This window comes from Daphnia pulicaria, chromosome 4, assembly GCF_021234035.1.
Source record: "Daphnia pulicaria isolate SC F1-1A chromosome 4, SC_F0-13Bv2, whole genome shotgun sequence".
In the NCBI taxonomy this organism is placed as follows: domain Eukaryota; kingdom Metazoa; phylum Arthropoda; class Branchiopoda; order Diplostraca; family Daphniidae; genus Daphnia; species Daphnia pulicaria.
The window spans coordinates 18,468,218-18,569,247 of NC_060916.1; the positions used below are offsets into that span (position 1 = coordinate 18,468,218).

Here is a 101,030-nt window from a genome sequence, read left to right on the forward strand (position 1 = left end):
AAAATTACAATACCACAATTACAAAAAATTCATTCATGATGACTCAAAAGGAGTTTACTAATGTGGTATATCGTTTTAGCTGTGGGTCTTGTGTGGAGGAGTTTTTTTTATTGTGCTAAACGCTGTCCATATGTAAATCAATTTCGCTTCTCCGTCCACATTCTCAAGGACATTCGCTGAAAAAAAACCACATCACATTGAATGGATGAAGAATTAATAAAAAAAATCTCAAATAACGTTTGAGATAAGGCCCCGAATAGTTCTGGGGGTTTTGGGTAGTTGCTCCTAGGGGCCTTCAGCAATCAGCTGTCCACCACCCTTCGGGACCCATTTCAATAATACAGTCAGTGGTTTTGATGACTTCAAGGTTGTGTTCGATCACAATGACAGTATTGCCTTGGTCTACAAGGCGTTCAAGCACTTGAAGTAATTTTCCTTCATCTACAAAATGTAACCCTGTTGGGGTTACATACAGGGTTTTTCCTGTGGAGCGGCACGTCAATTCTTTAGAAAATTTGATTAGCTGCTCTTCTTCCCATGAAAGGGTTGTGGCTCTTTACTCCACATGGATGTGTCCCTATCCCACTTCTTGAAGAACCATCAGTTTATCCCGAATAGTGGGCATAGCTTCAAAGTATTCACGGGCTGTGTCTTCCGTCATCTCTATAAAACTTCGGCAATCGAATGTCATTTAAACTATGCCACCAATGCTTCTCGATTAAAGCGTTTGCCGTTGCAAACATCGCAAGTGACATAAACGTCGGGCAGAAAGTGCATTTCAATTTTGACAACCCCATCTCCATGACAAGCTTCGCATCGCCTTCCTTGCACATTAAAGGAGAAGCGCTCGGCCCATAACCAAGGCTTTAGCCTTCTGGAAGATAGATATCGATGACTTTATCCTGATACTCAAGTCCAACCAAGCTTTCATAGGGACCAGAATATTCTGACGCTTTGTTTAGCTTTTGGAACAAAGCTTTATAAAGGTTTCCAATAATGAGAGAGGATTTTACGCCCCCTGAAACGCCTGCCACACCAATCAAAAGAAAGTTAGTGGATCAGGTGGAATTATCTGTGGCTAAGATGAACTTCGTAATCCGCAACGGAGAAAGACACTTAAGATAAACAAGCTATGAAACCTAGACCGATTAGCACAGCAAGTTGTACTCGAGCTTTAATACTGATGTTGTAATAGACCGGTAGGAGAGATGGCGAACCAAATCTTCGAAATATTATCCAGCAGATTGAACCATCTCTTGCAGTGGAATAGATAGCTGTAATACACTTTGCTACCTTTTACTTGTTATTAAAACAAAACATAAGCATTGAAGTGATGCAGAAGTCTATTAAGAAATATCTGTCTTAAACAAAATGTGCAAATTAAAACATTAGTAAATGTCAGAAAGCTAGGTAATAACTAATATAGTTTTACTAGCTAATGAATAGGCATTTTATGTGAAGAAATTTTCGGGTATACATAACTTTAATCAATAAATACCAGTTAGGCCTACTAAAGAAAAAGGTTAACTGCCTCTGCATGTATAATTACTAGTGTTCGCTAAGCACAAGGCTGACCATGAGTAACTCAACTTAACATTAGTTCGATCAGTAAAAAAATACAAAAGACTGTAGTGAAAAACATAGGCCATTGATTCTTTTGAATTGGAAGCGAATGAGACCTGAGAGGTACCGTTTTTGATCCCCAACTCCGAGCAGCAAACAGCGGATAATTTATTATATTAGAATATTGCAAGTGTGTTTAATTGTCTACTTATTAAATTTGAGTTTCATGACAAACGAAATAGTGCTGATCTGGTTAGAATAAAATAATTAGATTTAGTGTTTAGGCTTCATCGCCATCCTATCTCCTAAACGGCTAAAGAAATGAATAATTATCCATAATACTGTTTAGAATAGACTATAAAATAACAGCATGGAAGTACAGCAGAAAATAAAAAGCATTTACTTATCTCTTGGCTTCATTTACTGCTGCCTTCTAACTTTGCAACCTATATTAACACACTCAAAAGGATTAGTTAAAATTATTTCTAGTTGTTCTAAGGACTAGTAAGCAAAATATAATTAATCAATCCATTGACACACATGCAGCAATCGGATCGTAGCTTTGAGACCAGTGTTGAGGGTAGTTCCTGTAAAAGAAATGTATGCAATATACAACTAGACAGCAAAAGTAAATATCTGTGCAACTAAAAAAATTGAACTTGGTTACGATAATTTACGTAATGAAATAAAAGTAGATTAAAAATGAACATCTTACATCCTACATAAACTTAAAAGAACCTAATGTGACATATGACTGCAATTTAGAGTTGACGGAATCTTCCAGCACACTTGAAATAATAAAAAAAAAACTGTGCAGCTATAGTACAGTGTTACCGAATAAATTGACTGTGCTGTAAAATTTCGAATAACATAAGATGAGGATAGTAAGTATTTAAAAGAGATAAACACATATTATGAAGACTGTGGATACATGCCTCATACTTTGCATGCAAATGCTTACTTTTCCTGAATTTTAGTTAAATAACATTTGCGTATAAAGTTGACAAGTCAAACTTCTGACAAAGCGGGGATTAGTCACCTGGGCCCATAACCTGTTGAAATTAAACGATTTAGTAAAGGGAAACATACTAAAGTACATATTTGTGCAAACAGTCTGAGCTGATACAATACGCGTTCATCAAACGAGTAAAGCTGTTAACTATTGGCTGTTAGAATACAACATACATCATAACACTAATAGTGTTCATTATTAAGAAGTTATGAACATTTAATATTATAATTGCAAATTATTCCAAACAATTTTTGTTGGGTTGCACTCTACGCGGCCTCGGTTACCAGGCATCGTCATCGTGACACGCTATTAATGAGAGATCCACAGACAGATAAATCCTGTAAAGCTAAGAGGGGAGAATTATAAAGATAAGAATTATCAACGTGTTCAGTAATTTACAAACATTTTTTATGATAAAAACAAATAGATGATTTTTCTTCAACACAACCATAGGTGTTCCTCACTTTATGTCGACGAAAACACTCTTCGTTTTCCTTCTGATGATTTCAAAACCTCTTGGTGTGGCACTCGATTTCATGTACCTTCTCAATGATAGCTTTCAGACTGAAGAAAATAGATATTTTCCCTGTGGATCCTTAATAAGTAGTCGCGTAAAAACAAAACCATTTCATCATGTACCAGAGTAAGGAAAAATAATAAGAATGCAAATCCAATGTTCTTAATCTTGAATATCCATTAGAACAAGAATTTTTAGGTTCTACACAGTAATTTGCGTACAGTAAGGAATCACTCCGCAAAAATTGGACATCAATCCATGGACATGCAATCCTGAACTTGAAAATATGCCGAATTACTCACTGAAATCCATGATTCACATAGGAAACTCTGAAAGTAGAGATAATTTTAGGAAACGTAAAAACGAGGAAATGTTGTAAGTAAATTCAATTTTTTAGGCTACTAAGTTTCTCATATAACAGATGGAACAGAAAAGGAGAAGAATTTTAAGAGATAGGCCTTTATTCGAAAATTTATCCGATTTCTTCGTTTCATTTCTTTTTTCGAAAAAAAAAATTAAATACAAGCGGTAAAATTATTCGAAAATAAAGAATATGAATAAATAAAATAAAAATCTATTCAAAAACACAGCATCGCAAACCTATTTCAATTATTACAATGAAAAGCTTGCTCTTTGGCGTAGGCGATTCTATTTCTAACTGGAGAAAATACACAAAAGTGGTATAAGGCAGTGGATGTTATGTAACGATAAGCGTGTTTCTCTACTCAAAACAAGCATTTACAAACTTTTCAACCAATGGAACGAGAACTCACTGCAAAGAATAGAGAAAGTTCATAACACCATGAAGTGTTACAAATCAAGTTTCTATCAAACCTTTCACTGTTCATACTGCTACTTATAGTTCAAGCGAAAAAGCTAGCTTGACATTGCATCACTCATCGAGTTGTTAGCAAAGTTAACCTTCCTCTAAACGTATTGACAATCGATGTTTTTCGTTAATGAATTGAAGTCAGCTGTTGATGTGGCTAAATTCAACCTTGGTATGATCAGGCAATTGCAGAAAAATTCGTGAATATGAAAATGTCTTACAGGAGTGAGAATCTTTGTTTTGGGATCTTTTGAGTTCGTACGGACGGGAGAAGCAACATAATACGAGCATTTAATATTAAATTTCCGACCAATGCGCCTCAAGCTATGACTGTCGAGTGCCCCTTTGCCTGACTCCAAGACTTTAAAAAATTTAGATTGCGAACGTACGGTGGACATTGAAATTGAGTTCGGCGATACTACTGAAAGGAGTAGAATCGATGATCTTCACCTTTCATGTGAACAAATGCAAATGGATTTCGATCAAATGGATGAAGAAGAAGAACTAGAAGTAAAGGAGGTTGAAACGGCTTTGAAGGATAGCGTCTTTGTCGTTGGAATAAGCAAAAATGATTTCATGCATTCCCAACAGATTTTTCTATCGATACACCTTTGGGCGCATTGCATTGCGCATTCACTCGAACTTGTCATCAAGGGTTGTCTCAATATATCTGCGTAAGAATAGTTTCTCGTGGTACATTGACAATTCAAATTTAACTAAGAAATTATTATTTAAATTGCTGTTGGCGATTCTATATGGACAAAGCTTTCAGCATAATCAGCACGGTGCATAGAATTAAGTGTGAATGACACAGAGATCGTGTATAATGCAACAAATTTACACCTTCCGGCCAAAAATGCTACATGATCGAATTCTCAATATTACTCAGAATAAAGGTCCTGCTAAGGATATTTGAAATTGAGTCGTTTATTTTTATGAGTTTTTTGTCGGTAAAAAAATAATTATTTTTTTTCTTACGTTGACTTTTCAAATTGTGCTATTCTTGATCCCCGTTTTAAGACATGCTTAATCTCCTCAGCTTCGTTATCAGAGTATTCTCTTCTAGATAGCGTCAGGTTTGAATTGCACTGCAATTAACGTTAGAGACTCACGAAGCGATCACGAAGCCACAACAATGAGGAACAAGAAAAAGACAGAGAAAATGGCCCAAACACCCACTAAGAAGAAACGCAATTTATACAGCACAAACAATGCTCCAGAAAGGCCCCCATCAGCTGGAAGTACTCAAATTCTTGAAGAATTTGAAGCATGTATAAACAAGCCAAACATCCAAACAGAAGATGTTTCTAGTGTCATAACACCAGCAAGATCTCTTAAATATTGGAGTCTAAATTCTCATCATTTCCTAAACTTTTCTTGTGTTAACACATGGAAATTTCAAGATTTATCTATGGATGTCCGGCGCCATCTGCGAGCATTGAAAGAGTTTTCAGTACTGCCATTATAACTGCGAAGAGGATGTGAACTAAGCTGCCGATTAGTTTTATATGCTACTTTGTTTCAAACATCATTCAAAATTGATAAATTATTTTATTATTGAACTCCTTCCATATTGATTTATTAATAAACAGAACTTTACCGTTCTACACAGAACCAAAAATTTCTTTGTACTTATTTGACAACAAAACAAAACCCGTTTTGGAAAAAACATGTATTTGATTTTATTTGGTATTTTTAACCGTATTTTTCACTTTTCAATAAATATTAAAATACTGTATATGATTTGGTATTTTATTTTATTGGATTCTGTATTTTTTTAATTCCACGACAAATTATATTTTCCGAAACTAGTTTTTTTCAAATACATTTACAATAATTTTTTCAAAAACAGAAAATTGGTTTATTCAGGCTGATCTTTATAGATTGGTTTGAGTAGATTGGAATTTTTCACGCCCTCAATCATTTTACTGCTGGCAAGTCATCAGAAGAAAAGCTTTTTTAGGTTAGCTATTTTTTTTATATGGCCTTGGAGATAAAGAAAGTTGCTTACAAAGACGCCCTCTAGAGATTAAGGTGATTAAGCTGCGTGTGGAAAAAGTCACGGGGCGACGACCACCCATCTTCAAGCTCTTAAACGAGTGGAAGCGCCACGAGGATATCCAGTTTGTCGTCAACCATACGCCCAGAAAATAATTACTCGCAATCTTTAATGCTTCTACACAATTAGTTCCTACACATCGACGTAGCTGTCCGAGACGTGAAGATGGAGTCTATAGTGTCATTCGACGGACAGTGTCACGGTGCATATCACTTTTGGCATAATCAACAAGAGGCATTGTCTGCAAATGGGGAGCTGGTACCATTGACAGCTATGGAGGATCCAGGTAGAAATTCCACGCTTCTCCTGAATGGATTGGCGGTGATTTAGGACTAAACCAAATCAAATAGGACTGGTAGAAATAGGACTACGATTTAGGACTAAGTAGAAATAGGACTGGTCGAAATAGGACTACATTTTGCAACTCATTATTGCCAGTCCTATTTCTCCTTACGAGCAGTCCTATTTCTACCATCCACTAGTCCTATTTCTACCTGTCCTATTTCAACAGATAAAAGATCTGGCAGCCTTGTCGGATTTGCCAAAAGACAAATGAACCGTAGATCCGGCACCGTTCATATACTATTCAGCCAATTAAACTATGTTAGTAATAGTCCAGTTCGTTTTTCATTTGTAACTTGTATATTTCAAAATTTTTTTAACTTTTTTTTTTATAAAAAGGTTGAATACAATCATGTTAATAAAGCCCATTTGTTAGAAATATCAATTTGATATGCAATTTAAGGTTTATTCGGAAATAAGATACTGTGTTAAAAGTTTCGATTTTTACGGAACTGACGCGCAGCCCAAGCCGGCCAGAAGGGGGGGTCGGACGGGGGGGATTGCACGTACCTATGGGAGAGGGGTATTACAGGTATTATTATCGATTGATATTACAGTACCTGAAGCTGTTGTGATTTAAAATTTTCAAAATTAAATTTTCATTTATCTCGCCTTGACCGAGAATCGAACTTCGATCCTCAATCAATTGGTATGATAGAACGGATTGCTAAACATTATATCACCGTTGACGTTTTAGCAATAGGGAAAATATGGTGCCGTATGGTATGGCCCAGGTAAACCCCCCTTCTCTTACCCCTCTCCCATGGGTACGTGCAATCCCCCCCGTCCGACCCCCCCTTCTGGCCGGCTTGGGCTGCGCGTCAGTCCCGTAAAAATCGAAACTTTTAACACAGTATCTTATTTCCGAATAAACCTTAAATTGCATATCAAATTGATATTTCTAACAAATGGGCTTTATTAACATGATTGTATTCAACCTTTTTATAAAAAAAAAGTTAAAAAAGTTTTGAAATATACAAGTTACAAATGAAAAACGAACTGGACTATTACTAACATAGTTTAATTGGCTGAATAGTATATGAACGGTGCCGGATCTACGGTTCATTTGTCTTTTGGCAAATCCGACAAGGCTGCCAGATCTTTTATCTGTTGAAATAGGACAGGTAGAAATAGGACTAGTGGATGGTAGAAATAGGACTGCTCGTAAGGAGAAATAGGACTGGCAATAATTAGTTGTAAATTGTAGTCCTATTTCGACCAGTCCTAATTTGACTAGTCCTAAAACGTAGTCCTATTTCTACCAGTCCTATTTCGTTTCAGTCCTATTTCACCGACTACCCCTGAATGCACTGCTCGTTGAAACCACATTGGCTTCAAGTTGCAGTACGAGAAGCTGGAGTTCCAGATTAAGACAGCGTTTGCAAAATTAGTGGCAATTAGCTTTTTTTTGCGAATCAGTTTATGAAATGCCAGGGCTACACCCTGCATGTAGAATAATCGATTTGTTAATTGGATTAAATCATTCTACCCTGAGAATGAGGCTGGAGTGAGAGAGTCAACGAAAGTGACAAAGAGTGGTGGTCATAGTACTTGCACACTATGCGATAGATGAGAGAAGTTCCTCAATGTCTGTTTGAAAGGAGAAAGACATCGTTCGTTCCGAATTACACACGTTTGCTGATCGCCAAAAATCAGCGTTTTATTTTAAAAAATTGAAACTTTGCCCAATTGTAGATGACTATGTCATCGATTTTTTGTGCAAGTTTCAAGTAAAAATTTACAAATTTGAATTTTTTGAAATTTTTTAAGTGCCACACCCTTTAGTATGGAAACATATGGCGGAAGCGCCAATGTTTCCAAACTTAAAATCTATTAATTTGCGAGGAAAGTGCTATTCACAAAAATTTCACTTAACTCAAATGTGAGTTATCGCGAAAAAGGGGAACTTTTTGGCCTGTAAGCCGCCGTGTTAAAAGCGCAGAAATTGTGTGTGTTTCGTGTTTCGTGTTTCCAAACTTAGGGTGGGTGCTGTATTTAGATAATCAGAATGGATAAAAAGTTAACGTGTTCAATTAATAATTCCATCTTGGCTTTAAAAAGGCATATGTATCTTTAAAATATTTCATACAGTTTATATATTGTATACAGTACAACTGGGGTACGTACACGAAAGAGACTGGCCCCTTATCATTTTATTTTATGCTTTTTCACTATTTCCATTTAGTCTGCATTTGAGATTTGACTCCCGTAAATTCTCTGCCCGACTACCAATCTTAGTAAAAGCAAGTTTAATAAAAAATTGTAAGTTGTATTCTATTAATCATTAATTTACAAAAATAGCGAAGCTAAGTTTTTTTTGTGAGCTTGAGCTGGCTTCAACTCTGCTCACTTGTGCCAAGGCAATGTCAAGCCATAATCGAAGAGTTTCAAATAAGCTCGCGTTTCTATGAGTTAGTTTCAACTCTTATCGCTATCATTGAACCAAAACATGTTTCTTCTTTCACCAAAAGACTATAGGCTCAAAAACTTGAAAAGCTTTTCCCCATGGAAGTGTGAGCTCTAAGTGGGTGCAGGCTCTTAACGAGAGCACCCATGTGTAAATGTTGGGAAATGAGGAATGTTTTGTTCACAATTCCGTCGTCTAACAGCAAAAGGCGCTTAATAGTTTGAGAGAATATAGCGAAATATTGGCTTCCAGTATCTTGACATTTTTATGAGGAGATAACATGGAAGTGGCTAGACCATTATCTATTATTACTCGGATATTTTAACATTTTTTAGGGTTTTTGCGGTGATAATTTTTTTAATATTTTTAGTGGTTTTTCTTATTTTCAAAAAAGATTAAAAAACTATTTGGTAACCGTTACTATTGATGTCGATTACAGTTCTGGCAGCCCCAATCGTGTTAGTGGAACATGTACCGGTGTTCCGTGGAAAAAGCATCGTGGAAAGCTTATTTGTCCCAAATGGGGGAGCCAACTCCAGTGTTCATTTTTATCTCTATAAAAGTTCCCAAGGTTTTATTTTCTAAAAGAAATCTGTATTTCAAAAATTCACCTTTTACCGTTCTTTTTCTTTGCGTTCTTTTTTCCGACTTTTCCCGCCATTTTCTTGCCAAGCGCAAAAAAGGTAGGAGTAACGAAGGGGGTAAAAACTAAAAAAACGGTGATCGTCAAGGGCATAAAAGGGGGGAGTAACGAAGGAGGGTAACAAAAACAATGGTGGGGAAAAGTCTGAAAAATAACGGGGAAAAGATGTGTGAAACGCCACAGATTTCGTTTAGAGAACAAAACCTTTCCTCTCTTTCCTTTCCTTTCCTCCCTTTCCTTCCCTCGGGCACGATTAACCCGACAAGCTACCCTTGAAAAGACTTCATGAACTGTCGGGCGAGCCAAATAAGAAGCGGCTGTTCACGGCACCCCTTCACACTGCAACGCGACGCAAAGGGGTCGGCTTGACCCATACCTTTTGATTGGAATAAGGTCTATAAGATTTAAAGATGAGCTTCTTAATTCTCTTTTTCGTCCTATCAGGGGAAAAAATTCCCGAGAGGTTCTACTCAATTTACGTTTAAATTAAGTGCCTTTTGAGCATTAAAAATGAAATAATATAACAGAACTAGAATTCCCCAAAGACGGAACTTTCCGCTTCATCTTGTTTAAAGGTTGCTGTCGTTGCCGACGATGTTACGGGCAGTGGTCGGTAGTGGCGCTAGCGTAGCGCGAAGGGTGGTAGGGAGAGAGTTTTCGGGTGAGTTCTGGTCGGGTGAATAAATGCAAGGCGACGTCGTCTGCTGGCTTCCCCATTGAGTTGGGGGTTGTTATATTCCCACCCTTGGTGCAACCTCAAACCAAAAAGCATTGGCATTTTAGGGCTATTTCCATTGAGCAGTAAAGGAAGGGAAGAATACAGGGGATAGAAAGGGCCCTCTTTTTCACTCTCCTTTGTCTTTTCATTCGTACCCCCTGTAATCTCTTGCTTAAGGAATAAACCAAAACATGCCAATGCTTTGGGGTTGTGGCTGTATCAAAGGTGGGAATAAAACTATCCAATATGGAAACCTCGAACCAGTCTTACCATGGGTGTGGAGACCGGGGCTATGTGGGACACGGGGCTACCGGGCTATAATGTACAAGGCAATTAAAACATGTAAAATTCGTTTTAAAATTATGAAATAAATACAGAGTATGTTAAATTACGTTTTATTAATCATACAAACTTTATTTCTTGAAATTGTGATTAATTTTTCTTGTTCTATGGGAAATTTAAAAAATGGGAATCTGAAAAAATATTTAAGACGTTTAGTATTTTATTTTATTTATACTAAAATCAATATTTTTGTAAAACCTAAATAGCTATCTTTTAGCAATTTTATTCTAAATTAAGTTGCTATATTTTGTTTTTCTAATGGGTTCCTAAGTATTTAATAATTTATTTTATTTAATGTTGTTTGGGTTCAGGTTAAATGGGACATGGAAAACGGGGTTTAAAAGGTATTGCAAGATCAACGTTATTTCCAGAAAACGCCCCATGGCAACATAAACAAAGAAAAAATGATCAAAAAAACTTTTTTATGGTATCTCCATTTCTACTTTATAAAATAAATAAAAAAACAGCACTTCTGAAAGGGAAATGAATTTCCTTTTCACCAGTGCATTATTTAATAAATTTAATTAAGCCCTTGCAGAGAAAAACGATGTTCCATTTTACCCCTGACTCTGTTCTGTTTAACCCAATTTTTTTTTTCGGCATTTTTTCATGTTGGCATTTCATCACATAACTATTAAATGAATCAACGAAAAAAATTAAAAAAATTACCAAATGTAAATAAATGTCAGGGAATCACCCCTATACTTTTATTTTTCATAATTCTTATTGTTATTTAAATGGCAGCAAAGAAAAAAAATGTCCCACATAGCCCCGATCCCCCCCCCCCCCTATGGAGAGATGGTTTCCAGTCTCCATGTTAAATTTCCCATAAGGGGTCGTCCGCTCATTTTACTAAAAGGTCAGGTATATACTGTCGCGCCCAAAAACGGGTGTGTAGACCAGGGCTATTTGGGGCAGGGGCTAGATGGGACTTTGCAGTTTTGAGCATGTTCCCGTAATTTTTGTAAATAATGTTTTTTCCATACATGGGGACAAATTTGTAGAAAGACCCGTTTTCACTATAGTATACTATACTACCCTACACTATATCAGGAGTCAGAAAATAAAAATTAAAAACGGTTTCCTACACTACACCACACTATACTACGCCATACACTACACTACACGGTGGTTGGTGTAGGAGCATCCCCAGACCGGTAGTTGCAGATACGCTCACTAGGTGGCGCCACGGTATTTCAAAGTCAGCCAGGGGTAGTGAGCCAAACGGCACGTCATAAACGACATTCCTTGTGGGATATTTAACATGAAGATTGGAAAACATCTCTCCACATGGACTACTCTAATTAAGGACGGGAATCTTCGCTATCCTGCCTTGTTATAGCTAGTCGGGTGGGGTATTTTCATGAAAACATTAATAAAAAATATCATTAAATTCAGTTTTTTTCGCTGATTCCAACTATGGATATAAATCTTAGTGAAATAAACTAATCATTAAGATATTAGAAATTTACTTTCAGGAGTAGGGATAAAAGGACAAAACACCGGTGCCATCTAGCAACCAAACATCCTAAGCTCTTAAGAATATACGCTACAAGGTAAAAGATAGTTAGGCAGCTATGTAGGACTAGAGATAATAGAGTGGTCTCTCTTTCTCTCGTTATGCATGCATGGGCATCTGCTTGCAAACTAACAAGAGCTTAGGAGGTTTGGTTCCTAGATGGCACCGGTGTTTTGCCCTATTTCAAATTTTCCGTTAAGGAATTGGAAATATCTCTATAAAAATAAATGTTAGGTATAGGAACATATGGTAATTTTATGGTAATTTTTTAATTCTGATTCTACTTCTCCCACAAAAAAATGTACATTGCCGACATAGGAAACGCCGAAGAGTCCCGTCCTTAATTAGAGTAGTCCATGCTCTCCGTAACCTATTAACCTGCCATAACCATCCAAAGCAGAGCTATAGAATACCGGTACCGCCACTTATATGGCGAGCCCTTCCATTGCTTTTTTTCTCTGGAAGTGAAGCCTGCTTATTGCCTGCCCTGTCCCGTAGCTATAAGCGCCACGGCGGGTGTGTGGGGAAATAGGGTATAGGAATGGTATAGGAATAGAGGGAAAATTGGAGGAGTGGTAAGGGTCGAGATCGATATCTTAGCTCCGATTTTCACTATCGATTGCTAAAGTTGGCTTCAATCTAGAGAAAATTTCCGAGAGGAGTTAACATGGCAGTGGCGGTACCAGTATTCTATAGCTCTGATCCAAAGAGTAAAAAAATATTTAAAAAATAAAAACATTTAAATAACGTGTAAATCATACTTAATTGCTATTTTTCTAATATTATTACTTTTGCCATTTTTGTATCATTGTATGAAGTATGATTGATTTTCGTAAATTTTGTTTGCCTTTGTTGAAATTTGGCTTTGTTGCCTCAGCTCAAAGTGAATGTCAATGTCTGTCTGATTCTTGTTGACGAAGCTGACGTGACGAGTAACGACATATACACCTGATATTTTTGATATATCAAAACTTTCCACGACACTTCCTCCTTCAGGCTTCAACCATTTAGTATTAGTACACCCTATTTAAAATGTGGAACTCAGGTGGTAAAGGTTCCTCAAGTGATATCGTCAATAGGCAAAAACAGTGCCATATAAAAGCATTCGAATTAATCTCGCGAGCCCTGGAACTTGACGAACGAAATTTTAATGGTAACCCAGCGAATCTATATGTATATATATTTTTCTGAAATCAAATCACATGATTCATCATTCTCATTTATAAATGTATTTATAATATTAACTTGCTTTGTGGGCCCTTCTGTTATGCACATAAAGAAGATAAGGCTGTAGCAATCGAATTATATTCTGAAGGTATAAAAGAATTGGAATCTGGAATCAGCATTGAAATAAAAGGAATAGGAGAAGCATATGAAAGTGCCAAGAGGTAAGCCAAGTTGTTGTACCATAAATAAAGAAATCAAGGTTGTATGATTGCACATGTATTGTCCCAAAGCTATGCCTATAAAATTTTTATTCAAATATTCAAGGAACTTGTAGCTATTACCTTTAGTAGTTCAGTTTATTTTTATTTATTTTTTTGTGTAACATTTTACACCAAGATTCATGAATGTCTAAGTTTAAGCAGCCTCAATTTACATGGGCTTATTTTTATAACTTCGTGTTTGTTTGAATTCTTACTCATGTTCTTTTTTGTTATTTAAATTTTACCAACACTAGATTACAAATGAAGATGAGAACCAATTTGGAAATGGCGAGAGATCGCCTACATTTTTTAAGTAAGCAATTTTTTAATTACTCTGGCAAAGTAATTTATTCATTTTCTTGATTATTTTCACTACAAATGATTTAAACTTGAAAATTACATTTTCTTAACTTTTTCTATTTTTTTTGGTTTAGGTGGCATGAGTGACTTACAGCACTTACCTTTGTGTGATCCGGAGGACGAAGTTTTACCTTTTGAATTTGTACCTGCTCGCGGAAATACTGAAGAAAGCAATCGCAAAGTTTCTGACCAATCAAGAGCCTTGCCGACCTCACGTCCTTCCGGTATTGCCGTAGCACGATCTGGTATTTATTTGATACTTGTATTGTTTAAAATAATCAATTTACTCTATATCGATTACTTGATTGCTACTATCCTTTTCATCATTTTTCTGCGATTATTAAAGCGACTACGACCCGAAAGAATGTCGTAACTCCAATTCGTAGAACTGCTACTTTAAAATCCAATATCACTCCTGTTGCTCAAGTAACCAACAATAAGGGCAGTCCGAATGCAAAAGGAACAGGTAAAACCAGGCAAAATTAATAATTTCTTTCTATTATTTTCTCAGTATAATGATTTTTTTTTTTTTTTTTTTCAGTCACCAGATCGAATGCCACCACTTCCGTTACCGCCAAAACAACTCCTGTTAGGTTGCCGGTTGCCGCAGCTAACCGTCGCCCCACACCTATTTCTGTAATTACCTAGTGGTACTTACTTACAACCATAGTTTGTTTACACAATTCTGGGATTCCTGAATAGAGTACTACACCGAATAAAGCCCCGTCCTCATCCGTAGGCAAGCCGACCTTAAAAGCATCTGGTATCAAAGGTGTTGAATCAAAGTTAGCATCTTTAATTCTGGATGAAATTGTCGACGGCGGTGCTGGAGTTTCTTTTGATGACATTGCAGGTTTGGAGGTAGAAACATATCGTTTAGCATTAAGTGAACTTACAGTAGATATTTTATTCTTTTCTGTTTTTTTGTTTTTTTTGTTTTTTTATTTATCAATTCTGTAGCAAGCCAAGCAAGCTCTACAAGAGATTGTGATTCTTCCTTCCCTAAGACCTGAACTCTTTACAGGACTTCGCTCACCTGCTCGAGGACTTCTCCTTTTTGGTCCCCCTGGTACATACAATTAATTTATTCACCAGCCTTCCCCCCCCCCCTTTTTTTTAACGGTTTACTGGTATTTTTAAATAGGTAATGGGAAAACGCTGCTGGCTCGCGCTGTCGCTAGTGAATCATCTGCCAAATTTTTTAATATATCCGCTTCGTCTTTGACATCTAAATATGTCGGTGAAGGCGAAAAACTTGTGCGGGCTCTATTTGGTGTTGCTCGAGAATTACAGGTATTGTGACATGTTCTAGGAGAAATAACTCACAAAAATTCTTTATTGTTTTTGCCGAGATTATTTATCTTGGTAATCTAAAAAAAAAAAATCACAAAGAAAAAAGTGCCTTCGAGAAATATATAAATGAAATTTTCTTCAACTTTTTTTACAGCCGTCTATCATTTTTGTCGATGAAATCGATTCACTGCTTTGTGAACGTAGGGAAGGAGAACATGAAGCGAGCCGAAGACTTAAAACAGAATTCCTTTGTCAATTTGATGGACTTCATGCCTCGCACGAAGAAAAAATCTTGGTTATGGGAGCAACTAATCGACCACAGGAGTTAGACGAAGCCGTCCTTAGGTATTAAATATTAAAGCCAATTTCGCTTAAAAATTTGTATTGCAAGCAATCACGAAATCCTATGAACGTTCGTTTGTTTCACTCAAGACGTTTCCCCAAAAGACTCTATGTCCGTTTACCGGATGCCTCTGCAAGAGTTCTGCTGTTAACGCAACTTCTTTCAAAGCATAACAGTCCACTAGGTGAAAAACAACTCATTAAACTCGCCGAGCTAACTCAAAGCTACTCTAGTTCTGATTTAACAGCCTTGGCCAAAGACGCGGCCCTTGGACCGATTCGAGGTATGATTTCATTCTAAATCATTGAAGTCTTCGTTCAAAATTAAAATAACATTTTTCCGTTAGAACTTGGAGCAGAAAAGATTAAGTTGATGAAGACGCAACAAATTCGCTCGATTACAATGCAGGATTTTTTGGATTCTCTTAAACGAGTTCGCCATAGTGTATCAGGATCTTCCCTAACTGTGTATGAAAAATGGAACCGTGAATACGGTGATGTGAGCATCTAATTTTTGCTCGATAATCTCTCCCGAAATCTGGAACTTACAAAACGTCACTTTGTTCTTTCATACTGTAACATGCTTGCTTTGTCTTGATTGCTTTTAACATTATAAGAAACAATTTTTATGAAATATATATTGCCGTGTTTTCTAATGAAAAAATTGTCTCGACAAGTATTATTGATATTATTTCGCTTTTTGGTTTACCAAGAGGGCTACATACCATTTTTTCCACTCCCCATTTGGTGCGATTGATACGATTGATTCGCTTTTGACCCGAAAAGTCGTCGTTTGACGGATTTGAAAGAAGAGGTGGTACAAAATTGTGAAAAATAATCCCTTTAAATACTTTTTAAACCGGAACAAACGATAACTTTTCGATAGATATTTAGGAAAGGGAAACGTACATTTTCATTGGCTCGACTATATGCGTATGTTCTTGTTCTGCATTGATTTTAACATGCAATGCAACCCGCCCCTCAATAAGATGAAAAGTGGGGGGATTTCGATTTTACGGCAATCTTCACGACGTTTTTTTTTAAATAACTGATTTATTAATGCTGTTCATAATTTTCCAGAAAATCGATAGATGCAAATGCATGAGATAGTTTAGATGTTTCAGGTCCGCAATTGATCAATGTAGTTCACACTATTTACTCTCATTATGACTTAGGACCTTAGGTGTCTAACTTTATGCCAAGTCCACTGATATTTTTGTGTCTCATACTCGGCTGATGATCCGAGTCAGGCCAATTGAGCATTCAAACGAAAACCAAGAGAGATCAGCCGGACACTGCAGCTTCATATAGGTTAACGAAAAACAAAACTTCTAATCCGTTTTCTTACGATTTGAGGGGAAAATAATAATTATAAGGATAGATCATAAATTAAATTACAGAGATGCAAACTATAGCATATTTTTAACAATATTACCAACATTGGAAAATTGAATGTGAGTCTATCGGAAAATTGTAAAGCAAACATCGCGTGGTCGATATAATCTGAAAATTAACGTCCCTGTCCTGTGCTAAATGCTTTGAGTTTGTCGTAGGAATAGTATGTATTTCTTCTAACGGAAAAAAGAGGTTGGAAAAGAAAAAGTTTTGTGTGGCCACAATAGCAAATATGTAAGTCGTTCAATAGACAAATATTTATAATTAGAGCTGCAGCTCACCATGATATCAACAAATTTCAACTTATAGTCAAAATTTGGAAAAACGTTATCACCTGAACCATATTTTGAACCATGGTTTGAAGCTATGAAATTACACTTTATTTAAAGGTACTTTTGATTCCCAATTTTGAACTTTGAATTTAATTCTTGGGACTTCTTAATTAAGGATTTCCGCTTTGCATTATCGAGTTGATTCAGTTTTAAATCTTCATCACGATCAAAAGGTTTTCTTTCTTTAGGACCGGACGAGTTGTCTTTCTATAGAAACAAAAATCTTACTTCAAATTACCCCAACTTTAACAGCAAAAATAAAAATGTAGGATTACCTTGCTTTTCATTTCCTTTTGATGTGTCTTCAACAAACTCTCTGACCTCTTCTTGGATTTATCATGCATGGCCACAATTTTCTCAAGCTTCTTATTCCTTTTTTGTTCCAAGTATTGTTTCCTCATTTCAGCTTCAAAATCCTCATCTTTTTCTTTGGATGTACTAGGCTGCTAAAATTATATTAATTAAATTATAGAAATTAGCAATGACCAGCTAAGAAAATTTCATTATATGTGTATCTATTGTACTATCTGAACCTTGGAAGTTGGTGTTGAAGTCCATTGATCTCTCCCTACAACCTCAGGTTTGTCAGAACGATTAAAGACACGAGGTCCCAGGCCAAAGTTTTTCCTTTTCAGTTCTGGAAGCTCAATCATCCAATCTTCTCTTTTTGGTTGCTTGTTGGCTTCATCATCATCCACACCAAGCAACTTCCTCTTCATCTTAAGAGCCCGCTGTTCAATGTCAACTGATGAACTATGTTCAGCATCCATACAATCAGCTGGCAGTGGTCCAATAACTTCATCATCTGATGAAGAGTCAACTTCATGATTAACAGAGCATCCTCTGTCATTGGAGATATTTGATTGCACTAACTTGCTGGACACTTTCTGTGATTTTAAATGAGCGGGAAGTGCTGGTCCGTAGAGATCACCTTCATCAGAATCTGAATCATCATTTTCATACGCTGTTTGAAGATGAGGAGGTAATGTTGGTCCGATTCGAGACATTTTGAGAGGGAAAAATTAAAACCACGCGGGAAATTGAGAATGCGTTACCGACACAGAATTATTTTTAAAAAATCGAAAATAGGTGAAACCGAAACCCAATGTTTAGCTTACTGGAAATGCTGTTATAGTATGCAGGCCTGTCATGTGTTTTCTGTTTTGGAGTACGTTTTATTGTCACTCATGTCATGCCACTTGTGTTCTATGCGGTTCTATGATACGCTTCGATAATGCTTCTGGATTTATGAATTTATTTTGATAAATAAATTTATAATAATAAAAAAAAATTATTATTAGTTAATTTTTGATTAAAATATGCAAGGATAAACCTTGTCTAATAACAAAATTCAAAATATTTGCGTAGATGGCGCTACGTTACAAGTACAAAAATCATAGTCATCGACCGTTATGAAATATGAAATGTCACAGGGCCTTTTTAGTATAAGTTATGCTTCCAACCAGCAGTTTTGGTTTTTGACTAGCGTACCTCGTGCGTTTCACTAAACTAAGGATTAAAACATTCAATAAGTCGTATATGGTGATTTACTTTATTACAGCCATCAAACAACAAGTTTATCAAAAATGAAATTAGTGAGGTAAGTTTCGGAATATGTTCATTGTCAAGTAAATTCGTACAGAAAGTAGCCACAAAAATCGGTTTGGTCTGGGTACTAAGCCGGTTGTTGGATGCGTCTGGGAAACTATGCCGTTTCTATATTTCACAACTTAAATAGTTCACTGCTTTCAATTGAAATAAATACCATTATTTTGTATAATCCTTAGGTTTTTGATGAAACTGAGCCACGAAACAGTCATTATTGAATTAAAAAATGGTACTCAGGTTCATGGAACAATAACAGGTAATTCAATTTTGTTGTCTTTATTCGATTTTTTATTTTACTGCAATCCTTAAATACTTTCTTCGAAAACTTAGTGAAATTGCAAACACATAAGTAACATTTTAGAAGAAAAGTTTTCTGTTGGTATATTACTAAATTCATTCATTTGATTATGTTTTATAGGAGTTGATGTTGCTATGAACACTCATTTAAAAGCTGTGAAAATGACAGTTAAAAACAGAGACCCTGTTCAGCTTGAAACTTTGAGTATTAGAGGAAACAACATCCGGTACTACATTTTACCTGATTCACTTCCTCTTGAAACCTTACTATTGGATGATTCTCCGAAAGCCAAGGCCAAGAAGAAGGATGCTAGCGGTAGAGGTAAACTTTTTTCCCCTTATCACTGTGTTCCTCTTTTCATTTTCTTTTCTTTTTTTAGCTCGTGGAAGAGGCCGTGGACGCGGAGCTGTCAGAGGAGGACGTGGACGAGGACGTGGACGTGGTGCTACTGGTCCTCGACGCTGAAATTTGTAATTTCCAACGATTTTCCATTTTTTTTTTCGTTCTTTTCAGCAAATGTGGAATCAGTTTTCATTTGCATTACAAATTGTCATTGTCTTATATGTTTTTTGGTCAGTTGAAAAGTCCTTAAAACAAACACTTTTTTCCCCACAGTTGAGTCTGTATGAGAATTATTAATCAATTCCAATTGACTCCCATGTAAGCATAGATAATTTGTAGAGAACCGTCAATTCCTTTTCTTAATTTATAATCGGACATCGCATAACGTTTCCTTGCTTATTTCAAGAATATTGACTATTCTTGCCATTTTGTCAGAGGAGTCGGGGAAAAAACAAGTGTAAAGAGCGGTGTAATAAGTAATGAAAATTTGATGGAAATGAAAGTTAAATTACTTTTCTATTAAATTTAGACTAAAACTATTCAATTTTTTGTGACTAAACCATTAAACTTTAATTTAAATTAAGAATGTCGCAAATTTAAGGAAAACTTGACATGTTTAAGAACAGTCGTGGCTACAAGTTTTATTTGCTTTTGTAACTTCAGTTTAAGAGGTATTTGCGTTTAAGAGGCTTTCGGCGATATCTGCTCCTAATTTTCTATTATTCATACATAGAATGAAATGCAAAATTTGCATTTTCCTCGTTTTCCCGCCAAGATACAAAATGAAACTAGCAATGTTTCTGTTTCGAGCACAGGTTTATGTTAACAAGCTATTAGAAATTAAAATTGAAAACAACCTTAAAACTTAAGTCCTTACTGCAAGGCCATTTGGAATATTCGTAACAAAAACTCAAAATCTGAAGCGTAAAAAACAATAGTGATGTAATTCAAACCAAGGTTTGATTTTCTAGTCGTCAAAGAGAGGGCCAGCTTGATAAGACAGAGATTTGTGTTAAAATAGTGCACGTGTTGAACGTATCCACATTCAACGTTGAGAATTGTTTATCATTCCGTGAAGCTCTTCCATTAAGAATCGTATGTAAATTTTTTTAACTGAAATTATTGCAGGGCAATGGTAGCAAACTTTAGCTACACGTTTTATGCTTAAATCAGCTAATGTTAATTTGAGAGTTTTCGTAACTGTATATTTGGACCACTATGAGAATATAATTGGCTATCGTTAGACGATGTCAAACAAGTGTTTTTTTTTTTGTGCATGTGCACTTCATTTCTATAATCATCGGGATGCGAAAAAAGGAAATGTTTGACAAAACTGTGTGTGAGAAACAAATAATAGAAATGCTAACAGATACCAGGGAAAAAAGGTGGACACTAAAACGTTTGCACAAGTCAAAGATTGAAAGGATATATAGATAGACGAACACGAAATTATAATCAAAGATAAACCACATTTTTAACGTCCTTTGAGAGGCTCATTGGCAATTGGCATGGTGAGTGAACGGAGGGCTTTCAGCTCTCGAACGAATGTCAGCACTTGATGCTTTTTGAGCTATAGTCATAGAAAGAAAGCGTGTTCTCTAGCATACATCAAAGTTGGGACACAAGAGGGCAATCGAGACAATATAATTCATTTTTATAACATCCGTTTAAAATAGCGACGTACGAAAACATTCACTCAGAGGTTTACTCGACCATGGTCGGCCAAGCAACTGGACGAATAAAGAAAGTTAATAGCTTGAATCGACATTCAAAAATGTCCACGTAAGTCTAAGTATAACGCGAGTAGAGATATTTTTCTGAAGGAAACGCATGGCATGATTGGGGTTGATCTCATTGATTTGGCAACAACGATCGACATTTGGCATTGTGCATTATTTAAATACAAATTGACCTTTCATCCTCGTTTTGTGTGGAACTGCGAATAGTTCATATAACATCTCTTTTGTATACTCAGTTTACGGCAGCCGCCTGGCTGGAAGACTGGGGTTAAGAGTCAACAATTCTGGATAATTGATCTGAGAGAGCTATGAGAGTGAGTGAGCTGCCGTGTTGTATGAGATCAGAGCGAGCGGCGCTGGTCTGTTGGATGGCCTGTGCACCACACAACTCCTTTTGATATGCTGTCGCATCCGGAACACTGGGGAAAAACATTTATGCAAGAGGTTCTTGTACGAATCCAGACTTTCTGGGCATTACAGGTGCTTTACATCACGGTAAACTATTAGTGTAAAACTATTCATCACTGGTTAGCGTCGGTCTAATATCTTTTGAAGTTGAGAATAAGAATCATATCAGAAGGCAAGTTATCTCAGAGAATGCACAATGCAGACACGAATTATGCTAATGATCAATCTAATATATATATATAGCATATGGATGGCTGAAGATGGCTTAAAGTCGTTCAATTATGGCAATTCGAAATTTTGAGTTTTTAACTATTCACGTGTCGTAGAGCTCCTTGAGAGTGATGTCATACATTCCCTCTTCCGACGAAGTTGTGATTTCTAAGATAAACAGATCCTCGTTGCAGTAGTGTTTGAGCATGTCGTCGTCTATTTTGGCCAAAATCCTATTTTTCAAGACAGGAAAAAAAATTCATTTAGCTAACTATTCGAAAAACAAAATTATTCAGTCGAAATATCAAATTAAGAAAATGATTGAAATTTCAAAGTGAAAAAATAAATTTTACCCTTTGGCATTTTTCCTGTAGAGCATGTTGATTGTAGATGCAGATAGCTTGTATTTACTCTCAATCTGTTGACAACAAATAAGAGTGGTTAAAATTATAATATCGATAATGGACGCTTTCACTGTTTGCTTAACCGTGAGTTGATTATGTAATAATATGTGATGGAAATGATCAATGTTTCACACTTACAGCATCAAGAAGTCCGAGTGACGTGGGTGGCACCAAGTGAAGTGGAGTAAAAGCAAGTTCATTTTCCTGGCGAACGTATATCATAACTCGCTCGCAGGGAGGAGGTGTCAATTTTCGTCGTTTTGACGCCGGTGACGAATAGAGAGTGGCGATGTTACCAGAAGTAGCGATAGCCGGAGTTCCTATTAGGCTGGTGTGTGTGTCCAAAAATTCTTTCCTGAGTAAAATAATAAGCAAATGTTCGGATAAAAGTGATTTGATAATAAAAAATAAATAACTAATAAATCTAGAACAATAAAGATAGATGGAAAACGGTTGAGTACCTCTCATGATCTTGGCCGTAGAAACTTGGAAGTTCCATGGGAGCTCCTAGCTGCAAAGTTAACATAAATCCGAATCAGTATGAACTAAACTGAAATGTAAATTATTGCTAGTAAATTACCTTTTCGTGGTCGTCAGGAGTAAAGAGAGTTGGTGGCTTCATTAAATCTGCCATGTGATAAAATTCAGAGCGTTCGGCGTTTAAGTGATAAAGTTCTTCCAGTCGTTTGTTTCGTCCTGTGACGACCATTTTTCTTTTGGCTGCTCGTCTCTCCTCGTCGCGTGTTTTCCTTTCCGCTCCCTGGTAATACAGAGCATCGTTTTATAGGTGTGTAGTACACAACAGTTTCTAATTTCTAGGTTATCATTCATTACGAAAATATTTAGCGTGTTTCTCAACTCGGTTTCTACGCTTTTATTCTTTCGTTCTTTAACGTTCTATTTTAAGCTTTTTTCCTAAGGCTAATCTAGAGTAAAAATTAATTAAATTTCACGAGAATAGGCGTGGTGTCGGATACACTTGAACGATAATTTCACTTCAACTTGATTGTCAATTGCGACTTGACAAGGTGTAATATCCTCGGGGTTCCGTTTTGATCGCTTTAAACTGCAGCAGTGTTACCATTCTTTAAAAGCGTGTAAGAATTCTTTGATAAAAACTTCGAACAAATACAATTTCGGACTTAATACAAGCCACAGGTGAAAATTTGCCTTTTAGAAAAGGGCGGGCTATTCCTTCAGATGACGCTGCCCAGGAGATAAAGGATTGTTGAGAGGAATGGTGAAGTCTGGCTTGCACGCAACTTAACGATGATGGCCGCGGGATGAAGAGGGTGGGGTCTGATCAGAAATCCGTATGAAATGAATTTGTTCATGAAGAAAATATAATAAGTACGCAGAGAATTTGGAATCTTATCAAGCCAACGTAGAGCCATATTATAAGTAGATCTTATTTGCCATTTGTTGTTCTTTTTTTAATTAAAATGAAAATTGGGGAGTGAGAGAAAAGGCATGAGTGTGTAGTGCGGTTACGTTTATATTCTACGTTGCCAATTATGCAAGCGGCTAGTCAAATTCAATATTACGTATTCAAGTTCAATATTACGTAAAGTGAGGTAAAATCAAAAGTTATTACTGAAAGCAGTTTAGCAGAAAAAAAACTTTTCTATGAAAAATTGAACAAGTCTGCCTTAAACTGGCATTTTATTTCTTTTTTCATCTTTTAGTGCTTAAACAAACCGCTGCATTTACAAACGATATGTTTATGTCAGTCCCCTATGTTTTGAAATTGAAATTATCAAATTGTGATTGACAGTGCAGGCCTAGCTGCTTTAAAAAAAAAAAAAAAAAAACGGAAAATAGATTTCTAGCTTCAAAATGGTCCGGGTACTTTTTTAACATTACCTCCCATCGACCGAAACCCAAGCAAAAACATGAATACCAATAAGGAGAAAGCAATAGACATACCAGCGAGAAGATAATAACTAATAGCTTAGCTAGGAAAGATGCTTTCTTAATTTTGTTACTTTCTCAAATTATCAGCGACCATCATCCAGTTTCGCATGCACTCAGCAATAGTAATTAAATAGCCGGCAGGCATTCACCGGGAAAGTTTCAATGATAGAACGTAAGAAACGTCAATCAAAGAGTTATCTGCCGAAAAGCTACATATTTTGTCGCTGTATCGCTGTATCTGTTTCTTTTTGGTTCCCCTAGCTATGTCCTTTAGTCGAATCTACGACTCTTTTTGAGTGCTGTATCACACATTTTTCAACTAGTCTGCGGGTTAAAAGCGGAAGAACCATACTAAGGTGGTTTGGTCATGCCGGGGCCAATAACTTGAAATGCCAGCGCCAGGCTGCCAGCGTTGCATGCAGTCTGGACGCACAATACGTACAGGATAGAGGCAGAGCCGAGCCCGACGAGCGCTAAAATGTTTTAGTTTAACGGTAGTCTCCGCGTTCCTAGCGCAACAATTGAAAATGCATCGAAGACGAGAAACGCAGAATAAAAAACATGTTGAGGATAAAAAGGTATCCGAGCGCAGAGCTGAGATGAGGTTCGGATGGTTTTCGAGCGTGACTTCAGATTTTCATATCATCTCGTAGAAAGATCCATCATGCTGGCGGGGTCAAAGATTACACGTCACTTCTCCGCCCTCCTACGGTATTTCTCCTCTCTCTTTCCTTCTGGCCTGTTCCTCCCTATCTTATTTCGCTCTCTGCCGACCATTGCGAGTCAATTGTGAGCGGCATGAGTGGGAAAACAGAGAAAAAACAACACACACAATTCCCCGAAGATGGACTCAATTACACTGGCGAAATGTACTATGTCTCGATAACTCTTTGTAGCCTAACATATTGAAGCCAATTTATTATACAGTACATGGGTTAGGAATATCAAATGAATATCGCGCTGTAATTTCGGCTATGGCATTATTACGTAATTCTAATGTGTAGAGAAAACAGTAGAAAATCTTACCTTATCACAGAAAACTTTAACTTGACAATAGCCGCGGTGGAAGACTGGAATGGAATCCCGCGGATCGTCGAACGTGTCAATCTGCAGATGGAGAGGTAAACCCTGCGTGGACAAGATAAAAAAAAGTTCATCGTTATTGGCTAGGCCAAGTCCAAAAAACTAGGGGGAAAAAAATTGGATACGAAAATACATGGTAGACGCTAATAATAAGGCATGGCTAGATCAAATCCCATCCATCAACTTGTGCAAGTAACTGGCAGCCCACGGCATGAATCACACAGAGTGTGTTCATCATTCGATTTATTCAAATGATTAAGGTCAGTGAAAATGTGTATGGATAACGCATGTCTTGAATTTCACCATATCACTATATATAGCCATGGAGGAGCGGTGCCCAGGGTTCAATCGAATCAACATTGAAAATGCGTGTCAGTTATGCTGTGAGCCCTGCGGACGAGGGCTAAGGACTATCACGAGTTCAATAGAGTAAAAGAGACGAATATCATACACACACTGGGAGGGAGGGAGGTGGAAAGAAAAAATAAAGTCTTGGTATGCTTGCTTTGATGTGCTGTATATATGTAAAGGGAAAAAAAATCTGGACAGGTGTCCGTCACGGTGAGAGAGAAAGAGGAACGAGATGGACGTTTGTACCTCGCAGATTAAATCAAGACCCGGCGTGTACAATTGCGATGCCAAGTGAAGTGACGCATTCTGGCTGTGTGTTTGTGGAATTGCTTTCTCTCTCTCTCTCTAACCCAAACGAAAGAACGAAAGAAAGAAAAGAAGAAAAAAAGTTTCTCAAAGTAAATAATCCATATTGGTGTGTATACGATATTACACCCCTATGCATTTGGAGGAAACGTTCTTCTCACGGATAGGCCTTAACGGTTGTTATTTCTTTGGCCTTTGTGTTTTCCCTTTTTCTTTTCTGGCTATACGCGCCGACTGTAGAAAAAAAGTGAACGTGTATCGAAACAATCTAAATATTTTTAACAAGATCGTTGTGTGTAAGTAGTAGGCAGCAGAAGACACAAGGTACACTACAGTGTTGGTGGACCCCGCCGCTCACTTGCGCGGGAATCTAACGGGAAGAATGATGATGCCACGCAATGACGGCTTAGAAATCAATCAATCCTGTTGGAGAGGGGACCTCGCCGCAGCAGCAGCACACAGCGAGCGGAGCGCAGAGAAGAAAGAAAAGAGAAAAGAAGAAGGGAGAGAGGACCTCGGCTCTTTCTCTTCGTGAAGAGATAGTTCATTTGCATAGCAAAAGAAAAGGCTAGAGGTAGACAGATAGGGTGAGAGAAATCGGCCCGTGAGAAAACGGTCAAAGACTCGCAGAGAAAAAGGTGACTGAACATGCAGGGCGGTCATGGAGACATTGGAGCAATGGCAGTGTGTGTGTGTACTGTACACATAAGGATGAACAATTGAGCATCGGATCGAGCTATGGCGTAAGATTTGGGTGGGGATTGTTTGACTGGTTACCATTTCACGGATCGGCCCTTATCGACCACCAGGGTGTTTTTATCGCCCATCTCGAAAACAGAGCAGACATCCATTTCCTGACCTTACAGGGCCAGCGCCAGCCAGCAGCAGCTAACATTCTCATTTTGGCATTTTGTTTTATTTATTTTTTTATTTTTATTTCTTCTGATTTGTCAAAGGGAAAAAACTTGAAGGATTGGTCACCAAATCCAAAAAATAATCTGATTGAAAACATTTTTATAATGAGACCTTTTTTCCCGAGCACAAAACAGCGCATGAAACAAGCGCGTATCTTTTTTTATTTAAAAGGAGAAAAAAATATCCGTGTAAGGTCGAGTATAGATTGGCATCGATGAATAAAAATGCCAAAAAGCCAGTGGACGTCATGCAAGCTAATTTGAGTGATTAAAAAGAGGAGTTCATTGGAGCGTTCGTTTGAAACGGAAGAGACGGCTCGTACAACGTGAAAGGCCATCGGAATGACAGTTGGCGATATTAAGAGATACGCGCTCTGAGCTTTAAGGTTGATGTAGTGTATATAGGATGTAGTATATATAGTAGAATGCCGAGCTAACCAAAAGCTGGCTGGGTGTGCGTTTGGGCCCTGATCAAATCTTAATTCTCGATTTGCATATGAAAAGAATGAGTAGACCATGTACTACCCTTGTGCTTTTCAGGAGAGAAGAGCGAAGATGGGGCGGTAGAGTAGCGCAATAAGAAGAAAGAAAGAGGGGGTTGAGCTGAACTCAAATCGACCTGGTCTTATTCACATTTCACTTTGTGGCACTATACAACTAAAGGGGAAAGTCTTGCGCAATGCTTCAATAGACGGCGAAAAAACTACTACTACGCAGTTGGCACCCACGTCCGACCTCTCATTTTCTTTCCCATCACATATCGTATTAGAAGCAACATGTAGATTCAATAGGGTTTCAACTCCATGGTACGTTTAGACTTTATACAGTGTTCATTCCGATGAGTGCCGGTTAGCCCACCCCAGAAGACGAAATTTAAAAAATAAATAAATAAATAAAAAAGATATGAAATGAATTTGAAATTCAATCTCCCTTACCTTTACTCCTTTCTGGCTGCTGAAGTCCGTGCTCAGACACTGAACGGCCACGTTGATCTAAACGAAATTTGCGGAAGCAAAAATAAAATTAATTTAGTCTCATGCATAATGATATTTTTGTCAATTGAAAGCAATTTGGCCTTGGTGTCTAGCTATTTTCAAATAAATGATGAAGCCACGCATTCGCCCGGTTCCAATCGCATTCATTTGGCTATGTACAATTTCGTAGTGTAATAAAACAAATGTGTAACTTTTATATCTTATCTGTGTTTGAACCAAATGTGTCTAGTAGCACTCTACCAGAGAAAACTGTTAATTTAACTTGTTCTAAGTTTTTTTTTTTTCATTTCAGGAAGTCCTCTTTGATCTGACCAAACATTTCTATACATGGAATAATTACTTCTAACCAGTTTTTGTTTTTTTCTAGTGTTTACAGTTGCTAATGCAAAGTGAAAATACTGTAGTTTTTTTTATCTAGTGCATTTCAACTGGAACTTTGTTTTCAATCAAATTCTAAATCGCTGTGGATATCGGAAGTGGAACATTTTTTATTGTTCCGTTGACTAGCTATTGGGAACGACTTCAGATATATCTATAGCGATTTCATGAGATTCTATAGCGTTGATTCTAGAGTAGCAGCAGTGCAACACAATTGAAACAGACATCGAAATGGGAAAATTACCTTTGCTGAACTTTCCAGTGGATTCCAATAGATGCAGATAGCATTGTGAGCTACTTCTTCGATGCAACCGATGAGGCCCGAGCTATTTTTCGTATCTGCAGATGACGAAAAATAAAAACAAAATAAAAGATGAATTAACTTTTATTCACTGTAGGCCTCGGTCACGCTACAAACTAACGGGTAAAAATGATAGGCGATCATCTGTAAGTAATAATCGTATTCAGAAAGCAAGCAGCTACTGTTCTCATTTGCATTTAATTATACTTGAATGATACGAACCTGCTCGCCTTCCAGGCACATTCCGTATGGCAAAAAAAAAGATGGTTTAAAAATGCTACGATTTGAAAATAGAGGTATTCTATTCGGATTGGAAATGTGTCATTAGAAATGCTTAGGTTAAAAAATACTGGCGGACTCATAAACCACGACTACTTTTCCCTTTTTCTTATGGTCTGGTCATCTGCGCGACCGCTTTTACAACTCGACCGTGTTTTATTTTGCAAGTTTTGTTGTTTTTTTCTTCTTTTCGCCCCACTATTTTTATTGCATGAACGCGAGGTCTCTAAAAAAAACTTTACGAGTCTCTTTTGAAATATCCTAGCTGGATCCTCCTGTACAAGTCACCGTAATGGAAACACTTTTGTTTAATAGTTGTCTTTTTAATGTTATATTGTCAGCTATTGTAGCATCTAGTGCCTACAGGATATATACGATTGCATGTCAGAATTCCACCCTTTTGATTTATAAAAGTTTGAAATGACTACAGGAATTCCGATGGAAGCTTCCCACTTTGACCATTCGCCCAGACGGTCGAATTTATAAAAAAAAACTGCGAGAAATCGAGCAGGAACTTATATAACAAGAGGGGGGTCTTGTAACAATGTAGAGGAGCTGAATGAGACTCGCCGTTGCAAACAGAACGGGCAGGAGGGGTATTGAAAAGACAGAAGTACAGGTCATATATATAGGAGGGCCATTTGAAAGGAGCCATCGTCTTTGATGGCCACATACACACGGGAAAATAAGTTAGTTACCAGATACCGAGGATTGATAAAGAGAAAGAGAGGGTAGGGGGGGGGATGCGGATAGGTAAAGAGTTGAGAGCCGCATGCGGCTTTTGTAGCAATTTGATGCCCGTGAAAACTCTAATAGAAAAGGGTCACACAACTCTCTCTCTCTCTATTTCTCTATGGCTGTCTTCCCCCCTCTCCTCGGCCGGCAGAGCCGTAGTCTTTCCGCAACGTTTCACCGCGGAGGAAATATAATTCAGGTGTACGTGTGCAACCGACCATCGAGGCTGTGACTGCCTGCCTGCCATCAACCCCTTTCTCTTGTGACCGTCCTGCATCATATACTTTCTTCTTCTTCCTCACAGCTCAAACTCTCCTTATCAAAAATGACGCAAAAGGTCACGCTGCGTGGACGAAATCCAGCGCTGTGTCTGTGTTGCTTGGCCATATAAGTGGTTAACACGACAGTTTCAACGTCTCTATTCAGAGAACTTCCTATCAGACTTTTGGAGCCTTGATTATCAGGCTGCTGGCCAAGGACCATGCAACGAGCCAACAGTAAAACAATACAACAACCCCAAAATAAGAAAAATAAAGAAAGAAAAAAGAAAGAAAGAAAAAAACACACCACACACCACCCGAAAAAATCAAGACGTGAATAAATGTGAGTAATCCATGGCCGTCGCTTCGCTTCGATCTTGTAGTCCACTTTCTACCTGTTCGTCGGAGCTGGTTTCCAAGCAGATGTCACATCGAGATTATTTGTGTTTGATCTCTTTCTTTTGTCTCCTCAAGAACCTTAACTCTCGTCGGACGCACATGCAACAGCTCTCCTTATTCCAGCGCGGAGCATTAGCTATTCCGTCAAGACTGCGGCCAACATTTCAAGAATCCCAAAAAAGGGTAGAGATATATACATAACAGGAGCAGCACGGTTTACTGGGCTTGACACGTTAGCTAGATCAACCTGATTTCCCTTCCTCATTTTTTCCATTTTCTCCCCCATCAGTCACTTCGGCTCTCTCGCTCTTTCTTTTCTCATCATCTTTTTCGTGTCTCTCTCTCTCCATCTCTCCATTCTATACGCAACAGTTGACGTCTCCGGCGCAGTTGACGTTTTTCACGGTCTCACCGGTTTCGGTCCTCTGCTCCGAGAAACCAAATCGACACAGACATGCGCTCTATAGAACTATATAAACTCGGCTGGAAATTTTAAAAACCCAAACGGACAGTTCGAAACAATGTCCGTCTATTTCGCTGCCATTTTTTTTTCTGCGTATATATTTACGACGTCAACCGTTTTCCCAGTCAGAAAAAGTCAAAGGACGACGTATAAATATAAAATCACGAAAGTGAAGAAGAAGAAAAAAAATATAACGTCACTCGGTTGCTTCTATTTTGTCTTCTAGCTACTTGATATTCAACCAAGATTCGTTGATAGTGACGAGGCTGGTATTAACTATTTGACCCATCTCTCAAACTTGTTAGAGTTGTTGGTTGTTCTGAAAATTTCGAGCTTGGCGACATATCATTGATCGGGCCGAGCCCGGCAAATGTTGCGTCAACTTTCACGACGGACATTTTCATCTCGAGCAGCCATATCAGTTTGATCTAGAGTTAGGCGTCTCACATTTTTTTAGGCGGAGGAGAAGAAGAAGAAGAAGAACTAGCAACTGGAAAGCTACGTATGTGGTGATCGTTCATACCTGCATCGAGTATTCGTTGCTTGGCGCTGTGCTGTCGGCCGTGCCAAAACTGCCAGGCCTTGGCTTCATCCTCGGGACTCTTTTCCTCTCGGAACACCAACATCACCATCGTCTAAAATGAATTTTCAAAAAAAGGAAAATCTGTAGATAAATATGAACGCTGAACACATTTACAACTGAATAAACGATCAAACTATGAAGAATGGCACTATTTTTATAATATAAATAAGCAAAACCGTACGGGCTAAAGTAAATCAAGAGAAATAATCCTATTATATCAAAGATGATTGGTATACAATGTATAGCTAGAGTACGTCATGAACCTGCAATTGAGTTTACACATTTTGTTTCTAACAAGAGGTTTCTAGCATGTGCGAAACGATTTCGCAATCGTCTTTCCTCGGCAATATACTTGGCGCGTGGTTGCACGAGAACGCGTAAACTTGTAACGGTGAATTTATTTTTTGTCTGCTTATTATTGTTTGTTTTGTTGGTGTTTGGGAAGTAACCACGCCAGTCGTTTCTGTCTACCTTGTCAATTGTGGGATGAACAAAAAAAGAGAAACAAAAAGAAAAAACTCAAAACTCAAATTCGAAAGTCGGTTGAACTGCCACGGGAGTGCCTCATGGTGGCGCGGTCAGAAAGAATCTAACATCGCCATTGCTGTTCCAATTTAACGTGGAGTGCGGGTTTTGTCGTTCAGTGTGATTATCTACTCGTCGGACAGAACTGTGACGCCCTCTCTCTCATTTCAAAATCACATACGACGTATACGTCTACTACCCAGTTCTTTTCATCGTCGGAGGACTAATCTCAGCGGTGCAACTAGGTCATGATTTCTGACAATCTAATGAACTGTCAAGGAAAAAGATGAACGATGGATAGCTGCGAGAATAATTAGCCGTTCTAATTTCACAAAACCGAAAATTTAACTCGCAAAAAAGAAAACGAAAAAGAAAAACAGAAAAACGAAAACTGTGTACCTTAACGGTTTGGTTTTTTAATGGTCGCTCCGGATCGGGGACGTACTCGAGGGTTATTCCGTAAAATTGGCCTTTGTTAATGTAGGTGATGCGGTCGTCCTCTCTCCGCTGCGAGGTGGAAATGGGAGACTCCAAGTAGTAGCGGAATCCATACTGGTTGAACCTGTTAAACGTTCACGAGATTGAATTCCATGCGTTACAGTTGAACTTGAACTATTCACGTTATTGAATGACGTAGCTGTTCCATGTCTAGTACAACAACAAAAAAAACCTAACAAACTGGATTCCGTTTAGGCTACTAGTTATTCATCATTGAACGGAATTTTCACGGTCAAAACTATACATCCAATAATAGATTCACCCCACTTCTCTTAAAATATTGTGCTGACTTATTTCGTAGAGTCTTGCGCTGAATGCGTTAAACGAACAATTAAAAATTCAAACTAGGATTTTCAAAAGTGCGTTTCAACTCGCAAGCTCTATCTATACGGAAATGCGCAGCGTGCACACCTCAATTTAGTCGTAATGGCTTTAATAGTACGCAGAAATCGATCTTTCTCGACAGCCAGAAGAACCTTGAAGAAATGCCTCGATCATTCTTTTTTTCGCCTCGAAGGAAATGTTAACTCGCGCAGATAGAGGAGGATAAACTGTATCCACTACTGGAAGCATCGTGCATGCAGCATAACAAGTTAACTATATCTATCCCCATTGCATTGCCAAACCGAAAAGTGCGTGGGCAATGGCGTCCAAGCATAAGAATAACAGCAACGGCTGCAGCAGTGCAACTCCGTAAGACTTTGTATACGCCCGTCTGCGTTAATTAGTTCGCAGTACCGTATATCTTATATGAGTGGAAATCTAGTTTAGTGCCCACTTTACTTTACTACGTGTTTAGGGCATGTTAACATTGCCAATAAAACGGACGTTTTGGATGGAAAAGGAACAAACTATATAACAACGGAAGAATTATGCTATAACCACAGTGCTCAGCAACTACCCCGAATTAGCCGCTGCTAACAATAGCAACAGCCAACAGCTAAATACCTTTTGCGGCGAAATTTGCGGACTGAATCTGGGAAATCATGTTAGCCTACACTCCCTCCCCCCTTGAAGAAAAAAATATTGCGAAATCTAAATTCTACTACCTTGGTTATAGTGAAGCATCCAGATAGCAGCTAGTGAATAAGACTATGGTTTGGCAAGAGTTACATCGCCCCATCACTACACTTACATTGCCCAACAATATCACATTTACTGTTATTTTCACATTGCAGTAATGTAGAAATATAACGATGAAATGGGGATGTCGTCATGTAACTATAGCAATTTTATTTGATTCTCACGGACCATTCAATTAGATTTTTCCCTGTTTCCATCGCTATTAAACATTATATTGGAAAGCGCCAATCATGTTATACAAATTGATAGTCTGCGATAATCTGTTATTCGTAGGCCTATCTGATTTATGCAACCGAAGCGTAATAACTGAAATCCAAATGAGGTTTCCGTCGTTGGGAACAGTTGGATAAAGACATATTTAAAGTTAAAAAAAAAAAAATAAAATAAAAGAATAACTTACACTTTTGGAATCTGTATTTTGTCGACCTCACTTTGCCGGTTGCAGTCTGGCCAAGAACGTGAACGCGATGAATTTAGATGTGCACTACCAGGTGACATGCTTGATTTTGAGTGCTCACCACCTGATGTCGGCGTCCGGCTTCCTTCGTCGCTGCCGCCGTGAGCGCTGTTGTGATGCTGCTGCTCCGACGACGGGTGCTCGATGGCCGGCTCGCCGATCAGTCCCGGGTATTCCGTGTAATCGAAGTTCTGCCACCAATCAAACGTTAGCGCCCAACAGGAAAAAAACAAACACAAAACAAATAGCATCGCGTATGACGTCATCACAAACCGCATTACAATGATTATATTCTCTTTCCGGTTTTACCGGTCTACGCGAGCGCGTACGCGAGCTCACGAGTTTCGCCCGCTCACGTGTGTGGGGTGTATCATGCGCAGTATTGCGTATGACGGACAAAGAGAGTGAATAATAAATATAGACCGACTTCAGGTTTTTTGGCCTGCTGATGCTGGTGTTATGAAACAGCGTTCATTCCTACTTTAACGAGTTCTGAAACGGTCTGCTGCGCAGCTGTACAAACTTTTACCTGTTGAGCGACGGATTGATCGCGCGGCGTGACGGCATCGACTCCGATTCCGCTATCGGGCGAGGGCAGGTCGACGGTCAGTCCGGTGCCCTGCTGCTGCTGCTGCTGTTGCTTGTAGACGCCCGGCTGGTTGTTGCTGCTGCGGATGAATCGATCGCCAAAAGCGCTTTCGTGGCCTTCGCCGTAGGCCAGCTGGGCGACGGCACGGGCGTATTGCTGGTCTCCGTTGCTGCTGCTGTTGGCGTTGGCGTTGCTGTTGTTGCTGGCGCTGCTGGTGAAATAGTCGCGGTAGAAGGAGTCGCTGGAGCCGACCGAGGAGCTCACCGCGTAGCCGCTCGGCTGTTGGCGCAGCGTCGATGATGGATGGATGGCCGTGTAGACGCCGGGCTCGTTGGGTGAAACCAGGCCGTAAGCGGGGCCGGGAGATGAATCGTAGCCATGGTTGTTGACCACCTGAATGCTGGCCAACCCGCTCTGTTGGTGCCCGTTGCCGACGGCCCCGCTGTTGCTGCTGTACGCCGACGGTGAGTATTGCTGCTGCAGCGCCGATTGGATTCCGGCGCGGGCCAGGTCCAAGGCGGCCGGCGACATCATCGAATCGCCGTCATGGCTCGGCTGCGACGAGATGGGGCGCCGGATGTGGATTACGGAACCCGAGGGATTGGCACCTCCTTCCCGGCTGCCGTCGTTGACGCCGCCGCTCATGACGTGCGAGATGGACTCGAGCCGCGGGATCATCTCGTGGACCAATTCGCCGTCGGCCAGAACGCGCGAAATGACGGTGCCACTGACGCCGCCACCGCCGCTGTCGACTTTGTTGTTGTCGTTGCTGCTAGAGCAGACGATCCTGGAATCGGGATGATGGAGGGCATGGCGCAGGTTCCTCCTCGTCAAGTCCTCTGGCTCTTTTTTGATTGCGAGTGGGTAGATGTCCGGCTCAGAAGTAGCCTGCTCGTGCGATTGGTGATTCTGTTGGCCACCGATTTCTTTGCCGCTGGACAATCCGTCGGCTGAAGACGAATGAGAACCGCCCATTCCGCTCCTACTAATTAAGGAAAGAAACCGTTTAGAATACAAAAACACCAAATGAATTGCTGGCTGCGTATTGTAAGTAGATTTGGCGCACCAGCTCGGCAAAATGGGACGCTGCGCCATTCTTTTCACATTGCCAAATGTCTGAATAAGCTAGGCCACGCATGGTTCCATTAGCTCAGGGCACTCAATGTCCAACTATTTTCTAGTTATTAGATTGCAAGTAGTGTTATACATACAAGGAAATGGACAACTTACGGCCAAAGGTCATTCATGGATTTGCCGTCTTTGTGACCAGGTTGAACGGAGGACGAAACGGGCAGACTGTTGATGAGCGAGTGGTGCTGATGCGGTTGGTGGTGGTGTTGGCTCTTGCTGGGGTAGTAGTGATGCTCGTACGAGACCAAAACGCTGCCGACCGAGTTGACGGACGAGTCTTCGTTCAGTGCATTGCCTCCTCCCAGGTGCAGCATGGCATTGGTGGCGGCGTGCAGGGGGTGCTCGTAGAAGGTGTTGCGCCAGGCGGCATCCTCATTTTCGCCGGCCGGAGTTGCGGCACCGCCCGCTCCGCTGCTTCCGCTGCCGCCGCCGACAGCGCCCAACGTCTCGGCAGCAGAGCTCATGCGGATCCGCGTGACGCTCGGCGACGAAGGCGACGAAGGCGAGGCTCGCGACGGAGAAGACGACCGAGATCGCGAGCCGGATTTCAGCCCACCACTTTTCACCGACGGCCGAAGAATCTGCGGCATAAGCTGAGGCCGGTCGGCGGGGTCGGCGGCTCCTGCTGCTGGGGCTTGGCTATCCTCAGCTGGAAAATTATCCTCTGCTTCCCTGCACAATCGAATACCGAAATATTAGTTGTTGTTGTTTTTCCCTTTTATCAAAGACTAGTTATTTCTATTATTTCGAAACTTATACATGCATCCACAAAATGGAGAATGTTGAAATAAAAACCAAAGTCTGGCATGTTTATATAATATTCTGATTGGCTGGAGCATTCTATCTCTTACGAATAATTGACGACGACGAGGGACCCAAGCTAAAAGATAATGACGGGATTGGAAATTTCCATCCATCGGGCATTTGAACCATTTGGGAATATAATAAGGGATGGAACTTTGGGAAGGTGAGTGATAGCAGGGAGGGGGACAGGGTGGCGGCTGTGTCTATAGTTATTCACTCCCCAAAAAAGAGATGACGGCATACTCGTAGCCGAATCGTCTCTCCGCTTTTAGTTGAGCTGTTGGCGGAGAGCCCCAACTGCCTGCTGTGACCATCTACGAAGATTTTAATTGGAACGCTGCGCTGAGCACGAACAGCGCGCCGATGAAAAATACGTGTGATAACATCCGAAAAAGAAAAAAACAGAAGAAAAAAGTTAATGTCATTTTGAAATATGGACGCAGACAAACTATGGGGACAGTGTGTTGACTCAGAAAGGGAGGGATGAGGGGGGATATAGACTGGTGGAGAGAGAAACCAAGTCAGTTGAAGAAGATGTCGACTGGCAGCGACAAAGTGCTGTTGCTCTTATCAGAACTTTAATGCCGTCTATGGATAGATGCTCTTTCTTTGGAACCAACCTGTCGGTCCTGAGCGTTGACGTTTCGTCGTTGATAAAAAACTGAAAAACCTACACACACAAAAAAAATGTCGAGAGACAAAAGAAGAAAAAAGAAAAGAAAAACAAAAAACAACCCGAAAACTGGAATGAAAAAAGAGAAACAAGCCGCGCCGCCGAAAAAGTTCCTCTTATTAGAGCTGCACTTGGCCATGTAAGAGATTTTCGATAGGAACTCCTGGGTTCTTGTCAATGCCAAACACGCGCATTTCGATCGCTGCCATTTAATTGGCAGGAAAGAAACCAGTCCGAGTCTCTCCGAGATCTATCATAGAGAAACGTTCCCGCCCAAAACAAAAAAATCCAACAACAAAACAAAAACAAAAACGACATCTGAAAAACACGAAAAATACCAGAAAAAAAAGGGGATGACTATGTTAGGATCGTCTTAATTGTCCCAGTGAATGACAGAAGATAGATGACTTGTGTCTGCTAACTCTCTGTCGGCTGCCGTGGAAATGCGCCTCGGGTCAACTTTGGCTACCAGCCGTTGGTTTAACAGCTCAGAAGCCCATCCCGAATGCGCAGCCATCAGAAGCCAAACGACGAGATCGACCAATGAATTTACAACCTAATCTGTGAAAGGAAATTGACTATGGCGTCAGGAGGTTTTTGGCCTCTGAATTAGATCTACTGGACGTTTGCAGGGCATCGAGCGGGAAAGGTACTACTTCAACTTGGTTTAGTGCTGATGATATGTCTTCAAAGCACGACTATTACATTATACTTCCGGATTCGGTGATTTCAATTAACGGCCAAGAAATTTCGAATGAGGGGAGACATTGCATCCGGCTTTCTTCTTCGGTAGTAATCACGATTGAGATAAAAAAGGCGATAAAGGAAATGAAAAATTCAAGCAGAATAGGCCAATCGAAAAAAAAAAGAAAATGAAATGGACTTTTTCAATTTCTGTTAACGTTTCTTTGATTGAATTCGAGGAAACCTTTCGGACGGCACTAAATTTTATTCTAATGAGGTCAGAGCATTGGACAGGCCATATGAGCATCAGCCAAGGCGCATCCCATAAGAGCGCGTCTTGGACGTCTGACCTTTTCCATTTTGTGTATGCAGACATTAGGATAAGGCTCGCAACAGGTAACCGGTAGTTAATGTCGGTGGAATCGAGCAACGTCTCGGCCTCCCGCGATGCGTTTCTGGACCACCGGATTGAGTCGCTCTGGATGCCCGGCGAGGGGAGCCCCATCATTTTGGATGGGTGTGGTGCAAAACTCATTACTTATGCATTCAGGTAATGGCCACTAACTGTCGTCGGATTCCCATTTCCCATCCGCTTATACTCTTGTTTATTTTCTCTATTTCACAAACACGTGATTATAATAATACTGAATAAACAGCACATCTATTTCTTCTTTATTGTACGGCTTAATAAAGCGCAATGTTACACCTATCGCTTTTTCATTGTATGAGTTATTTGATGTGCCATTCTTTCTCCATTCAGCGTCGAGTTGGAAATGGAGTTGAATGGAAACTGAAAGATGAGAAAAAGCCAAAAGAAGAAGAAGTTAAAGAGGAACAATACCGCGGCGAACATCTCATCCGCTTGTTTTTATGAGTTTTATGACCTTAACCAAATGGATAGACTGTTCAATTTATTGGCTGTTGTTGCGAAAGAAAAAAAAAAGAATCCTAAAGGCTGAAATAGTAAAAGTATTTGGTCGTATAACCCATCCGCGCCCGGGTTATTTCTACTGTCATTTGACTTCCTTTCGGCTCTTTTTTGAGTTTCAGTTGACCCCCTGCCTTTTGCTGGTGGTGTTGTCCCTCTCAACTCTCTCCTCATCTCGTCACAGTTTTGCGCTGCCAAAGTGGCGTATTGCCACTCGCGCAATTTACCCACAGAAGGGAAAAAAGTGGGGGGGGAGAGAGAGAGAACGGAGAGCGGCCATAAAGCTGGAAATAAAAGAGGCCCAAAAAGAACGGTGTGTTGCGCGCGGATGGCGTCTTGGGTGAAAATGGGAAAAAGGAAGTTGGAGGGTAACAAAGATTTCTCAAGTTTCCTATATCAATGTTGCGTCAAGTGTAGGTGGAAGGGGAAAAAAATAAAGAAGAAGAAGGAGGGTATAAAGTTGTGCACCCAGGTGACGAGACCTTTTTTTACGATCAGCCGACGCTCGTCTTTTCTTTCCCCTCCTGTTCTCGCTCTCTCTCTCTCACACACAGAGGCGGGGACCAAGATAAGACGATGATTGACTTGAAGAACGCTGAGCCTTCCAACAGAGAGAAATATAAGAAGAAGAAAAAGGAGAATTTTTTTTTCTTTTTTTCCTCGGCTCCCAGAGGCAGATGTACCGTGCGCGCCGCACGTTATTTGAATTTTTTTCATTCGCTTTGTGAGTGTATGTCAGTGAGTGAAAGTCCGTGTCGAACTTTCTGGGATATCGAAAAACTTTGAAAGACGACTAGCAAAATAATATAAAAAGAAAAAGAAAAAAAAAGGTTTCAAACATTTCAGCAAAAGGAAAGGGAGAAACTACGGAATATTACGTAAGGAATAAGGGAGCGCGCGATCCATTTGAAGGCGCTCTTTACGAACTGCTGAAATTTTATGACCTGGCCTGATCTCATATCTTTTTTTAGCAGAGTTATATCTTCCCCCTTTTTTTTTTCCTCCCGTCTTTTTTCGCAAATGACGAGAATGCACGGGCGCGCCACATGGATATAGAAATTCACGGGAAATGTTTTTCCCAGTAAAAAAAGAAATTTACGGGTGCGACCGAGAGAGACCAGCAACAACAACAACAAAAAAATAGCGTCGGGAACAGGCGTGTGGGTACCAAATAAAGTGCTGCTTACCTGATGGATAGAGGAAGTATTCAATGAGTAATGGCCGATGGAGGAATGAAAACGTACGACGTTGTACCACAAACCACTGCGGTCAAATCAACGAATAACCAGCAGATGACTTAACCCGTCATTCGATCGCACAGTCTCAGTGGGTTTCTTTGATTTTAAAAACGAGAGAATAGTTTGCACTCAATGTCGTTCAACTAAGTCCAACCAAATGTGAAACACCAAAATAATAGCACAGGTTGAGTCGGTGCCAATGATTTATTCCGTAATCTGTAATTCGGTAGCGAAACTGTAGGGTAGCAAACTCGAGTGTTTGAACGCTGCGTGATGAGAGTGCTGCCGCCTTTGATACCGACTTGCTGGCCAGTGACTGTGCCAAACGCTGGGAAAGCAAGTAAAGTCCTTTCGGTCGTTCGAGTTTAGCCAGCCTCCAGCCATGCCAGCCCCTACCATGACTGAACTAGCTTGTGCTACCCTTTGCTTCAGGTCGGGGGCCTCAGCCTTTGGCCGTTCCTCAACTCCTCTATACGGCTCTTGACGCTCAACAATGAGTTAAAGCAGCGCCCCTTTCTGCTAGAGGCGCGAAGATTCACCAATTACTTTGCATACGAGGGACCGCCTCCTTCCCCGTACACTAGTTAATACCCACAAGGCTCTCCCCCCCGGTCTCTCGCTCTCGGTGCACTCGTCTCCTTCTGCTACGATCCTATTCTTCAGGCTCGCTCATTCAAATCCGCGCGTAGTTCATTACGTCGCCGAAAATTCTATCAATTCTTTTGAAAACTGTGTTCATTTCACATCGGAATGGAATTTCAATTTACGTGCGAAGAGAAGGAACCGATCACACCGATTTCATCAACATTCCGTCGTCTACACTTGTATGTGCTCATCTATGCTGATCCTCTCTCGGCAGAATCGCGCAATAATGAAACATTCAAATGACGAGAATCAAAAAATAAAAATTCGAAAATGTGAAAGAGTCGAAGAAAAGAGAAACGAAATTATGAATATAGATTTTGTGATTCTCCGAGCATTTCTTCTTCGCGATGAAGTTTTAAGATTGTTACAAGTGAAACCCACATTTCTATAAGGGCCCGAGGTAATGCGTGCAGCCAATATATATATTTAAGCTGAAATCAGGCGGGAGTTGGGTTTCCGAGGCATTTATTGCCACTGACGTACCGAGAAAGAAAACGAAAATTCAATTCAACAGCAATTGTACGTGTCCTATACCACACACCATATTATTCCTTTCACAATATTTTGATCTAGTTTATTGCTCCGTACATCCTTCTGTCTGATAGGTCAGTCAAGATGATGCAAGATGCTAAGAGAGTTGGACAACGTTAGTTAGGTAACTGGAAATTTTGTAATGCACTCAGTTCCAAAGTTCACGGACAAATTACCAATTACATCAACTTAAATTTGAATTTCGTTATTAGCAGTCGAACGCTACAAGCAGATATATATTATGTAAAACACTTAAAACTGTATAATACGTGGGCGGCACTAAGCGCTTATTGGGGATTCGAATCCGAAAGCTCTATACCGTTTAGGCTACAGAAAATCTAATTCAATAAAGATTCAACTGTTAAATTAATCAAAGTAAAAAAAAAAACACGTTGATTTTTGAAGAAAAAAAAATAGTTGAAGTAATATAACACCCCCTACTAAAGATCTGGGTACTTGATTTTATTTTATTGACTAAAATTTGGGTACGAAATCATAAAACTACAAATGAACAATAAACGAGTAATAAATTAAATTTGAACCAAACTTGCGAGCAAACTTGGTTTTATCTTGAGTTAGCCAGCGCAACACGCCTGTCGGCGACCAGTTCCAAGTGTTCTTTATGCAAATCAGCAGCTGCCGTTAGTTAGGCCATAGACGGGGGAGCAGCACTGCAGCACTTTAATAGACGGACCACCCTTTCCCATGGTCGAAATATCGGCATAGAATAAAGTAAGGAAGTAGATGAGCGGAAACCGTTGTGTATCATCGACTATTATACTTTACTCTTTGTGCCCTTATGAAATGTAGCCTACTGTGCATTCTTGAAAGACCTGTTGATTGAAACGAATGGATCGCTGCATTTCAATCCCAACACATTTACAACAATGGGAGGGGAAAATAAGATTCAGCCAAAATATAAAAAAAAGAACATCAAATTGTGTTTTTTTGTTTTTTTGTTTTTTTATTTTTAATTGCTGGCCTGGATTGGTATAAATGATGAATACGTGCAGACTGCTTATATAAAAAAAATATATAAATACCTATCCATCTCTTGAGGATAAGGTGGAGTTCGATGCTTACGGGCTGGTTCGTTTTTCTTAAAGCCTGATGGGTCTTTAACCACTGAGATGCAAATTGTAATATCGCTCTAACTGTATAAGATTTCCTTTTTCAAATATATCAGGTCAAATTTTGTTGTTGGTATTGGTTGCACTAAGTATGCTTTAAGTGATTGATAACAATTCGTCAATTTTATGCGATTTCAAGATTATGAATTAAAAGTATTGATACTCAACAGTTGTAAAAAATTGCATTCAAATTTACCTATGTATATTTCTATCTGTTTTTAAACAATTAGCAGCTTATATGGAATTCTGAAAAAATTGTTTTTTGTTTATGTTTTGCGGCTTCAGTAATGAACCATCTTTCTGTTCATCAAACACTGATGGAGGCAACTGGTTGAGTGCATACCCTTGCTCAAACCATTATCGGAATTTAAATCGGCCAAAACCAAAACTAAAAGTCACTGGTGCTCATAATAGGCGGAATAGGCTAGAAAAACAATTCTAATCAATTATTGTAGGTAGGTTAAAGCTTTTTTTTTATGGAAAGGCGATATCAGAAGATCAGTGGTATAAATCTTTAAAAAATGGTATCGACGACAATGGGCGTTTTATATGGAAATGTCTAACTCTTATTATACTCAGTCAACAATTTCAGAAATGAGATTTTAATTCCATGGCGGGAAACATAACAAATATAATATTGAAAAGCCTGATAACTGGCAAATTCAATGACAATAAAGTCGAGCCCCATTCCACTTGAAAACTGAAAGAGTCCGATTCAACAAGGTTATTCACTTATCCCCCCCCCCCTCCCATAAGCGTTTATATTCGAAGAAAAACCGCTTTCGGCGTAAGATAGGGTTTGAAGATTGAGAGACTACCTACCTCGATTTCCATCTTGCCTCCATACAATTCTTATAATAGACTTCTACATAGGCTCTCGTCTCTCTGTTGAGTCTGTGAGGGAAGAACAGAGAAGGGAACTGCCAAGCTCTGACAGGTTTGCTCAAGGGGTCCGCAACTCAAATTTACTACAATAAAAAAGGTAAAAAAGCAAAAAAAAGTGAAAAAAGGAAAAAAAAAGGAAATTTACTTTACGTGCTAAAAGAAGGGCGCGCGCGAACAAACCCCCCCTCCTCCCCATCCCCTCCCTACCCTTTTATTTTCGCTTGAAGGAAAGCCTATCTCAAAAGTAAAAAAGGAAAAATAAAGAAAGGAAAAAGGAAAAAAAATAAAAAGTAAATTTGAGTTGCGGACCCCTTGGGTTTGCTCATAGTCAAAAGAAGTACACGTTTCCAAACTAGGCCTTATTCCGCCTGTAGGCTAAGTAATCCACCGTGTTGGAGGGAATCAAATGAGTCGAAAGACTAGGGCGCATTGGAAACCAGCCAGGTACTCAGAAGTTAGAATTCAGGTAGGCGTCGCTCATGTTCATGCCGAGAGGTGACTCGACCCTATTCAACGTTCAGCCTGCTAGCTGATGGATGGCGTCAATTGGCTAATGAAATTGCATCAGAGCAGGAGGGAAAGAGTCGGAACAGAAGAAGAAAAAAAAAGCTTATTTAATGCTTAATTTCATAGGCAGCTGGCAGCTCGCAGGTTGTCGGTGCGATTGCTGTTCATATTGTTATGGGATAGCTGAATATACACAACTCGGCTGGGATTATACTACGGCTAGCCATTATAGTGGTGTGCGTATATAGCTCATCGGCATATTTTTTTGTTCTCAGAACTGAATACTATACAACAGCCGACCCGACCAAAAGGGGTGGGGGGAGAGAACTGTCCCGACCGAGCCGTGCTGGCGTGCTGGGAGAACGCTCCAAGAAAGCTTTCACTTCGACACTCGACGGACTGGCTCACACAAATAAAAATAATAATAAAGAAAAGAAAACAATGCGAGAGTGAAGGATGCCCTCTCGATGTAATCTCTGTTCTTTCAATCTGAGCTGCTGACTCGTCTATAATACACTCCGATTTCGTGGCCTTCATCGGGAAAATTCGTACGCATTTTTGGCTGATGGGCTCATTAATTCCCTTTCATCGCGAGGTTTCTCATCAAGGTTGCAGCGAATTAACGCTGGATTCGTTGGAACAATACTTGGTGACCTATACTTCAAATTCAATCTAGTGACTCTCACTAGCTCGTTGCTGATCTTCGACCATTTTTTTCTCCTTGTCGCCTTAGAGAAGGAAAAGGAAAAAGAAAACACGCAAATGAAATCTCGACTATTGATCGCTAATAAGTGTGAGCTGAACCACGTAGAAGGCCAACTGCTGGAAAGAAACGCCAAGAACTTAGACTTCTTAATTTGACTCTATGTACACGTCGTATCTGATATCAACCGAGAAAGAGGACAACATTGAAAAACTTTTTATATAAATGCCAAGAACTTGCTAAAAGCAAGGGACAAGCCGGAGCTCAAGGTTTCTTTTTGTTTTAGAACCGCTTTAGAAGTGCGCACATAACACTCGATTGTATACCCTTGATTGTGACTCTTTGGGGAAAGAATCGCTGCCAAATCAACTGAATTGACAATTGCTTGGATTTCCTATAGCTTAGCAGCAAAATATTTTCACGAAGTGAAGGAAAGAAAAAACCCATAGCAAATAGTCTTATACGTTCGCAAAGAGGAAGATTGGTGCAACAGACTTTCGGCTGACTCTCTCCTTTCTTAGTGTTTTACCTTGTTTTGTTTTTTGATGCATCGCTCCGAGACCTATAACTTTCTCCCCGCTTATTTTTTTTTATTTTTTTGTTTTTTTGTTTTTTTGTTGTAGTTTTTTTTGTCACTTTGGGAAATGGGTTCCAGATTTGCATTTAAAGTTTAAAAAAAGTGTGTGGGGGGACATGGTTTTGATGCAAAAAAAATTTCGTTTGATTAAAATGCGAAAAGAGTTTGCATTCAAGTTCAAGATTAGAAAAGAGAGGGAAGGCCCGCTCATGAGGCAATAGCGATGCGGGTGATAATGCGGTATGTGAGCGCAGTTGTGCTGCGTGAATTTACAAACTGCCAGCCAAACGGTCGGGCTATTTGGGCGACGAGCGCCAGTTTTTGAATGAGCGTATAACAACTGAGTCGAATCGTCTAACGCTATACGGACTCTCGTCGAAGCAAAGAATGGAGAGTGCTATGGAAACAAAAAATTCAAAATCAAGAAATGATGGATGAGAAAGGATGGGAATCAAGATCAAACTTATCTTTTGTTTCTCACCAGAAATTTCCGTGTAACCTTGGATGGCGATGGGGACGGATGCGATAGACGACGGACTCTCGCTGTATAGGAAATCTATTGACCAGCTTTCTTTTTCCTTAATATTTGATGGTGTGATTGTGACGATTGGGCGTCATCGCAGTTCTACGCCAGCCTGTGCGCCCTCTATCTCATGTATCTATCGCTATCAGTTTAATAGAAAAATGGTGTCGCTCGATTTTTCTCTTTTTCCGAAGAAGAAGAAGAAGAAGAAGAAGAGTTCACTCATGTTAGTTTTGATATTTATTTCTCTGGCCACGAAGCACAAAACAAAATCTCGCGTCCTGTCTTCTCTTTGGTCATTTTCTTTTGTCCTAAAGTCATCCTTAGTTTATCTTAAGTGCGAAATCATTGACCTACTACATGCTTGGATTAATTCGTAACAAGCGGAAGGATAAGAATACATTGAATCACATTGAATCAATTGCAAACCAGTTTTCGTCAACTTTTTTAAACTTCCCCAAAAATTTAATTGACAGAACTTGTCTGTTTCTTTTTTTGAATTGTTGTCTTCAACTTGTCGTTTGGAGTCGATGCCCCAATTTCTCCATCCTTCTTTTATTACATTGTGTGCGTCTTCCGTATAGAAGAAGAACGTTCGAAGAAGCTGTGAATGACCGTCCAGCGCAAGTTGGGAACGGGCGAATGCTGGCAACTCGTTTTTATGTACAGGTACGTACGTCTTCTCATAGTGACATGATCTCGATCAAAGATTTCCGTCGCAAGATAAGAGACAACTTGCGACAACCTCGAGACCCATCCTCGGCCGTGGGAACTGTACACATGCTAATCAAAAATCAAGTTCTACTATCAGACGTTCAACCGCCTTCACTACAGCATACGACGAGGATTCTACCCGCAGCCGTTAGTCCGTCACCTTTCATCCTCATCATGTTCAGCAGCATCGTTCCGTCTGACTGACCGGCATGTCTGATTGATTTGACGTCAGGTTTTCTCTCTCTCTCTCTCTCTTTCCAAACTTCATATTAATTGAGAAGAACTCTGAGAACGACGTCAACTTCTTTTCATTTTTTTATATTTTTCTTATCCATTTTTTGTGCCTTTGTGCGTAGACGCATTCCTGTCACTTGATACATTTGTACACAAATGTGAGCGGGTTACAGGCTTATTATTGCTCGCTCACGATTATCAATCCGTTTTCCCCAGCTTCTCATTGGAAAGTTAGTCAAGTTCCCACGACAGGGACTCGGGAGAACTCAAACGAGAGTAGGTAGTGGACAAATGTTTGATGGATTTGTGTACCGATAATTACTTACTCAATTACCACGATGTGACTCGTCGTGCACGTAAAAGAAACTAATGCACGATTCTGGAAGGGACACGTTTTCCGCAGTTCAAAAGACTGCAAACGAACAAAGACCTGCCATCGCGCAAGGAGATAACCTGGCACTAATGAAGAGATGCTGTTATTGAGAAACGGAGGGAAAAATGAAAAGCATGACAAATCCTTGATCTTATGCCGAAAAGAAATCGTACGCCGTTTTTATCCTGAGAACAGGTGTATACCTATCAAAGATGGCGTTTCTGTTATTGGTTACGCAGGTTACTTTTGTGTGCTAATACTATGCACCGTCTTTGGCTATCACGTCGACTAATAAATAGTGCTAATTTGCAATTTGAATTGGATTTGTTGGATGGAAGAAATGAAATCAAGCGTTCAAAGTTTAATTTTGTCCGGTTCCTTGTCGAAGATATTGGGCTATTTTTGTCGAGCACCTAATCAATTATTCATATAGCTGGCTAGACGAGGTGGTTTATTTTATTTATATTTTTTTTGGTGTTGCATCAGTCATCGAGACTATTATTAGGCACTTTCTTTTACGATCTCGTGGGTCGGGACAATAAACAAAACTTGATGTTAAATAGACAGTGTGTTCTTTTAATCCAGTGCCGATATAGTAGACTTTCCGGTGTTACGTGTTTCTGATCTATAACGAGTGCGCAAAGCACAAGTTTGCGAGTCTGTTATCCTGCCTAACAACTGTGTTACATTACCAAATACCAACACTACACATATAGCCGGTCGAATCTCGTTTTCGGTTATTCATTCTTGACGTCCAAACCAGCTTTGTGTGTATTCTATCCGTTTGTGATGATTCATGTTTGTTATTGATGGTGACGGAAGGTCTGCGAAATCAAGAAACGGAAGGCGCGTCGTGACGTAGTGATCAACGTAATGCGCTTTGCAATTTATCAATGGCAAATAGTCTTATGAAATTATCAAGCCAGTCAGGTTAAATCCCTGTCGGCCATTTCTCATTTGAAATTCATTTGCTTCAAACATGCAGGTTGTCTTCGTAAAATGTAAAGCATCGCTAATAGAAAAAGTCTAAAGGATATCATACATTTCACGTCTAAAAACGTTATAAACTGCCAAGCTTGAATTTCGTCAAAATCACGGAAAAGTTATACGGGTACATAGAATTCCATTTTTTTTTTCAAATGTCCATTAGAAGCTCTGAAGCTTATCTAAAAAGAAGGCCTAGAAATCTATCCACCATGCAACAACGAATGTGACAACCAAAAACAAGTAAAATCCGGTAAAATCGTGCTGAATTAAAAAGTTGAAAGTTGATCATCGATTTACCACACTAAAACTATTTGATAACGAATAACTCGATTTCTTATAGATTTGCTATTTCACTAGAGAAACAAGGGCAATTTTAGAAAACGTCTTCGCGTCTTTCATTGTTGTTCTTTCATAATAACTTTCATGGAGGGGAAAAGGAGGACATAATATTGATGGCCGAATACCAGCCCCTTAACCGTCTTGAATGGGAACCTTTTGCAGATTAAGGGACTGGAATAAGGGGTACAAAATTGCAGAAAAAATTTAACTAATGCGCCATCTATTCCTAATCACCAAGTTCCGTTTTTTTCCAGCTTCCAAATGAACCTGGAATCTCTCTATTGCAGATAATGGAAATGGAACATGGATGAAGATCACGATTCCCGAGTCGATTTTTTCCTTATTACTAATAATTTGACCACAATGTGTTTACTGGGCATAATTAAAATGAATAGAAGAATTCAATTCAAAGCTCGGACATCACATCATTTTGTTGATAGCATTCGTATGAGGTATCAATTTTCGAATTATGGCTAGAACGAAAAACATAGAAAGTTTACTTCACTGGTTTATCTCTGTCCCCTTTTTTCATGTAACATTTAATTTTTGGTAGAAATTCCCTTTGAAAATCAAGATGCATGAAATTCGATCAATCGCAGTCAAAAGTTGAAAAGACAACAATAATCATTTAGTTAGGTTTTAAATAAGAGCAGAAAATCGAAGCCACACGGGTCCATAAAGCAAAGAATCGAGAGGGTATGACTAATGAGCTGTCAAAGAGGGCAGCCGACTTGAGAGCAGCGTGGTCCCCCCGATGTTGAATTCTTTTGTTTATGCGCTCGCCGAAGTGAAGGACGCCGACATGTTCTCCATGCGGACTGTTGTCTATCTACGGCACCGGAGAATGTCGATGCACGGAGGATAGCAACGAACGAAGTAAAGCTCTCCAAAGTTATGAAATCCTAAACGTAGATTCCCGACGTTTGTATATGCTCTATTCAGGTGGACTTGAACGAACCGTCAGAATAAAAAAGTAAAAAAAAAGAAAAGTAAAAAAAAAAATAAGGCATGCAGCAGCTCTACGTGGTTCTGACGTAAGAGCGACGTTTCTGAAAGTATAGGTGAATGTAGCCGCGCATTCGAGACAGCGACGTGTATTGTGAAAACAAATACTTCAGCCGGAATAAAAACCCAACAGAACACAAAACAAGCAAAACAAAACCAACGGCGAGAGAGTAGTAGTACGTTCCTCAGCTAACGACATAGTGTTGTAACGATCCAACGAATACCAGTCTTTCCATTTTTAATTAGTGCTGCGTAGATCGAATTGATACGTGCTCCATTTTCTCTATGGAAACGAAAATTCACCTAAATTCACTTCAGTTTATTTGGATAGAATCTTAACCGAGAGGAAATCCTCATTCCATTTAGCTCAAAAGGCAGCCTAGCTAGGCTACCAGCTATTTCTCGGCGCGACCTTATCAAGCAGAAGTTTTGCATTCATCCGACATTTTAAAAAAAGCTTCTCCCAAATTCTACTTTTTACGTGACAGTCTATTGAGGCTCTTTGTATTCCGTAATTAAATTTCGGCGGTCTACAACTGAAAAAATAACTGAAATAAAAGAGTGCGAAAAACTGAACAGCATTATTATTTGTGTTCAACACCTGCAGCATTTGAAAAGCCTCAGAAACAAATTGTACTTTTAGTACCGGTACAAATAACTTTTCAGTGTGAGTCAATAATAATCGCCAACGAGATGTTGTTACCTTGTCTGTACCGGTATCAAAGGGACTTGTATGGTCGAGGGGTCTCCAACCAGTCATCCTGACTACATTATATGTTACTGTATTTATATATATACCCAAACTGAGATCGAGAACAGTGATGAAACACATCAACAGAGTTGAATAAAGCTGAAATTTCGTTAAATGCGTATGCTTGACACGATTAATGTGTGCAAGAGATTTAGTTGACGCGATTTGAAATGAGGAAACTTCCTCATCAAAAAAACGTTGTTATTGTATGGAGTCGTCGTAGTCATTTTCCCCGAAATGCATTTTCACTAACCTGTTGTCGTCTCCGTGTTTCGGACTAGCGACGGATGGCTGGTGTTGGGCAATAGCTGATTGGCGGTGGGCAGGGTGAAGAGGTGCTAGTTGCGAGTCGAAACCTGCTGCTGCTGCTGCCGCCGCTGCTGCTGCCGTGTCAGCATTTTGATCAGGGTCAGTCCCGTTGACGGAAGAGTAACCAGAATAACCTGCTGAGGCTTCTGCTGTCGCTGCTGAAGTGGGATCGTGAGATGAGGATGCTCTTGTTATTGGCGGAGCGGCCATCTCGTCTGACTGGTCAGCACTGCCTTCCATGTCACACGGGAAAAAAAGGACCACCACCGCAGTCTCGGCTTAGGATCTAACGAGGACGCGACAAGCCAGCACGCACGTGGTTGCGACTCCTTTAACTTGACCAACAAGTCGACTTGATTCGGCCCTCCCAATTATATCTCCCGTTTTTTCACGTTCCTCCCTTTTTTGTCTATTTCTCTGTCTCTCTGCTCTTTCTTTATTTCTTGTTTTGTTCTTGTCCTTTCTCCTCTGACTGCTCGCTCTGCCCACACCGACCGCGGGACAGGAAGCAGTTGGACGACTCGCGAGCGGACCTCAGTCCGCCAACTCGAGATCGGGAGAAAATGGAGCAGCAGCAGCAGTTGTGACGGAGTTGTGACGGAGTTGCGGCGAACGACGTCGAGGTGCCGGTTGCTGGTTGCTGGTGTCCGGATCAACAAGTTTGTGGATGGGATAGACAAAGAAACAAACGATTGGAACGGGATGGAAAACAACAACAAACCGCAAGGGGCCGCCGAGATAGACTAACCGCTGCCACTACGAGATGTGCCACTGAAAAAGGAATGGCTTATCGTAGCGGAGAATCACGGCTAGGCCCCCAACATAGGAACTCCCTTCTCGTATGTATATGCTGTAGCTATATTCTTTGCCTTGTTGCGCTGATGAAGCTGCTGCTGCTCGCTGCTGTTGCTGTTGCCCAAACGAGAGAAATGCTCGCGCTCAGACAAACATGTGAAAACAACGCTTGGCTTGGCTGGAAACCGAAACCAAACCGTCCCGACGTCCCTGCAGGCACATTGTGTCTGATTCATCTACACACGTCCGTAAGTGCACCAAGAAGAAGGTCGTCTCTGCTCTCCGAGAGAAGGGAAAATAGCTGCGAGGAACTTTTCAGCTCTCCCCATCGCCCAGCAAGACAGACCGAGAGAGAGAGAGAGAGGAGGAGGGGGGGGGAAACAACGGACAAATCATAGTGATATAAAAAAGCAGTAATGGAATAATAAAGATAAACTTGGAAATCGAATGAAAACGATATTTTAATGACAAACTCCTACGCATAAGCTCACGGCGTCTTTTGAGATTGCCTACCTGGTCGCCTGGTCGGCAGGTAACGCATCGGCAGCGTCTAAAGTCTAAACATTGGCTTTTCAACAAAAAGATGTGATGTGTGCACAAAGCATTTGAATAGGAAACTATAGCATGCGCTTGCCTCAGGGAAATAATAGATACGCAGACAGACGGTGGGTTCTCGTCGAGACTATTCGTCACTCTGATATCCGTTGTTGAAACACCTTTTTTTGTTACACATTTCGTGTGCACGCAGCCGTGTGCATTACACACTGCGCAATTCGATGCAACGTCGACTACGATTGAAGTGCATCTCCTCTCAGACAAAAATGAACTCATCCGAGCACTTTATAATTATTCCCGAAAATTTTATTTGATCTATTATCTCGTCATTTTATACGATTTAAATGAAAATTCGACATTTTATGTTATCATGTCCAGATTCTTGAATCTCAACAGTCGCTTTTTGTGTCGTGTAACAATACAAGACTGTAAGCCATTTCCCCAAAGACATACCTATAACATTATGAATTTGGATACAGTAGTAGTTTTTGTAGATTTCTATCTCTCACCAATTCGCTCTTTAATCCCAACGTGTAGTGCTACACACACACAAAAAATATGTATATTTGAATGCAAGTTTAAAGTCAGTAGCCTGTGACGGCGGCCTGTATTTAGCTTCAGCTGTAATACCGGGTTACATAACAATGAAAACATCAACAACGCAATTCGCACCTTCTCAATATGAGCTAATAAATTCAACACTATTCATCTGTAATCAAATATGAGAATGATTTGAAAAAGTCGAATCACAAATTATTTTTTGCCGAATACGAGCAGCGACAAAACTTTAGTTTGCCTCATTCACACGCGACTAGATTGTCGCATCAACTCAAAATAAACTTTTTATGACAAACCCTGTTTAGAATTTTTTACTGAAAGTGGAAAATTTCTTAGTGTAATCAAAATGCGAAAGCAAAATGCAGGGAGGTTGTGCATAATTTTTGTATTTCTAATTTTTTATTTTAAAATAAACGAATTCTCTGAAAGAAAAATCAACGATTCTTCTGCGTGTAATGGTAGCGTTATGTGCTATTCTACTACATGAGTTAGTGACTTGTATGCACTGTTTGCAAATATTTCATTTTTCTTTGCAGTTTGCAAAGTATATGCGGTAGAGAACATGCAGCAAATAAAGGTGTGTTATGTTACTAAAGTAATTTTACGATGATTATATGGACTAGAAATAAAAATTACTAATTTGTTTTTGTCATTGGAGTCATTAGATTCTTCGGAACATCAAGTGTAGCATTTTTATTACCGTATCTTCTCTAAAAAAAAACTAGTTTATCATTGAGCCGGAACGAAATGATGAATGGGCCTGATGGGCCTACGCATCAAATCATTCATTACCTGACTAGAACGTCGTTTGCCTGAACTCAAAGATTTCGACACGTTGATCATTAGATAGAATAATACACAAACAAAATAATTTTTGTGACAGGTTAACGTTCCCAAAAAAACGTAATTGTTTAAGATAGGTTAGACCACTGTAACATTAAGAGATCCCGTACAATTCCATTCAATTCATAATTTTTTTTAACGCGCGAAACCAAGCATATGTAAGTCATGTGTTACAGTTAAGAAACACAGCAACAGGTATTGATCCCCGAAACCAGAATTGTCACACATTAATGCGCACGGCACACAGTCACACACACAACAACTATTTATCATCCAGTGGATTTTTTAAACGAGCGTAAAATTGTCAAGAACCTCTTTAAAAGTTTCCTGTTCAACTCGTTTTAACTTGCATTTTGCATATTTAATTTTTTTTTCTTCCGTATTATATTTCTTGCATATACGTAACCAGTATATGTAAGCTATTCTCTTGGCTATTCTCAAAGGTTTATTTATTCCTCTGTTGCTCATAATATGAACACCTTCATAATAACAAGAACATCTGGTCGATAACACAAGGAACAAAACAATACCAGAAAAACTAAGGTAAAATATTGTTGTGGATAAGTAGGCTATTATAAGAATATTCCTTTCTGGGACTGAAGTACTACTAATGAAGACTTCCCGAATTTCGTGTGTTGATTTTTTTTTTTGTCTTTTTTCCTTTTTGAAATACAGACATACCAAACTGGAACAACCACGACTGCTTTTGGGTTACATTTATTTGATCTATTTGTATATTTACGCAGCGCAGCCAAGTTTGAAGAAATTCCCGCAACTAGGGCAATTTAGAAGTTTGAACAAATTCTGAAGTCTGAAAGACGACAACGAAAATAATTGCAAAAGAAATAAAAATTCTTTGTTGGTTTGTTGCAGAGAATATGTTGTTTATATTTTTCTTAGTTATTAAATTTGTTTCTCTATACCGCCTTCGAAATTTTCATGACACTCTATACATTTAGTTGGGATTTTTTTAAATTGTTGAATTGTAATAAATTAATGATCGTTCGAAATATTTGTAAAGTAAATGTTATTTTTGCATGTTGTATAATGTTAATATTTTTTTTTTTTTTATTTTGTCGCTACCTTCATGCCACAGCCCTTTTGATGCCCTTTTATGTTTAACACTTTACAGTTCAAGCAACGGTTTTTCACTAAGAAAATCAGCTGCCTTCAGCAGAATTAAACTGAAATACGTTATACTTGTTGCTAAAAAAAGGCTATAGTTTGATACGTATACGTATATTTAACGTAGTTCATTTGATTATAGTACTGTGCAAAACCGCATGTTGGTTATGAAAGCCATGCATATGCGTGCGAATGCATGTTCTACACTTCTTATCACTAGAATACACGCCAACGATGGCCACTCCACCCTTCTACTAAATAAAACGTTAAGATTGGCATTTTCACCGAACAACTTGTAAAAAAATAAATAAGTACCGGTAGCCTATTTGTTCGTGCAAGAGAAAAACTAACCGAGCAGCATTCTGCAATTGAAATGTCCCGTCAGAAACACTTGATCCACAGCAGGTACTCTTGATGATATGCTCTGCCCTAGATGATCCATGGAACTTGTTCGACGTCTTCTACAGCCAGTCTACAGCAGGGCATAGGCACACATAAATTGGAATCTACAACCTACCATTGCCCGGCTCCACAGCGACGGGCTCTGCTTTTTTATAAATATCGTTAATGCTCATTAACTATGCAACAAAAATATGTAAAAAACAAAACAGGGGTTGAGTCCATTTGACCGTTTCCGCTTATTAGTTTAAAAAATTAGCTTATGCAACGGGTTAACAGTCCATGTAAGAGACTGTTAAAATTTTGTCCATGTAAGAGCATTTTTTTTTATCAATATTTGTTAGATTTTTCTTCAGAATTGGCAAATGGCAATGCCATGAGTACTTGAGTAGCTGGTGGTAATGACTAATGAGCCTTAAGAATATAAAAAAAAAAAAAAAAAGTAGAAACCCGCCGCTGGGGAGGCGGGTTATTGGGGATGGGGATAGATTCCAATCATGTCGATCTATTTCCAGTCATTGTGATCAAGTCCATGGGTTATCAAAAGCAGAGCATATCTTCAAAGCTACTTCCCGTGAATGCTGTGTTTATGCTGGGAAATACCAATTGCCGTGAACAGAATATTTCTGTTCAATAACCTGTTTGTTTTCAATTCACACTTCCTTCAACTAGCAAAAAAAAACCTTTATTGTTACTGTACCTGAGTAATTATTGGGGTAATGCAGAACTACTCTCCGATAAATAAGTCAAAGTTAGATGGCTTGTCAATTGGACCCAGTGGGAACGATTGCGTAATGTCGTTTCATGGTTGTACTGATAGGTGGTATTAGCAACAGAAAATGCGCATTTCCATTCAAATCCATCGTTTATTTCGTCGAATGATTCTTTGCATCTCCTATATGTACAGGAATTAATTTTCCTACAAAAATTTGCGTTTTCAGTTTCAACTTATGAGTGAAAAGTAGGTGTATGGTGGAAGATAAATCGGCAAAAGGTCGATTGTTCAAAATAAAGCTCTCCATTCGAAAATTCGAAAAATGGTGTAAAAATCTTTTGATCATTCTCTTGTGATTTCGTGGGAACGCCATCTATGATTTTTTTCTTTTCTTTCTTGGGCATAGACTTTTTCCCCTCCTCTTTTCTAAAAAAAAATCTAAAATGACAAATCGACTGTCACACAGCATTCTTTTTGGAATTGCCATTCCGAGTGGACCATTATCTCTGCTTTGAACTCATGCAAATGAGGTATTCCGTATGTTTGAACCTCCCTTCTTCGTCGTGATTTTTCTTTTTGTTCTTCTCAAATAAGGCTTTTTGATGCATGTTAAAGGTTGATTGGAGCAAAAGCACTCGGACAGACACGACTGCTGTATCCAATTAAATTATAAAAAAAAAAGTTACCTCTCATCGCTGTAGATTGTTTAAGGATTTCTGTTTCAGTTCCCAAGTAAAGTTTTTTGTCAAGTTACTTCGGCTAGTGTGAAAATTTACGAGACCCTTCGTTCATTCTAAGCATCAAACTTTGTAAGTTTGACTGCATATTAACCATCACAGACACTGACCAACCATTAGTAAACTGTCCTCGAGGCTATTTTCTTTAGCAAAGGCCAACAGATTAATAAGGGAAGGGTCATTTATTCATTTTAGTTTTTTACGTTATTTGTTTTCATGTTTTTAATTATAATCGCGAAAACCAGTTATTAATAGAAAGGGGAGTTTCCCGCGAAATGCGTAGTTTGGTCAATAATAGAAAGGTTTCTTCCGATGGTGTTTTTCTTCACATTTCTTATGGTTACCGTATTTACGCTTGAAAAATGTCAACATTATTACGATATTACGGTTCCAGTTTTCGAAATCACTTTATTAGTCGTTTTTTTTATTCTTATACTAATTTTTAAACTGTATATTTTGTTATTTATATTCGCTTCTTTCTAATTTGCATTTCCCACCAAAAACAGGCTTTCTATTCCTTTTTGTGATCGACAATAACTTCCAGCCATCCATTTTACCAAAGCCGGTTTTATTAGTTCAATTTAAATAGGCAAAAACATACGAAAAAAAAATGTTAACGTTTATGTTCCAAATATACTTGTCCAGTTCTTTGACTTGTTTTCGTGACGAAGAAAAACATAACACGTTGACACTAAATAGTTCCTGCATTGACCTTACAACTTACAAGAAGTTATGGATTTTGAGAAGCACTGCGTTTATGTGAATCTCTGTATTAGAATGACTACCAAAAAGTTTAAATTAGAAGAAATTTTTTTTATTTTTCAGAAACAAAATGTTTTAAAGTTTATACGAGTTTCAATATGTCCGTATATTGTTTATTTGACCTTTGCATTGATGGAAAATCGGAAGGCAAATGTAGGTTTTCTGGGATAGTAGTGTCGACAATTTTCTTTCACTGAAAATCAACAAGTGGATATGAATTCAATTTAGTGAACATTGTTCATTAAAACTAGATGAATTAATTAATTCTCTTGTCAATTTCAAGCGTTATTAATTATTATGTTATGAACACTTGTTTGCCGAAAAGACTCTAATTATAACTTATAATTCTTAACTTTCAGCGTTGCGCATTTTACCCTCCCGAGTCCCGATCAGAATAGTCTGGAATAGTCTTAATGTATTTACGTAACAACTACAAATGCTCTTATTGTCAACATGGATAAAGTCATAAAATGCTATACTTCGTGAGCCACTGAGCCTCTGATGGTGTCTTTTGAACCTTAGTAATATAGACAACAACCTTGCAAAGGAGCAGACAGGTTATCAAGGTTGCCTGTGAACCACCAGCCGCCGCATTGTTGAATAACAATGTCCCTGCAAGGGAAGCTATAATATGCGTGCTGCTTCCCAACTATCAGTCTTTGAATTTTATTCTTAATGGAGAGAGAAAGGTAGGCGACAACACCCGAAAAAGTATAACTCGATCGAGAAAGGGCAATCAGAGTACACACAGAATGTTATATGGTAATCGTCTAATTAAAACTGTCCTTATCCAACTTGACGGTCCTGGCTGCATGCATAGTCTGGCGACGTTATATGAATAGTTAATGAAGATGTCATGTACTCATTTTCTCTCTTCGTTTTTTACTTTTTTTTTGTCCTGGCGATACAGCAACGAAAATTCTTATTACCGACTGATGATCCAAGTTTAAAAAATAAAAATCAACAAAGTCATTGTGTGCAACTTTTTTTAAAACAGGAGATTTTACTTTAAAACTATCAGCGCTCTTCTACGTCCAAAAAGTTTTTAGATAATCCTGAAAGTGCGACGTGTTTTAAAGTTATGATTTTTCTAATGGAAACAGAACTTTGAACGTGAAATGTAAGGATTGTGATGTGTATAAAGAAAAATATTATTAACACTTTTCCTTGAAAATCTAATTTTGAAATGTTGGGGCAGTAAATACACGTGTCAGTCATGCGCTTATCCAGAAATACCATATCCATGACAAATAAGAGATTAATAGGCCAGTGGGAAAGATGTGATTCTTGCTGCATCACTTCTTGAGTTTTTTATAAATTGAATCTTGCATGTAATAATGTAACTCATTTTACAGTTATATATTTATGATAAATTCAGCCTATATTTTAGAAAAGAAAGACTACAAATAACGTGAAAAAGAGTTTTATTTGCCCCAATTTTTCCGAATTTATCCCCAATGCAAAAAAAAATGAAAAATGAAAATATGATTGCAAAAATGAGTTCTACAGTATTTATTCTGCATTAATTTTTTTTAGGGGGGGAGATATTTTTTTGTTGGATGAGATTGGTAACGGTCTGCGATACATGTCATTTTTAACGCAGAAACCGACGGCCAGACCTGCGTTTCGTGCCATTTCTCTTAATGTTCCGATGTTTCCCACTTTTAAAAAGCTAATTTTCAGGAGGAAAACTGCCCGGCTTCTGATATATTGGTTGCAGTACAACAGATAACAGTTTGGCACTGTAGCTTGGGAACCCAGTTTTCTAAATAATTGAAAATTAATAAATTTTTTTCATATTTTGGAAAAAATATTGGACTTGAAATTGAAAATTATTTTTTTATGATTAAAGAGGTGGAGAAAAATTGGCAAAATGGCAATTAACTGTGCACAAAAAAAAAAAAATAAAATAAAATAAAATAAAATACGAAAAAAAAATACAAAACCAAAAACATCAAGGGTGGGCAAATGAAAAAGATATTTGGAGATATCCGGGATTGCCCAACATGGGTATAGTTCTTCTTCTGCAAACAATTACTGATTTCTAAGGAAATTCACGCCATCTCGAGTTAAAGACACGGGACAAAGTCAAAGTAGTACTCAACGCCCATATTGCAGTAGCTAGCTATATTACTAAGAGAAAATCTATTAATAAAACCGGGAAATCTTTTTCAAATAACAAAAAAACCAAAACTATGCCTGTTTTTGGTCAATAAATCCATTTCAAGATTAGGCTAGTTATAAGAAAAAATAAATATGAGGTTTGCCATCAATCCACAGACTTATAAGCCATTTCTGAATCCAGAGGTTGAATACACGATACTGAACTGCGCCGTCGGTAATAGGCACCACCGAAATAAGCCATTTCGGGATTCTGAAGATATACAAGAAAAGCAAGTTTTTAATTTGTGTTAATTAATTTCCGTCCCGAATGAGGGTGAATTCTTTCGTGCCTATTTTTTCATATTCAAAAATGATACTACCAAATCAAATCGCCGACAGTCACGTTCTGCTTGTTCACGCTGTTGGTTCTTCCTGGTATGGATAAATAAAACTGAATCGCTTATTTTCGTTTAGGTTATAGTTGATCTAAAAATTATGTATCTAGAAAATGAATTGCGCTAATTGCGCAAACTCTAAAGTTTCTGGGCTACTTCATTCTTTATTAGTACAGAATATATTGTAAATCGTTAGCGTTCCACTGGGTTCCACTAATTTGGTGATTATCTCACGTCTCCCCCAAAAATCGTTAAGTGACACGAAAATTCAAAATTGTAAAGGTCATGGTTTGTTTATGCTAATAAACCCCTTCTTTTTTAGACAGATGATTATTCACCGATTATTATTGGCAGTTTTTTTTCAGTTGAAAATATAGACATGAAACATGGCGACTGGAGAGGATGGAAGGTCGCTGTCTGGTTTTCGAGAACTGGTTGCCGAATGATCGAAACAACTTTATTATCATCGCCAGGTCACGATGGATGCAGGACAGTTGAGGTGGTTGACGAAGATTGGAGATTCGTGCCCAGAATATGGAATGGTGGACAGAGAGAAATTGGTTACGTTTAATCCAGATCCAATTGGACTGCCTCTTTTTCTTTTATCAGCTTTCTTTTGCTCCCTTCCATTTTCGATAGCGATGGGACGATGCACCTGTCATCGGTCAACGTCGTAGCCATGGAGTAGAGCAAGCGAGAGTTCGTTCTTTCTCGAGCCTCCATCTTTGATTATGGAATCGTTGCTTCACCGGTTTAGGGTATGAATTCGAGGACTTTTTAAGGAACAATGTATTTAAAAAAAGCTGACTTCGATTAATGGTCTGCACACAATTAAGCGAGCCTTATTTCACCTTCAGAAAACGTGATGAACATTCCCCACGCCCCTTGCGGATTCTGTGCAGAATCTGATACTTCTCGGCCTTACAATAAATAAACATTCAACAACTTTGATGAGTGATGTGACACAGGGACCTTATTGACACAAGCTTCAGCATACAGAATCTGCAAGGGGAGCGGGGGTGACTTTTGGGTCAGTCATAACTAGACCAATCAAATACGGAAAATAACTTCCTTCTGGATTTGAGCCACAGTAACTTTAAGGGAATTTAGTTTATTTTTTAATTGCCCATTTTTTCATTAAGCAATACGAATCCCTCCCCTCCCTCTTGTGCTTAATCGCCTGAATGCTGCTGAAATTACATTCGTTTTGGTTTGGGTGATTTTCAGGAAATAAAAACGGGAAAAATTGGGACTTTCATAAAAACTTTATATCTGGACCCTTTTCCCGGACTACTTTTTCGAATATGGTTTGCACTACATTTTGTAATAATTAATTTTGTATTCGCCCAATAAACCGCGAAAACAGATACGGACTGGGGAACTTTTCGGGTTTTTCAATTTTTCCCCGTTTTGATTTGGCCGTAACACTGTAGATTCTTAATTATAACGACAAATTCTGCACAAGACAACTCCTTCCTTGATTACTTTTAAAACGCATCCTCTTACCGCTTTAGTTCCGGATCTCTCGCTAACAATAAAAAAAGATAAATGCAATTCCCCTATTTTTTAAAATTTCCAAATCTCTGTACTACATTTTTGTGTGCTATTTCAGAATCTTTCTTTGGTAAATATTTTAGTTTAAATATGTATGTTCATATGGATTGAGTTTTAAGAACGTATAGTGGTGTTTAGTTGACCCAACAGACCCTAAACTGTTTCCTCTCAATTATAGAAGACACTATCGTTGATGCACTACATCACACGACACCCGCTATTACTTGACATTCTTCAGTTCATTCTTTGAGTCGCTATTGATTTCTACAAAGCTACAAATTCGTAGCTACAAAATTAGTTTAGTTCTTATTGTTTCAATTTTCGTGACACCGCATACGGTACTACATTTAATCAACCATAGTTTGCAATAAATATGTTTAAAACTAAATCGTTATTTTTCACAAATTGTAATCAGACGCTTGATAATTGTTTCCTCCAGTTTTTATTTTTTAAATTTAGTCCCGATGAAATATATAGTTTATTTCAAAACATCATTAACTAGAAAAAAACAAAAAGACCCTTTCTTAACTATATTCTAAGGAGCCTAATTGGCATCACTTAAAAATTGCATTGATGGTGCAAAATCGATTGAATGGATACGCGACTTTCACCACGTTACTCCATCAACGGCCAACACATAGCTCTAATTACGAGGATAGAATTTCTTGTTGCCTTTGCTGTGGTCCAATAGTAGTTGACAAGGTGTGAAACATTTGCCATAAACAGACTCAAATTTCCCCATGATAGCTACTAGTTTTTCTGCCCCAAACTCATCCACGAACCGGAAAGGTCCTCCAGTAAATGGAGGGAAACCCAATCCAAAAACAGCTCCAATATCACCTTCAGCCTAATTGAATAAAAATAACGTTAACTGCCGCAATTTAATTACATAGTGTACACGAAGGCATACCGGACTAGCGAGGATTCCTTCTTCTAAGCACAACAAGGCCTAGATAAATAAATAAAATATATTGTTAAAATTAACTACAGTGTTTTGCAATTCACATATCACACTATACGGTACCTCGTTTATGAATCGTGTGGCAAGTCTAAATTGAATGTCTTCGTCGCTTTGTAATCCTTTCGGTACCAGTGAATATTTCTTTAGCAAATCCATAGCCTCCGTGCAAATTGGTCTCTCTCCTTTGGTTCCTTTCTCATAAACGAAGAAACCTTTGCCTGATTTCCGCCCTAGAACGCAAACGCAATTTTTTTTTCTAAAAGGCCCGTATTTCAAGTGAAATAGAAAAAGGTTTATACCTGTGATCCCAGCCTTTACCAATGAATTAAGGACCTCTGGATCAGCTCCCGCAAACCGCTCTCCAAAACAAGTAGTCAAATACTTTCCAATATGTGCACCAACATCAATGCCAACTTCATCAGTTAGAGTAACTGGACCAACAGGGAAACCAAATTTTTTGCCAAGTTTATCAATCTTCCTTGGATCAGTTCCTTCTAGAAGAAGTCTAAATAAACAATAATAGTTTGATGGTAAAGGAAATCAAAATGAGCACAAACACTTTTAAACATCTACCTGTGAGCTTCAGCCATCATGAATGAAAGTACACGTGAAGTATAAAAACCAGGACCATCCCCTACTATAATAACGACTTTACCCTGTCGTAGTCCCACGTCAACGGCCGATGCAATTGTATCACGCGATGTTTTGGGATTTGTTATAATCTCCAAAAGTTGCATCTTATCGACTGGAGAAAAATAGTGCATACCAATGACCTATTCCCCCAAAAATTATACATTAATTAAATTAATATGTATGCATTAAAGCCATTTAATTAATTTCGAATTACTTTTTCCGGACGCTTGCTGGCTTCTGCTATTTTTGTAATTGGTAAGGCACTAGTATTCGTGGCAAATATACAGTGTTCTGGGATGAGCGCTTCTACTTCTTTGACAACACGGTGTTTAAGGCTCAAATCTTCAAACACAGCTTCGATAACCATGTCACAATTTTTGAACGCATCGTAATTTAGGGTACCAGTTAAGTTTGAGGCAATACGGTCACGCTCAAAACTGATAATAAAAAAATTATGTTTACCTTTTGTTATTCTCCAATGAAATTAAAAAAAAAAAAAAAAAAAAAAACGAAACAAAACAATATTTTATACCTGGTAATTTTTCTCCTTTTCATGGATTTGTCTAAACCCGCATATACTTGATTTAGGCCTCGAGATAAACCAGCAGGTACAGCATCTTTAAGCAAAACATCAAATCCTTTAACAGAAACTTGGGCAATACCAGCACCCATTAAGCCAGCGCCTATTATCCCAATAGTCCTAGAATCATTCGAAGTAATAAAGATTATACACTGGAATAATTTATTAAAAAATATTTACTTCGTCGGCAAAATTGGTTTCCCAAATCTATTCTTTTTGCATTCAGTTTGACCATGAAATAAACCAATTAATCCACGTGATTCCTTAGTGACTGCCAGTTGTCCAAAACCTTGATTTTCAGCAGCATATCCAGCTTCCAATCCTTTATCTAAAGTTGTTCTAATTACTTCTAAAATCTAAAAGCAACATTCACTCAAAAGTTACAAGGTATTCTAATGATGCATTATTTTATTTTACCTTCAGAGGTGCTGGGTACAGCCCATTTGTTTGCTTCATTACTTTGGCTTTGGCCTTTTGAAAAATTTGATCTTTCACCAGGTTATACTTCAATGCAGCCGCAAATAAACGATCAGTGATTGGTTTTTCACGTTTAACCTTCAATGAACCAGAGGCCAAATTTCCAGCAGTACGTACAGCTACTTCTTCTAAATGTTGCAAAGTTCTAAAAAAATTAAAGTATAACAATCAATAAAACAAACATATTTTTTCTTTGGCAATGTTTACTGATGATCAGGTTTATCTAATCCTGGGCCCAATGGCTGCACAGTCAGATCAACAAGACCAAGCTTTTTAGCTTTGTCTGCTTTGACATTTTTGCCAGTAAGGATCATATCCAGAGCAGTAAGAAGAGATGTTAACTGCGGAAGGCGTTGAGTACCACCACCACCAGGCAAGAGACCTAAAAGTACTTCTGGTAATCCCAAAGCAGTCTTATTCTCATTCACAGCAATCCTGTAATGGCAAGCCATGGCAACCTAAACCATTTACATTGATGATTATGAGACAATTTTGATTCATACAACTGTAATAATCTGACCTCAAGTCCTCCACCTAAACAGCTGCCCATGATTGCAGCTACAATGGGCTTTCTACTGTGTTCCATTTCCATCAACAAATCCTGACAAGCTAAAAAAGTAGAGGTTGCATGAGTTTTCAAAATTAAACAGCAAACAATTAAACAACTAAGACCTAGCTCAAGTGATTACCTTTTGATAGCTGAGAAGCTTCCTCAGCTGTTTTACATTTCTGGAGCATTGAAATATCAGCTCCAGCGATGAAACAACCTGGTTTTCCTGATGATTTAAAATTTGGTTAATAACACAAAAATGTACAACAACAGGCTTTTGAAAAAGTACCTGACATCAACACAGTGGCTTGCACATTTGTATCTTTAGTAATCATGTCCATGATCTCTTTGACTTCAGTCATGGTTTCAACATTGAGTGTGTTGACTTTGGAGTTTGGAGAGTCAAGTTTGACAATGGCGATTCCATTTTTAACCTCGTACTTGGTATGTACATAACCATCACACCTTCTTGATGTTGAAAGATGACGTAATGAAAACTTGCCTATGTTGCAAAGTTATATATGAATACTAAAAATATTTATATTTAATTTCACATGGTAACTCTGCACATTATAATAAATAGAGTAAGACAGATCGAAATAATCAGTCTGTCTTTAAATACTCATAGTGTTTGCATGAACACTGAAGGTGCCATTAGTTTTTTACGACATAATTTTGAGGTCTTCACTTACCCAATGGCAGGTTGTTAGGAAAGCTTACAAATTTGGAAATGGAAATTAATCTGCTGGTAGCCATCACAGATCGCAAATTGATTTCCCGCAGAGGAAACAAGAAATGAATAAGAAACGTAGCCGGTACTGCGGTAGTAAATTAGTTTCTAACACACCCGTTTGGCGTCTGCAAAGCACCGGGCCAGCGACTGATAAAAAAACGTCGCCAAACGGCGTGCGCTGTAATTTCTGTGTAATCGAGGAATTTATTGATAATTGATAAACAAAAAAATCCCAAAAAAAATTTAACATGCGACAATAGAGAATGTCGTAATACATATTTAGCACGGTTTGTTAAGGAACAGAGATTTTTTGGTTTTCCGGCTTTCCGTCTAGGCGAGAGCACTCTGGTGTGTGTGTAGCAGTGCACCAATCAGAAAATTCCTTTCAAAAATTCATCAACGAATCACAACAGACATCTGATTAGAGCAAAATAGCAAGAGCCAAGAAGCCAAAACTAGTGTCATAGTGAAAAACGTTCTGCTGTCGAAGAGGCAAAAGTGAATAGCGGTCTGTCTTCTTATAAAGTGTGCCCTAAAAGAAATCATGTGTTTAGGATAAATTTTTATTGAAAAGGTACAATTATTTATTTGTCATTCTCAGATTCACTATGTATTACAAGTTAACAATGAATGACGTATACGTGAAACGTGAGACAACATTTCAGAAATACCGACAGGGGCTTAATTGAAACAAGTAAATGTTGTCCTGTGAAAGGGGTCTTGTCCAGCAGTTTAGTGTACAGTAAAGGGAATTGTCAGTTAATTTATTGCTTAAAGGTTGTTGGTGGTCAAATCTATTTTCTTTTTCTTTTGAATCGTACATTGAGAAATCTATTGGCCTCCGGAATCCGGGAGCGAGCCAATAAACAATCAGCTGTTGGCCCCTGCCGATAGGGGGCTCGTTGGCTTTTGGCGTTGGCGTTTATAGGTGTTTACTTTTGAAGCGTCATTCCAGTTAGTATTTTATATTTTCTTTAGATTAATATTTTAGTGTTAGAAAAATTCAATTATATCCGTATTCCGTTCCACTGTCGCTTGATAAAATAAATAAAATAAGTTCTAGTGTCGGGGGTCGGCCCGGAAATGTTTCCGTTTTAGTGCCGTTTCTAGTGTCAGATTAAAAAAGTTCTTGTAGTTTCTCGTTTTAGTAACTACACTACACGAAACCAAAAACTAATGTTGTCAAAGCGACATACAAAATGTTAAAGTAAATATGTTATTGTAAATAACTGTTAAATTCCGATACTAGAACGGGAAGCTTTCATTCGACTCGGGTAGGGAACATTTTCAAGTCTGAGACTTAACGTCCAAAGAAAATATTAAAATGCCAACTAGAATGACGTTTTAAAATAAAGAGTAAACACTCAATAACCAGTTAACCACCTACTACAACGCCCCTTGCTGCAGGAGCCAATAGCTGAATTGTCTATTGTGTAACCATATGACGCACGTAAATTATTTTTCTGAATCATGAAAGAATACAAAATTCAAAAATAACATTGAATAGCGTTACGTTGAAAAATATTTTTCCTCTTGCTTGCATTTTAAAACTTCCAACGTATATTCGTTCGTTTCAAACTTGTATCTTATTTTTTAAAGTTGTCAGCTAACTTAGATGACGTTTTAGTTATTTCCTTGGAAATTGGTAATTTCACTCCTTTGTTTAACCTTTGTGTTTGGAGGTATTTCTTCAAATAAAATCAATTAACACAAACTTTGTTTTCTCTGAAATCGTTTTTTCAGAAATGTTTCGCAATACTCCAAACAGAGTTCAAATAGCCGGACAGTCGTGATGAAACATTAACATTTTTCATTCTTGATTTTTTCTTTCAGAATGCCTGCTTACATCTTTTTATTATTGAAATTCTTTATCAATTGAGATAGATCTTCAATTGTTCAAAAATTGATAGGCAGACTAGTACTTGAGTTTATTAGCTTTCAATTAATATGATTGAATCATACAAAACACTTTGAGAGTTCTTAAGAATTGTGGTTTTTATTGTACATATTCCGTTAGGCATTAGTTTGGCGGAAATGCAAAATGTTGCTTTCTCTGATTAATAAAACGATCAAGTCCAATTCTCTGGTTGTCTGGTACGGTAGTTTAGTTTGTGTGATACCAGTGATTGAAATAACACAAATTTCCACATAAAGTATGATTTCTTGTCATCCGTTTTAAAAGAGTTAATGGCGACACGATATTCATGTCCGGTACATTGGTATCGGTATGTTTTTCTCGTATCCTTCTCGAGAGTTTGCTTTATTAGGTTCATCTTTTCACTTACTTTGTAACACTTAATGATTACTTTGTAATTTAGAAGATAACGGAAATATACACATACCAGGTTACAGAAAATGTTTTGAAATAGATCCAAACTTTAGAATCCACTGTTTAAAAGGATAAAAGTCTTTCAATGTTTATTCCCCTTTTTTAATATCGCGCTTGTCCAAATGACGGGTTGCAAATACGGGAAGTGCTCGTCAAGTTACTTGACGGAATTTGCTTTATCAATGATACTGCAAACATAGCCAAACCGTTTTCCTTTGTAATATGTATGTTGATTTAAAACCAGGAACGGCAGACCTACCATCCATTTTTATTACAAAGGGCTACAGGTCCCTTCCCAGGCACAACTTGTTACCATGTGCAGGAATAATCACGACTCACGAGCATGGCCGCTTGAAAAGTAAATGGTTTCCTCTGTAGATGACTCTGATGCCTATTTCTACTATCACATGACCAATTTCCCCATCACAGTTCTAGCAAGCTCCGCCCAGAAAACGCCGAAAACCGGGCTACGAATATACCAAACTGGGATAGGGGAATCTGTACAGTCAAGTTGCGGCCATGTTTCTATATCTCTGCTCTTTGAACGAACACCGTCGAAAAAGCCGGCAGCTTGCTTTGCCAGTAGCAATTTGGCATCCCTGCCCAATCATGGCTCATGGCGTCTTATTTCTTTTCGGAATTAAAAAAAAATGTTTTTATTTCTTCTGAAAGTTCCAACTGTGTATTAGACTTGTGAAATCAAATGAAATAACGTTGACATTTGGTGATTGTGTCTGCATTTGAAGTACTGACAATTTTCTCGTAAGTTACTCATTGATCGGTATCCCCACCCAAATTTTGTGTGGTGTTTTTCAACTGACATTGTTAGCTTAGCTTGGCCTCTTTAAGTCTTAAGTGCACCTTAACTGAGCTCGTACCCGGTAGGATTGATCTCAAAAGCTGGTAAAGAAGTGAATTTAGAGCTAATATTTCCGTAGATGTCAATCATAATATTAATTTAAGAAAGTTGTCAAGTGAATTAATCACAAATTTTGTTGTTGCTATGCAGGAGTAACTTGGTCAGCTGCATATAGCTGATTAAAGCTACTAAAAATATGGACAAAATAAAGACCAGAATGAAATCATCCTTTCAAACCCCAGATGAATCTTCAGGAATCTCAAATTTGTTTTCCTGTTTGGCAGCATTCATAGTCATTGCAGGGATTGTTTGTTGTGCAGGTAAATTTCTGTTAACCCTGCTTGAATTACTGTGGATTTATTTATAATGTTGTTTCTTGACAGAGTGTTTAAGTGTGGAGAATCTGAAATTCTCCAAAGAATGTCCATCAACTGTGACATGTGAAGCAAAATTTGCACAACACCATGAAACAAGTGGTATCAGAGCAACTTGGTTACTCAATGGCAAGGAAGTGAATGAAGAAAGATGGAAATCCACTGAAGACTTCAATGGATCTGCCATATACTACCTGATGCTTCCCTGCAACATTTCCAACATTGGAAATGTAACATGCAGAGTGTCAATTGAAAGAGACCAGAATGGTGTATTAGAAGCTGAAAAAACTGTGCAAATACTTTTTCCAGTTACTCCAACCATCAGTATGATAAAAGGCGCTAAAGTAAACACAAGCTCGTATGCTTCGTTACAATGCTCGGCCAACGGATACCCAGCGCCCAACATAACCTGGACTTTGAACGGGGTAGAAATCAAATCGGAATCCCATAGACTTAACGTAACTCGTTCTGAAGAAATGACGACAGCACTATCTAAGATAGAGTTTAAAAGTACTGTCCGCTCTGATAATGGCACTTATACGTGCCAAGCATCTAACAAAGCCGGATTGGAAAGCAAACCCGTGACGCTTTTTATCCAAACCAAACCTGAAGTGGCAATTGATTTTGCCTTGGGAGTTGGCAATGGTAGCATTTACCTTAATTGGACTCTGAATAACGGAAATCTCCCTATTCAAAGTTATCAAATCAAGTACTTGAAAGATGGTGAACAAAGCTGGCAGTATAGTCGCATTGCTCCAAACGTATCTGCAACAAGCTTAGTGATAAACGACTTGGAACCTGATGTAGCATATCATATCCAAATTGAAGCGGAAAATGTGATGGGTAGAAGCCACCCTAATAAATATAAAGAAGCTGTTAAGACTCTATCAGCGGAAGCCGAGTATATTCCTGTGGTCGACATTAAAGGTTCTACATCAAATTCTTTCACACTCGGATGGACAGCTCCACCAGAAGAAATCCGTCACCTGATTGGTCATTATATATCAGCCTACAAGGACACCGAAGGAGGGCAAGAAACAACCATCAGAGTTGCAGCCGTGGACGGTTCGCCAGTTCATCTTTTTACCAATCTAAAGCCGGCTACCATGTACTTATTCAAGGTCAGGGCATGCCATAGGTACACTGGCCACTGCGGAAATTTCTCCGATCCCGTTAAGGACAAAACAATCGACGGAAAGCCTACACCACCTCGTAACGTAAAAATGCTCTGTGAACGAAATGGAAATAAGTACTTTGTTACTGTCACTTGGGAGGCTCCAGTTCATCCCAATGGACAACTCATCCATTTCTCGGTATGTATTTCCAATTTCAAAATGAAATACAGTGTCTACTTAAAGTTTGGGAACGCTCAAGAGAACATGGAAAAAGGTGATTTTCTCGGCGCTCCCAAAATTCAATTTTCACCGGAAAGCGGCGAATTTTTTTGGACGTAGTCATTAGTGTTGGATTAGGCATTTTTTTTTTCAATAGGGGTAAGGGTAGTTTTTGGGTTAGTTTTAAAATATACAGTACCCACCACAGATATTGGATGGACCACTTCAAATTTTGTCGTTGTTACCCATTCAAGAATATTGGATCACCTTTAAAAATATGTCATAATTGTCATATGGCCTGTCTCTACCCGCGGCATGGCCTTAGGATATGATGGATAAAGGGGAGGATTGTAAAACAAAGGATTTCCTCCCGTTTTGCCACCCCCATTCCCTAAGGCCATGCTGCGGGTAGGGACAGTCCATGTGACAATTATGACATATTTTTAAAGGTGATCCAATATTCTTGAATGGGTAACAACGACAAAATTTGAAGTGGTCCATCCAATACCTGTGGTGGGTACTGTAGAGCTCTGGAACATAATAAATTTCCAGATGTTTGCGTAAATAGAACTGAGTTGATCCTCCCAAATCCGCATTTTGCCAATATTAGAGGGGGGGGGGGGGGTATGAAAAAAAAATAGCCAATTTCCTTTTTTTCCCAATCTAGATGCCCTCCCTTTTTTGTAAAAATTTTGCGGGGATTTGAGACTACGCAACAACTGCACGAGGGGAGAAAACAGCTGAAATTTAAAAACGGGTTTTTAATTCAAAATTGGATAGAGTTCTGTTTCAAAACTACCCTTCCCCTGATTGAAAAATATAAAAAAAAAATTAGCCTAATTTTAACCCTAATAACTACGCACAAAAAATTTTCGTCGCTTTCCGACGAAAGTTGAATTTTGGGGAGCGCCGAGAAAATCTCCTTTTCCATAAGGTTCTCTCGTGCGATCCCAAACTTTAGGTGGAAAGGAAATTTGCTATTGCTTATATTTATTCTTGCCTCTATTTTTCTGTTTAGGTAAGTTTGAGCGGAGTGGCATTTTATTTGAACGAGCAGAAAATTCAACAACGAGATGATTTTGGACCCATGACTCAGAACGTAGATGGGTCGAAATTTACAGCCTTATTCGACGATATTCCTGCAAATACCAACTACAGTGTCCACGTAAAAGCTGAAACTAGGGTACAGCACAGCCAGGCATCGCAAGCAACATGTCAAATGCCAGCTTCCATACCAGACAAGGAGAACCTGAGTGGTCCCTCATTGATGCGATATCAAAGGGCAGACAGGTGGGGCCTGCGAGCTAGTCTTCCCAAAGTGTCTCAGCGCAAAGGCCCAATTTGTTGTTATTCCGTTGTGTTAGTCAAAATGTTAGAAGGCGAGCCGCTTACGTCATTACCAGAACCTCATCGTTTGCCATTGTTAACATACGAAGAAGTTCATAGACAAGGAGCTGGAGCATACATCGCAGAATTATTCGATTTCGATCGTATTCCTTCTGATGTTGTTTCTTTGGGTGACGGTAACCGCATTGACAAACGAAATCCACCATGCAAATCATGCTCGGTTATCCACGGGCCAAGACTAACCGAAGTGGAAGTGGAATTGGAGGACCTTGAGGATTTAGAAATTGCAGATCGAATTGAAAGAAGTTCCTCTAGAGATTCACCGACAAACATGATTGACATTGAAGTACTGTCCGACGATGGAGCACTGGTTCCGGAGAGCAACTACACCTTGTTCGTTCGGGTAAATTAAGTTGTCATTAATACCTTATGATTAGTTTAACTAATAGATGTGCTGAATTTAGTAGTTGTTCTCTCCGAATACGCGAGGGCAGGTTGAGAGCGTTTTCAGCCCGTATGCAACTCCGATGACTCCAAAACCCATCCCATCACCATATCAATCTGCTGATCGGTCTGTGGTACTTATGGTTGCCCTGGGAGTCTTGTGCGGATTGGCATTTGTCCTGCTGTTAATTGTTAGCAGTCTGTTTTTCCTGCGCCGCTACTCCAAACACGTTGCACAAAGTGAAGGAGTAGAAATGTCATTAAGTAGCTCGTGCCGTCATCTATGGAGTCGATTTCGTGATGGTCGACACCTACTCGTGTCACCTCCAAGCACGTCTGCTGCTCCAATAGCTAAACTGGACATTCTTCAAGCATTTATGGAACGTCACCAAAATGCCGATTACGGTTTTCAACACGAATACGAGCTCTTGCCCGAGCGTTTTGCTGATCGAACTACTCGAGCTTCTGATACAAGAGAGAATATGCCAAAGAATCGGTACCCAGATATAAAAGGTAACAATCTAAAATTACCCATTGTGAGAATACTTAAGGATTTTTTCAAATCATAAATTTTTTATAATTTACAATTATTTCAGCCTATGACCAGACCCGAGTGAAGCTTAACACGATCAATGGAGATGCTCATTCCGAATACATCAACGCTAACATTGTCATGGGATACAAAGAGCGAAAAAAATTTGTTTGCGCACAAGGTCCAATGGAGGGTACCGTGTACGACTTTTGGCGCATGGCTTGGGAACAACGAGTCGAAATTATCGTCATGCTGACCAACGTAGAAGAGTATAATAAGACCAAATGCTTTCAGTATTGGCCTGATCCTGATCCGTCGAGAAATGCGTCTACTCCTGAACCGCTATATGTTGACCCAGTGGCTGAAACGCAATCCAATGGTGGAACCACTCATTCGCCTTCTAACGGCAGTACAGTAGACATTCAACAGCCGACAGTGCTAGGTACCATTAAAGCTCCTCAAGGCGACAAGACTTTCGGCGACATCCGTGTGATTCATGTAAAAGAGAAACGCTATTCGGAGTATGTTGTCAGAGAATTACAGGTGAATTTTTTTTCGATTATTCTTTTGTGTATTATAAATATGTATACTTACAATTCAAATTTATTGCTAGGTTTCACGACCTAAAGTCGGTACTCCTACTGATCCTGAATTGGGCATAATGGAAAGGGAAGTTCGTCCAGTTTTTCAGTACCACTACCTAGTCTGGAAAGACTTCCAGGCCCCAGAACATGCCACGGGAATTCTTCGCTTTCTCCGTCGCTTGAATGAAGATTACAGCACCGATCGAGGACCCATTTTAATCCATTGCAGCGCAGGTGTAGGACGAACGGGAACTCTGGTGGCCATTGATCATTTAATTCAACAAGTTGAAGAGGAAGGCTCCGTCTCCGTATTAAATACAGTCTGCGATCTCCGTCATCAACGTAATTTCTTGGTCCAGTCGCTTAGACAGTATATTTTTGTGTATCGTACGCTCATGGAATGGGTGCAGTTTGGTAACACAGAGATTGCTATTTCAAATTTCCAGGTACGTTTTAATTGGTAATGATTATATCCTCTTGTTTGAGTTAATAACGTTATTTTTCGTCTACCAGAATGCATTGACTAACTTGCGAATGAAAACGGAAGGTCGGGTTAAGTCTCCACTCGAAGAAGAGTTCGATCGATTGGACCAACCATTTGATGACCGCAAACCGATGAGTGTAGCGTCATCGGATGAGAATCGTGCAAAGAACCGCTATGAAACTGCCATCCCCTTTGATCGGAATCGCGTTATCCTGACCCCAGTGGCTGGTCGAGACTATTCAACATACATAAACGCTTCGTTCATCGAAGGCTACGACAACTCCGAGTCCTTCATCCTGACTCAAGATCCCATGGAATCCACTCAACGCGATTTCTGGCGGATGGTGCTAGAGCATAATATTGTAGTCATAGTCATGTTGTCAGAAATGGGTGATGCATCGGATACCTCTTGCTGCCCACAGTATTGGCCTGATGATGATCAAGAAGCCACCCATGATCATATCGTTGTGAAACACGTTTCCACGGTAACTCTCCCGGGATACATCCAGCGTGACTTTATCGTCCGCAGTACCAAAACTCGTGAAGAAATTCGGACAACGCAGATTCAGTACCTCGGTTGGGGGTATTGCACCAACGGTCTTCAAGATGATTCTGTTCCACCACCTCAACAAATCAGCCATTTTGTAACAGTGGCCATGGAAACTATTGCTGCTCGTGCTCGACAACTCCAACCAGGATCGGCCTGCCTCCACTGTAGTACTGGCAACATTCGTAGTTCAGTTATGGCTGCTTTGTGCATTCTGATTGAGCAAGCTAGAACAGAAGAATACGTTGATGTTTTCACCACTGTCAGAAAGTTACGCTCGCAAAGGGCTCACATGATCGAGTTTCCAATGCAGTATGCCTTCTTATATGACGCTCTGGCTAATTATTTATGAACACTCCACCTGACATATATGTGTCTTCGACTCCACAAACTATTGGATTGGGCAGAATCATCTGTAATCTCAAAAGTGAAATTGAGGGGAACTGAAACAAAATTGTCATGAATGGTGTGAAAAATTAACACCTAAGGCACATCGGGTTAGCCAAAACTACTAAAAAGTGCATTAGTTTTTGAGAGTGTAGTCATCTTATTTCCATGTATTTCATTAGCCACTGCCTCTCCATTTAAATGTGCCAGTGTACACACCCCTCACCATGCCCACCCTTTGTAAATTTGCCAACGTCGAAGGCAGCAGTCCTCTTCAGTCTCATTTTTTCTAAATTTATTCTTCCTTGTGTCTTGTCATTTCCATTTTCTGTCAGCTGTCACTGGATTTCTGACACTGGGCTAGCCTTTGTCATGTGGTAATCTCGTTGATTTTGAGGAAAAGAAGGTTGAATGCGAAAGCAAATGAAACGAATATCAGAATCGCTTTTGGTGCAAGTTGGACCGGAGTGTAACTCGACGCGGCACTATTTCAACGTCATATTTTTTTTTCTTTTTAGTTTTTTTTTTTCGTAATGGTAGTATACAGTTTTATTTGCAGTGCCAATGATTTAGAAGTGATGACCAACGTTAAAATTTGATTCGAAACCTTCTATTATGTGTACGCGCTTGTCACATTTATCGTGTGTGTTGCTCAACAACATCGTTGTATGCTTTCGCCTCAGTGTTATTATCCTTACGACATCTCTTCTCTATCTCGTAATCTGTTTACCCTAATCTATTAACACCGGTAAATTGATTTATAGAATAGCCTGTAACTTTCCGTGATTTTTAATTATTATTTTGATGACAATTGTTTCGTGCAGTACTCTCCCAGAAAGAAAAAAAATATTTCGCCATCATCTACTCCTTCACCTCCTACAGACGTCGTTATTCTTAAAAGCTGTTGTAACACGATGATTTTGGCCTATACCCAGTCACTTTATTTCAGGAAGGGCCGGCAAAAGTCAAGATGAGCTGGGTCGCGTTCCGTAAGGAACCGATTGGAATGAGTTCGTAAAATAAACTGTCATTTAACAAATAATACATGGAATGTATTTCTTAACTACTAATCTTTAGTAAACTACGCTGAAAAATCGGGGTATTTTGTAAACAAAGCCCGGACCTCGCTTTGGTAATAAGTTTAGTCAAGTCTTCCTTGGAGCCTTGGGCTCTATCTGCCCTTTTTATTAAACCAACAATTCAGTAAATATAACTCACGTAAAGTCCGTAAAGTGCCCGTGAATGTTGATATCATTTATACATTGAAAAATAGCCTAAGAAAAATGCGAAACATTTCTAATTGCATGAATTATAATTAAAACCAAATAAATAATTTATTTTCGTGACTGCTTTGGTGTAGTCGCTATCTTTTGAACGAACAAAGAATTGTTCTATGCTCGATTCCCGGAGTTGTTTACGTTTTTTGATAAACAGGGACTCAAGAAAAGTTGAAAGCATTGATCGGTGATAGGTCGCAGGTAAGGCAACACATGCTACGGTAATATACGCTACAATTTTGGTTGACGCGTACTTTTTGGAGTTTAGGAAATAAGTATTTTGTGGTGGACTCTTATATGCTTACATGAGCTAAGTTTAGTGTTGCGTAGTTTGTGCTAGCTTCTATAAACTGTTTTCTTTAATTTCTTTCTAATGGCTTCTTCCAGTGAAGATGTTGAATCGATCGACCCTTCCTTTATAATATTTGATCAGTGCATTGGTTGTATAGAAGAAATAATAATGAGTAAGCATTTACATGTTTATCGACGAAGGGTTACCGTGGTTACTATTTATTAAATGATGTTGAATATCTGTAATAATAAGGCATGACAACTATTAATAGTTTTACAGCATTAGACTAACAATGAAGCTGCTTATGTCTTAACTGTAGGATGAACATCTCTCAAACTATAAACATGTGATTGGATATTTATTTATTTCTATTTTGATTCAAATGGATATTCTTTTGTCCCAAATTTTTTATTTCATCTAATATTCTTTAGGTGAAGAATTTCTCAAAACACAACACCATTTCTTGACTAAGCACTGCACAGTATTTGATGACATGGAAGAAAATAAACTTATTTATATGGATATTTTTCAAGATTATGTGGGTATGTTCTAAGTTATGATACAATACTTATAATAACTAGTAAATGTTACCAATTACAGGCTCAGCTTGTTGAAACATTTCTTGAACAAAAACTAAGGGAAATATTTCCTCTTTTTTCTATGGAGGAATTTGTCAAAGAGCTCAAGTAATTCAGAAAAAATTTTTCTACATATTTGATTTCCATTAACATTCATGTCACGATTTAATTATTCAGGAGTCAACCTGTCCAACTTGAAGGAGAAATTTTCGATATCTTGCGCGAGTTCACGGATTTCCTTTCGTTTAAGGCCATGATGTTAGATTACAAGACGGTAATATTAAATAGTATCATTACGTACAAAATTCTAAATAACATTAATTAATTACTAGGGGCAAAATTCAGACGTACTTCTTTTAAGTGGTTTCAAGATTTTAAAATAACACGGTGGCTATTAAATAAATTGTCAAGATCTCATCTCTAATAGGATGTTACTGTATTTATTATTTGTACACCAACTATAAAATAACTCCAGTCGCGTGTAATCAACAGCAGTTGAAGTACTTCTCGCTGATTTCCTGGACCAGGTTACGTGGCTTTAGTTTTATCCTCTTCCGTTCCAGCAGAAACTGCCCGAAAATTAGGAAACGTCTCCCACGGACTTGAAAGGTCGAATTTCCTAAATTCTTGTGCCAACTCTACTGGCTCAACAACAACACGTTTCGCTTCATCATCGTAACGTACCTGACGCGATAAAATTGACAAATTACTAAGCGCATTGATCGAAGAATTAATTCACCATACTTCAACATATCCAGTGAGGGGGAAATCCTTTCGAAATGGATGGCCTTCAAATCCGTAATCAGTCAAAATTCGTCGTAAATCAGGATGGTTCGCAAAGAATACCCCATACATGTCCCAAACTTCTCTTTCATACCTTCAAAACTAAATTAGGATAGTTCCTTTATGGATTAAATATGTTAATACCAGTCAGCAGCTTTAAAAACTTCATAGGAAGAATCGACCGGAGTCAATTCATCTGTGTAACTCTTGACTCGTATCCGTGAGTTGAATCGTAGTGAGAGGAGATTATAGATGACCTAAAATACAAATAGTAATAAGGCTATGATTGAATAGAAATTAAAAGAGCAAATTGTGTACCTCAAATCTATTTTCCCTTGAAGGAACATCCATGGCCCCAATATCGGCCAAACTAGCAAACTGACATTGATGATGGTCTTTCAAGAATTGTAGAACAGGGACTATTCCATCAGGTGCAATTAGAACCTCTAATTCATTTCCGGTTACAATCTGCACTTTCTGCACATACTTTGGCATACACTCTGCCACATATAAACCAAAGTCCATAAGGCTGGAGGTGGAAACAGCATCATTTTTCCTTATGGTGGCTGTGAAATATTTTCAAAATGTAATCATCACAATTTAACATTGCTCACACTGTTAATCAAGCCCTTGCATATGAAAAACAAACATTTATAACACACATAAAGATTTTTGTTTTATATCACTGGTATCTAGACTAAGCATACTCTTATGCAATGTGACTATAATAATATAAAATATTTATTCATACGCGTAGTATCCGTAGTTTGATTCCGGAAAAAAGTTGTGGATGACGCTGATAATTTATTGAATAAATTGTTGTTAGATCCCGTCCCTGTACAAAAACGAGAATTGGTATAAATAAAAAATAATAATAAAATTTTTTTTTCACCTTTTCGATAAATTAAGGAAGAAATTCCTCGAATAATACGTCCAGAAGCCGCCATTTGTTTTGCTATTTTGGCTAGACCAGGATAAATCATGGCTTACTTAACTTCAAGGCCGGTGTTCAAGTCACAAGTGTGCATCTTTCACTCATAACCCTTCTTTCTGTTCTGGAAGATGGTACATCTAGCGGTAAGTAAACCAACGTCAGGGCGGTCAGAGACACAAACGAATGCTGGTTAATGATCTTACCGCTAGAGCCACCATATTCCAAAAAGTTACGAAGCAATAGCATAGCGCAAATCCCGGCCTTGAAGTTATATCTTATATTTGAAGTTTCAACTTTCAAGTTCACTCAAAAACTGAAGATTGAAAGTTTGAACTTGCGTTATTATTTCATTTTGAATTATTTTAGTTTACGTATTTCAAGATTCAAATTTTTAAAATGCCGAAAAGAACTGAGGTAAAAAACAAAAAACAAAAAAAACACTTCCTCGCTAGTTAAAAATTAGTTCACTTTTTAAATTCAGGTGGACAAGTTAGGAAAAAAAGGAAAAACAGATACCAACGAAGTCAAACGAAAACAGTCCAAACCTACAGAATTAAAAGAAAAAATTCCGAAAAAAACTGCGGTAAAATAAAAACAAACAAACAAAAAAAAAAAAACACTTCCTCCCTAGTTGAAAATTGGTTCACTTTTTAAAATTCAGGTGGACAAGTTAGGAAAAAAAGGAAAAACAGATACCAATGAAGTCAAACAAAAACAGTCCAAACCTACAGAATCAAAATCAGAAGCAAGCAAATCGATCTTACCTGTTGAAGAAACATTGTATTCACTTCAAAGGGAGAAACGTTTGCTACTATCAAAATTGAAAAATGAGAAAAAAGAATTGTCTGAGATAAAGAGTGACTTAAAAAACTTGGAATTTCAATTATTGCGAAATCCTGAGAGGTAAAATGTTAATACTTATTAACCATTTGTTCAATAATTTTTACAATGTCTTTGCAGAAAAGAAGAAAAGTATTCAGAATTGTCAAAGAATGTTATGATGTGGTCCAAATGTTTTCGCATGATCATTGAACAAACCAATTGTGTCAAAAAAGAGGACTGGGAGTGGCATATATTCTAGGCACTGTTGATGAGTTGAAATTTGAACTCACTATAGTTTGTGCAAAACAAGTAAGCCAATTCATATCTTTATTATGTAATTATTGTTAACTTTGAGCTGGACACTGACTCACAGGAAACCTCTCTCAGGGGCTGTGTTAAAAAATCCACTATTGAAACTTCTGCACCTTGCAAACAAGAGCTTGAGCCATGGTTTGAAAATGTTGAATGCAATGTTGAGCAGATCTTCAAAGTTTTGAAAGGTATTGTTTTATTTATTTGTAGATTTTAGTTGTATCAAATATTAATGTAATTTGTAATACCCAGCTTATAGTGAAATGAATAATGCAAGGAAAATTGGACTTGATACTTGCAAGGAAAAGCTTCCTTCTCTAATTTCTGTTTCTCAGCTTGAAATGTTGGAAGGTATCACTGTTGAACTGAGCAATGAGGATGCTTATTTTTATCGGATCAAATGGAAGCTTGAACCTTGTCCAAAACATTTCGCGAAAGTGATTAATTATTGTCGCCTCGCATGTACTGAAGATGGTACAATTGTTATTCAGTTACACTTACGAATGAAAATAATTCTTTCTATTATATTTAGGTGTCAAATATCTGAAGAATAAGACTAAACTGTCAAATATCAAGAAAAAATTAAGTAGTTCTCCTGTAGAAATGATTCAACTTTTGGCCAGTGAAATCGACAGCTTCAGAAAGAAAAAAAGATGATAAAAACCTTACAGCACAGATTATGAAAAGCGCTTATAATTTCCTTTGTACTTGAGCTTTTTATTTATCTGTGACACTTATGGTGGAGATATCACTGCATTGCTTTATTGTTTCGGTAGAACTGATCTCTTGAACCACCTCCATCCCCTTTACAACTCGCCCAAATGCGTTTTGTTTGTTTCCAAACAGTTGAAACAGTGAAATATAAAACAAAACAAAATACTGAAATAAACTTATGTGTATCAAGTGTCTCGCATTTGAAATAGCCATATTTAATTCATCGGCAGACGACAGTGAACCCTTTCCTCTCAAAATCAAAATCAAGCTTAAGCATACTTTGTCTGGCTGGAAAGTGGAAACTTATCGAGCAGCGTTGTTCTCTGTCGGCCGTCGCTTCAAATAATGGAAACTGTTTTTAGTGAATGAAAGTCGTAGATGAATTAGACCACCGGGGCACCACACAGAATGCAGCGATTTTTATGTCTAGTCGAGCTCTTACGACCTTCTGTCGGTTAAGTTTAGCGCTGCCCTTGTAAAGAGGCAGATGTAGTACAGTACGTAATCACATCCACCAACGACCAGTCCACTCGGGAAATCCACGCCTTGAAAATACTTGAACACGCGTGATCCGAACATGAGTTATGAGTAACAATCCGCTTCCACCGAACAGCAGCAGCGTTTGAGAAGCCAGACAAATTTCCTAGACCTACGCTTCCTTTGGGTATCGGATTAGTCGAGGGATTAGTTTGAATCATCCGCAACGCAATCGTCATTTCTGTCGACAGAGATGACGGTCGACGAGACGATCAGAGACGGTCGATGTCAATGAGACGGTAGCAACGACAATTCGGCCAGAAAAGACGAATTATACTCGATTATGTCCAGTGACGTTCAGGTGAATTAGATTCGATTCTTCCATTCTCCGTTTTCCAGTCCCGGAATATTTAAGACGATTTTTATTATATTTATCTAAGACATTCTAGACGTACAGTTTTGCGGCAGATCGCGACGGATTGATGCGTCTCGTAGCAGGATTCCAACGACTCTTGTAGGGACTTTTCCAATTCATCCATTAAATCGGAATACGGATCCCCCTCGGTTTCTTTTAGGGCTGTAGCCCGGAGGTATTTGGGCGGTTTTTTTTCCATGGGTTTCCTAGATGGGTATTTTTGTAAACACGGGTTTGGGCGGGTTGGGCCAATAGCGTAGATGGGTTCAACCCGGGTCGGCCCACGGGTCATAAAATATTTACCGTCCGGGTCACGGCCCGGGTTTTTAACGGCCAGACGTACTTTTTTAAAATAATCAATAGGTTTTTCAATAAATATAGGGCAACGTTTACAAATTGAATTTGTATTCTTTGTTTAACTGAATAAAAAAAAATTGAGAACATGAAAAACATCAATGAACCGAAAAGAAACTTGGAAGTGTTAATAATTAGAAACATCCGAATTAACTGTAGTTATCGAACAAATACAAATTTTGTTTTTTCAAACAGTTTTCAAATTCCTGAATCTTCTTCTTCGTCTTCGGCTATCCTATCCCTATCCTTCATCTTTCACACACACTTGGCACTTTCTAGCTGCAGCTGCAGTAAGATTCTTTATTTCACTAATAGATGGCGCCACTGCTCGAGTTGGCCCATGGACCCGGCGGTTCGACCCATCGCCCGGCCCGTATAAAAAATGCCTCGGTGGGTCGAGTTGGTTTTTTTTTTTCCTTCAGCCCGGGCTGTGTCCCGGGTTTTCATGGCGTGGGCCACAGCCCTTAATAGTTTCCGGATCAATGGTGGGGTTCAGTGAAGGCTCTCTTCAAATTCTTGAAAACCAGCTCGGAAGATAATACGACTTTTTCTTTAGTTATTCATACTCAAACTTAGTCTATGATTTTGTCTTATTAAAAGTAAGTTTGCAACAATTCCCACCACGAGCGTTGTCATCGTTTTCCTGTCAAGTAAGTTTTGTCATGTCTGATGTTTTCTTGTAATGTGCTTTGGGTACCAATAATACAAATACACAGATATTCCATTGATAAGTAAAGCGAAATTTCTGTTTAATAATTCTTGACAGGAAAGCACATTAGAAGAAGAAAGCTTATCGGTAAGGGAAATTGTGTCAACGAAAGGTTTTTGTTTTGTTCTGTCCATTTCTGGGATGCAGTTGAAGAGAGAGAGAGAGAGATGGAAGACTACATACAGTCCCCTCCATAAGTATGGGATCACCCCGCGCCGTTCCATAAGGCGGCGTGTATTTTTCATATGGGTTTTTCGGGTGGCAAAAATCGAAAAAATGACATAAATTCACCAAACTTGGGATTTATGTCATTTTACGTTTTTTCTATTGTCTGAATTTTTTTCAGATTTGTTCCCCTATTTTTTATGCCTAGAAAAGTGGTGCACAAAGTATCGGATCACTCCGACGCCGGCCGTGTTGTCTTATGGCGCAAATGGGCTTTTCATATTGCTTTTTATATAATTAATTTTCTAGAAGGAATTTTTATTTTCAAACCCTTTTTACATTTCCCTTTTATAAATTAACTGTAAGATTTCCATTATGATCGGAACCATTTCCGAATTTTCCCAGATTTATTAATTTCCCCAGTTGCTAAAATAAGAGACTAAATCTATCGTTCAATATTGTTGCAATGATCTCTTTTAGTGTCCTTCAATGTTTCATCATTAGGAGAGAGATTGTTGATTTTCAAAAGGTATTCAAAAGAGAAAGCCAGGCTTTTCATGAAATTCTTGATGAAGAAAACTGAGGACCGTCTGCGAAATTCTCTTTTCAACAAGTTTTCATTCTTCGGGATTTTCGAAAATTCTTAAAAACTCAAGTGCAAGGGACATTTTGGGATTCCGATAATCTCAAACAGATTTAAAGAGGTTCCAAAAAGCGCGGGAATAATTCAGTCTTTTACGATGCCGGTCTTGATGTGTTAATTTTTTAGAGTTATATATCTTTTTGCACTGAATTTACAGAGCTACCAATTGGTGGTTTATCTATCGACACCTTGAATCCATTGCTTCCATCCAATGCATTCTTTTCTTTCATAGCGTGTTCTCTTTCCTCAAACTTAGGCTTGGAACTAGAAGGAAGAAAATTTATCCACAAGAAAGTTGATACATTCCGAACGAGAAAAAAAAACGGATAAAAAAAGTCTGATTAGTACGCCTCGGGCTCAGGCTCTGCAATGTCCCTGAGGAGTAAGTGTAGGAAGCAACTCGAGTAATAGTTAAAATAGTAGAACTTAATGCTAATTAATTCTTCCACGCCACCGTGCGGTATTCCATATTGTTCAGCAAAGTGAGTCAATCGGCGTTTCTTTTCTTCACCGAAATCAAATTGGTCTTGCCCATTACGCAACATCCTAAAGTAATTAAGCGATATATTTACCTGAAGAGACAAATAAATAATTCATGTGCTATACCTGTACATGGGGCTATTCTCAAGTAACTTCCACGCACGTCCTCGAGGGAATTTTGAATTCTAGGTTTCGCTCCTTCGCGAACTCTTTGTAGATTTCTTCGAACCTGGTAAAATATGAAGGTCGGGAATCTTAAATTTCAGGAAAACAACATATGATGATTGAAAATGGAAATAATATCACTCAAATCACACAATCATTTAGCCCGTTGCCAAAATAAAGAAAAAGATTCTGATACAAGAATCATTACACTATATATGTTTACCTTTTAATTGCATCTAGATAAATTTGAGAAGAGATCTAGGTGAGTTTATGACTTCAAGGTGGCACCAATTTTCTCAAGGTTCCTTATAAGTTGCCGATCATTAGGATGAGAATGCTTCCCTAAAACCAAACACTCATTGCTCCCAAAAGAAACCATAACCCGGTACCGATTGTTTCGATGTTGGGAGCAGCGCCACCTTATTAACACAATTTAAATATGTAAATAGCGTATTCACACAGAATGAAGTTTATTTTATACCTAGAATCGGGATGAACGTGGTAAATGTAGCCGTGTTGCAAGTCCACTAACTCTTTTCATCCGTTTCGGATCAAACACTAGCTCTGAATTTCCATCTTACAGTGCATCCATGTTAGTTCGAGAAAAATAGCGCTTGATTAAAACACATGAAGAGAGAACTGAAACAACAAGAACCACCAACGTTAACAAAGCTACTGCAGGATCACTGCTTCTAGAAAACGTAAGTCCAGCGCAGCTCATATTCAAGTTCAGGTGATCAAAGTCAAATTGCAACACTGACTAATATTCACAGGGAAGGGCTATTTATGCCGCTTCCACCAACACCAACGGAAAAAGTTTGGTTCATGGTCAAGGATGGGTGTTTCTCTTAACCAGGACTCACTGTGACTCGCCAAGCGTTGTGATATTTTTTTTTATAAAAAGAAAAATGGGTTCGTGTAAACAGCGGATCTTCCATTAAAAATTGTTTCGAAAAGGGAGGTGAAATATTCCTCACGAGTTGAATAGGAGCTTAAGTCCCACATTAAAGATTGACGACATTCGACTATCATGCGGAAACGTGGTTGGGCAAACTTATGTCACCTCCATTGGGTGCAAGAAAAAACTGGTTTTCGCCATCTGTAGAGGTATCTTTGAGCAAGACAGCTACGGCACTAAACACTCCTAGCTTTACAAGGTAATCATATTCAACCTTTGATTTTCTACTTCTTTCTCTTGCACCATTGGTTATCGGAAAATCAGACATTTCTGTGATTCGTATTCTTCGGATTTGGGTGAGGTAAGCTCGGAACTAAAAAGAAGATAATTTATCCATAAGCAAGATGAGACATTCCGAACGAGAGAAAATAACGGATGAAAAAAGTTTGATTAGTACTCCTTGGGCTCAGACTTTGCCATGACCCTATAAGGAGTTAATCTAAAAAAAAGCCTATTCTCAACCTTATTGTCTACGTAAAAAAAATCGTCGCATTCCAACGAACTCAATTGGTCTGAGAGCGAAAACTAAAGAGTGCTTGATTACGTTGGGATTCGCCCATGCCAGTTCCACTCCGGAATTCTTTGAAGTTATCGAATTTGGGATTCCAGTTAACGATGTGGATACCATTTTGATTTAGCTGAGAATTTTGAAGACTGCTCCGATTTCTCCTCAATCTAGCTGAGGGATCTGTTCTCTAAAGATTTGTTTTTACTGGGTAAACTTTATTTTTTGTTGTGTGTAATAAATAACTTGGTTTTTCTGAAAATTTTTAGGATGAACTAGTAAATTTCCAACGAAGACTAGCTGCTGCCAATATGATTTTGATCTAGCTGGAAATTTTGAAGACTTTTTCCAATTTCTTCTTAATATCCAGTTGGGATCTGTTTCTTCTAAAGATTTGTTTTCTACTCGGTAAAAATTATTTCTCTTTTTGTTGTGTATAATAAATAACTTAGTTTTATGGAATTTTTTTTGAGAAACTAGTTCATTTCCAACGAAGACTGCTGTCAATCTGATTTTGATCTAGCTGTGGGTTTTCGTCGTCGAAAATCCAGCCGATCACAACGTGGCAATTTTATATGATATACAAACAAGTATAAAACTAATTACTTTATACCAGTATTTTAAAGCTCTGCTAGAGTGTTTCGTGCCCAGATTCGAGACTGACGTCTTCACTTGTTAGTGGTCAGTTGAAAATCGAATTGGAAATTTCATAAAATTTTAGCAGTTTCTTACGTAATTTTGTTTTCTTCTTATATTATAACCAAAGTCTTTTGTATTTCTTTACATAATTTCAAAACTTACGTGGTCTATGTAAAATTTTTAGAAGAAATAATTGCATTGTCATCAATCATTTCGAAGACTGTTTCCTTTTTTTCTACCTAGCAGTGTTTATTGCTTTGCATCCATTTGACAAGTATTTACTACAAAAAATTATTTGTTGTATTTATTTTTAAAATTCATTATTTGTGAACAATTCAGAGGGTATGACTGGCATCAAGACTTTAAGTCTATGTAAGAGCGGATGAAGGCAGAGTGCAAATCTCAGTGTTTTTTTTGTCTTACATCAACCTGGTGAGCCTGAATTCTTTGCTTATTTATAATATCAGAACTAATCTGATGTTTGTCTTGATTTTCTTATTTACATATTAGACGATTACTGGAAAGGAAACAAATCAAGGTATTGAAAGATGACAACCGCCTTTTTTTTAGAGAGGTATAACGTATTATGAAAAATTTAGTGTTTGTGGAACATCATAATAATTTTTAGGAAATAGCATCGTGGAAATCAAAATATTTCGAAGCAAAGAACATTTTGAAAGAACAATTTTTTCGTGTCCAACGGATGGCTTCCAGACGACGGTCACCTTCATCTTCATCATCCTCTTCATTAACTTCTTAATCTTCTTCCTCTGCATCAAGTTCCATTTGAATCACAAACTGACAATGTGGAAGATTTGTAGGCGAGGGTTGAAGCTATGAAGTTAAAAAAAAGTAGGCTTCTATCCACCACAAGTAATTTCATTTGAGACTTCGTGTTATGCACTATATTTAAAGCTGACAAGCACTGCACAGGGTGTACAGATTTGGTAAAACTGAGAAGCCAGGAATTTCCACAGCAAAAGAAAATCTGAAGGCCAATCTCCGAGGGCGATAGTGCCAACAATTTAGACTCGTTGTGGACGACTAGTTCAGTCAATAACCAACAGATTAGGATATGGACAAACAGAAGAGCCAAAGATTTCCTGGATAGACGGTTTCACAATGACCGAATGGATCTCAAAAGACAAACTGCGTTACATTGTTTTAACTTATTCTTCACTGCAATATCCGGATTCTGAATTCTGGCAACTTGTGTGAAATTTATGGTGTACAACACTCCCGAGGTTTCTTCTCCCGTTCTTTGATGTGGGTTTGTAACGGCTGTTCCTGGTATTATGTTCGAATTTATTTCTTAAATTTATTTAATTTTATCCTCACAGTTTTGGTATTCATTTTCAAGAAAAACAGAAATGAATCGGATACGCCGACGTCAACTCGCAAGTCCTTTGCTCCGAGCCAGTCTCTGCTCATCTCATCCGTAATTTTATTGTCTGGGCTTGGAAAATGACGGTGGAATCTAATCGCAAAAATCGTAACACGATACGTGAAACTCAGTCGTGATTGATTTTGTGTGTATTCTGCAGTTCATGAAAAGTTCAACTTTATAAAAAAATCAACTGTATGAAAAGTTATACTTGTTAAAAAGTACAACTTTATGAAAAGTTATACTTTATGAAAAGTTCAACTTCATGAAAAGTTATACTTTATTAAAAAATTTCACACAATTTGGGCGTTTTTTACGGTCTAACGGTCCCCCTGTCTATGTATAGAGTGATGATTCTCCTCTACATCTTCATTCGATTTTGTGCTTGTTCGGCGTTAACGTTGATAAAAGGTTTTCTTTCAGTAATATTCGAATAAAATACTAATGTTTCATTTTAACTTTTAATGGATTGCTTTGATTGTCGCTGGATTTCATTTTTTCTCGCTCCTGGCGCAACTTGCGTTTGCTTGTCTTGTTGTCCGTCTCATCGCAGTGATCGGAAAACATCAATTTGAGATTGGGGATGAAATAAAATCTGATTTTTGTATTGAAATACAGTTAAAATTGGTTGCATAGACAGCGTCCTGGATCTGCAATCAAGAAACCACCATAATCACTGAAAAAAGGCGATTTGATGCACATCACCCTCACCTTAAATCGCGTGTGACTAATGTCTGTCAAAGCTACGCTCGCAGAAAAGGTGACGAAAAACAACGAATTAACGACCAAGTTTCTTTTCGTTGTTTCCACTTTGACTTGTACCAGGGTAAACTTTCCAACAGGCAAACGAGAAGGCCTTGGAAAGAAAAAAAATATGGACAAGCATTCAATCTAGTCCGCATGATGTATTCGCTCTCGTCTGTTCCGTCATTTCATCTGATGCGTGTTGTAAACCACAAATTGTACGTCCTCAGCATTGTGAATCAAACAAAACAAAGTAAATCGGCTACTTTTGAGGAAGAATTTATAGATCCGCATATCGTCACAAGAGCAAAAAAAGTGACTGAATATGTCATTTTTATCGTCCGTCAAGTTATCATCACTGCAATGTCAATATTGTGTTTTTTGGATTTTTCCAAGAAAGTCCATTGGATTAATGATTTCTGCCGGAAAGCCACTACTCTCCAATTTTTCCTCTACGGTCGTTGGGGCTTATTTCATAACCCATACATTTTTCAACGTTTATTTAACAGCATTCGACACCATCGTCCTCCGCCACAGTAAGTTTTGTGTTGACTGACTTGTGGTTAATTCTTAAATAAGTAAATTTTTTATCATTTACAGGGCAAGGTACAGACTTCACTACCGGAGAAACACTTCATAAGTCGCAGGAATTGACGGAAATTCTCTGTCAGTAACTTGAAAAAAGACCATGTAAGAAACTTGTTGGTTGTGAGAACAAATTGAAGGGCTTCACTTTGAAGTTGTTTCATTTAAGCACCGAGAACATACACGTACACAACCGTTTACGTAAGAAGGAAAACTGAATGGGAGAATAGAGGGGGAGGATAGAGAGGGAGAATAAAGAGAGGGAGAATGGAGAGGGAGAATAGAGAGGGAGAATGGCTGTTACTGAGGAGCCAGTGGAGGAGACCATAGAGTGGTCAACGACCGGCGGCTGACTGCTGGCTGGCTACTTGCTCTTATGCTGGTAGCGACTGGTGGCTGGCGACTCGAGCGACTGGTGAAGATGTCGTGGTTGCTGGGTTATATACCTTTGTAATTTGGAGATAGCTCCAAATTACATGTGATTTCTGTAGATTGAACAAGGGGAAAAGGCACATCGAAAGGTTTGACAGGAGACCAATAAGAACATACATGGTCAATAATCAGGGTGAGATATTAGGCTGCCTCGTCAGAGTCAGGGTTGCTTCGGGTAACCAATTTTAGATTGGTTCTGGAGGGGGAAACTGAGGTTGCGGAAAAGGAAAAGGCGATATAAGGGGAAAAAATCACTATTTGCGAAAATACAATTGCAATTGCAATGGAATTGCGAAATTACCTTTTGCTCCTGCATTTAAGATCCATATTTGATTTTTGGTAAATACAATTTTGTCATCGGATTTGTGTTGTTGTTTTTTTTTCTATTTCTGTGAGGTAGTTGAATGCTATAGTTTACTTATTTTTGTTTTAAATTTAGTATTCTTAGAGTTCGAGTGATGCCAGTTGACTATATTTGCGACATGTTCAACATAAAAAAGCTATATTGTTAAACGAATCAACCACGTTGATATTATTATTAACATTAAAGAATGAGTTTTCATGCGGTGGATAAGCAGTATTCTATAGCTTTATTTCAGTTATCAAGTGTGACTGATAAAGTCTTCAAGTGTATGTTGACTCAAATCTATAGCTCTGGTACTGGTGTTTCCACTCATATTGCAAGCTCTTCCATTTCCTTTTTCTCTGGAAGTGAAGCCTGCCACGAGCCTGGCCCTTACGCTCCACGAGAAGCGCCACGGTGGTTCTGTTGGGAAATTGGGAATAGACGGAATGTTAATACTAATAGGCTTTATGTGGTCTTCATCTGTAAGCGGTGGCACGGGACAGGACCTAATGAGTGTGAGGCAGAATTTTCCTAAAGGTATAAAATTAAAGGGGTGTTTTCCTTTAAAGGTTGTGTCAGGGACATTTCCCCAAAAAACGACATTAAAATAACCCGGGACGAGATAGCCAGGGTAAATAACGGGTCAAACGTACTTTTCTAAAAAAAAACACAATTTATTTTTGAATAAATACACCCAATGTTTAATTTTTACAAATTTTTAATATTTGATATATTAAATAAAACAAACATTCATCAATAAAACTTTAAATAACTTTTAAGTTTGAAAATTGGAGTTAACTCTACTTTAAGCTTAAGCTTTGTTGAGCCACCTTAAAAATGCAGGATCTAGCGTTTAAATATAAATTTTCATTTGGTCACTACTAGATGGCGCCAGTAATCCCGAGTGTCTTCTTCTGGCAAGGAAGCAAACGTTATTATCAAGGAAGCCCGAAACTGGGGATGAAGAAGCCACGATTAAGACGTTTTTTAGTCAAGAAACCAGTAACAAGAACCAGTGTAACTTCTTGGTGCTGGCTTCTTGTAAAAGTGGCTTCTTGACTACGAAGCCAGTAATCAACCCTAAAGATCTGCACAATCAACGGAAGTCAAAAGCCACGCCGATGAAGTTGAACGCACCGAAGACCAAGTGAAGCTCACAGATGAGCAGTAAAAGCCTTATTCAGAAGCTTCGATGAAGAAGAATTCGAAGAAACTCACAAGAAGATGGGAATTGGCTTTATCTGTGATGTGAGCAAAGGACCAGCACCTTCCAGTTTCGCTCAGGAAAGTTCTTCCACCAATCAAGAAGGATCTAAACCAATCAGATAATAACGGGGGATGTCTTATCCTTATGAGAGGGGGTGGTAACGTCAACTTATCTCCAGGGTATGTATCATCGAGGGAATAAGCAATATCCTCATCTCGTTTGGTTTTCGTCTACTTTAATCTAGATTTTAGATGGATCCGTTTTTGGGCATGGAGGGGGTAGAGGTCAAGGAAGAGATGTAGTTAAAAAAGAGGGTCAAGTATTCAAGGGAAAATTTTTCGGCAGACGATTTATATCGAAAAAATGAATGGTTGCACAATAATTACACAATAACTGTAAACGAAGGCAATGAACCCCCATTACAGGAATAATTTCTGCTGGATGACCATCAAACGGAAACTTGGAACCAGAGGTTAGCAGTGATAATGTTTTATTTACATTTGAAAATACACTGAAAAATTAAACGAACATTTTACAAAATAGTAAACGGGCAAGGGCACGACCTTCCCACGATAATCCCTTTAACACTTTTTCAAGTAGCTATCAACATGAAATTGTAATTTCTTACCAACCCATTCCACTATAGGCTTTAGGCTTAGCTTTTTTTCTAACCCAATATCCTTCAAACCATTTGTTGTTCTTAAAATTATTTAAAACTGATGATTTGTCTTTTTAAGAAACATTTTATGCAGGCATGGAATTTGTTTGATTTTCAATTTTGAATTTGTTAGACGGTCAAGTGAGATGGGTGAAATGGAAGCAATTTTCTCTCACCAGAATGTCACTAGCATCACTGACGTCAAGGAGGCTATCAGCACGAATCTTGGAGCAGAGCTCGTAAATTTGAAAATTTCCAATAGAAGCGCATCCCATTACCGGAATAGGAAGTTATCAATGCTGTGTCACGTCCAGAAAATCTAGGTCATGTTCATTCTTCATCACGTCACTTTTGTGACGTTGACTTTTCGCTCCTTTTTTCCTTTGGGAATGTCATTTTTTCCTCTATGGGCGGGACAATGGTTTTGGATGTCGGTTGCCGAGAGAATCAGCAACAACTTGGAAACGGCCAGCATTTTCTCGGTGGCAAAGTTTTCAAGCGTGGGGCTGTGCTGTGTGGAAGACTGCGGCAAAGTCAGGCAGTGATACCCATGAGCAGCTCAATTCCAGCTTGATCAATGTACCCGCTATTTATTGACGTGAGTTAGACTCCCTCGTTATGCGTTGGCCCCAAATTGAGTTGGATTGTGTGGTAACTTTGCTTCTCCCGACTTGCTAATTTTACTCTACATTTTTCTCTCTTTCTGTGTGTGAGTACTCTTATGTGTTTTGTTTGTTGGTTGCTTGTGTGACGTGATAAATATGGACGGCTCTTTATTTCGCCCATCATGCTCGCTTTAGATTGGGCTGGATTACATGAATGTACCATTGCTATACCACCCAGTTTTTCTTCCAGTCGTCATGTTGCTGTCCCCCTTTTTCATCCGACGATTGTCTTTTGACTTAAATGAGAGCTTTTTTTGATAGTTTCTCCTAAACTGGGACCTATCTCTTAAAAATGGCTCTTACAGTCCTACACACTTTAAGGAGTGGCTGTTGTCATTTTTTTTTTCTTTTCCCCTTCAATTTTGAATCTCCATATTAACAAAGTTATGAAACGGAGAAGGGACTGATGTTTTTTTTAAAAATTTCTTGGAGAGAAGGACACTTGGCTAGCTGAGAAAACAGATTTACAGTTTTTTTCATTATCAGTAATATAATTCAAATGTTTTAACTAATTCTTTATTTTTAAGGCCCAACTCTCCAGGAAAAAGAAAATGGATGTGTTTTGAAAGAGAAACTAGATATGACGAAGGAAAAGAAACTTGGCAAGCTGAAAAAAGAGACTTGCTGGTAAATTATGATTATATGATGTAATTCAACGTAATTAATAGTTTTTTTTTCTATTTTTAAGGTCCTTCTTTGACAAGAAAAAGATAATGAGCGAGTTATACGGAACATTTTTTCCGATTTAAAGGGCAAATTTCGGGTGTTTTTCAGGATTCACCAATCGAACCCCACTGAAAAAATTGTGAAACCTTATTTAAACGTCTTGAATTACCACCAAACCATTGAAGAATCTTCAGAGTTACCAATACGGAAATTTAAATACGTCCGAAAACATCACAGGAACAGCTATTTTTTGAGGTATTCTCATTAAGAACCAGCTCCAACGTGCCAGGAAAGCATGAATTTCCGCTGCCACACAGGCCGATGATGAATACTCTTCAAGGAGTCACTTCATCGTGGCAACTTTAAAAAACATGAAAGAGAATGCCAACGAAATCCTTGAAGGTCATCTGTTTTATTTTTTTAATTCGAATATTTTCCATAGCTCTAAAGTTTTGTTTTTGCAGGAACTTTTTATCTGATTGATTTTGTGGGATCTGAATCATATGATTCTAAAAGCGCTCATCAAAGGAAAGGAGAAACGTCCCCCATAAACACTTCTCTTTCTGAACTCACCTCGGTTTTTCGAGCTTTCTCCGAAAAAAATTATACTTTTCGAAATTCTATTTTGATTTGTTTCCCAGAACTTTTTGAACAGCAGCATAAAAAGTTCTAATGATGTTGAATGTGGCCCCTATTGATAGCTGTTCTTGAGAGACATAAATATCATTAGAATTCTGCAATACAGCTAACTGTTGCTTGATTGGTTCTGCTCGATTGTGATCCAGGTAAGCATTTCAAAAATTGTTGGTATTTCGAAACAGATCTAACTCACTTTATTATTTTTGAATGTTATAGGATGTCACATGGTTCATCAATTCCCCAGCTAAAACAAATACCCGGACTCCCCACCAAAAAAACCTCGGTGCTCCCGAAAAAAGCAGTCCTTTGCCTATGCCTTTGACATAGAGGATAAAATCCACCATTTCCTGTGTAGAAGAGTTCCATTTTGATCCAGTTTTTCTCCACCGAGTATTTATTCACAAATAAATGTCAAAATTAATTGTTTTATCTTTCTTATTAGGCGGGAACGCTGGATCTGAATCCGCAGGATAGATTCCCCACAGCTTGGAGTTTTTTTCTCAGTTTCAATCCCTTAAATCAAAAGAATGGGAATTCAAATTAGGGGTCTCTTTTTGGAAAATGTACAATAATAAGGTATAGATCTACTGAACTTCACTGCTGGTGCCTTAAAAATAAGGGAAAAGATGGCCCAAAATTACGTTCCTAGAAGGTATGAATGGTAATTTCCCTTAATTTTTTAAATATCCATTGAACACTTTAAAAGCAACTTTTTTTAAGGTACTAATGTTCCCCATATACGACGTCGGATTTGGTACAACCTTTTGGCGTCACCAAATATTTTTCCGTGAGAAATCCAATTGTGTAGGTCCATTGCCGTCCCTAAAACGACTTTATTTGGATCACTCTTTTATATCCATATTCCGTTGTAATTAGACCTTATTCGTACTAGTAGGACACCCAATTTCTTCTGCATCAGTAAAAAAATCATTCAGGCTTGGAAATGTTATTTACCTCAATAAACTAATTTCTTCTCTTATTGAAAAAACGATGGTTGCTCGGTCAAGTAACTGGCCGAGGTCGATCGAAGAGTTTCATTCTGGTCTAAAGTTTTGTCCAGGATATATCAATTCGCATAGCTTTCAAATGTTGAATGCTTTCAGATATTTTGTCAATTTCTTTCTGCGTTGTCTCTTCTTTTTTTATTCGTCCCGCATTTTCAAATGATTCTTCATCAATTCCATGAGTTACAAGCCAATTGTGAGTGTCTTCCGCTTTTTCGAGTTGTAATTTAATATCTCGCTGTTTCTTTTTTTTAATTTGCTTCCATATTCATCACTTCCTCAAAATCGTTCAAAATTTTTTTCTCTGTTTGCTTCATGCTTAGCGATGAGGCTTTAATGACTTGATTTGCCAGCTGTTCAAATAAATCAAAAGCATCGCAGACTTTCTTTGTCAACCTGGCTCCAGCGTCAACCACTTCTTTGATATTATCCAGGCGTCTGTCCAAAAATGTCTTCAATTTTACTCTCGTTTGAACTTGTTACGCACCTCACGCAATCTCTTGCGTAGCCAGATACTTGACCCTCTGTAATAACAGAATGTTCTCCAAATTTTTATGAGCTTTCGCAAAGTTTTCGTTGGATTCTTTGGCGATTTGCCACAAAATTGTGCGGAAACTCTCTGGAGCTAAATAAATTGAAGTGCTCTTTGTCGGTGTGCTGGACAAATCCAAAATCACTCTTTTTGAGATACGCATATAAAAAGTTGACTCATGATGGCGACTCCCATGATGAGGGCTGGAGCAAGAATCTCAGTCCAGTTGGGTAATTTTGCTCTATTCGTGAAAGATTTGAAACAAACAAAATACGCAAAACGTTAATGCAGGCGTTTCATCACGTTTTTTAAATAAGAGGCTGCAACGAGACAAACTGAAGAATTACTGGAACAAACACGTGGTCAAGACTCGTAAAAGAGTCATATTTCGTATGTGTTTGGTTGATGAGTAGTTAATAATACTGTTTTTAATTGATTAATCTTTTTGATTACCATGTTTTTTTAAGGAGGGAAAATTTATACAAATTAAGAATACAAAATTAATAACAAATGACATGACAATATATTAAAAGTTTTCAAAAAATTCAGATTTTTAATTTCATTTGTTAGCATTAGCATACTAAAAAATGAATTAACTTACCAGAACTAGGTCTAATGTCGCTCAGCTGGATGTTGTGTTTGAAGCCAGATATCATAACAGCACTTGCTAATTTATTCTACTGTCGATAAAAGTTTTCAATTTGATAAGATACGGAAATATCTCGCAAATCTTTACTACCATTATCCATTTTGAAACAGATAAAAGTTGTCAGCCGTTTCGGAGACATTATTAATTTGTGTGTGTGTGTCTTCGCATCTCATCTGCAGCTAATGCAATTTTTTGCTGTTTTGATGCTTCCTTTATGATGTAGGAGTTGGTCAATCGTGTTTACTTTTTATCGCTTTCGGTGAACCATTGGGAAAATTACCATTAAATTTGCCTCCTTTTTCCCGCTCAGGAGTCGAATGATGTCAACCATGTTGTATTTTTTATAATATCGGCACACGATGTTGAAGGCATTTCCATCGTTGTTTGGGTTGCAGTGGACTTCTATTCCGTTTTCAATTTTATCTCTTTACCCTGAAAATGTTCAATTCTTCAACGACCTCCGATGACGGCATTATATCCTCCGGGTTGTGGGCTTACGGCTAACATTTTCAAAGTTATAAGTCAGAACGAGGTGAAGGTCGACTTCTAGGGTAAAGAAAATAACAAATGAACAGTAAAAATTTTGAAGCTAAGCTAACTTACTATTCAGGTTAACCGTGTCGTTTTTGTTATCGTTGGCTTGAATCCTCTACCCCCGATTGAACCAAAGGGATGAAGTCCTTCTAAAAGAATATAACCGAAAACGATTGCTTCGGCAATGACGTGCACCATTGAACCGTCGTTATTAGAGGAGTCATGTCACGTTTGGTAGGTGTCGTACCGGCGCTACTCTTTCCATTTTTCCAAGAAATAGACAGTTATGGTTGGAAGTTGTAACACGTCTTAGTCGTCAAAGTGATTCCCACAAGAATGCAACGACATAAACCATTAGAAAGTATTAATAATGCCACACTGCGTAATATTTGGTCATAAACTAATTAATTGTTTTCTTTATTTCAAGCACGAACTGAATGGAGACAAATTTTAGGACAAGCAGATAATTACATGGAAAGACTATTTACTATAGATTACTATGGTGGAAAAAGACGATTGACTGTGGAATTCAAAATGTGAGTTTTTGAATAAAACATATGCTTCTGGCTAATGATTTTGGCGAATTTTGTTTTTTTGTTCTATCGTGTTCTTCCTTTTTTTTTGTTCACTTGTTTTCCCTATTTGAGCAACGGGCTCAATAAGTTGGCCGGGCTAATGGCTAATTGCTAATGCTTTCGCACCAGTTTATAATTCCTGCTGACAGGGGACCATATCCTCCTTGTCCAAGTGACTTTTCACTTTTTGACGTTTTTTACGTTTTTCAAAAAATGAAAAGTTTAATAGTTTTAAAAAATCTGACTATAAATTGTTAAGGAAGCTTCCACAACTTTACTTTTTTTATTGTTTTAATTGTGTTTACATTGACATTTTCGTTTTTCTTTTATTTTTTCGTTTTCGTATGCTTTATGATAATGGATAAGTAACTTGGGTGAATTGTTCTGTTTTAGACCAAGTGAAAAAACATTCGGGAGACTTACGAAGCTAAAGATTTATTGAAAAGCGAAATCAGATCCCGCAGTGAAGATGAAATTATTTAATAATAGAAAGCAGTACGAAAAAGCGACACAATTGGCAGAAAGTAATCATGCAAAAAAGCTGGAGAAAATACCGAACGAAGATGGCGTCGTGCAACCAAATGTTGAGAAGGTTATGCGGGGCTCTATTATCCCTAAAATTGATTAGAAAATAACAAATTTTTACCTTAACGTGAGCACGCAAAAACAACTTTCCCAAAAATACCGAAACCTCAACCAATGACAAACAGAGAAGGTAAATTATAGACATTTGTTAATGAACACATTGTTTACTCTAATAGGAAATTATCCTAATTATATTTTCTTCAACCTTAGTCAATACATGAAAGAACAAGGACAATAAATTTTAAAGTGTTTACCGATTGGAATACGAATAAAAAATCTGAATATTATACAAAGACAGATGATTCAGTCTTTCCTTTTTTTTATTCGTTAACCTTGTTGTAAGAACAATCTATTTAAGTTTAATTCGAAGAAATCTACAAATAAAATATGTTCATCTCTTTTCCTTTACGTATCATATTGATCGTTGCTTGTAATGACTTGAGACAGACGGGGGGCTTGTGTGACATTTGTGTATTAAGCACGGGTTGCACCGGCTTGTTACTAGCTTGTTAGGTGTGTCCAGACTGATCTTCTTGTGATCACACTAGGGGAGAACTGGGGGCCATCTCGGAAGGGGGGGGGATGTGACAGACCATATGACGGAGGGGGAATGTAACATGCCCTTTTCGCTTTCTTTGTTTTTTTTTTTTTTGTTTGCATGCATTAAAAATGGAATACGGGGCGTAATATCATTTACACTTTGTCACACGTACACTTGATCATATATTGAATCGGGTGGGGTGGGAGTTTCTTCATCGGGGTTTTCTCGAGTTTGTTTTCTCTACACGGGGTTGATATCGTTGGCATCAATCCGTTTTGCGGCAAGACCGCTTGGGTTGCTGGCGGGTGGCCTGTGTGTTCTTGGCTCGTCTTTGGCGGGTGCGACGGGCTGGTGGTTGTTGGGCTAATTCATCAGCTGGTGCTTGTGCTGGCGGTTCTGGAGGAGTTGCTGTGACGTTTTGATTTTGAATTGGTGTGGCCTGTTTGCCTCGCACTGCTTCTGTGTATGTCGTCGCTGGTCTGGGTGTTCCGGGCATGACGGGGATTCGGCAAAGGATATGGCGATGGTTCCGACGAAATCCTTTTCCGTTTTCGGTGCGAACCAAGTAGTCCCTGTGTGGTCCAACTTCGATTACCTTGCCCGGAATGGACCATCTGGAAGTGTCTGGGTCTTGAATGAGGACGTGATTTTCGACAAAGGGCTGCGAGAGTGTGGGCAGTGGCGTCATGGAAGTCTCTGCTTTTCTCGCGGCTGGCAGTCATACGGCGTTCCAGCTCTTCTGGCTCTCGTTGCCATTCGTTGGTGAAGGAGCGGTGGTGTGACGGAAGACCGTCGCGAATCGGTCGGGTGAATACGCTTTCGGCTGGTGATGGTCCACCGCCGCAGCGGGGGCGTTCCGAAACAGCATCAGGGCTTGGGCCAGCTTGTCTGGATCTACTCTGCCATCGGTTTTGGAGCCGCAGACGAGTTTCTTGATTTGTTTTATTTCTGCTTCTGCTCGGTCGTTGGATTTTGGGTAGTGGGGTGACGACGATTGCCAGGAGACGTTGAATTTGGTGAGGAAATCCTGGAAAAAGGCTGGTTTAAATGTCTGAATGTCGAACCAGAATCCTTTTGGCGCTCCAATGGTTTCAAATAGCGGCTGGCAGCTGTTGACTAGACGGTTGGCTGTCGTGTTATTGTCCTCGTACAATGTCACGTCTGGCCATCCAGAAAATTAGTCGACGATCACAAGGAAATGTCGGCCGTCATCTTCTCCAATATCGGCATGGATAAACTGGAAGGACCGTGTTGCTGGTTCGTGTGTGCGGAGCGGCTCTGCTGTTGGTGATGGGAGGTGGCTGGCGCAGCTAGCGTGTGCCACATTTGTCGCAAGTGGTTGGCTTGTTTGATGCGTCTGATTTTGCTGCTGTGGCTGCTGCTGTTGTGACTTTGGCGGACTTCTGTTTCTGGTACATCGACTTTGGCTTGATTCCTTGTACTGATGCTCCGGTTGTTAGTTGCTCGGCTAGGAGTTTTGACGTCCCACATGTGCGGGCTGTAGAGAAGGGGCTGGTCGATGGTGAGGGTCGGTCCGATGTCAAATAATTTTAGCTGCACTTCTCTGTCGTGCTGGCCGAAAAGGAAGTGGTCCAGTATCTGCTCCACGTCACAACGGTTGCAGCACGTCTCGAACTCACATTTTCTGGCTAGGTGGCGCAGTTTGCATAGCCAGTTGTCGATTGAGAGCCTTTGTCGTTGCGTGCTAGACTTGATTTGTTGGCGCCAAATGCGTTTGTTCTTCCCGGCGTTGCATCGCTCTATCAGGTATTCGATGATTTTGGTGACGTCCTCCATTACCGTGGCTCCTAGGCCGGCGTTGACTACAGTTTTCAGCGTATTTGGTGACATGCAGGACAATAGCAGGATCGCCATGTATTTTGGCTGTTGTGGCCCCGGGACCAGATCTTTGATGGTGGACAGGTCGATAAAAATTTTCCATTGAGTTTCCCAGACGTCGAATGAGTCTTTTCTCTCCTCCATGTCAAAAAGAGGGGCTTGTCCGTGTGGTTCGAAAGGTTTTACCGGTTTTATCATCAGGGCGTTTACGGCAGCGGTGGCTGCTTCGACTTCGATGTTAGCCATGATTGCGGCTACTCAGGCTTGCGTGGCGTGTGCGTTGGCTGCGGTGATGTTTGCTTGGACGGCTGGGTTGGCTGCTGCTGCGGTGGTGGCTGCTGCTTTGGCTGTGACGGCGTCGGTGGTGGCGTTCAGCGCTGCCGTTTGGGCTGTGGCGAGTCGGGTTGAAGCGGCATGGAGTGCAGTGAGTTGAGCTGCGTCCATTTTGAGTGTTTTTTGGCCTGTGTAAGAGTTTCACTCGTGTTGGCGGCGTTTTTGTGTGTGGCTGGGCGTGAGTGTTGCCACCCTCTGCGTTAGCAGTGGAGAGCGAACACGTGTCGTTGTCTGAGTGGTGTCACCCTCTGCGTGAGCAGTGGAGAACACACTCGTGGTGGTGGCGTGTATAGAGGGTTACCGGCGTATGTACGGCATCCGCCGTGGTCGGTGGCTGCTGGTGCTCTCTCTGTAGTATGTGGGGTTCTCCACTACTACGACGACTGACTTGAGAGGGGAGCGGGTTGTGGGGAGGCCAGGGACGGTCGCTGGTTGTGTCGGGCCGGTAGCCTCTTCGGTTGAGGTTGTGGCCACGGACGCGGTAGTTGGTGGCTCGACGGGGTTCACTGAGTTGTTCGGGTGGTGGGCTGCTTTCACGCTCCTATGAGTAAGGCTGGGGACGCTGACTGGTGCTGGTGGGTTGGTGTCTACTTGAGCTGGCGTAATGGCTGTTGGGTCGGTGGTAGGTGCCTCGGCAGGGTTTGCCAGGCATCTAAGGTATTGGAAGACGGGCCCGAAGTCTTTGTTAAGCTGCTCTGATCTGGCTTTCTTCTTCTCCTTCCGTTTGGCCTTCTGCTTCGCGGTCTGCAACTTGTTGGACTTCGAGCTGGGTGGGTTGTTTTTTCGCGAAATTCTCGTGCTTGGTGAGTGTGGGGTCGATCCCCCTGTGCGTGAGCACTGGAAAATCGACTCCAATTTTCGCAAAGTTGTACAGGCTTACGTGAAAAACCCGATGTTGGTGGCGGTGGGACTAATCGCGTGGCGATGGCTTTGTTGGGTTGGGTAGACGGAGATGTGTTGAAATGACGTATTTTTCACTAGAGTTTCAGGGCACATAAGTTCGTTAAAGGATCTGCCAGTATCTGCGCCATGTAATGACTTGAGACAGACGGAGGGGGGGGGGCTTGTGTGACACTTGTTTATTAATCACGGGTTGCACCGGCTTGTTACTACCTTGTTAGGTGTGTCCAGACTGATCTTCTTGTGATCACACTAGGGGAGAACTGGGGGCCATCTCGGAGGGGGGGGGGGGGAATTTGACAAGCCATCTGAAGGAGGTGGAATATAAAATTGCTATTAGATAGTCTGTATAGATATCCGAAACTCGTGAAAGCGTCCAGGTATTTCCCAAAGTGGAAAAATAGATGACGATAACAAGATTTGCTCGAAAAGTGTCGAGAATGCGCAAAGTCTTTTTTACTGTGTTTTGCCCATCCTGATTGATGGCCTTGTCTTATTATACGATAATAGTGTCAAAGAAGAGAGAGTGTAGATTATGTGGAACAGGCGAAGAGCGGAAAGAAGAGAACGTACCTATGTTTTCTACCATTTCTTTTTCTACCAGTAATTCTTTTAGAATGGAGAAAGAGATTAGCAGCAAGATTATCAGAACGGGTCAAGCCGAAAATAGATGAAGAGATTGTTCCTATTCCAGATGGCTACGTTCTTTGCAAAAGAATAGTAGCATTTTAATGCAACATGTTACTTGAAAAGGGGCTGGACTGCAAAATCTGCAAAGAGAACTGGGCAAAGGGTTTGCGAGAACTAAAAGATCCATTGAATTACCCATCACTCCATAAAACGGTGGAACAATTATTGTTTTGGTAAGTTTAGTTGTCATTTTGACTCCTACAAAATCAAAAGTAGTTAAAGATTTCAATACATTTTATTTCCATCGTTAAGGCTTGTCAGTCCTTTAATTGGAACCACAGAGATTAAATCTACAAGGGAATTGAAGAAATTGGAGCTTTACACAAAAACTAACTTGGAATTCGGGAACAAGCAAAGTTCGCTATAAAAATTGTGCAAAAAATGCTACTATTTGTAGTGTTTTCATGCTATCCAACAAAATAAAAGACAAACTCATCCAACAAGGCCAAGAGACAAGGGGACCAAGAACACTTGCCTTTCTGTGCTTGAATTTTTAGCTGATCGAATTGCTTATGATGAACAATTTCAGCGGCTGTGTGACTCCATAATCGAAAGTTAAAGGTGAATTACTTAAACGTTTGATTGTATTTTTCTTTTTCTAGAATCTTTAAACACGGATGGGCAATTAAAAAAGGAAAGTATATATGTATTTATGATATACTACATAAAGTAAATTAACATTAATTTTTTAATTTTAGAGGCGCTTTGCCG

General features: G+C 38.9%; 8 protein-coding genes and 2 long non-coding RNA genes across 23 annotated transcripts; 5 read left to right on the forward strand and 5 right to left on the reverse strand.

The window, feature by feature from the left end:
• The first annotated feature begins 12,831 nt into the window (after positions 1 to 12,831).
• On the forward strand, positions 12,832 to 15,955 carry LOC124335888 (spastin-like). Of its 4 annotated transcripts, none has more exons than XM_046789383.1 (12): positions 12,832 to 13,104; positions 13,231 to 13,339; positions 13,633 to 13,691; positions 13,813 to 13,962; positions 14,085 to 14,204; positions 14,280 to 14,374; positions 14,441 to 14,599; positions 14,699 to 14,807; positions 14,883 to 15,031; positions 15,186 to 15,376; positions 15,464 to 15,657; positions 15,721 to 15,955. In XM_046789383.1, exons 1-12 carry the CDS (start codon positions 12,984 to 12,986, stop codon positions 15,882 to 15,884), a joined length of 1,620 nt encoding a protein of 539 aa, XP_046645339.1. In that variant the 5' UTR covers positions 12,832 to 12,983; the 3' UTR covers positions 15,885 to 15,955. The 4 variants fall into 4 exon arrangements, with proteins under 4 accessions (XP_046645339.1, XP_046645338.1, XP_046645340.1 ...); XM_046789382.1 differs by having other exon boundaries at positions 13,234 to 13,339; positions 13,813 to 13,983; XM_046789384.1 differs by having other exon boundaries at positions 13,267 to 13,339; positions 13,813 to 13,983.
• Positions 15,956 to 16,916: 961 nt separating this feature from the next.
• Positions 16,917 to 18,238, reverse strand: LOC124337550 (GPALPP motifs-containing protein 1-like). Of its 2 annotated transcripts, none has more exons than XM_046791578.1 (3): positions 17,634 to 18,238; positions 17,376 to 17,543; positions 16,917 to 17,307 (listed from the first exon to the last, which is right to left on the reverse strand). In XM_046791578.1, exons 1-3 carry the CDS (start codon positions 18,105 to 18,107, stop codon positions 17,152 to 17,154), a joined length of 798 nt encoding a protein of 265 aa, XP_046647534.1. In that variant the 5' UTR covers positions 18,108 to 18,238; the 3' UTR covers positions 16,917 to 17,151. The 2 variants fall into 2 exon arrangements, with proteins under 2 accessions (XP_046647534.1, XP_046647533.1); XM_046791577.1 differs by having other exon boundaries at positions 17,376 to 17,546; positions 17,634 to 18,236.
• Positions 18,239 to 18,544: 306 nt separating this feature from the next.
• On the forward strand, positions 18,545 to 19,567 carry LOC124337551 (small nuclear ribonucleoprotein Sm D1-like). Its single transcript, XM_046791579.1, has 4 exons — positions 18,545 to 18,700; positions 18,888 to 18,964; positions 19,127 to 19,327; positions 19,386 to 19,567. The coding sequence occupies exons 1-4, from the start codon at positions 18,687 to 18,689 to the stop codon at positions 19,469 to 19,471; spliced, it is 378 nt and encodes a 125-aa protein (XP_046647535.1). The 5' UTR covers positions 18,545 to 18,686; the 3' UTR covers positions 19,472 to 19,567.
• Positions 19,568 to 20,531: 964 nt separating this feature from the next.
• LOC124337549 (protein grainyhead-like) lies at positions 20,532 to 51,024 on the reverse strand. 5 transcript variants are annotated; one of them, XM_046791575.1, is made up of 15 exons: positions 49,838 to 51,023; positions 35,453 to 36,025; positions 34,163 to 35,207; positions 33,698 to 33,824; positions 33,577 to 33,622; positions 31,995 to 32,157; positions 31,011 to 31,122; positions 28,295 to 28,389; positions 27,613 to 27,669; positions 25,050 to 25,151; positions 22,690 to 22,869; positions 22,571 to 22,620; positions 22,248 to 22,464; positions 22,059 to 22,123; positions 20,532 to 21,938 (listed from the first exon to the last, which is right to left on the reverse strand). In XM_046791575.1, exons 1-15 carry the CDS (start codon positions 50,131 to 50,133, stop codon positions 21,809 to 21,811), a joined length of 3,258 nt encoding a protein of 1,085 aa, XP_046647531.1. In that variant the 5' UTR covers positions 50,134 to 51,023; the 3' UTR covers positions 20,532 to 21,808. The 5 variants fall into 5 exon arrangements, with proteins under 5 accessions (XP_046647531.1, XP_046647530.1, XP_046647528.1 ...); XM_046791574.1 differs by having other exon boundaries at positions 33,695 to 33,824; XM_046791572.1 differs by having other exon boundaries at positions 33,577 to 33,824; positions 34,163 to 35,204; positions 49,838 to 51,024.
• A 9,869-nt stretch (positions 51,025 to 60,893) lies between these two features.
• LOC124338640 (trifunctional enzyme subunit alpha, mitochondrial-like) lies at positions 60,894 to 64,492 on the reverse strand. The gene is made up of 14 exons (XM_046792783.1): positions 64,328 to 64,492; positions 63,925 to 64,137; positions 63,775 to 63,861; positions 63,606 to 63,694; positions 63,293 to 63,543; positions 63,026 to 63,230; positions 62,789 to 62,964; positions 62,561 to 62,728; positions 62,243 to 62,465; positions 61,969 to 62,168; positions 61,695 to 61,900; positions 61,459 to 61,625; positions 61,345 to 61,383; positions 60,894 to 61,281 (listed from the first exon to the last, which is right to left on the reverse strand). Exons 1-14 carry the CDS (start codon positions 64,389 to 64,391, stop codon positions 61,078 to 61,080), a joined length of 2,292 nt encoding a protein of 763 aa, XP_046648739.1. The 5' UTR covers positions 64,392 to 64,492; the 3' UTR covers positions 60,894 to 61,077.
• A 314-nt stretch (positions 64,493 to 64,806) lies between these two features.
• LOC124337538 (tyrosine-protein phosphatase 69D-like) lies at positions 64,807 to 76,160 on the forward strand. 4 transcript variants are annotated; one of them, XM_046791561.1, is made up of 13 exons: positions 66,942 to 67,055; positions 67,127 to 67,459; positions 67,707 to 67,876; positions 67,940 to 69,243; positions 70,283 to 71,014; positions 71,079 to 71,568; positions 71,652 to 72,130; positions 72,201 to 72,617; positions 72,685 to 75,330; positions 75,590 to 75,700; positions 75,759 to 75,844; positions 75,914 to 76,010; positions 76,069 to 76,160. In XM_046791561.1, the coding sequence occupies exons 3-9, from the start codon at positions 67,753 to 67,755 to the stop codon at positions 73,552 to 73,554; spliced, it is 4,416 nt and encodes a 1,471-aa protein (XP_046647517.1). In that variant the 5' UTR covers positions 66,942 to 67,055; positions 67,127 to 67,459; positions 67,707 to 67,752; the 3' UTR covers positions 73,555 to 75,330; positions 75,590 to 75,700; positions 75,759 to 75,844; positions 75,914 to 76,010; positions 76,069 to 76,160. The 4 variants fall into 4 exon arrangements, with proteins under 4 accessions (XP_046647515.1, XP_046647517.1, XP_046647514.1 ...); XM_046791558.1 differs by having other exon boundaries at positions 75,590 to 75,696; XM_046791559.1 differs by lacking the exons at positions 66,942 to 67,055; positions 67,127 to 67,459 and adding an exon at positions 64,807 to 64,942 and having other exon boundaries at positions 75,590 to 75,696.
• Positions 66,346 to 67,042, reverse strand: LOC124337541. Its single transcript, XR_006917414.1, has 2 exons — positions 66,957 to 67,042; positions 66,346 to 66,885 (listed from the first exon to the last, which is right to left on the reverse strand). It is a non-coding gene; the product is annotated as an uncharacterized LOC124337541 (long non-coding RNA).
• On the reverse strand, positions 76,156 to 77,572 carry LOC124337539 (NADH dehydrogenase [ubiquinone] iron-sulfur protein 3, mitochondrial-like). The gene is made up of 6 exons (XM_046791563.1): positions 77,412 to 77,572; positions 77,271 to 77,354; positions 76,838 to 77,085; positions 76,664 to 76,776; positions 76,481 to 76,613; positions 76,156 to 76,420 (listed from the first exon to the last, which is right to left on the reverse strand). The coding sequence occupies exons 1-6, from the start codon at positions 77,500 to 77,502 to the stop codon at positions 76,265 to 76,267; spliced, it is 825 nt and encodes a 274-aa protein (XP_046647519.1). The 5' UTR covers positions 77,503 to 77,572; the 3' UTR covers positions 76,156 to 76,264.
• Positions 77,573 to 78,594: 1,022 nt separating this feature from the next.
• On the forward strand, positions 78,595 to 79,461 carry LOC124337540. The gene is made up of 3 exons (XM_046791564.1): positions 78,595 to 78,775; positions 78,840 to 79,061; positions 79,120 to 79,461. The coding sequence occupies exons 2-3, from the start codon at positions 78,851 to 78,853 to the stop codon at positions 79,242 to 79,244; spliced, it is 336 nt and encodes a 111-aa protein (XP_046647520.1). The 5' UTR covers positions 78,595 to 78,775; positions 78,840 to 78,850; the 3' UTR covers positions 79,245 to 79,461.
• Positions 79,462 to 90,651: 11,190 nt separating this feature from the next.
• On the forward strand, positions 90,652 to 93,778 carry LOC124338581. Of its 3 annotated transcripts, none has more exons than XR_006917887.1 (6): positions 90,652 to 90,876; positions 91,360 to 91,459; positions 91,521 to 91,900; positions 91,963 to 92,283; positions 92,354 to 92,798; positions 92,858 to 93,778. It is a non-coding gene; the product is annotated as an uncharacterized LOC124338581 (long non-coding RNA). The 3 variants fall into 3 exon arrangements; XR_006917886.1 differs by having other exon boundaries at positions 92,354 to 92,789; XR_006917888.1 differs by having other exon boundaries at positions 90,652 to 90,765; positions 92,354 to 92,789.
• Positions 93,779 to 101,030: the final 7,252 nt, after the last annotated feature.

Excerpts from the sequence above, each read along its gene's own strand:
- LOC124335888 (XM_046789381.1), top strand. The coding sequence starts at position 12,984 with ATGTGGAACTCAGGTGGTAAAGGTTCCTCAAGTGATATCGTCAATAGG. Across the intron at positions 13,984-14,084 it reads TATTGCCGTAGCACGATCTG|CGACTACGACCCGAAAGAAT; the intron begins GTATTTATTTGA and ends CGATTATTAAAG. Across the intron at positions 14,600-14,698 it reads ATGACATTGCAGGTTTGGAG|CAAGCCAAGCAAGCTCTACA; the intron begins GTAGAAACATAT and ends TCAATTCTGTAG.
- LOC124337550 (XM_046791577.1), bottom strand. The coding sequence starts at position 18,107 with ATGTCTCGAATCGGACCAACATTACCTCCTCATCTTCAAACAGCGTAT. Across the intron at positions 17,547-17,633 it reads CTTCAACACCAACTTCCAAG|CAGCCTAGTACATCCAAAGA; the intron begins GTTCAGATAGTA and ends ATATAATTTTAG. Across the intron at positions 17,308-17,375 it reads AAAAGGAAATGAAAAGCAAG|AAAGACAACTCGTCCGGTCC; the intron begins GTAATCCTACAT and ends TTGTTTCTATAG.
- LOC124337551 (XM_046791579.1), top strand. Across the intron at positions 18,965-19,126 it reads GGTTCATGGAACAATAACAG|GAGTTGATGTTGCTATGAAC; the intron begins GTAATTCAATTT and ends TATGTTTTATAG. Across the intron at positions 19,328-19,385 it reads GAAGGATGCTAGCGGTAGAG|CTCGTGGAAGAGGCCGTGGA; the intron begins GTAAACTTTTTT and ends TTCTTTTTTTAG.
- LOC124337549 (XM_046791571.1), bottom strand. The coding sequence starts at position 50,133 with ATGGAAGGCAGTGCTGACCAGTCAGACGAGATGGCCGCTCCGCCAATA. Across the intron at positions 27,670-28,294 it reads CACTGGAAAGTTCAGCAAAG|ATCAACGTGGCCGTTCAGTG; the intron begins GTAATTTTCCCA and ends AATTTCGTTTAG. Across the intron at positions 22,465-22,570 it reads TACGGCCAAGATCATGAGAG|GAAAGAATTTTTGGACACAC; the intron begins GTACTCAACCGT and ends TATTTTACTCAG.
- LOC124338640 (XM_046792783.1), bottom strand. The coding sequence starts at position 64,391 with ATGGCTACCAGCAGATTAATTTCCATTTCCAAATTTGTAAGCTTTCCT. Across the intron at positions 64,138-64,327 it reads TCCTAACAACCTGCCATTGG|GCAAGTTTTCATTACGTCAT; the intron begins GTAAGTGAAGAC and ends TTTGCAACATAG. Across the intron at positions 62,169-62,242 it reads CCAGCAAGCGTCCGGAAAAA|GTCATTGGTATGCACTATTT; the intron begins GTAATTCGAAAT and ends TTGGGGGAATAG.
- LOC124337538 (XM_046791559.1), top strand. The coding sequence starts at position 67,753 with ATGGACAAAATAAAGACCAGAATGAAATCATCCTTTCAAACCCCAGAT. Across the intron at positions 69,244-70,282 it reads GACAACTCATCCATTTCTCG|GTAAGTTTGAGCGGAGTGGC; the intron begins GTATGTATTTCC and ends TTTTCTGTTTAG. Across the intron at positions 72,131-72,200 it reads ATGTTGTCAGAGAATTACAG|GTTTCACGACCTAAAGTCGG; the intron begins GTGAATTTTTTT and ends ATTTATTGCTAG.
- LOC124337539 (XM_046791563.1), bottom strand. The coding sequence starts at position 77,502 with ATGATTTATCCTGGTCTAGCCAAAATAGCAAAACAAATGGCGGCTTCT. Across the intron at positions 77,086-77,270 it reads TCAAACTACGGATACTACGC|CCACCATAAGGAAAAATGAT; the intron begins GTATGAATAAAT and ends AATATTTCACAG. Across the intron at positions 76,777-76,837 it reads CAAGGGAAAATAGATTTGAG|GTCATCTATAATCTCCTCTC; the intron begins GTACACAATTTG and ends TTTGTATTTTAG.
- LOC124337540 (XM_046791564.1), top strand. The coding sequence starts at position 78,851 with ATGAATAATGCAAGGAAAATTGGACTTGATACTTGCAAGGAAAAGCTT. Across the intron at positions 79,062-79,119 it reads CCTCGCATGTACTGAAGATG|GTGTCAAATATCTGAAGAAT; the intron begins GTACAATTGTTA and ends TATTATATTTAG.